Here is a 139553-nt window from a genome sequence, read left to right as displayed (position 1 = left end):
CTGCCCTGTGAGACGGCACTAAGCTTCACTGATTCATCCATGCACACAGACGAACACAAACAAACACACATGCTGCAGTTATTTCTGGAATGTTTTGCAGACTCCCCCCTTGAAAAAATAAATCCAACTGGAAGGCCAGAAGAGCAGTAATGAGTTTCTCTGTTTTCTTTGTTTTTGGCCAACAGCTGAATCGTGATCTGAGTGAATGTGCTACCGTGGAGGCACCGAGCGGGGAGAGGGAACAGCTCCACAGACGAGGCGCATTTTCTCTCACTGTATGCAGAGGGCAAGACTTCAAAGACAAACCCTCAGAAGTGAGCTGCAACGCTGTTAATTAGGTGGAGCCATTTCAAATGAAAACAAAGCACAATAATTCAATCAGGAATTTAATATGTTGCAGAAAGAGACTGCAATCATCAAATCCACAACATTACAGTCATTTTCCTCCATTTGAAATGGCTAAGGATTGTTGATATTGCTGATAATGAAAGTGTAACAGCCGTATTGTTTTATATGCTCCCCTGTGGTTCGCTGTAATTGAATATACTCCACTCGGTGTTGGTTTGCGTGCACGCTCGTGCATGGCTCCTGTCTGTTTCTATGGGTACCTGTCTGTCCTCTCCGTCCAACAGATCTGATGCTGCCTGTTAACTAATGTCTAAGTCTGTGTTGCAGCCTTGCAGACAAAAACTGTGGAAAAGTCCCAATGAGCAGAAGCTGTGAGACTCAAACAGTCCCCATCACCGCAGCATGTAAATTGCAGCTCCTCAATCAACATCCAACTGTGTCTCTTTCCATCTGAGCCCAACCACATGGCCAATAGTGAGTTCTTTTTGCATGTAAACAGCAGGTTATAGCTGCCACCGAACCCTCCATCAGCTTCAGGATAACTTGGGCTGCCGTTCCCACTGATTATAATGGAGCTGCTTAATTGAGTTAACCACTGCCGAGTGCTTGGGGCTGCTAATAACAGTGCAATGGATGGATCGAAAAGTTAACCATCTAAAAACGAGAGTGCTTGGATATTGCAGCCTTAATTCTGTGAGCACAGGTGAAGCGCTTTGTCTCTCAGCTCTTTATAACCGAAGGCTGTGACACCAGCCTCGGTCACTACTACCTTAGTGCAGCGGGGTCGCAAAGTCAAAGCTGACACATGAGTGGCTTCAGCTCTGTGAGATGCAATCACAAAAACCTCTCCCACCCATTATCACTTACAGGTCCGCGAGAGATAATAATGAACACAACCTGTCACAGACAGATTCATCTTACTCACCCAGGTGTGACAGCATCAAGTCAAAATGAAATTATCCACTAAATTGAAGCTGCAGAGTTGAAGATGTTTTGCCACTAATCTAAGAGCCCTCTCTAGGTCTGAACTGAAGAAGCCTGGGAGAGTGGATAATTTAATTTGGACTTGACAAAGGTGTCAGCAGGGACAAACAGGCCCTCCTCACCCACCTCCTGCAATGCAGAAAAGGAGGGCGCAGTCCAACAACGGCTCACAGATCTGTTTCCCTGGTGCTAAGCTTTCAGAAGGATGCAGACACGTAACGCTTAGCAGGTGAATAGACAACTGTTTGCTGCACAAATATTGCAGTGAACAAACTACGGTGGCATGAAGGTGTGTAAAATGCCATTCCATACTGCAGATGGGTAAAAGAGCACCAGCCTGCTCATTTACATCACCCAAGGTACAACCTTGTGTTTTGCTGGCGTCACGGCAGGGAGTGCAAGCATCTGAGAGCACCCTCTTAAGCCTACAGAGCCCATTAGAGGGTAAAACCTGGATGAAATAAAGCCGAGGTTGTGCATTTTCACTTGAGCTCCACCAGCACAGGTGGAACCCTGTAGCTTGGCCTGTTCTTCGACTCAGCATGGACACCAGGTTAAGGTATGACAGCGATTTATTAAGCCTGCCCTTAAAGAAGGGCTGGTGGGTTGGTCCTGACTGGCTCAGCAGGGGTCATTTAACATTAAAGTCAGTTAAAGGGCGCCACTGCCTGTGCAACATCAAGTTTAGTCAGTCTTATATATATATAGCCTGAAATCCAGCTTGTCCTCATCAGCAAAACGACCCTTTTGGTTTTATTACGATCCATATTTATGCTTCTTGTCAGGTGATGACTTCGAGTGGGCGTAGTCATTTTTATGGCAGCTAAGGAGAAAGTCAAATGAACTGCTATAAAGACAGCATAGGGAGGAGGTGAGGGGCTGATGGTTGGGTCAAACAAGCACAGAACTTTCACTCAGTACCGCTATTCATCTCCAGTGTGAAGAGCGAAAAGCGACGGGGAGTTGTTTTAACTTACTAACGTAGTTTTGTCACAAACAATATGTAACTGAACTCAGAATGTAAAGTAGATACGTAGTTATTTAGGAGCGAGTGAGGGACTAATCAGGAACTATGATGAACTATGAGCTTTTCCTGATTACTGCAATATTCAAACAACTGCACTGTAGGTAGCATGCTAACCAGCTAGGTCCAAAGCTCCCATGCTAGTGATGTTGGCACCAACACTTCCCCTGTGCTACAAGTCCATCGTCCAGACTGCTTGCTGCAACTGAGCTAACTAGCTAATGGCAGCTACAGTTAGCAGGAATTAGTGGTTACTTTGGTGATATGATTGGCTCTTTAATTATTTTGAGTATAAATTCAACAGGTCTCCAGTTCTTACATATCACACCTTTACCTATAAACCAGCCACTGAGTGACACAAGCTAATAATTTGACTTTTACATTAAATGAAAAGAGTAACTTATGATTAAGGAATCAGTAATTAATAACTGGTTATTGACTCATATTAGGGCATGCAGACAGTGGTCAGTATATTGATTCACTTATGTTTACGGACTAATCATGACTTAAAGATTTATTTATATAATATCTTCAAGTCTGTTCGCTGTTGTCATCTGCTATAAGGTCCTCAAATCACAGTAACTCAGGGATCACTCATTAACGATTTATTATTTATCAAGTTGTTTCTGATTAATTTCTCACTAGTTTGTTTAGCATTTACTTACCATATTTATAGTTTAGTGTTTCTGTTATTCTAAGCTAAATAACAATGACAGTTAACCATGTATTTAGTGAATAAATGCCTTTTTGGGAGTCACAGGCCACTGACATATTCAGTCTTAAGGATACGAGTGCTGCGGAAATCACAAACTCGTCTCAGAGGGCTTAAAATTTTCTATAAACATTAATCCATAAGGGAGCTAACAAGTTGATTTGTTTTTATGCAACATTGTTAACTGTATATACAGATATCTGCTCCAGCACACAACAACATGATCCACGCGAGGGTTCTCTGATTGTGAACAATGCTTTCAATTACAGGCCGAGTGTTTGCCATGACAACAGACGAGAGTTATCCAATAACAGGCGTTTAATCATAACGCACATTCCTCTTTGATGAGATGAGGTGAAATGTAATGCCGGAGTGTTTGCGAGAGAATTAAATTACCAAATAATCCATGACTTTATTAAACCTCTTGTTCAATCGATCCACACGCACAATAATTGGATGTATGCAAACTTCTCGCCTGCCAGAACACGAGTTGCCAAATGAACTCAAGAGCAACAGCGCTGTTATCCTCGACACACGCCGCCCGTGGTGACCACAGAGTGCTGACTTAACATAAAGACTGTACAACGATGGAGGCAGAGGGGGGGAAACGTTAGGGTGGCGTGTAACACAGCCTCAAGCATGCAGAACAGTGACGGTTTACTTGAGTGCATTTTTGAGGTCGTGCTAATGTTAAACGCTGAATCAATCCTCGACGATGGAGGGATAGAGGGCAAACGCATAAAGTAAGAGAAAGAGACGGAGAGGTGAAATGACAGTGAAAATGAGGGAGACAGCGAAGCCGGCGGCAAAGTCAACACTGTCATTACAGTGACGATTAGATCAGTAGGAGGAGTGAACCAGCGAGCGGAGACGCTAAACACCTCAGAACACAGCTGAGAGGCTCTGACGCGACCTTCATGACCTCGCCAAACTAACACACGAACCAATGACTTGATGTTCAGTGTTACAAGTAGGAATAAGAAGGCAGCCACGCCACATCATGACACGTTAGCTATGATAGGCAACAGCGACGTCCAGATTAGAGTCTGTACCATGTCTTATATTGTACAGAGGATAAATAATGTATAAAACAGAGAGTGTGGTGGGAAGTTAAACACACAGTATGTTCAGTGTGTCTGCCACAGAGGAGTCTCTCGGTTACACCAATGAAAACAAAAGAAGTGGTTGGAGTTGTGAAGTAGTAGAATGGAATCAATGGATTTGCTGGGACATTTGTGTGACGATTTATGCACATTCACTTTCCTTCGTGCTCCCTCATTCTGAAGTATCATCGGGATGTTTCCCACTAAGTTAAAGTGACAGGTGACCAAATGAAACACACCTTTACCTTGAATTAAATATGGATTCCTCTGGCTTTGAATATTGTTGGAAAAATGTCATTTATTTTATATCTAAAGGTGCATTATGTAGTTTGGGGGAAGAGATTTGGATTTTAGCAGAAGAGAAGTTGATACATGACTGTATAAACAGAACTTTCCTCAAAGTAGCTACTGTTCCAGCTTCAGACAATGTTTTGTGTTAAATACAAACAAATATTTACAACACTGAGTTACAAGATACAAACTATTATACTTGTGCATTTATTCGATACATAAGACACCCTCAGACGGGAATAAGGTCCCCAGAATGTTGTTTGAAAGCAGAAGGTGGCTACTTAGACAGGTCCAGCAAATATAAAATATAACACATTATGAAACTATGTTGTCCTTTGAGGAAAGTTTGTTTATTCAGTTTATTAAGTCATGAAAAGAAGATCTACCGCAAATCCACATAATACCCTTTTTAACAATGAAATACACCCAGAACTTTTACTAACTATCAAGTTGGCCTGTTTATGTATTAAGTGAAGGATCTGAATAGTCATCATGATATTGGTGACACTGTCAGGGGACCAGATCATAATATGCGGCTGTCTTTATCATTTGCCCTCACTTTAATCTGCATGATAAATTATTTAAATGACTAAATCAAAACTGTGAACTCTGTGTGGTGTCACTTTCAAGAGAAGATCATATCGCGCCTGCGGATAGAGGAAAATTAACGTAATCAGATGCTATCGTTTGAGAGAAGAGACTAAATGTCAACTCCAGTCTGTGCTGACACAACATGGCAAAAAAAGGCTCTGATGTCTTGCGGGTTTTCCAGAAACGTTTTCGTACAAAGACAAATTGAAATAGCGTTTTTGACAATCACTTGAGAAAGACTCCAGTGCACTCCATTACATATCTGTGCAGCAAAACAATGTGCTTCAATCAAAATGCACTTACAGTTTTGCTTTCACTTGACCACCTGTAGAACTCCAACAATGCCTCGGCTGATTGTTGTTTTCTGCAGCTGGATTATCCAGAGAGGATTTCTGTGTCACTGACTATCTTCATTTAGCTCAAAACAATGTAGTAAAAAGAGAGCCTCTGTAGGCACACACACAGTGTCGAACCTGCTACGGCGACTACCCCGAGGTTCATTGACCTCAGTCGTGGTGTTTTTATAGTTCCCCATCCCGGGTTTGTGAAACGGTAACAGCAGTGAATGATGCTTGGGCGTAAGAGGGGGATCTGAAAGTGACAGATGAGTCTGACTCTTGCCCCAGAGTGCTTGTCTCATCCTTGATAGGGGGTTAGGGACAAACAGTCGATCATTCTTCGCTGTGGCTCCCCTTATAGGCTTCTCTGAAGAAAAAGCAGAGAACTTCAGAATTCACCTCAAGCTCCATGTCTAGAGAGAGAAACAACATATGAGACAGAGGAAGAAATACTTCTTTGTGAAGCCTAAATGCTTATTGTTGAGCGGAAAAAATTGATGGAAACACTCGGGAGGATATTAGATGAAGCCTGTGTGTTTTTTTGTTTTTTTATGATGCTGAAATCTTCTCCAGAGAGGGGAGGGTTTGTATTATTGCTCAGCTACCCAATATTTTATTCTTTTTTTTTTCACCTGTATTAGCTTTCTGTTTTGTTTGTTTGGTTATGTAACTGCTCTGCAACTGAGAATAATGAGGTTGTGTAAAACACACAAAGTCACAATGATGCAGACAGAAGAAAAACACAAGTCAGAGGGATGATTTTTATACCTCTGAATAACAGCTTTTACTACTGCCAGTAATTTCTCTGTTACTCACTGTAACCTCTGATGACTAGAGTTCCTGTAAGTGTGTTTGCGCGTGCACACGTGTGTGTGTCTGTGTGTGTGTGGATACACCGTTATGTGTGTGTGTGCCTGCACATGCCTGCGTGTATGTATCACACGCTCGGGAACAATAATTTCCTTAATCATGGAGGGATTCTCAGAGGAAGAGACTGTAATATCGCCAATTACTCTGCCCTCCACCATTAGCGATGACAGATATTAGTTTGGGAGGAAGCGCAAGTTGTGAAGACATCCTCCTTTATTGAAATACAGAACTGTGGGATACAGATTAAGCTCGACTATGACCTTCCATATTCATTTGATTTTAAAGGAATGACTCAACATTTTCTCGGAAATGCACTAATTTGCTAACTTGCTGAGAAACTTTACAGCTCTCGTGTGTGTATGCTACGTGAAGTGACAGTAAGACTGGACTCAAGTTTCCAGGCAACAGTAGAGCTGAGGTGTGTACCCATGTTACAAGTCTGCTCTAAACGTGTGGACAGAGTCGCCCGCTGTCTGAAGGAAAGGAAGCACCACCTGTCGATGCAATGATGCTGGAGCAGAACCCAGAACAGGAGGCAGCTTCCAGCGACAAACCCTGGCCACATCGGGCCAGACTTATTACACCAAAATCTAACAAAAAACAAATAAATAAAACGTGACATGATGAAGTGCAATTGTCTCAGATTTAAAAAAACAAAACAAAAAAAAAAAAACATCTCCTGTCCTCAGTAAGCAGTTTAAAGTAAGTTGCACATATTACAGGTAGAGCTAGCTGGCTAATGTTGGCATACTTTTTCAGGTGTGGACTTATGTTAATATCTGATGTTATCACAATGATATGAACTCCTCTTGTAGGAATAGTGAGCTGCTGGGGTTCTAAAAAATGTAAAAACAGAAGAAGAAGGCAGTGAGGGCAATGAGAAAATGTCTTAAAGCTGCATTGTTTCTGATGGCCAGCAGGGGGCAACCCTGCTGGTTTCAAAAAGAAGATTGATTGTATATAAACTTATGAAAAAATGACCATACTTCTCCTTCATCACCTCAGTAAAGAATTCCCTAATGAGTTAATGGTCACAGTCCCTAGTTTCAAGTCTTCTTCTGTACAGCATGATGTTTATTTTGTGAATTCTCATCCCACGCAGGGTAAAATAGATGAACGAATGTGGGGTATGAGTTTGGACGTGGCTACCTTGTGACTGCCAAGTCGTCCACCCTCTCGTCCAAATATGGTCACTTTGGCTCCGACAAACCAAGATGGGGATGACCTTAATGCCAAACTCAAGGCTTGGACAGGTAATTGGGTGACGTCACGGTGGGTTTACACGCCATGTAATCATGATCCTGCTTCGCTCTCGCAGAAAATGGACACATGGTCTCAAGGTGTTTAAGAGGAAACAATCACAGCGGGAACACCCCCATAAAATGCATTCAAATCATCACTACAGACACTTGTTAATTGCACATATGCTTTTAATTGCCGGACAATTTTTGTGCGCTGTTGCCCGCAAACATTCTGCATAACTTCTTGTTACTCTGCTGTGAGATTTAACAAGCTGTCTGCAGGCCCGCTAGTGACCAGAGAGATAGAGAGTCATTAGTGTTTCTCCCTCTATATCTCCTCGGTGCTTGAGGGAGAATGTCATTAGCATCCCTCCCTGTGTCTGACAGGGAGTCAAAAGAGCATCTGCCTCTGTTCTGCTGGTATCACATCCTCTATCACTCATCCCTTGAGGCCCTCAATCGCATTTTGCCATTGGTTGACCTGACTGCCGTTCGTTAGGTTGAACACAAACGTCCAGGTCCTGTGTTTTATTTCAGTGGCGTAGCATACGGGTCAGAGAGAGCTCTTTGTTGATAGGGGGCTGAAACACTTGCAACATTTGCAGGGCACACAGATGTACAGATCTAAAGGCTTTTGATCGCTGTCGTGCCGACATTGCCAGCAGCCTGGGAGCCTTTTGCTGACAACAGAGAGACAGATTCAGGGTTAAATGACTCAGTGGCTTTTTTCTGTGTGGGAGCAGGAACACAAGCTGGCACACATCTGGACCTGTATGTACAATTACAAAACCGCTTGGAGTAAAAATTTGCCCACAAGTTTAGCAAATTTCTGAAAGTCACGCCAATTCAACTTTGAACTGTTCAAAAGCTGGAGTATGAATTTTGCATGTTGAAATTTCTCTGAACTCTCACGGCTTGAGAGCTTAAAAAGCTTCAAAACCTTGAGCCAGGGCTCGACTGTACCCATCACACAGATGGCCTCTCTACCTCTTTCAAGCAAGGAAAGAAACTCTGCTGTACTTGATGACAGAAAATAAAAACCAGAGACACTTTGAAGTATATTGTCTGGCAGTGAAAGTCGTAATTAGTAACTTCCCTGCGGTTGACCAGCTGCTGGCGGCTAACGCAGTTTGACAAAGGAGTGAGAGCGGTCGGACTCCTGTTTAGTGCACATGGATGTGTTTTGAGGTTTTGTCTTTTAACATTGCTCTAATCAATATTTCTATACCAGTGGATTAAATCTGAAACAGACAGCTTTATAGACTTTATAGACAGAGAGTGGTGTGTGTGTGTGTGTGGGGGGGGGGGGGGGGGGCTAAAAATGGGGAGAAAAGACATTTTAGTGTCTCATATCTGCAGCCCCCTGCCTGTATTTTCTTATTTTTCAATTTTTTGCTGCCCTCGAGTTGCTTTACCAACCCCAACATGTTGGTATTTGACCTCCTGGGAATTAGACTCACCAATCAACTATCTTTCTGTTTGGCCCCCTTTCAGTTTAATAGTCTTTGATTCGTATTAATATGATGCAAGCTTCAGTTAGCTTTGCACAGAAATGGCTGGAGGGAGACTTTTCACTTTTACACTCTGAGTACATTTTCAGATTCTGTACTTTCTTACTCATATCTGAATCTGTCCTTCTGCTCCACCCCTGCTTGTAAATGAAAAAAAAGGTATTCCCCTTTGTTTTTTCTCTCTCACATTAATAATAAATATGGGGCAACAAAGTGGGCATCTCACAAATTGCTACCACCTGTTGACAGCTCATCACAATATCACAGAATCACATCGACTAAACGGTGCTGTAAGTTTTATATCAGTCGATCATTTCCTTTCTTGTGGCTGACATCTTGAGCTACTTGAAGTTGAGAACTTTGTTTTCCCCCCTTCACTCTTCATTTGCGACCCCATTTAAGCAGGACTCTGACAGTAACAGATGCTTCATGCCCACCTAGAATTCAGCCATTCAACACTGCGGCCAGTAAATCACACTGCCGGGGTTTAACACATTTGTCAGCACCCTCCCTCCTTAAAAACAATTTGTACAGAGTAAGACAGAATGGGCCTACAGACCAGATGTCCTCATTACTCCAGGAGATACAAACCGGATAAATTGCCCCCATTTACTGTATTACCACGTCATACAAGGCGCATGTAGATGCACGTGCTGTAAAACAAGACAGGGTTGAATCACTCATCACTTACATTGTGTGTAAAGATGGAATAATATCCCCCCACCAGCTCTTATCAGGGTCCTCTGTGCAGCTCGGCAGTGCTGGAACACCAGCACAAAAACTCGGGGACATTCACTGCTAATCCACGTAGAATAGAAGCACAGACAGACTCTTAAACATGCACAGCAGACACACTGATGCAGAAGGGAAGGTAAGGGCTGGAAGTGTGATAAGTGGTTGAGGGGAGGCGATAGCTTGGCACCACTAGACCATTTCCCAAATGCGAATTAGTCTAGAAACTCTCAGTGCATTTTCGATTTTCTAAGGGGCGTTATCAGAGGCACACACCAAAATGATTCTGGACACAATTGCATAGACCCGCAACCAGTCAACAAAACTCGTGACGTGGCACTGAGCTGCAGGAAAATGTAAACAGACAACACCCTGCAGATATTTGCTGTGATGGTAAAGCATTGGTGCGTCTGTAACGGTGAAATTACACCTCAAGTAAAACAAGTTTTGAAGCTGGTCCAGTCGATCACCGCTGCTGCAAGGTAATCCTTAACTGTGCCCCTCAAAGTGCGTCTGTTAAAAGTGCCTGTTTTCCTCTGACAGCCTCAGATTGTTATTCCGAGTGTATGACAGTATTTATGGAAAGGATCCACAGAGAGACAAACCTTCACGTTAAAGATGAGATTATTTTTTGTTTAGCCAGAAGCAGCTGCTATATTGCTTTCCTGACAACCGCCAGACTCCACTGATAAAAAACAATCATTTTACCTTCGTGGATGATCACCGCTGTCTGAAACAAGCCCTTATTTCAGCTGATGTGAAAGCGTTCTGGCAGTCACTGTGATGGTTTCGTATCAAACCCGCTCCATATTAGATGAGCAGTTGTGATTGGCCTAACATGGACGAGCACAGATGTGAATCTGTCTGAATGGGAGTGGGACTAGACACATCTGCCACATGTGCTTGCATATTCCCAGACTCGGGACGGCTGAGCTTGTGTTTGTATCTCTGATGCTCTGATTGTCACTGACTGCCTGTCTCCATGCGCCCACACTGTCCCAGCACCCCCACAAATACTCTTAGCAGCTCCATCGCCGGCAAAGACGGCCTCGCACTCTCACCTGAGACAGTGAGCCCCCCTAACGGGCACCGAGTGACTCCTGTTTGTCAGACGGGCGCGATGCCGTAGGTGCACCTGCGGCTCTATGCTTGTGCGATCGACCTCTGCGCTCCACCCTGCACTCCGGCTAATTGAAGCAGATGGAGGAGTTGAGGAGGGTGAGGGAGGAGCCCCGAGGGCCTCGGTGATGAAAGGAGAAAAGGAGTCACGGAGCATGTCGAGGCCATCGGGGTAGGACGCGGAGAGGACCCTCACTTTTCTAGTGCGTGTAAACAAACACTATTTACCTTCTGAGGCTTCTTAATGAGCAACACGGAAGTCATGACACAGATGGAACTTTTGGGGGGAAGAGAGTCTCATCAAACTGTATCACTACATACTCAGCTGAGATGTATTTTTAATATAAGTTGTTCATATTTGTCCCAAAGTTATTAAATTGAAAGCATAGAAGCGACCGAAGGCCCTTATCAAATACACTAAAGCTTGTGTTTTGCAACAGCTCCTGGCTCGAGTCCTCGATGCAGCCTGGGAAATTTATGGAGGGGAAGTCACTGAGACGCAATTCTTCTCCTCTTATAGCTCTCTTATCTATTATACATCCTCCTGATTCTGACTTGAACTAAATAAACCTCAGCTCTCATTCAGCACTCCAGACTGTTTCCTTTTGGTTTCCTTGATTTGATAGTTTCTGGTGTTATTACTTGGCGCTATTTTATTATTCTACCGCCTCCTTTATTGAAGCCGCTTGAATTTTTGCAGACTCGCCGGAAAATATATACACATATCGTGCACTCCTCACATTGTTGCACTGGCCCCTTTGAATCCCTCATGCTGCAGGAATTGGGGCTCAGACTTTTGGATAAAATGAAATGCTACCTGCCTGAGATGTGCATGTAAAGGACATTTAATGGTCAAATTAAGTTTATTTGCACACCTGAATGTCACACATTATGTCTCGATGGACTTTCAGGCCTACAGCAGTGACGGGTTTTGACACATTTCAAGGTTTCTAGGAAAAAAATAAAAAACTAAATAATCTTTGTAGAATAAAGGAGGAAGACGGAATGCAAAAAGAGAACTTGTTGATAAACTCTTGCATGTCTGCTTTAATAATGAATGTTGCAAAGAAATAGGGACGCAATCGACATGAAGCTAGGAGAGCTTTATGTGGACTTATTTATTGATGACTGACTGTTTTCCAGTTGAAGCGCCTCCTTGTAATTTTTCTGTACGAGATTTTCAGGCTTTTATTTCATGTTCTTAGATATGTTTCTTGCTCCCTATAGCTGTCTTTTTTTTACATATGACTTTTATGTGTGTGGAAATTATTCTTTTCATGGAAGCAGCATGGGGGGAAGCCTCGTCCACATTTCCTGCAGTGGAGGACAATAAAGTGAATCTTAAATCGTGGATCTTGAACCACCTCTGTGTCGGAGTTGGAGGTGCACCAACAGCTTTAGTTGGGAATATCAAATCACATTTTGTGGAAAAATAAAAAACAGCAATGAGGTTGTGATCGAGCAAAAGGATTATAATAAACCCAAGGCTTACGCAATAGCATTAAGTCCAGTAAACACATCCAAGTAAATGCAATTCATCTATGAATGATGCACTTAGTGATTATTAAGATATTGAAAAAAAAAGAAACATTCACTGATAATGATCATCCATGTTTTTTAGTTATCGAGTAACAAGAAGACATTTGAACAGCATCAGTGCTCATTCATTCATCCTTTGCTCTGTCCTACCTGAAGAGATGGACCCCAGACAGCAGGAGGGGGGGAAAAAAACACTGCTGAGTCCCAGCAACAAGATTAGTGCACAGGAAGAAAAGTGCAGAGTGATTCAGTCATAAGAAGGCAAGAAAACTCCGACCACCACAGATTCTGTGTCTGCTCCTCTGAAAAGTCTAGAAACAACCCGAATCCCTTGCAGCTTTCTAGGCAGACGCCTGGGAAAAAAATGTGACTGCTGCTGCTCTCAGGCTGTCGACCCAACTACTCTGTCTGGCTCCTCTGCATGTGTGTGTGCGTGTGTGTGTGTGTGTGTGAGGAGGGTATGGCGGCCTCTCTTTGTTGTCCATGGTAAGAGGATCCCGGCTAGTGAAACAATACCTGGCCATTCAAACGGAGATGAACAGACTTAACTGAGTCACGCTGAGCCGATCTTAGCCGGGCTAGGACAGACCAGACAGACGCAGGTGGTGGTGGTTGGTTGGTTGGTTGGTTGGTTGGATGGTTGGTGGTGGGGGGGGGGCTGAATACCTCCTCTGTGAGAGAAGGAGGGAGGCAAGCCTTTCAGCAACCGGCCAGTCATTAGCCGGCAATGTGTGTTTGTGTGTGCGTGAGCGTGTTTCATCATGAGGCAGGTTCAAAGGTTCTCCCGCAGAGTTAAAGGGGATGATAGGGCTGAGGAGGTCTGATGGAGATGAAAGTGGAAACAGGAAATGGGGCAGATAGAGTGAAACGGATCACTCTTTTTTTTTTTTTTTTTACCAACGTGTAAACTCTCCCTCACTTGCAGAGGTAATCTACACCTACATTAATAATTGAGGAATGTTCTGTGTGGTGTGTGTGTGTGTGTGTGTGTGTGTGTGTGTGAGGAATCCAGCCATTGTTTATCCGCACTGTGCAGTCTAACTATCTGCATCCTGTACTTTTTTTTTTTCTTTTCCCGCATTGAAAGTCAGCAAAAAAATCAGTTTCTCTGGTTGGCAACTTACCAGATCTGAATTAAGGGGATAAGGATTTACCTCTGATAATTACCACTCTCAAGCTGAGGCGTGACATCTTTATTGGCACAGCTATACACACACACACACACACACACACACACACACACACACACACACACACACACACACACACACACACACACACACTCACACACTCACTCACTCACTCAGTCACATATGTTTACTCAACTGTCCTAATATTCCTCTCACTCTCCCACCTGAGAAGGGCAGCTGCTGTCACTCATGTCAATGAGATCGCCGGGTATTTAACAGTCCATGAGTCAATCCTCCCCAGCCTCAAATTGATCTCATCTCAAATGGAGCCAAAAAAGACAATTTACATATTCATGGCGAAAAACAGAACAATGCTGACTGAAGGGTCACCTTCAAGGGAATCCGCTGCTGATTTCCGCTGATCAGTGTCAAGTGGAGTCCGTATGGACAGAAGGAGGCCGGAGCAGACGCAGTTCATCGGGAGGAAAATGAATCTTTTATGCAGACTTGCTGCCAGATTATTTTGCCCTATAAACATTTAGGGAAATGTTGTACTAATTCAGTCACTTAGGCTCTTTTTCAGTTAACACAACTTCATTTCTGTTTCTATCCTTATTTAACCTCTTTTGTTCCTCATCGGCTTTAAACCAACGCAACACTTACCTCACCGCTCTCAATGGACCCCTTTGAATATGTTTTTCTTGTGTGTGTGTGTGCGCGTGTGTGTATTTTCATGCTATCACGACTTTATCCCCACGCGCGACTGTTTCCTTTTGTTAAGGATTATATTTTGTTTTTCTGACAGTTGCATTTCGTTGATAGCGAGGACTTGCTGTACATATCCATCTGTTTCACCGGGGACCATGTTGAGACTTTGTTGTCAGCAAGGTAGATGCTGCACTTTGATCAATAAGCATGGCACTATCCTCTGTACCCAACATAAAGGGAGATGTGTGTGTGTGTGTGTGTGTCTGTGTGTGTGTGGGTGAAGTACAAGTCTCTGGCTATGACAGCTATTGATCATTCTTTTTTGAAATTGTTGAACATCAGTATATTTAAACTGACAGGTCCTTTGTACATAAATGAAACCATAATGAATTGCAGGAACAGAGTGGTACCAAAAGGGCTTCTTCAGATTCACTGTGAAAACGTGTTACCAGTCTTTGAGTGGGCATTTGTGCCAATGTAGCAGCGAAGCTCACTCGCGAATGAGTGAACATAATAACAACCAGAATGCAATACAAGATCAGGGTCAGTCTGCTTTAATTCAATCAATCCTTATCCAAATTAAATATAACGTACTTAAATTAAACAACCAAATAAACAACAGACCAACAAACCAACCAACCAAACAACCGACCAACAAAGGGGCATGGTTGAAAATATAACATCCTCTGCAGAGGCGATTAAGGAGCAGCCATATAAACCACAAGAACTATTTTCACAGTCTTCTAAAAAATCCCAGCAATCAACTCATGTTCTTCTGTTAATGATTCCAGAATGAAGGGACAGCATATTTAAAAGTTTATTCTTAAGCCCCAATTCAGATTTTACTCTAAGGACAAACATCTGTAGAATAATTTGAGACAACGGGCCACATTTCATTTTGTTTCTTCACACCTGTACGTACACAGATAAGTGGAAACCAGTCCAAGAAGAGATTTAAATATAGAAACCAAATGATAAAAAAATGCCTGCTGAATTACACAGATGGCCAGTTATAATAAAACAGAAAAGCACAATGGTACACGGTGTCCAACCTCAGGCGCTGGCCAGGTGCATTCATAAAAAGCAGATCATCTTGTAGCAGTAGCCAACTTTGTTTTCTGCTGCCACCCCTTTGTGAATTCCTTTTACTCGTCAAATGTATTTTTTTTTTCTTCAGGGAGGACACATGTGAGTTGAGCTTGTGATGTGATGGCAGGAAAAGTCAAAACTTAAACTGTGACACACACACACACACCCACACACACACACACCTGTGGGAGTTGTCCGACTCCCGCTGCAGCTCGGTGCTGCTTCACAAAATGTGAAATAGCCAAAGATCAGATGAGACAAATGAGAAGCAGCTTCAGCACTGAGAGACAGACAGCGTAGAAAGACAGCGAATAGCTTTTATCGAGCGTGACACAAAGAAATGGGATCTGGGTTTGTGGGCATTGGAGGGGTAATTGATTCAAGGATCCAGATCTGCTCGGAGGCCCACCCCAGGAACATTGTTGTATGGGAGCTGATATGCAGCGTGATAGCTTACATTCCTGTTTGAGAGAGAGAGAATTTTCTTCTCCATGAAGAATCGCCCCCCCACCCCCTCCTCAAACTGATGTGGCTTATAGCTCGCCATGCTAATTCAGAGTCAAAACTGTAATTAGACACTTTGTATTGCTATACTTGTTAATTCATTTACAGCCCTTCCCTGCTTCCTCGCCAAATGAATTCCATGTGATTAAAGCAATCTGGCACTGGAAACGTTAACAAGGATGATGAGCGGCTCCGTAGGCCTACTCCGCTGGAGTCAGCGCACAGACACTGAGCCTCATTATGAAGCTGAGAAATAGCTGCTAATGACTATTTTAACCACCCTGATTAGCATTTATTAGCAGTGTGAGCAATTAATAAATGGTTTATAACACACAATGATGAATTTGTAAGTAGAGATAAGAACGTTTCAGGAGTTTTAAAGGCATCTGTCAACCGCTATGAAACGCATCACTGCGGATATAAAATGAGCCGCTACGTCTACATTCTTTCGTTCGTTTGAAATATGCTGAGGAAGGCAATGAGATATGGCTGAAAGCACGGGGGAAATCGAGGAAGTAGAGCTGTATGTTCACATTTAAACCTCTCTTTTCTTTTTACTGTTTTCAAGATCAACCGTGAACCTTTAATCTCAGCATGACATGTTCGAAAATTAGCGTGCATGTATATAAACAGCGAGTAAATATCTTGAGAAAACACTGTGAATGAGTGTAATCCTATGTTATGTTGCATTCTGTGTTGTGAGTCAGCAATAACTTTTAATACACCATAAAGAAAAAATCGGTTTATATTTTGCCTCTAAATACAGGGAGTTAAATTTAAATGTTTGCATTGAAATGGCAAACTGACTTGCATTCCTATAGCGCTTTTCCAGTCTTCTGACCTCTCAGTGAGGTGCCAACTGCTCATCAGGAGCACTTTGGGGTTCAGTATCTTGCTCATGGACACTTGGACATGCAGTTGACATTTACCAGAGGACCCGTTCCACCTCCTGAGCCACAGCCGCCCCTGCGAAGATGCAAATTCAAACCAAATGAAGACATACAGTGTCACAATTCACACAAACATTTAACAAAGATACAAACATTTCACAGAGATTACCTCGGAATTACTGAGTAAAGTCGGAACATTGTAAACATCTTCAAATAATTAATCTGCTGTTTGTACCTGGTAATGTTGAGGTTTGAAGTAAAGTCACTTTGTCAAGTTTTACAATGTAAAAAAGTGTCGTACCACTTGTGTTTGTTTGCCGTGTTTACTCTAACTTTATCAGACATGCACAGAGCGGAAGATGCCACGTCTGCCGACAGCTGATCAAGATAAACTCTCAAAATAAACACGAAGTCACCTCACGCGTTTTGCCTCCATCACTGTTTGTGGCTCCAAAGTCATTAGGAGTGATCGGGTCACATACCGTCACTGAGCCAAGCAGTGAAGCTGCTAATGAAGAGCCTAACAACCTTGTTTACATCCTCCACTGTGAAATATATTCTGTCTGCACGTGTCTGTGTTTGACATCAGTTTGCTCTGTGCGACGAATGACAAACCTTTTAAGTGGGAGAAGATTTTAAATGTTGGGTTTTTTTTTACCACAGCGATATAAATAAATATAGATCCGTTGCTAATTTCAGTAGCATGACAAATACAGGAAAAGAAAATTGTCAACCTGAACACTGCATGTCAGACTGTATCAGACTGAAGCAGTTTCCCAGTGTGTTAGTCTTTTTAATCAATCACAAGGAGCCATGTGGGAGGAGCGTGGTGCGGCTTAGCGGGTTGGCCATGTCTGTTCCAATTACAAATGATGACAAAGCAAGAATTCAAATTGGAAAATGAAAGAAAATTACCATTTAGTTTTGGAAAGCGGCATGCGCATGAATATGGAAATGCGGACGTGAGGAACTGGTCTTTGTGATTATACACTATGTGGTGGATGATAATAAATTCAGACAGAGTTGTTTACAGTCAAAGCAGAGGGTTTTTTTTCTCTCTCTCTCTCCCCAAGGACAAACCGAGCCGAGGCAAATCTCAAGGTGAGCTGTGCGGTAGATGGAGGAGGACGCATTCGTTGGCATTTATCTCATGTAACACTCATCTTCATATATTTAGCTCAGCTCCTGGCATACATCAGTTATCTCGCAGCCCCGACAAAATGCAGCAGAAGCTCCATTTTGAGAATAAGTCGTCTTATTCTGCGCGGGGCTGGTTCCTCTCCAAGTCATCTGTGTGTATCTCTCGTCTGCATGACAAGAGCAAAGGGGGTGGGGGGGGTGATGCAGGAGTCAGCCTGAAAGAGGGATAAATCACTTGTGGAAGCAGCTTTGCAGTGTGGCAGCAGATGACAGCCGGAGGGGAGTTGGAGCAAGGCAGCGGGCACGAGGGCCACTCAGCCTGCCTCTCTTTATAATATTACCAGGCAGTTGTGGAGGAAATGGTTGCAAGGGCAAGTTGGTCCTACCACTGGCAGTCCATCATCAGAAAGCAGGGAGCACATGGGGACACACTGACTGGATCACAGGTGGCGTGGACGGTGGATCTGACTGTCAATGTGTGTGTGTGTGTGTGTGTGTGTGTAGTGGAACGAGGAATGAAAATGATGGCAACGCTCATTTCGCCTGTAATGTCTCTTCGGCGCTTTTGTGCGCAGGTGACGTGCAGTTCAAAGGAGCATTTGCTCTATGTTTAGCACAACCAGAGCTCCAGTACGCGAGCTGCGAATGTCGACGAAAGTGCATATTACCCCAGCAGGTCCTCAAACATTTATGAGTTCTTCAGCTCGGGTTGCTCCACAGAGGCCTGTTAGATTTCATTGCATAATTCTGCGCTCTGCCCCAGCCCCTCTATTGTGCCAATGAACCTCTGTTTATTTGCCAGGATGTTTTCTATCACTGCTCCCCGAGCTCACGAGCCAGAATAACAATGACTTTTCATCATCGGAAGGGCTGGTTGATCCCTGCTTTCATACGGCAGATTGTTGCAAAATATCCTCACACAACTGCCTAAAGTGAAAAAAAAAAAAACCCTCCGTCGGTCTCCATAGATTCTTCAATGTAATCTTGCTATAAAAACAAATTAAACAGTATTTTTTTTAATGCTTTTTTCCTAATATCACGCTGACACTGTGTGATGAATAATTTGATTATTTACTCGCCGTTTCTCTGCGAAGGGCTTTAATGAAAACCACAGGATGTAAAAGTCTTTGTGGTGATATTTACAAGCTGCTCGTATTCATCACCTCGTCTTCTCTGAAAAGTCCATAGATGTTGTGGTGTTTGGTCACGATGATCTATCTATCTATCTATCTATCTATCTATCTATCTATCTATCTATCTATCTATCTATCTATCTATCTATCTATCATTGTTCCCACCGATCAGAAATGGCAGAAAAAGAGGCAGAGCTGTAAATGCTGACGAGAGGCAGCTACCAGAAGAAGACCGGCTTTACCCAGCACAGTAATGTCACCAAGCTTAAACTGCAATTTAACATGTGCTGCAGATACATATCAACCCTCAATGGCCCAATTACTGCCGGATGCATTGTGTAGCATAGCCCGGGAGATCTCAGATCTAACAGAGATAGTCTGTGGAACTAATGGTAGAAATCTGACTGAATGAAAGCCCCCTTTTCTCTCTCTCTCTCTCTCTCTCTCTCTCTCTCTCTCTCTCTCTATCTCACAGACACGGTTAGGACCAACAGCATGCAAGTGAAGTTGAGGTGAACTTGTAATCCAATGGCGCCCACTAGTGCTCAGACAGCTTAACTTCACCTACACACACGCACACACACACTCTCGCACAAACAAAGTGGTCCACAAACACTGCGGCATTATCCTTCACAGTTTAACTCACAGGTTCAGTCTGTTAATATTGTGTGAAATGACAAACAGCAAGAGGATGATAGAAGAAAAAAAAAGTGTTTCTGCACAATAACCGACCGGTGCACGTTTACTGGCGGCTCACATCCCAGCGAGTCCCTGCTGTGCCCTTCGAGAGGCCGAGTAAACGAGCATTGTTGAGATAAGGAGGGGAGGGAGATGACGAGGTGTGTGTCTGTGTGTCTGTGTGTCTGTGTGTCTGTGTGGTGGTGGTGAGGGCTCTCCCCTGCAGCTGTGATGACTGGCTTCCCTCTCCCCTTGTCGCCGTCCTTAGGGATAAGAGTGGGTGGTGGGATTCATTTTCCTTCCATCAGCTTTGCAGTTTTGCAGCACACCTCTATCTGCCCGGAGCAATCGCATTACAGGCACATGCACGCGTTTGCAAGTGCTCATACATAAACACACACAGAAACACAAACAAGCCACCCATAGGTAGGCTGTGAAAGCAGATGTTCAAAGCTGAGAGGTGCGAAAGGTCCACACACACACACGCACACACACACCCCCTCTGTGTCGAGGGACATTAAATCTGATGAGTTTTTCTGGCAGGACAATCCGTCTTATATAAATTTGCCCGATATTCAATAACCAGATAAATGTAGCAACACCTTCCAGAGCAACAGTCACCAGAGTGTGGCAACTGATGCTTAACAGACGTATTGATGAAGGCTCACACAGATTCATACACACACACACACACACACACACACACACAGGCAGGGGTGAGGACCTTGTTGTAGCCTGAGCTGCTTCAAGCTACTTGTTCTGCTCTGTGTTTGTCACTGACAACAGTTTTCATTTACTCTCAGTAAAAGGTCAGAGCAGTCATCTTTTACTGAATCGCCGCGCAGCACACAGACATGTCATTTATTCGCAGCGGCTCATTCCTCATTCCTCTCCACAAGACAAGCTTGGCCATTAGATGGGCTGTCTGGCAAACACCCTCACAAGTCATTAGCGGTGGAAAAACATAAACGGTCATTATCATAAATGATTTGCTCCTAATGATGGCTGCTTCCAGATATTCCATTACAAGCGACTGGACTAATGACTGATTCATCGTTTACCTGAACCGAGCACGGTTGCTGCGAAAAAAGATTTGTGGTATTTAAATCGTAAAAGCAACACCTGCCATGAAAACGGGAGGAACGTCGGCAGCTACCCTCCAGGCACGAAGCACCATGCTGCTCCCTTCAGGATTTCAGAAGATTAGATGAAGGGAGCTCCTGCAGCGAGCTTCTACTTCACAGTGATCATGTTGGCTCTCTGGCAAACAGCAGCTTCATTATTGCTTATATTACATGTGCATGCGCGCATATGTATATTTATGTATACGTGTGTGTAAAATCACTCTCTTTAGTTCAGTAGGTCAAGTATTACAGTAAAGGATGCCACTGAAAGCAGAACGCCTGCTTCTGCTGCACACAACAACTCATACAGTACATTACACACTCACAACGTAAAGTACATACCAAAAATGGAGGTTATAAGGAACAATACTTATACTCTAGAAGAACATTTTTTCTTAGTTTGGCCTACATCCTATACTGCTAACATGGAGACCACCATGGGGCCCTATTTGTTTGGATGCAGAGAGACGAGTTTACTCTTTTGAACACAATGTAGGCAGAACTTCAAAATTAAATCCAGGCACTACAAAAAAGACAGAAAAATCAAAAAACTAGGAGGGCGATGATGAAAACCCTGGATTGTAAAACCCTGGGCAAAGATGAAAAAGCCAACAATTTGTCTTTTTTTTAGTGGCTGAAACATGTTTGCTTTTTTAAATTAATACATAAATACATTTGCTTCCTCACAGAACTGAATCACCCCCCTTTCACATGACTGCAGTCGTCATTATAGCCAGAATTATTGTGTTTTTACTATTTTCTGCTACTTTTTCTGTGCAGCCATCTTGGTGTTGGTGGTGGTCTGTTGAGTGAGAGGATGCAGATCACTGCCAGTGGGCGGTTTTACACAAAACTAATTAGTATTTTACTAATTGAACCACAAATGGCGACTCTCCTGACTCGCAAAAGAATCTTTTATAATTGACAGAAATATATTTGATTCATGGCACAATTCAAACGGGATCAAAATGTATTTGTCCCATAGGGCACACCGGAAAGGGCGGGACTTCCCCTCTCTGCACAGTCACTCATCTCATGGATTTGCTGGGTGAGTTTGATATTTACACAGCACGAAAAATGCAAGTAAAGGGAAGCCAAACAGCAGGTAATGTAAAAAATCGCAACGGTAATTGTGGAGCTCCATGTCCTTTATCTCAATTCTCTCTCCCTCTCTCTCACACACACACACACACACACACACACACAGTGGCTGCTGAATGTAGGTCAGTACTGTAGAGAGATGTGAAAGTGAATAGTAAATCAAAACTATCTATCAGCCGATGCCACAGCAACGCTTCCCTGAGGCTTTAACAGTGCCGTGGACGGCTTGCAAGCAAACCGATAGCCATATGTGTACACACACACACACACACACACACACACACACACACACACACACACACACACACACACTGGTGAAAAGGTACAGTGGATATGTTGCATAATTCATCAGGAAACAGCCATTATCTGGATTCCAATAGCAGGCTGCTCTTCACTGACTTTGTTTCAGGTGTCAGCGTTACTTTGCATAAAATCCCCTGAGAATCACCTGAGTGAAGTGTTCTGGTGAATATATGTAAGTACGTGTTGGGATTTGTATGTATTCAATGCACTCATTCCGTCTCTCTCTCTGCCTCTCATCGACACACTCAGTGCCGGCTTATCTAAATGCAGGTAGCGCCCTGCTGTCCACCTCACTGAGGCTTAGCTCTGAGAATAAATAAATAAATAGGCCCACTTCTGGACTGTAGCCTCCACGTTACCCAATCAGCTGTGACGTCCATTTCTTCTCAAACCGGTGGCTCCTGCAGCACCGCAGCCCAGATTTATTTCTGCTCTTGTTTACGTAATTGACCATGTGTCAGGTTGAATCAGTGGCAGAATCCAAGGTTGCCACAGAGGACAGAAACTCGGCCGCAGGCCCCTCAGACTAATAACTTCAGTCGAGAGTAAGATAAAACATTGGACGTGCAAAAAACAGCTGAGGAAATTCTGGACAGCAGACGACAGGGTCTGGTGACAGGACGAGCTCTTCTCCACACGTTAGACTGATACAAACTTGTGTGTTCAAAGATTGTATCGTAAAAGTCCAGATGAGCAGCAGTGACAGGTCAAATGCTTGACTTCCTGTTAATACCCAGTTTTTTAAGGGCTCATATAATCAAGGAACAGATCCAGTCAGTTCACATATTAAATCCACTCACATTAAAAATTAACTAAGCCTAATTTTTTTAACCAGCTCATGCAAGAAACACAAATTTATGTAACAGTGTGCATGTAGGCCTACATAGCAGCACTAGTCCTAACATGAAGCAGGACCGGATGAAGACAGATTGAACTGTTACAAAGCAAAAAACAAACATTTTGTGCAGATTGTTCAGGGACACATTAAGCAACAATAATCATCAATAATCATCAATAATCATCAATAATCATCTACACATCATCCGAGACAGAAGTTTGGACTTTCCTGTTGTTCGCTGATTTGTTTTATGACCGAGTAAGAAAGTAAAACCGTCCATTTGGTAGAATTAACCGCTTTACCTGCTGCTTGTAGTCCAAAAGTCAGACGCTTGACTACATTTCCTGGACGCGCGTGACGTCATCCGCGCGCGACCAGGGAGCACGTGACGTCCTGTTGTGGTTCCTCTTCTCCGCTCGGGCGCAGCAGGATGGACCGCAGCCGCCTCCTCTTCGTCTTAAACACTTTGCTGCTCCACACCTGCTCCGCCTCGCCGCCGAACTTCGTGCTCCTTTTCGCGGATGACTTGGGGTTCGGGGACCTGGGCTGTTACGGACACCCCAGCTCACTCACCCCGAACCTGGACCGCCTGGCAGAGGACGGACTCAGGTTCACTGACTTCTACTGCACCAGCCCGGTCTGCAGCCCGTCCAGGTATCCGTCTGTGATCCACGGAGGACTGACTATTGAGTTAAATGTCGTGTGTGTGTGTGTGTGTGTGTGTGTGTGTGTGTGTGTGTGTGTGTGTGTGTGTGTGTGTGTGTGTGTGTGTGTGTGACAGAGAGTCAGGGCTGTACAGAACAACCTGATTATTTATCTGTCCTCACACTGTAATTTATGCCTTAAACCTCTGCTGCTTAAATATTATGGACTTAGAATTAAACACACCTTGCACCCTTTAAATATGAGTGTAAAGAGAGGCTGAGTGTGACTAACATGCTGTATACGACTTGCTTCTGACCTGCAAGGACACACACATTTAGCATCCCCAGCACCAGCACACAACATATACAAGACCAGCTTATGTTGCGTCTTGGTGCTGGTCTATGCTGGTTTTTCCAGCAGGGATCCTGCCAGGGGTCTGATTATTTATTAGCTCTGCTCCAGTAATTAAAATACACCAGTAAAAGAAGAAAAAGTGATTAAAACTTAGCACCAAAACTTAGCAGACAGACTATAAATCCAGCGCAGCTCATCGTGTGTGTGTCTGTGTGTGTGTGTGTGTGTGTGTGTGTGTGTGTGTGTGTGTGTGTGTGTGTGTGTGTGTGTGTAGCCAGGATACAATAACATGCAGAACCAAACTTGAAGGGGGAAGTGAAAACAGATTCTGTTTTTGTTGTGAAGACGCTTCAACCTGATTATTAAGCGCTTCCTAGTATTAAGAAATGAAGTTACACAAAAACATCTTGGTGCTCCGACCAAAACAGGAAATAATGTGTAATCGATCCACCTCAGCAAATTCACTCCTGACCAGACGCTGAACTCAGTGGATGAGGATTCGGCCGAGCTTCTTATATTAAACAACACAACATGACGCAGATTGTTGTTACACATTCACAGTTTTTACCAGTGGCGTTTAAAATCTCGTCATAAGTGTAACTTGTATAGAAAACAGACGTTTGGGTGGAATTTTATCCGTCTGGTCTGCATATTCTGCACTGTTTTCATCCTTCATCCACATACCTGGAAACATACTAATTAGAAGATTTGTGGATAAATACATAGTTTAAATACTTCTTGCCACAACATGAAGACAGTTGAGTCAACATCACATTAAGTAACGTCCTTGTTTTGTTTCGATGGCTCTCCAGGGCGTCGTTGTTGACGGGGCGCTATCAGACCCGCTCAGGTGTCTACCCGGGTGTGTTGTACCCAGGCTCTAAGGGCGGCCTTCCTCTGAATGAGACCACCATAGCTGAAGTGTTGAAACCTCTGGGCTACGCCACCGCCGCCGTGGGCAAGTGGCACTTGGGAGTTGGAGCAAATGGGACGTTTCTCCCAACCAAGCAGGGGTTCGACCAGTACCTGGGCATCCCCTACTCCCACGACATGGTCGGTAGTTTTGAAAAGTAGTTTGAAGTTTATTTGTCAAGAGCAGGGTTGTTTTTTTCAATATCTATTTACTTCTTTGTTCTCTTTTCCTCCCCTCTCCCAGGGCCCCTGTCACAACCTGACTTGTTTCCCTCCAGACGTCAAGTGTTTTGGAAATTGCGACGTCGGCGTTGTGACCGTTCCCCTCATGCACAACGAGGTCATCAAGCAGCAGCCCGTCAACTTCCTCGATCTGGAGAGGGCGTACAGCGACTTCGCGACCGATTTCATCACCGCGTCAGCCGAGAAAAAACAGCCTTTCTTCCTCTACTACCCCTCCCATGTAAGCAACAAAAACAACATCAGGTATAGAGTGAAAATGCACTTAAAACTAGGGAAGCAATTTCCGAGGTAATTGAAGTGTGAATGCAAGATGTTGAAAAGCTCACACCAAACTGAATTCCTGGTTTTATTTTGCATGAAGAAGCAGCCGAAGGTAATAAAGAGTCCAATTAGTATGAATGTGATTTAAAAGTTGAATTAAACTCATGCATTATAATGTTTGAATAGAGTTTCTGGCTTGAAGTATGAATTTAAGAGCGTGAACAGTTGGACAAAAGGGCTCAAGGATGCAAATCACAGTGTAAGTTCAGGGCTGAAATGCGTTACTTGGCTAATGGCTGGAGGCTCAACAGCATAGCTAACTTAACTTTCCATGAAGGAGCAGCTGGAGGAGTACGAGGAGCTGGAAAAGTGCGAAATGGTCTAAAATTATGGAGTTTCTCGCTGAAAGTAAAATCAAGTGGATAACACTTGAAAATGTATGAAAGAGTTCAAATTTCCTGGAAAACTTTGAAAATTTTATAAAGTATTAAACATGTAAATAAGAAAAAAGCTGACGTGTCCAGTTAAGCTGAATGTTTTGATGTTTGATGTCCACGCTAAATCAGTGTGGAACCAGTCATCTCTCTTAAAAAATGTGTTTTCACAATTTGCTGCATTAATTTCTTCACCTTTTTCTTGCTTTCCTTGTACAGCACACCCACTACCCGCAGTATGCAGGTCCAGGGGCAGCGGGGCGAACATTAAGGGGCCCGTTTGGAGATGCTCTGTTGGAGTTAGACAACACAATCGGACAGCTGATGATAACTCTGGAGAAAACAGGCGTGATCGGCAACACACTCGTCTTCTTCACTTCAGACAACGGGTTGGTTTTCTTTCTTTCCCCCCCTCCACATTAGCTGTGGTACAGTAATTCATAGTGTCACATTTTTGTGTCTTGTATCAAACCCCATTGTTTCTCCCGTCTCTGTGTGTAGGCCTGAACTGATGCGTATGTCCCGCGGAGGTAACGCCGGCCCTATGAGATGTGGAAAAGGCACCACATATGAGGGGGGCATGAGAGAGCCAGCTATCGCCTACTGGAAAGGAACAATCAGGCCAGGTCAGGACACCTTAGAGTCATCTGCGTTAAAAAGTCTAGACTTAATGATGCTTGCAAAGACACTAAACCAGAGTTCCCTCCACGTACCGCTGCAGATAGAGCTGCACATTTCACACTGATTTCATTCATTCCTGGCATCAGCTGTTTCCTTTGATTCCAGCATGAAAATAAACACTTTGATGAATTGAATTTAAACCGATTTGCTCATGACCTTCTGCCGCCCGCTCGGTCCCACGTGCATCTGTTTAGGTGTGACTCATGAGATGGCCAGCACTCTAGATATCCTCCCAACCATCGCAAGTCTGGCAGGAGCCAAACTCCCCCCGGTGGTGCTGGACGGGGTCGATATGACAGACATCCTTTTCTACCACGGACAGGTAGCGGCGTAATATATCTCACGCTCTTTGGAGATTTTAAGTAATGTGAGAAACAAGCTGATGTATTCATTGTAATCTTTAATCTTCCTTATTTTTCTTCTTCTGCAGAGTAAAAGGGAGACGATGATGTTCTACCCCACAGATCCCAGTGAGATGTTCGGCCTGTTTGCTCTCAGGTTAGGGAAGTACAAGGCCCACTTCTATACACGAGGTACAGTCGGCTTCATATACACAATTTTTTTTGAAATTTCAAGATCGAGCTTCATCCCACAGTCAGATCTAAGGTGTTTCTTGGCTCCTGCCTGTCTACGTTTGTGCATCAGGTGCGAGCCACAGCGGTACTATCCCAGACCCGGACTGCTCACCAATTGCAGCCCTCAAAGCCCACGACCCCCCTCTTCTTTTTGACCTGGAGGCCGACCCCTCGGAGCACTACCCCCTGCCATCTGAGGGAGACCCTGACCTTGAAGCCGTGTTGCAGAGAATCAAGAAAATCAAGGAGCAGTTTGAATCCTCCATGGTGTTCGGAGAGAGCCAGATATCAAAAGGGACGGACCGGGACCTGGAGCCCTGCTGCAATCCCACGTGTAGCCCTAAACCCAGCTGCTGCCACTGCTGAGGGGACGGATCCTTAAACTCCTGCTGCTGCGACAGCAGCGAGGGGAAGGCTGCACTGATTCTGCCTCAAGATTGCACTTAATGTGATGACGCACCGCTACTTTTATCACTGTTCATACTGAAAAGTAATACAGCAAACAATCCTGTTTCCTCAATGAGGAGATGATTTTTAATGTTAATACAGCTACAACTGAAGTGTAATGGTGTACTGTACATTTCCTGACTTCTATTTTAATATGTTTTTATTATATTACTAAAGATTTTGAATAATTGTGTGAATTCTTAAGTACACACACACACACAATGAAAACGGATCAGAACAATAAAGACAACGATGAAGGTTTCGGACATCAAGCATATATTTTATTCATAAGACCAAACCCATGACAAGGCAGAGTGATTTTTTTGTCTTTTTTTTTTTTTTTTTCTTAATCAGTTTTTCCCTGGAATTTTACAAGTCCTCGTTTTTAAAGATACAAGATAGGATATGTTTGTTCTGTCACATACTGTTTTGCTCTAGGTATACAGTGAAGAATCTTGTTAATGTAATAAAGTCAAAAGTTTGGTTTAACTGTCTCAGCGGCTATATGGGACTAGATCATCCTCAGAGGTTGTTTTTGTGTAGCTGTGTGGAGAGAAGGGGTTTTTTTTTTGTTTTGTTTTTTTAACTAGGCTGTAACAAGATAGAAAAACATAAGTCAGAAGCAAATAGATACAGATCAGAGATGGGTCACACTGTTGGAGCTCGGAGGCGATTACTATAATCGGCAAGACGCAAAAAAGTAGTTTTTCCAGTGGCGGCTGACTCAGTCACTATTCAGCTCTAACAGCAGATTGGTCATTAGTCTGGTGGATGTGTCACACACTTCATGATGTCACATCTTACAAATGTGCCCTAAATGTGCTGCTGAAGCCTGTCTGTAGAGAGTTATGGAGTTGGCAGGAACCCAAATGCCACCCGAGTGACGGAGATAACACATCGTGTGTAGAAACATAAGACACCGAAATAAAATTATTGCAGATCACAGATATTTTACGTGTTTTTTTTTCTTTTTCCATCACGGGGGGGTTTTCGTCTGGTTGTGATCTTCTTCTTCTTCTCGTTTTTTTTTTTGTTTAAACGTCTTTTTAATTAATGTACATATTCATTTTCATTTCATAACATACTCAACATAAAGGACACAGCACTATCTTAGATTCGCTATTGTATATACATGATCTAACTGACAGCGATACATATGTAGATAACACCCTACTTTTCTCCTGCCACGTGTAGCTTTCAGTGTGAAACTGAGATCCTGCAGATCTGAGGTGTCGGTTCTGGCGGACTGTGACTGAAAGCAGCAGAACGAGATGCTAAACAGTGTCTGAAAGAACATGGAGATGCCTGAAAAAGTTCAGATGGCTGTAGTGACCACATCATTTTCTTCATATAAGGTGCTCGACTGTTAGCTATTGTACGCTACAGAAACCCCAGCAGGTTATTGTGTGATGTGCGAGTGATGCTTTGACCTTTTTGACCAGACAAACGTGGGAACACGTGGCCGTCCCTTTTTATCCACCGTACTTAAAAAACAAGATTCAAGTCTAACCATTTACATTACTATAAAACCTCCCTTTGAATGCTTTATTAAAGGTTTGATTACATTGTGATACCGGGACCGAAGTGTTAGCAGGACGCTCTCACTGTACAGTAGGCACACTGCAATACAGAATTCCTGACGTGTGGCTCGCGCTCAAATCTAGTCGTTCCTTTTTCCATCGTTGAAACCGCCAAGTCAAAAGAAAATGGAGACTAGGACGTCACTGAAAACCAGTTAAACAGTCAGAGGTGTGAGAATATGGCTTTTCAGAGGGCCTTTTGCATTCTTTGACCTGAAAGTCACACCAATCACAGCAAAGCGTACAGTGATCTGTGATTTTTTTTCTTTTCTTTTTGAAACAGTTGAGTGAGTTTGTATGGAAAGCTCCCCACGGTGACGGACAGCAAGCAGTGCAACTTTGAGGACAGGACGGAAGTAAAATGGGTTTTTTTTTTCTCGTCGTTTCATCCAAATGTGCTGACAAGTTACGGCACATAATCCAAGCTGAATTAAAATATCTGCAGGGCCTTTAATGACATTCAAAGTTCATTCCGAGTCGTTACAGCTCTAACATCTCCTTTACCTGCAGTTAACTCCCGTCAGAGTGGGTCAGTAATACACAAAGTCCCCTCCATCAGTCTCAGCTGTGAGTGTTTCTTAATTAGTCTGGATGAGGCGCCTGTATGTCTACTTTCTATACATTTATTTACAACACACACTACGTCTTGTACGCGACACAGGGGTAAGCTCGGACCAAGGACAGTTCACTGTACTCTCTCTATTTTGCTCCAATGTCACTATCAGTAGAAATCAAATGAGCAGTTTTGTCGATATTGAACAAATACATATTTACAGTTAATCAAACGCCGGACCTCGTGATTCCACACCGTTCCCTTGCTGATTGTTGAGCTGCTTGCCATTCACTTGGATATGTGTGTTTCTCTGTGTGTCTGTGTGCAGTAACCCTACTAGCCATGCATTGAAAAGTGAAACAGCAGTAGTAGGTATATTTGTTTTGTTTTTTTTTCATTTCAAAAGAGGAACCTTTAAATAAACAGGTGCTCAGCGTCTTAGTTTTCATATCATAGAAAAAAGATAAAAGAAACAGGCAATCGATCCATCGAGACTGATGGAAATAAACCGAGAGAGAGCGAGAGAGAGAGAGAGATGGATGAAATCAGTCAAATGTCTAGCATACTGTAGAAATGAACATCCCAGTTTTAGAGGGACACAGAAGAGTATTTTTACAATGGAGAGAAGACCCCCACTGGCAGCGCCCTCTGGTGGCAAACTCGATGAACATACACAAGCTGTGGAGAGAGAAGGTGGTCGTCATGGCAACACTTCTTACTCCAGGTAGATGTCCTCAGTGGGGCAGGCGTACTCCAGATGTTCCTGGTAGTACTCCTGGAAGGCTCGTCTGCAGGAAAAAGACGAGACAGACGAGAGCGTGAACAACCCGCTGGAAATTAGACGGCAGCCTCTCACAGTGACCCTTCTCGTAGTGACAGATTTTACAGTCATGCTCGTGCTGTTCGCTAAAGGAAAGGGCAGGTTGGTGCAAACATAAAGTGCAAAGATTCCTCTGTTAAAGTCCCCCTGTGGTTAAAAATGTCCAGTCCCGGTCCGATATTCAGGAAACGTGAGTGTGATGTGGAAACTAGAAGCCACCAGTGCACATATTTATATATATACTGAAGTCAGTTACAGTGAAGGAGTCATTTCTTCTTATGTTCAGCAGCTTGTAAAAACATAAATATACTGGAATTCTTAACAAGGGAGATGGATCAGGTTACATTTAAAGCTTTTTAATGTTTTAATTTTCTGCAAGAAGACATAAAGAATTGTGTTTCTGTTTTACCTTGTTACATGAGTGGGAGGAGGATTTTCAAAATAATTCTAGTGCAAATTAGAGATAATAATGATTAATGATTAATTGCATGATGTCTGTTAAGAATTAATCAGATTAAAAACCTAATAGCCCACAACTGGAGATGAGCACAAATACATCAAATGTGTCTTGTTGCAAATTACAAATACTTGCTTACCAGACTATATAAAAATAAAACAACACACTGGTATGGGTTGGATTTTGTTGGGCTAGTTTTTGAATTTTGTGTTATTTTAATTTATCATTCAAGTTTGGCTTAATAGTTATGTTTATTAGCTACTAATGTAGTCAACTCTGATTTCTAATGTAAAATGTCCTAGATATATTAAATATAATGACTAACTGATGAATTTTGATATACTTTCTTTCAAAACAATTTGCGTCCCCCAGTGAAAACACAGGAGCGCTCTCGCTGGATCACAGGAGGTTGGATGTTTTTCACAGTTTGTGCCCTCGCTGATGGATCCGTTCCACAGACGGGAGGCTGATTGATGAAACAGCTCTGGAGCTCATCCCGAGCCCTGCTACCTGCCAGCGCTTCATCCACAGACAGTGAAATATCTGTATCTTTGATTATTCAAGCCCAATACGGCTGAATCAGTCACACATACAATGCTATGGTGCAAAATAAACCTAGATTATAGTAGTCAAGATCTATTCTAATGCAGGATTTAACAAACCATCAAAGAACACTTAGATGATGTACATCTTGAGAGTTAAAATTATTAGGGCCGTTGGTGATTTAGGTAGCTTGAAAATTAAAGTGCATTTACAGTAAGGACAGACCATTTATCAGTCAGGACAACTGGATCTGATATTCAGCAATATTTTGTATTAAAAATATGAATCTGAAACGTGGGACTTAAGTTATCAAATAATGTAAAGGAGTGGAAGTATGAAGTGGCAGAAAATGAAAAAAATACAAGCACCTTCAAATTCATATTTAAGAACAGCATTTGATTAAACTGTAGTTACATGCCAAATATCATGGTGTGTTTCTACTTGACCACCAATAATCAGTATTATATTGGAGGTGGACTCAATATGTTTGAATCAGACATGTCCATAATGTAACAAACTCACAGTGATAACGTGATTTTGGACTCACCCAACACACTCTGCTACAGGTCGCATGGACTCCTGGGATACAAACACGTGACAAGCAAATCTGTTCAGCATCGGATGCTTAGTGATGAAGCCAAAGTAGCTGCAGAGAGAAGAAGAAAACAATATGATGTGATCAGTCTGACGTTAGACTGCACACGAGTGACACGAGGAGAGGAAACCAGTGCATTTGTTTACCAGTTGTTCCTCGGATGGCAGCCGCAGAAGGAGATGTTCTTCATCTGGAAGAAGTGACTACATCTGTCGTACTAAAGACGGAGAGGGGGACGAGAAGAAAGGGAAAATAAGTTAGCTGGAGAATCTTTCCATATTAAACGGGCGATTGACTTTAAATCGACTGACTGATTTCATTTATCTGTCCATACCTCATCGAGGGTGTCGAATTCATCCTCCAGGCTCATGATCAGTTTCACTCCTTGCAAGCTAATCTCCAACTCACACAGAGAAGGAGGTCGCACATGTACCGTCCGTTTCCTCGATATCGCGATCTGACGGACGGAAGATGTTTCCATGTCAAAATAAATGGTGATTTAATGGCGTATGCAGGATTGCATACGTGTGTTTTTTTTTGTATGCCGTCATGTGATGTGGTTTCCTGTTTTCCTCTCAGCTTACCTTCTGCATGGCAGCGCAGAGAATGCCGTTGCCTTGGTGATACGGTACCTCAACAGACCCCAGAAACTGGACGCTGAAAGTCTCGATCCACGCTGGGTTTCTTTTCATGCCTGCAGGGTGAAAATGTGGACACACACGTATGGAACGTGTGACTACTCTGACATTCATGATGGGAAAATATATCATATACGATCCCGCTCAACTCACCCATCAACTCCTTGGACTGGCCTATGACCTCGTGGGCGTAGAAGGCAGGAAAGATGCCCCTCTCCCCTGTCCGCATGTTATAGCCTCGGTACCAGTAGTCGTCCTCTTCTTCCTCCACATATAAAGGGTCGTCCACATCGAGCTCCAGCTCGTCTGCATGTCTGGGAATGAACCTGCAGAGAGCAGCAGAGAGGGAAAACCATCTGTGTTAAACGCCTTGTGTCCTTACATGGTATCGCTGCTGCTGAGCATCCTATAGACTGGAGATAATTTGATCAGGAAGCATCTGTTTGGGTGTCAGGTGATTCCCAGTGGGGAGCAGAGGAGGAGGGGGGATCAAACAGGCAACACAGAAAGATGGCGGGTGGAGGGAGACAAAGAGCTCTACATATGGGGACACTCTTATTTAAAGAGAACTGTGCTACGGAAAATAGGAAATGATACATGCAGGACGTGTTTGTGCACAGAACGGAGGTGTGTGTTGCTTCGTCTTTTGCTCTAGCACAGATACACATAAACACAGACACAGGTGGTGGATGATGTTATTATTAATGGCCTCCCTGCAGCTCATGAGCCCAGCTGTAGCTGGACATCTGCCCTCCTCTCTAACCTAATTAGCAATTCGATATTGCTACATGACCCCCGCAGGACACTCAGAGCCACCAAACCTCAAAGAACTATTGTTTTGTTATCTACAGAAGGACCTTTCCTCCGAGACGTGACATTCAAAATTAATTCCATGAAACCTTTTCCACAATTGAACAGAAACCCTCAGATTTTTTCCCCCTCATAATCAAATCACTCCCGCTGACGTCCCATTGTTAAAAATAAATGAGTGTACTGTTGGTTGTCTTACCGGTAGACTGCCCTGTGTGTCTGGTCCCTCTCCTCTCCGTTGATGGTACAGGAGAAAAGCCCAAAGGATTCTGTGCCTACATGGCATAAAAAAAGAGGCACCGCTTAGGCTGTTTTAACGCCCTGAAAATCATTTTCCCAATATATTAAAAGCTCAATTATTTATGTATATATAAAAAGATACAATGAATTATGTGTTATTTTTTTGGGGAGCATTTGTCGCGTAAACCACAGGTTAGAAAGTCTAAATAGAGGCCAATTGGATTTGCCAAAAAAGAAATATCAATGGAATCCCTTGTAATGAGCCCTTCATTATGCAAATCACCCTTTATTAGGGATATGAATCTTGAAACGAGAGCACTGATTGATGATGGGTGTGCTGGGAAGCGGAGCCCTCCCATAGGTCTTGTGTGGGCGTCCTGCCAAATTTAGATCACATGTTAATGTATAATCCTGACAGTGATGACTTACTGCACTAATGGGGACCCATAAGTGGACATTTTTTAGCAATGATGCTGCCGAGCCATAACCTGACGCGTATCTCAAGTTAAAGGATTGGTTTGACATTTAGAGAAATGTGCTTATTCACTTCCTTGCAGACAGTAAGCAGATCAATACCACTCTCGTGTGTGTATGCTAAATATGAAGCGACAGCCAGGAGATTGTTTAGCTTAGCATAAAGACTCTGTCCAGAGGTAAAAATATCAAACTTTTGCTTTTTTAATCCATTCAAAAGAGTTTTATATTGGCAGATTTATCGTTGTGTGTCGTGTTTTACTTTCCACTTCCTGTTTTTGTGTTTCCACCCACCATGTTTTGATTGCCCCTCAGTTTCATCTGTGTCTTGTTGGTCTTCCCTGCAGTGTGTATTTGAGTCTGTGTCTTTCCCTCCCTCCTTGTCAGATTGTCTGTTTTCATCCTCCCGTCAGTCTCCTGTATTTCCTGTGTTTCCTGTCCCCTGGTGTTTGTGTTTCCTCTGTGTTCTCACTTTGTTCTCCGTGGATTCTCAACTTTTATATTGCTTTTGTATATTCCTTACCTGCCTTTTCGTTGCCAGATTTTTGTTGCCTGTCATTTTATTGCTTGCACATTTGGATTTTGAGGTTTTAAAATTACAGCTTGTTTTCATTTTTGAACCTGCCTGCCTTTTTGATACACCTGACGCTGCGTGCAACTTACTGGAAGAGCGAGAGGTGCTGTTGACGAACACATTGAGGAACTTCTTGGAGAATGGGAGGTCAGCCTCAGGGGACGAGTCCTCAGAAGAACTGAGAAGTTCTGGCCTCACCTCATCCTCATCGCGACCATAGCCCACCTCTCCCGTCTCCAAAGGCTCCTCGTCACAAAGCGTGGAGAGCTCACTGTCGTCGCTCAGAACGGAAGTGCACCTAAGAGGAGGAAGATTTAGGTTACTGAAAGAATTTTCATCACTATAATGCCCGAGAGAATGTCAAGCCAATAATGAAAATACTATTTGATTGTTTAAAACAAAGATATTAATCCATTTCAAGCATATTATCATCAGAGCACACCTTCTTAGGCTGACGAGTTCAAGTGTAGTATTCTCATCCACCACTAGCGTGTACTTCATGGAGTCATAGGCCAGTCCATCATCTTCATTTGGTTGCCTCAGAGCCAACTCTTTCTCACACAGTGGGAGGTCATGGTCAGATAAGGGACGGTCTTGCACACTGGAATCAATGGGCGGTGAACTGTCCAGCTCTAAATCGCTACCCCTGTATGACTCCTTCCTTAAGCCACCCAGGAATGGGTAAGAGTCCCCATCGTCTTCCTCTTCGTCATTATCTGTGGAGTAGGTGAGGCTGAAGCAGCGGTTGGTCTGGGCGGTGGGTATGTCCAGCGTCAGGCTGTGTTTCACCTCGGTGATACGCTCCAGAGAAGCTGAGGAACGGCTCGTTGGCCTGGGCTCGGTCTCTCTTCCTTCGTCCTTGTCGCTGACCACGCTCTCAGTGAGGCTTGGTGAGTCCAGGTCCCTTCTGCCCTCAAGCATCATCAAGTCATTATTGGGCTCCTCATCTTCCTCCTGTCTCTTGGCATTCTTAGATGGTTTGTCTGTGAAGTTCTTCTCAGAGTCTTTAGTGGTATACGAGGAGTTGAAATCTGTGGTCCCCCTCCCGTCCAAAGTCAGAGGGGTTACAGTGTCACTGGTAGGGTTGTTCATATAGAGATGCACTTCGTTTGAAGACTCCACACACCTCCTCCTCTCTCCTGGCTCCTTTCTGTAACCTTCGCCTTCCTTCTCCTCTTGCTCTGATCCCTCCATTCCAGCTTTATTCTCTTGGTCCTCATCATTGAAGCCATCTCCATCCCCCATGTCTGAGGATGGTGAGATGGTGTCTGACACAGATACCTTCCTCTTGAAGCAATCCTCAGGACAACTGATTGGGTACGAACCCTCCGAGATCATCCTGTTGACCAGGTTGCTGAGCAGCCAGGGTGAGTCAGAGTTCTCGCTCAGCTCATCTTCACTTTCTGAATCGGAGTCTCCCTCACTGGTTCCATCATATTCGTCCGAACTGGGCATTAGCCTGGGTCCCACTGGCAGGTAGAAGGATCGTTTGAAGCTCTCAAGACTGTGGTCTGGTTCTATCTGCAGCACCATCTGTCTTGACAGGCTGTCTTCACAGCGTTGGGCTGGAGGCAGAGTCTCATCTGGGTCAGCCTGGTGCTCACAGGACAGCTCATCGTCCACATTCTGCAGCCCCATCAGAGCTTGACCGTCATCGTAGGCCTCGGGAGGTAAGATGGGGGAGTCAACAGGGGATGGTGTGGCAATAGTGGGTGAGGGCAGAGGGGAAGGGGATGGTAGAGGAGACCTTTCTTTGATTGGGTCAGGCTGACCCAGAAGCAGAGATGCTTTCAGTCCCACAATACCACTGTCCTGCTCTAACTCAGTGTCCGGGTCCAGTTCCTGGTCTGACGTAGGCGAGCTGGCCTCCTCAATGGAGTTGGTGAGGTGAGATGAGCGACCGCTGCTACTGTCATCACTGGTCAGGTCGAGCTCTGTCTCTGAGATAGAAGAGATCATGTTGGAGACCACAGGACCTCCACAGGCAAACGCTGCCTCCAGCTCCCCTTCAATGTCAGAGTCGGAGCCCGGAGAGCTGAGGTCCTTGTCCTGGTCCGATGTCATGTAACCCTGCTGGTTCATATCAGCTATCCCTGGGTCTGAGGATGGAGAGGTGGAGTCGTTAGCTGCTGCCTCCATGGAAGAAGCTGGAGCATTGGAACTGTTGGAGTGGTCATAAGCATCTGAGCGGCTGGAGGAAACATAGGTGGAGAAGGAGGCGAGCTCGGAGGGCTCAATGCAGGGGAATTCCACGTATGACGACTGATTCTCCTTACAAACCATATCGTAGGTCTCCTTACACATGAACTCCACTTCAAAGTCCTTCTCCAGCTCCTCATCAGACAAGGGTGTGTCGGCACCGTCGTTGGCTCCCATGGGCGCAGTGGATGACAAGCAGTGGCTGGTTCCATCTGGGTCTAGGTCATTCTCCGGCTCCATACCTGACTCGCTGGTGATTGTGTAAGTATCTGTGGCAAGCCGGTTCGAGTGTTTGTGGTTGTGGCCGCTGTTGAGGTCATGGTCCACCTCTGTGTCTGAACACTGGGAGTGTTCGTCGACGGAGGGTACCCTTGCTGTCTGGATTGAAGGGTCTGCCTTTTGCTCAGGGACGTTGCCAGGACAAGGGTGGGACTTGTGTTGACCAAATGAGCCTGTGGAGACAAAAAGGTGTGGAGAAACAAGAAAGACCATGAGAGAATAAAAATACAGAGTGACATACAGTATTATGAAGTAGACGGTGAGAAGAATGGAAAAAGAAAATGGAGACAAGTCAAAAGAGTTGAGGGGGCAAGTGCAATATGGACAATTAATGAGAACAGATAAAAAAGACAGAGTGAGGAATAATAAATGAAGGCACATTCAAGGTGAATATACAAAATCAGTCGAAAAAAAGGGGATGGACTAGTTCAGCAAAGGCTTGTTCATTAGAAACGCACTAATATGAATCCCTAAAGTAGACAAGTACAAGTTGGTTTGTAAGAACCAACATGACAGTACTTTGCTGAACACATACTGACAAGTCAAACTCACATCACATCACTTTGTTTCACATCACGGCACTACACGACACTGATGTTTATGAAATGAGCTCTAATCTTGCTGGGTTGGCCTTTTTGTTACCGTATTCGGGCCTCTCCCGCCTGTTGCCCTCCATGTCACAAAGGAGGGGCCTGTGAGGGGACTGTGGGTTCCCGCCCTCCCCTGCCTGTTTTGGTGGAGTACCTTTGCTCTGCGACCCTGGTGCCTGGGTAACTGGAGAGGCTGGACAATGGCCTGTCACATGGCTACCATCCTCCAGACATGAGTGGGTTGGAGACAGACGGCCTAGAGGTAGAGCAGATACTCATTTTCTAGCTGTGTGTAATGCCAGCTGTTTGAAAAATGGTAATTTTGTAATAGCCGAGCTTCATTTAAGCAAGGAAGCAATAAAACCTGCAGATCTGAGACGACTATTTAAATAACATCTTTTCAAATTAATTTGGCATCTCCGGGCTTTCTGGAGACTTGGATTATGCTGGATGAGCCGTGTGGAGGCATTTTAACAGTTTTCTTTCGTTTTCTTTTTTCCCATTTTAAAAACAAGTCCCTTTTAGAATTTCTGAATGCTGTATGGCTGTGAAGTTCTAGAAATGTTTTGTGTACTGCGAAAAACTGACTTTCCATGGGCTCAAGGGTGAGGAAACAGGAGGGTATTATTGCATATTACCCTTAACATTTCTTCTAGCAACGAAATACTGGATAAGACTCAAATCTCAGAGGATATTTAATATCAGATCAGTTGGATACTAATTCAGTGGCACAACACAACATGTAACATATGGATGAAAAAACAAATGCCGTCGCCCCAGCAGTAATTACTGCAACATGCAAATTCATTTCAACAGTGATTCTCCCTCATTATTTCTCACCAAAACCTCCTGCATCACTAAAATCTGGCATCTTTTGTGAGGTATAATTAGTGGTAGACAAAAAAAATGAATGCAATGAAAACATATCCATAGTCCCTGCCCAAATGTATTACAGATAACTAATCATTACCCTGTGAGGCTGGGTTGCGTAATGAGTCCTGCCAGCTCCCTTTCTTTGGGGACAGACTGCTGTTGTTATTCAGAGAATCCTAATAAGAAGATAAGAGAAGGAAATATTCAACAAAGTTGAAATGCTGTGTTATTAGAAAGGTTCAGAGCAAAACATAACCTGAGTGTTCAGGACCATCACTCTACTTACCTGCGACACAGCAGTGGTGAGGTTCAGCGTGGTGGGTCGGCTCTTTAGAGTGCCAAGAGTCGGGGAGGGAGGAGGGGAGGCGGAGGGTGACGGAGGTGCATCTGGGTCGACCTCCTCATCGTCTTCCTCTTCCTCCTCGTCGTCGTCGTCTTCATCATCGATCATCTCGAACTCTTGGAAGTCGTCCTGGAAGGAGCAGACCGGGTGGTGCATGTCGTTCTTCTCCAGAATGAGGGAGTCCTGCGGCCAGGAGAGGAAAGGGACAGAGCGGCTTGTAACAGGGACAGAATCAGGGAGGCTCTATGTTTTCACACCTTCAGTATATTTCAGATGATGGCCACACTAATCAGAAGCGCTGTGGGATTCTATGTAGTGAGTGGACACAGAGGAAAAAGCTGTCGTATGCTACTTCCTTCTCCATGTAAACGCTCTGCCAAGAACAGGCCTGTCTGAAGGATGAAAAGAAGGAGGAGAGCGCAGATGGACAACAGGCAACACAGTGTTCTTTGATAACAATAAAGGGCATTTGTAAAACACAGACGCACACATCAAAGCGCTGTGGCGGGACACTCTGTTCACATAAACAGCCGAGAGAGCATTTTTTCGCTGATATGTTCTTTCAGCAAAGCCGCGGGTCATCTGCGTGTTTGTGTGTACGTGTGCACCCATGAATACATTCATGTGTGTTTGAGTAGCTAAGTGCAGCCTTCAGCAGCAGCAGCAGCGTGTAGAAACACATAAAGGTGAAGAGGTGGGAACAATTAAGTCACGAAAACACAAAGTCACCCTGCGGAGAGCAGAACAACGGAGCAGTCGAGAGTGTTGACTGCTTCGAGAAAGGAGGGAGAGATGGTGAGTGTTCGTGTGAGAGTACAGAGATGAAGGAAGAACGTCGGAGCGGCGAAGGAATGAGAGTGGATCAATCAGACGACTCTCAGGTTTCAGCTGGTTTACCGGAAAGCGGTGCACTAAAGGATTTTTAGGTTTGACAGACCACACCTCCATGAGTTTGTGTGTGTGTGTTGTCGTGTTGCCCTAATGCTTGCCAGATACAAGCATATTGATGGACTGAAGTCTGTAAAGAAGCTTATTAGCACACACGTTGCTTAACACCGAAGACGATGCACCATCTGTGAGAGGGTGAAATTGATCATATACCTGACAGCAACCTTAGAAATCAACATCATCTCTCCCCGATGACCGTAAAAGTATTTAGTGTTGCTCGTGCATCGATTCAAAGCTGCTACATCATTTATTTCTTAACGGACAGAGTGCACAGTCACACACAGCGCAAAACACTTTGTTTTCGTCCTGATCATCTCCTCCCCGCTTTGAGTTTGACAATGCAAACACAAGCATGGATTTATCTGGTTTGTAGTTTGAACAGCGCAGCAGTTTCTCAGCCTCTCGGTTGCAGTCTTTCCAATGGGAGGGAATCAAACCTCACCCTCTCGCCCGTCCAGCGCACGCGAAATCTGCTGACGCCTGGTGCATCCACTTTGTGCCACAGCATCAGAAATCAACACTCCGTCTATTACCAAGAGAGTATGCATGAATATGCATAGTTATTTCTAATTAACATATTCATTTTTTTCCCCTGTTATTTAGCTGTTTTTCGCTGTCAAGATTCGCACCGCTGCTTCCTCACACTGACCTATTATAATCCATCACTGGAGCTACGTGACCTATAACTGCGTCACAATGTAACAATCCCGAGATCCATCAGTGGGGTTGTGAAAATGCCACATCTGCCTGGGAGGAATAATCTGCACTGTCAGGAGACATCCTTTTAGCGAGGCCACCTGACAGACAGTCGGGCAGGCTTAAAGAAAGAGAGGGACAGACAACTATAAATAAGAGTTGTGTGTCGGCGAGAATCGATCTCCGTGGTCTCGGGTTCCCAAGGACATCCCATTCAGCCCCTGTGACTGTGCCTCGGCTGTCACCCAGTGGACTCACGCAGGCGTGCACGCTCGCTTGTTTGCAGGGGAGTTTAGCACTGGAGAGCACGGCTGCAGTCAATGGAAATTGAATTAGTTAAAATGGGATTCTTTGTTTTGCAGGCAGACGTACCCAAACGCACATTAAGTGTACTGGTCCACTGTCATAAACACACAGATTTATTATTCATATGTTCTGTAAACAGCTAATATTTATATTAACTTCTGCAGCTCAGTAGCGTCTGTGAATGCTGATCGTTTGGAAGAGAGATATCATATCCGTACAAAAACAAAACACAAAGGCAGAGCAGCGTCTTGATCCTCTAATTGGCCGACCACAGGCTTGTTCAGCACCGTTAATTCTATATCTGCTGACAGAAGACAGTGAGATGGCTGCTCCACTATACAGCACAGACAGAAGAGGCCTCGGGTTGGACTGCAGGGCAAGTTTGCTAACTGGGCTGATCAGATGAGAGAAACTCATCAGGACATGATGCTCAAGTGAACACTGTCTTCTGCATGGTCTCTGTATGAAGAGGGCGCCAGGGACTCATGAATCTTAAAGAGGAGACGTGGAGACTGGGAATTAAGTGGTCTTTATGATTTAACAGGAACGGAGAGGGGTCTGATAGAGTAGCTCAACATCCCTGCAGAGAGCGCAGTGTTTCCCCAATTATAGCACCCTGCAGTGTAAATTCCTGGCCAAACGTTAAATTATGCATCCATATACACCTGCACAGCCATCAGTCTTAGACCAGTCAGGCAGCGCTAGTAAAATCATGGAAAAAGAAAGTGATTTAACATACATGACATGTACGTTTATAACATAGAGCTACGTCTTCATAGCAGCGATCACTGCAAATTACATTTTCCTTTCCTCTGTATAACAACAGTACAAAGTGTACAAACTGTGTGTAGCTGCATGTGAGCCCACGTAAAAGCTCGTCTACCAAATATAGCTCGTAATCTGGGTGAATGTTATGCTGGAATGTTTGACAGATGTCGATTAGCCCAACCATTAATGGAGACCACCTGGTGAGTGGTGGCCTCCATCTCCAGCTATCGGCGTGTCTCTAAATTTCACCATTCTAAACTCTGGGTAGCACCACAGCTGAGGCTCCGACACCATTCGCGTAGCCAACCTACTGAATTATGCATGCGCTCATGGTGTTCAATCAGGGCTCTGGAGAGGCAGAGATGGATGGTGGTAAGACAGGAAGTGAAAAATCAGGGGCGAAAGCAGCAGGCTGTGTGTGTGTGTGTGTGTGTGTGTGTGTGTGAGACTCAGAAGAAAGATTCAGAGAGAAAAAGGGAGGGGCTCCCTCTGTTATGGTCCCTCTGTTTGTTATGTTGATATGGTGGGTTAAAAAAAAAAAAATTTAAATGAAAGGTCATGAAAAGAAAAACCAAATGACACGGTTGAAGGCACACATTGTCAAACCTAAACCCCCCGTGACATTCGGAAATAGTGCAGGAAAAGACAGCCGGAGCATCTGACCAGCAATTACCATTTCCTCAGAGATAGCAAATCAGACAGCGGTAACAAACCCCTGTAAGTGATCTTTAATTGCCTGCCTTCAGCTCTGGATGAAGCTATTTCAGGGGCATCACGTGTGTCTATTTGTCTTTTCTTTCGCATGTACCGTGTGTGTGCTCCTGTCAACAAGGCTAAGTGCTGATCTAAAGGGTTACGCAGATTAAGAACTGAACCCCATAACGAATTGGAATTAATCAGAGCCGGGGATTGGGGCCGGAGGATAATCTCACTGTTTCGATTGGCTCTTCTTCCTAAACATCAAAGACACGCTGCCCAATATGACCGAATCATTCTGACAGGGAAAAACCAAAAGCCTCTCTTGTCAACAGCAGGGCGCGGCGCACGAGGGAGGGACCGCTGCTGCTGCTGATGATGATGATGAGCTGACAGAACTAACCCCCCCCAACACACACACACACACACACACACACACACACACACACACACACACCCCACTGATGCAGGGGAAACCAAATAGCATGTGAAAATAACACTGTGCACGAAATTCTCTGTCTCGCCTTTCTGTCACTGTTATTTAAATGCACAGACACTCACACTCAGAGGGCATCTGGGTGTGTGCCCTATCTATCCCATGTCAGCAAGATGACTTCCTCTGGGCAATGATGTCACGTAACGGGGACCGACAACGTCCCTGCCCTGCGCTTTCTTGTTTGTGAAGTGAGCAGTCAGGGCCTCTGCTGATGTGCGTCTGATGTGTGCGTTTGCGGGATGGAGAGAGGAGAGAGAGGCTACGGATGCATGGTTTACTACTGTACGACGTCCACTCTCTGTTTCCTCACACGCTACTGGAAAAAAAAAAACAGCTTTGTTACGGAGGGGCTTTGCGAGCGGTCCATAATGTGTTTTGTTGGTGGATTAAAGTGGAGGAAGCAAAATATCTAGCACAGATTTATGCCGAGAGCTTAACCCTCAGAACCAGCCATCCCCGAGCTAAATCCCCATTTCCAGCCACCTCGACGGAGAGGAGAGTGAGCGAGAGGGAGAAAAGTGAAGGAGGCTTTAAGAAGGAAAGGGGGCTGGGAGGAGGGAATCTGAGCTCTGTCTCTGAGCAACACTCTGCATAGCGGGGAGGGAAGGGAAGACACATGGGAGGGGAGGGAGGGAGGGAGGGAGGGAAGGAGGTTGTCTCTGCATAGCAGCAAACTGCACTGGGTCACCCACCCTCTGCTGCAGCCGTGGCTCCAAGCCACCAGCATAAAACATTTACATCCCACAGGATGGAGAAAGAGACGAACCAACGAAGAGAGAGAGGGATAATGGTTCTCAGAAAATTGTGTAATTAAGGTCTAAGCTGGTCGGACATGTGGGATGATACAGCTAATGACTCAATTATTTGCATATACTTGACAACACAGCCATTTGAATAGGATGCTTAGTGGAAGTGCTACTTAGAATTTTTATTACACACCGAGTTCGGCTCTGATCCAGCGCGTGTGACGATGACGACGGTCAGAGTTCGCGGCGGATGCTTCACTCTGCTCAACCAAAGCCATGCCTGCATCTCATTCTGTCCCTGATATTATAACATGGACATGCGAGGCTTACGCTCATTACTTTGATGACTGCAATGCTGTAGATGGAAAAAAATCCAGAGCTATAGAGATGCTTATGTAAGATCATAAGATGAGATCAGTCCCTGTCTTTCTGTCACCTTAAATACTTCACACAGTTCAGCTCGTTCTCACGAAAGCTTGTTTAAAGTTACATATTACTCACTTGTCACTATGTTCGGTGTTTTTTATGCTTGTGTAAACTGCAGGTTGTCATTAATGGAGTACAATAAGCTGAAGGAACAACGACAGATGGATAAGCTGTTTATATGTGGAACTATTAGCAAATTTGGCCGAAAAACTGACATACACATAATTCAAAAACGTTTACAAGGCATACAGTAGGCGTGCATGATACATTAAAAATCTGCGTTGGGCTGTAAACAATCATTTAAGTGCCTGCGTTAGCTCTTCTCTCCTTCCTCGGCCTTCCTGTTTGCTAACTTTGCACTCTCCATCTGACTGACACCAAATCTGGGGGGCAGCTGATGGCTAGTTGGGGCCAAGTGGTGTGAATGCATCTCCCATGTATCCAAGGCTCCATTTGATGGGTTAAACAATAATAAAAAATTGTTCCTTTAGTGCAGTTACAAGGTGCCTCACAACATAGGTGCAAGGCTAATGAATAATAGAGAAATAAAACAAAATAAAATACAATAAATTTAAGGGCGACTGAAACATAAAGAGGGGCACTGACTCAGCTGATCTGAGTTTGTTCCATGGTGTTGGTGCTGAAACCGAAAAAGTGCGATTCCCCCATCGTTTTTTAGCCTCGACCGTCACTGTTAGAAGCATTTCATTCTCTGATCTGAGGATCTGAATGTAAACAGAATGATTATCCTCATTTTCAGCATTTCAGGGAGACTTTTAAACATCCTCATCATTCCGATGATGAAGAAAACACGACTTATTGGTCGGCAGAAGCACACAGCGCTCAAAGTTACCTGCACATGTCAGAATTCACACTGTAAGAAAGCACAGACGACGCAAGTTTCAATAAGAGAAAACATCATGAAGCAGGAGGGCCTCACCTTCTCATATGGATCCGAGTCATAGTTGAGTCCGATCCCGCAGTCATCTGTGATTTCAGAGAGGTCCTCATCGTCAAACTCCTCCAGGCTGATGTCGTGGGCTGGCCTGCAAACACACGAGAGACGGTATATTCAGTGCATGTAGGGAGGCAGAACACTCATTTCTGCCATATGTTAGCATAGTTTTATCAGTGACAGTCAAAGAGGGACCATCTCATTGATTTATGCCCACACACTGAGCCCTGTTCTCGGGGGGGAAACCTGCTCTCTAACTCGTGGCCCGTCACGCTCTGTCTGCTGTGAATCTCTTATATACTGGACACAGGCACACACACCAACACCCACAGCCACTGTCTCCTCTTCCTTCATGACAATCCACACTAACAAGGCTTTACACATTTCAGTGGTGCAGGAAAAACAAACAGCAAGAGACAACAGAGCTGAGATAAAATGCCAACGTTTCAAATAAAGTCAATACGATATATATATATACGTCTGAGCTGTGGATGTTGTAAACAGAGCTGGAGATGAATTATTGGCAGTTTCCAGAGTTTCTGAACTTCTATTACAGCAGGGAAGTGAGTACGTCTCTGTAATGAGCCGTAGCGTCGCAAGTTTTCCTCATCAGACTCGATCTTATCTCTGCCCCATTAGTTTCAGCGGGGCTCTCCGTTCGACGGCAGTTGGCTTGCGATGTGTTGAAGGAAATGCTGCATTGCAGTTTCCCTACTAAGAAAAGGACACCCCACGTATTATATATGGCCGCGAGCTTACATCACACAGTCATAAAGGGTCCTGTATACACACAATGTCACTGGTCCCACGGAGCAAATGAGGACATGCTGATACATCTAGAAATAAAACAAAAGGGGTCATGAAAAAGTCACTGTAATCAGTGTGATTATACAACACAGAGCCACTGACAGAAACAAACTGGGAAAATAGAAAAGCAAATCATGGCAAAGATATCAAAGGGTAAAGAAAAGTTATTGAGAATCCAATGACTTGGATTTTATAAAGTGAAAGTTGCCTGTTACAGTCGGGCTTCAGTCTGTAGTTAAAGCACTGTTTAGAAAATGGGCCTGTAGGGCTGCACAACCTGATTAAATGATTATTTTGATAAATATATAACCACGATATAATTCACAATTAATAACAATGATATTTTCTTGCATCAAGAAAACTCATGATGACATGTTTTCCTAAATCTGGGGAAGAGGAAAAAAGACTCCTGCACACTGTCCATTTCACCTCCCATTAAGTTTACTGACAACAACGTTTCGGTACTTAGACCTTCATCAGGTTATCTCTTAAATCTGGAGAAGAACATTTCTAAGACGTGACTTCTCTGCAGCACTGCAGTACTTTAATATGATGCTGTTCTGTCACACAGTCTACCTTTGTCAAGAAACTGCAGCTTCTGCTAATTGGACATTGCACTTGGCCACATAGACCCTTTTCACAGCAGACGCGTCGGCTTGTCAACGCAGGAAAAGCACGGGCGAAATTGCTTAATTATAATTAATGATGGCTGCACTCTGTTTAGGCGAGCTTGTACCAGGACTCGCTCACTGGCATGGCTTACTGAGACACTTAATAGAATGGAGCCATTGTTCATACCATTGGTCACACCTTGGCACATCCTGCTTTGAGTCAAGATGTCTGCCGTGAAAAGGTTCTATTGCAAATTCAATGATATCTTGAATAACTGTGCAGCCCTAAATTAACATAAACTTGTTTTCATTTTAACTGCATCTCCTTAGGCTACCAAAATGATGCAACCGTATGATGTTTCAAAAAACCATGAACAAAAAAAAAACAATTAACAAGTCATCATATCTAAACAGTGTTTCAAGCAGAACGGCACGAAGGGTTTTGATAACACAGTGTGATTAAGGCGCTCCTGATACTGAAACGTAGATAGAACACATTCCCTTTTCCATTTGCGGAAAATTACAGACACAAGCTATTAAACTTGACCTTGCTGTATATGTATATATCTAATCAGATATTATTGTGCTAAAGCTGCACGAAGCAAGGAGACAACAGAGCTCAGTACTCAGTGTCAATTAATTAAAAGGCGGGCAAAGAAATAGACACGATTATCACACTTCTTGTGAGATCTTCAGTTTAAAACACGGCAACATATTCCTCCATATCTTGTTTATTTTCATGTTAAACCAGCAATGTGTATCTATGGTGTATTCGTGATAACGGCACATTGAATAAGTACTTAAAGATTCAAATTTATACACCAAGATTCAGGGTCAACGCCTGACTGAAAAACCTACAATTATATAATTTCATAATGGTTTTTTTTCTGTGTTTTGGGCTGTGTTTACAGACTGTGGCTATCACAGGTGGTGTTTATTGAATTAATGATTAAGATTTGCACATCAAGTGTGTAGCCTCTAAGAAAAAAGGCGTTGAGGGTCACCCTGTCTGAGGTGATATCACTGGTTGTTTGCGAATGGTCTGGCTGATAATGGGCGTGTATATAAAGCCCGTTCAGGTCCGAGCTGAGTCGTATCCATCCAGGAGCGCTGTGTGTACGGGAGGGATCATGAAGTGTCTCGTTGCCCTTTTGGTCTGTGCGGTGTTCGCAGAGGGGATCGTCAAGTAAGAGAGAGACACGGTATTTTGCGACTTTAATATTCACTTTCGAAGCCACAGGAAAGCTTGAATTCTTTGTGCTCTTGCTCCCCTCCTTCCTCAGGATCCCTCTGACGAAGCAGAAGTCTATGCGTGAGGCCCTGAGAGAGAGAGGCATCGAGCTGCCCTACCAGGATCCTGCTCTCAAGTACCGGACCACTGAGCTGACCTCTGCCAACATGTACATCAACAACTACGCTGATGTAAGAGAGCCGTCTCACATAGTACTCTACACAGCGTCTAGACAGAAAACTGACTGATGGGTTTGCATTTTTCTATCATTCCGTTCCTCCAAAATGATCCCCAGACCACCTACTACGGAGCCATCAGCATCGGAACACCCCCCCAGTCCTTCCAGGTGCTGTTTGACACCGGCTCTGCCAACCTGTGGGTGGACTCCATCTACTGCAACACTCAGGCCTGCAGTGAGTACAAACCAACAGGCTATTCACCACAAAATCCCTCATCTGTCTGTGTTTTTAGAGCATAATTGCATGTGAAGAACTTTTCCAGAGGACTTAGCGCTGATATAGGCTAAGCATGCGGAGTTAGCAGTTTGTCATCTTGTTTCCGAGAGATTACACATCGTACGTTCAAGGGATTTGAAGTTCTAGTGTAATTACAGACATGCCGCTGAGCACTTTCCGTCTCTGGGAAGGAATCAGCGGCTGTGCTAGTTAAAATCCAGCTCATGATTTCTCTAATCAGGTGAATTATCAGTATGTCAAAAGGCTCTGCGAGGCATGAGGACATGTTTGTGGAAACGGCTCCAGAGATTAATCTCGATCCTCGCCATTTTCCAGACACACACACAAAGTTCAACCCCCAGCAGTCGTCCACCTTCAGTGCCAAGGGACAGTCCTTCTACCTGCCCTACGGAGCTGGAAGCCTCTACGGAACCTTTGGATATGACACTGTCAATGTGAGTCAAACCCATCAAACGGACCCAGTGCATCAGTTAAATAAAAGACTAATATTAAAGGCTGGACTGAGTCATGGGTGCTGAGGCAGAGCGCTATCAGAAAGTACAAGTTTAGGTGTCTCACAGTGAAAACATCCCTGACAAAGGCTGTTTTGTTTTGTGTATTAAGTGTTGAATTTGTGAGGAGACAGGGAAATTCAGACCGGAGCTGACACACATTCTAAATCCAGTCTATGATCTGCACTCCACTCATCGTACTGGTTGGCTTCGGACCCACAGGTTGGAGGCATTGTGATCACTAACCAGGAGATCGGTCTGAGCACAAACGAGCCCGGTGAGAACTTTGTGGTGGCCAAGTTTGACGGCATCCTCGGCCTGTCCTACCCGAGCATCTCAGCCGGAGGAGAGACTCCGGTCATGGACAACATGATTTCTCAAAACCTGCTCGACTCCAACATCTTCGCTTTCTACCTCTCCAGGTGCAAACTGACACAAGTGCTGTAAAACATACAGTGTCACATATCACAACAGCACTAGCAACTATTAAATGAATCGCCAAGCATTCTGATGATCCGTTAATCCGTTTGTGTAACTTTAAAAAAGACAAACGTGAAGTGGACAGTGTGTCAGACTTTTTAGTTCTGATTTCTCCAACACAAACACAGTCGACCCACAGGTGTGCAAAGGGTTTGCTTCGAGAAAAGAAAATTCTAAATTCTCCAATTCCAGCTTCTTTAAAATAAATATTCTGGGATTTCTTTTCTCCCCTGTGAGAGCAGAGGAGAGAACAAGGTATCTGAAATTTGTCAGCTTGGACATTTCTTACTATTTTCTGGCATTTTACTGACCAAACAACTAAGTGATCAAAGACAAATGATTGACATATGAATAGTTATAAAAATGTGTTGCAGCCCTGCTCTTTTTGTTCACATTTTCTAACATGGCATAACAAGTTTCTGCCTGTTGTCTGGTTCAGGGAGGGGCAGCAGGGCAGTGTGCTGTCCTTCGGAGACGTGGACAGCAGCCTGTACCAGGGCCAGATCTACTGGACTCCTGTCACCGCTGAGACCTACTGGCAGATTGGCATTGAAGGGTCTGTGCTTTTCAACATTTCATTAATACAAAGCATCAACTGATCTTCTGGTTACTACTGAGTAATACTGTCTCACATGACTGCAAGAAATATTCTGCATGTGTGGTGGCTCACAGGTTCCAGATCAACGGTCGGGAGACCGGCTGGTGCTCTCAGGGCTGCCAGTCCATTGTGGACACCGGAACCTCCACGCTGACAGCTCCAAGCCAGATTCTGGGTTATCTCATGCAGGCCATTGGAGCCCAGCAGAGCCAGTATGGAGTGGTGAGACAAGCAGGCAGACATTATCACACACACAAAGCAGATGCAATAGGAATTTGGGTTACGGTCCGTCTATAGGATGCACCATTTAAAAGTCATTATGAGCACGGTCACAAAACTGTCTGTAGGTCATAGGTGGAGAAGCAGAAATGCAACGTAACGATGTGCAACGTGTCTGCTGCTCTAAAACATCATCTCTATTCTGTCTTGATCTCCAGTATATGGTGGACTGCAGCCAGGTCAACAACCTGCCAACTCTCAGCTTTGTTATCAGCGGCGTTGCGCTCCCTCTGCCTCCTTCTGCTTACATCACGCAGGCAAGTATTTTTGCACGTGTTCCCTTTACGCACACATAGCATTTTATCATTTGTTTGCAACGACCGACATTTCCGATCTCCTGCCTCCACCTGCAGCACTACCAGAATGGATACCAGTACTGCTCAGTGGCCATCACCCCCACCTACCTGCCCTCTCAGAACGGCCAGCCCCTGTGGATCTTTGGAGACGTCTTCCTCAGGGAGTACTACTCCGTCTATGATCGCACCAACAACCGCGTCGGCTTTGCCACAGCTGCCTAGGCGTCATCAGTGTGACCTGAGCTGACCATAAACCTCATCAGGTGATGACGATTACGTCCACCTGAGGTTTTTGGTTCATCTCGAGCATCTGTTCAGGGATTAGTCTGAACAGGCAGTTTCAACAACATGGCTTTTAATCAACATGTTTGTCACTGTAAATTGCAGTACATAATCGTGTTGTCAAATTGGCATCATCCTCAAGAACAATAAAGATGAAAATGAACACGTTTCAACATTTCCTCTCTCTACCCGAGCACTCGTTATGATAACAGCCCATGTCCTCGACTGAGGGACGTCCCCTGTTTACAATCAACCTCGAGCTTGTGTGTGTACATAAGTCTAATTAATTCCCACCTTTAAGTGGGATTTTAAATCTCCTACAATCCTGGGCCACATAATAATAAAGTACACTATAAAATCTGTTCAGTCATCTGGAGAAGCCAACAGATATGCACATATACATGTTGTGTGATTTCTGAGCACTTGTTTTTGCTCCACATGATTTTCTTTTTTTGTATGCGAAATTACTGAATCTTGTGAATGGCCAAGTGCTGTGCTGGCACACTAAGCACGATTAACCAGTTGGTGAAATGTGATTAAATCAGACTGAATTCTGCTATTTATGAGATGGGCATGACAGTCTGTTTCCATCTTAGTAAAATAGATTATATACCACGCAATAGTGGCCAAAAGTTATCGCACTGGTGCCATTGCTACAGGATGACTGGTGCCAGACATTTTGGACAATATTTTATCCTTTTCACATTCAACACAACATAAAAATGATGTAAATCTAAGAGTTTCCTGTAGGTTTGATGCCAGAGCGTCACCTACATGAATGCACACATAGACAGTAGAGCCAATAAAACTACCGTCCTATCTGTCAAAGATACATAAAAAAAAAAAAAACAGTGTCCCCCCCAAAACCTGGAGAAATAAGGTCACTAATGAGCTCCTCACCCATCTGAGTCTTCGGGGAAGCTGTGTTTGTAAGTGTAGGGGTGTGTGGGTGTGTGATTCACAATGGAAAAACACCACATCCGTGCTGCTGTATCCAAGGCGGCTGACGCCACCACACAAGTGAAGCCAGGCTGCATGTTTTGTTTCTGGATGAGGGCTTGGAGGGTGATGGTCAGACAGAAGAATACAGGAAATAGGGACGTAATCAGAGGCAGGAAGATGAGAATCATGTTGCTAAGCGAGTTGAATGAGTGAAGGTACACTGGAGGGCAGCTGAGAAATACAACTCTGTACGTTTCATGGCAAAAAGCATCTTTTCACGCTGACAACAAGCAACGCAGGTGATTTTCTGTGAAATCTGCCACTGATGTTAAAAAGCAGAATCCAGGCTTCAAGCATTCAAACTGATATTTAAGCGAATTACTCTAATTTCCTGAAATGGAGGTGGTAAAGACTTATCTACCCATGCAGTGGCACATTCAAAGGGTCAGTTCAATCTAATTGGAAAGGCACAATTTTCTTGCTTTCTTTGCGCAGCATCTAGCCATGCGGATCGTTTTGATTTCATTTGCCCTGGTTCATCCTCTCTGATGAATCCCCAAAGTCTTTAAAGTGCTCGCAACAGTTTACAACTAAAAAATTCAACAGCAACCTCTCTTTCCACAGATAAAGTCTGTTACTCCAGATAATCCATGGAGCACAGAGAGAATTATATCAAGTACAGTTTTTAAGTGTGTGGTTCAGTCAGAGTTAGGTAGAAACTGTCTCTGGACACAAAAGATGTTGATGCTCATTTTTTTTTTTTTAATGAATTTTTCAATGCTGTTAGCTCCACACACACACACACACACACACACACACACACACACACACACACACACACACAAAATCTAATCATCTTCCATTGTATTGGGCCAGTGGCAGAATGCCTGCCATGGCTGCATGCCACTAAAGGTAACTGAGAAAATATTTTCCCCTCATTCCGATGACCTGGCCCTTTATTACTGTCTGATATCTGCTTTTCATTTCCTTTTTTTCTCATCTCCTCTCTGGTCTCCTCTATTGCTCCATATTCTGCTGTGTTTCCAGACTCCATTTTGTTTGTGTGCTCATCTGCTTAGCGTTGGAGTTCTCCTGTAGCTCTGCAATGCACGTCACAGCACGGTGTGGCCCCATTTCCCCCAAACTGCAAAACCCTAAGAAATGTGTGTCAGTGAAAAGCTGCGCACACAGAATAATGCCCCGCCGAAAGGTCTCTTCGTGAAGGGTGAAAGCACCGGCAAACTCCCGCGGCACAAAAACACACACATCCAAGCACACGCACACTTCTTCAGCCCCTATTCTCCTCGTTTTCGCCCATATGCTCTATTTCTGAAATGCTCTGCGCTACTTTACCTTCAGGATCTATAGCACGCGGTGAGATTCAGCCACCACCGCAGTGGTGACATTACATGTCCGTGTTCCTGGTTTGTGTTTAGACAGCATCCAAGCGAGCGTGCAGCCCCTGTCACACCATGTTGTGTACCACTCGCTGCTTATCCGACACCGCGCTGTGGTGTCCCTCGCATTCAGTCCACCTCTGCTTGAGATCATTCTTCATAATTAGGGCTTGGAGCTTGGAGGCTTCAAAGCCGGAGAGGGATCCTCACTATACCACTCCCTATGACCCATGCATCACATCGGTCTATACATATCCTGAAGACTCCTACCACGAGATAACAAGTCAGCACAAAATTACCATTCCTTGATGCTGCTGCAATGGCACACCCAGATCCACTGTCACTGCTACGGTTTCTCTGCCATCCCCGTGTGTGTTAAAGTCTCACTTTTCATGTTTCTCCCTGCCCTCCTCGGGCCTGAACAATCTCTCCAGCCCACATTTGTTCTAGCAGTTATTCCCTGTCATCCCTGATACCGTCACGTCCGCACCAGAAATTGTCAAACCAGCACACTGTCATCTCTGCTCGTCTAAATGTGAATATACACTGACTGCGTTGCTCATGCGTGCAGAGATATGAGACCACACGACTGTCTGCTTGAATTGAGCTGCCTTTCAAAATTTACTGACAGATCTACACATTTTCAAATACCTACCTACCTGATCAGGGATGACAAAACATTAGTTTTATCCATAATTAAGATCAGATCTTGCACCCATAATACTGATACTGTACAGCTATCGTTATTCCTCTATAATCCCTGTGAGTCCAATCACCACAAAGTAATATCAAGCAAATGCCTTCAAATGATATCTATGTATGTTTATATGTATAATGAAATGAGTCAAAAATAAGAACCTGAGAGGAAATGACAGACACTCCATTAATAATATCAAAATAGATACAGATAGAGAAGGGGGTGGGGGTGGGGGTGGGGTGGGGGGGTCGCTGCTGTAATGAAGCTACCTTTTAACCAGCAGCACCTGCTTCATGGTGACATCATCATCTCTAAGAGCCAAGGACATCTGATGTGGTCGCTACTGACTCATTACCAAGATCGATTTCTCAGGCTTTTCACCCACCGTCAGTCTCCAGTAATGTAGACACACACATACACACACCCACACGTACACACACACACACACACACACACACACACACTCCAGCAGCGAGCACACACACACACACACACACACACACACACACACACGTATGAGTCATACATTTAACCCTAATGAGCCACTCTCTGTTGTCTGTGTCGGATCCAAACCTGAAGATCACGCCATTTTTTTTTCTGAACCGAAGGCGGCGATGATGCATCGGTTTGCTCACAGCAGATGATTTCATGTTGATTTGGCTGGATTTGGAATAATAGAAGGCATCACATCTCAAGTGAGCGCCGCTGATGGATGGGAAAACCTTCACTGGTGTCATACTGACGGAAAACACATCCAGTGATGGACTGTGTAAATATGACTCATTTAATTGTTAAAACACAGCAACAGTGGCTGCAAAGATTGACGTGTGAGAGAGATGAAACGCTGGAATACAAAAAAGAGAGAGATGGAAAGACAGCGGGGGGGCAGAGATGGAACGCTTAAGCTAAAATGAATCTGTATTTGGTTTAAGCCTCTTACCCCATGGTAACCATACCCTCCACCACCACACCACCTCCCTCCCTCTGCCTCCTCAAACAGCCTTCAAAGAGTCGGGAAGGCAAAAGTGGAACACCGACTGCTGAACATGTGAAATGAGCATGGAGAGGACGAAATCAGAGGGATGCCTACCGGAAATGTTGTAGTCAACCAGTTTTTAAGATATTGATGTACTACGGAATACAGCTGGGGTTTTAAATCAAATCAGAATATGAAATTAAATTAAAATATTACATGCCAAACCTCTCAGATCCATCAAGAGTTTATCAGAGCCGTCGCTCAAAAACTCCACATTCAATTCATGGACATAAAAGAGAGTAAATACTAATATTTGACAGACAGGAAACACTGAATTTTCATAAAAGTTTAACAGATTACCTTAATAATTTCTGATTTAGTCTTTTTTTTAAGATACTAAGAACTTAACTGACAAATCATTACAGCTCTAGTTGCATCTAAGTTTACCTGTCATCAGTTTTAAGGGAAAGAAATTCACAAAAATAAATCCTAAGGCTGCTGTAGCGAAGAGCGTCGTCATTTCAGCTGACTTCCTGTCTGTTTCGCAGGTGGCGTCTCCCTCCCTGAGCAGACAGGACCGCCTCTTTGTTCTCTGCCCTGTTGGATAAAGTGGGCAGGGATACTAGAACATTTATTTTATTTTTGCTACTACCTGGGCATGTGGAGCACTCGATGACAGTGATTAGCGTTGGAATATATACATATTATAATAATTACTATTTAAGAAATAAAACATGAGGACTCATATTGAAAGAACCAAAGCTGCCAGATAAGTAACTTCCTTTACATGATATTCGGCTGAACACGATCAAATAAATCTTCAAACAATTACCAAAGAAATTTCTTGAGCTCTGAGTTAAAATAAATTTTTACAATATCGGAACTGTATCCAAAATGGAAACTGATATCCAAACCTACTCACAGCCACACAACCAAAAACGATGACCTCCCACTGGCTCCATCAAGACTGATGCCTCAGCAAATCTACTGCACAAACAATCCTTTCATAGAACTGAATCAATGAGTTCTCAGGTATGGGTCGCTGGTACTCTAGTCCCACGTTTTCATATGTCAGCGTTTTCTGTTTTCAGCTCCTGCAAGCCACAGCAGGGGTATTAATCCTAAAAAAAAATATTAAAAATAAAAACCTGGCATAACGTGGATGATGTTCATGTCTATAAATATTTCTGTGAGCTGAAGCCTTGATGGCAAAATAAAGAAAATGGGGCACCGTTAAATTATGTTGATTCATTCCACCGTCTTTATACGGAACCATGTCTCTTAGTTTATTGAAGGAAACACACTCAGGTATGTACAGTAAATGAAAAGTGCACCATATTTCTTCTGCTCAGACTGACTTGTATCTTTTCACTGGAGGGGGAGAGTGCTCCCTTCAGTGCAGGAGAAATTATAGTCCGCCATAAATTTCTGGTGCTCAGGAGAGAAAGGCAGGCTCTGTTACGGATTATGTTGCCCATTGGAAACAGCACTGGGGGTTATGTAAGGCAGATTACTGTACCACACCATCACACCACCGGCAGAGGTTTCATCCATGAATCAGTCACACACAGTAACACAGACGAGGAGACGCAACATGGGGAAACGCGGACACGTGGATGCGAAATGAACAAATGTTGATCAATGATTCCCAGAGCCCTCCATGACGTCCTCAAATGTCTTCTTTCGTCCACAACAACCCAAAGATGTTCGATTCACTGTCACAGAGGAGTAAAGAGACCAGAAAACATTCATCTTTCATGAGCTGGACTCAGAGAATTATTACTTTTTTCTGTAAAGCAGCTGACAACTAATCCTAAATCGTTGAGCTCTGATGCACTTCTTTATAAAAACACATCACATGCTCCACACAGCAGCATTTTGTGATTTATTGGTATCTTTACAGTCTGAAATCGATGATCATAACTCACCCAAAACAAACACGGTTTTTACTTTTGAATGCACACGAATCTGATCAAATACAGCAGAGTGAGAGTGATCAGCCTCCACCCAATTCAATTAGGCGAGCAGCTGCTCTTCACAGTTACTGCTTTATTTTGGGGAGCTGGGAGGGAAACTGAAAAAGACTTTAAGTAGATTTGTAGACGGTGACTCAATAGATGAGCGAGTCAAAAGGCTGCACAAAGGAAAAGACGATCTCGCTCAAACGGTTCGCCAGCACTATAAATTTAACATATTGATGTAATGGCCAAAGCACTGTGCTCTGTGACTGAGGTCACTGGCAGTCATGCAAAAAAAAAAAAAATCAAGACCATTGATCGGATATGATCCGACCATGAGATGAGGCTACAGCATGTAACTAAATCCCACATTAGGGCATGTTGTGGATGAGAAATCCTCTGGGACCTGGCTCGCTAATGTGATTGCATTCTGTAGGAGCGCTGGACATGTGGAGGCAGAGACGGGGACAATGAAATGTTGCATTAAATGCATTAGTGCAGAGTGCATCCAGAGTTGCTTTATGGTGCTCAGAGCAACATCAAATACATACTTTCAACTATTTTAGTCCCCGGTTACAGTAGCTTGGAAAGAGTAACACAAATGATTGTTTTTGTTGTCTAAAGAGAAAGTTTGCATGTATTTGGAGGCAGAGATGAAGGCCTCACAGCAGCAGCAGGGCTCAGATTCATGCAAACTGGGAATGACAGCAAAAAGAGAAAAACAATGAAATCTATCACATGTCTGCGATATGTTCCTATATGCCTCTGGGCAAAAGCAGATCTGAATCTAGCAGCAGCCTCCACACAGTTTCATCCAAAAGTGCTGCAACGATCCACATCCTACCAGGCCTGAATTCACATCCAAACACACGAGTCACACTTAGAGAACCCCCCCCCCCCCCACGTCGTGTTCCTTCTAAACCAAACACAAACAACCTTGAAGAGGAAGCTGTCGCTGGATCACTGATTCTCTCCTAGTTGCTGCTCTCTGGTTACAGATTTGGAGAATCCCGCTCGCAACAACAGCGTTGGAGCGAGAAAGGGAGAAAAAAAAAAAAAAAAACAAGCGGATTTTGTCATAGCGTGTGTCGCAGAGGTCACATTAGAGGCGTTTGAACAAACATCGATATGAGTGGGGACTTCCGTGGATCATTGTTCAGCAGCGTGCCCTTGCCTCGCCTCGCCTGGGTTGGACTCAACAGGGCGTGGGCCTCACACAGAGAATGCGCAAGGCGGGTGCCTGTCGCGGCAGCAGCACAGATCAATCACTCGCCATCTATTTTATCATTTATCCTCCTTCATACCCTCACAAGAATATGTTAGTGTTGGCTTAAAGCTGCTGTCTGAGAGGAAGCCATCGGCTCCGAAAACGCGCTGCAGCAGCCACGGGCGCGCACGGAGGCACCAGCAGCAGGCCCCGTCAGGTTCATCAAAATATCCATTTCTGCCCCTGGAAGGAATGTGCGTTTGATTGCGGTCGTGAAAACCGAACGGATTGAGCGTTTATTATTATTATTTTTTTGATCGTCGTTAGGTGTCATTTCCTTCACGCATCGACCCGTGCGCATCGCCCCCCCCCCGTCGTCCCCTCCGCCGTCGCTCTACATGTAAAGGCTCTTACCTGCAGCCGGGGGGAGAGAGGGAATGGAAAGTGGAAAGGGAAAACATCTCAGCCCTGTCCGCCATCTTCTTCCACAAATGACTCAGAGCGACTGCAGCAAATCACGGATGGAAGCGCAGTCCATTCACAATCACAGGGCAGAGGACAGTCGCACCGGTGGGCAGAGGGTCGTCTCTCTCCGCGGCCCCACAGATGCCCCCTGGCCGCAAGCCTTCAATCAGACGAGCCTGCTCAGCACCATCAAATCTGCAGTCAACCATCCACACGGGCAGGGTAGGAGGGGAGGGGAGGAGGGGGGCTGTGTCGAGGCGAGAAAATGATCGTCAGATAGAAACAGATGCAGATACAATCCCGTCGTCCCGCCGGATACGTCCGCGCCGGAGCACAAGCGCGCAAGAGTGCGTCCGCAGTCCGTGTTTTTTCTTCGCCAAATGTCTGCTGCTGTGATGCTGCCTGTGACACACAGCGGATACAGGCCAGCAGCAGCAGCAGCAGCAGCAGTGCGGAGACAGGCAGAGACAGAGAGGAGGGGGGGAGAGAGGGGGGAGAGCACTGACGGTATAACGTCAGTGCCGTTACCGTATGAGCAAGGCACAGCAGAGCAGAGCAGAGCAGAGCTGAGCTGAGCTGAGCTGAGCTGAGGGCTGCAGCCTCCACAAACACTACACAGTGGCGTAGAAACACACAATCACCGTCAAATGTTTGCAATGATTTTTTATTTTTATTTTTTTACACTGACGGTGGGACGTGCAGGCACAGTGCTTTCCCCAGTGAGGGTCCGGGGAGCCTGAGAGGTCCTTATAGGGGAGATCCAGGGGTTCCCCTGTAAAAACAAAACACAACAAAACCAAACAAAAAAAACATGTGTGGTCTCTGTTCTACATGATCTAAAAGTCATGTCTTCATCTCGATCCTGACGCCCATAAACACAAAGATCTCTGTCAGAGCAGGCGCTGGAAACTAAAACAGAAAAGGGCAAAAAAAAAAAGAAAGAAAAAAAGAGGAGAGAGAGGAGAAAGTGCTGAGAGCAGAGGAGCACAGTGTCGACAGGAACTGAACCAAAACCAGATCAATATACAGAGTGAAGGCAGGCAGAGAGACGAACACTGAGGTTTAAAGGAAGAACTGCTGCATTCTCCAAATATATGAAGTTCCACTGAGCAAAACACAAGAGGACAATCTCCTATAAGGTCAATTTGTAGTTACATGTTTCACTATAGGCTCATGTACTGTGTAGTAACCTTAGTGTGTTATTTCCCAACATGCTTTAATGCTTTGTTTCTTCTTCCTGCTTGTTTTCAATGCATTTTAAATACAATTAATAATGTGTTTTAATGTGATTCCATGCCCCTGGAAAACACTTTGACATCTTTCAGTAAGAATAATTCCACAGCATTGTTTGCAAATATGCTGACCATGTTTCTTTGGAGACCTATTTCTGTGAGTTGACTGAACTCAAGTTAAAAAGACTCCTGTTTAAACACGTGTGTAACGTGAAACAAATAAAACTTGTATATGTATGTAAAGTTGATTCCATTATCTTCTGTAATGACTTTTTACGCACAGGACCGCCTCTTTATGGAGTTCTCTGTCCTGATTGGATAAAGTATGCAGGGATACCAGGACATGGGTTACTGAACAAACTATTACTGTTAGAATACAGAGCTGTTTTACTCTCATTTTGATAAGAAAACAATGTCTACAGCAGCTCAAAGTTGTGTTTCATTGTCTTCTACCTGTCATTGTTTTTAGGCCCGCCAGAAAACAATGGCACTCAACTCTCAGGCAAGTGGACTGATGTAATGCAACTCAAGGTGTTAGAGAAGCAGATGTAGGGTGCATTATCATAAAAAATAAGATGTTGTCTAATACATTTCCACAAGTGGCCCAAAAGACTGGAGACTAGGCTGTCACGGAAGGTGTAAAAGCACATCAGCTGTGGCTGTTCATAGTGTGTTTGGCAGTGGTTTACTGGCCTATTAAAACTGACATATATCTCAGATAAAATGCATATTTTTGTAAGTGAGATTCATCATAACAAGCCATACAAAACATATAGTTTGTACCTTACTTTCTCCACAGCTTTCTGAGAGGTATACATTAAAATATCTGTATATTTTATATTGAGATTGGCAAAGGTTTGTCCCAGTGGATCACCTCAGTCTGAGGGAGGTGTCTTTCCCTCTCCGTCCTGAGCATGCGCAGTGTGGAGCTGTTCACTGCCTGTGGTGCTGAAGTGTTATGTTGCTGAGCTGCAGTTCACCATCTGTGCCACACGGTGGAGGTAAGTGTTCATTCACTCTGTGAAAAACCTGACTAGCCTTTGACAGAGCAAGTTGAATTTGTGTTGCCCTATGATGTCTTCATTCAGTGGATGACAGGAATCAGGTTATTCAGCTAATGAGCAGTGATGAAATGGAGGGTGAAGCCCCACAGGTCATACCCGTATATTAATCTACTGGATGCTCAGTATACAGTTCAGGAGAAAAGTGCAGGTGGTTCTCTGTGACGGTGTTACCTTAGAGAATTACACACGCCTCTCACACGGTTGCATTTTTTTTTTTTATTTCCATCAGATTGGGAGGATTTACAGTCCATGAGCTGGCCACATGTGGTCCATATGTAACATTTATCACTACACAGGGGTCACAATTTTGATAACATCTAATGGAGCAAATGGAGGTCCTTTACTTTCTTCAAACTGAGCTATTAACAAGAAGCAAGAGAATATCATACAGCCAGTCATGAACCCATGAGTATGTTTATTTTGATGGTTATAGTCATGGCAGGCAATTGAGTTAAGCGACCACCTTCTCTCCGATGGGGATTGGACCCAGGGTGACATCACCTTCCCATTCGACCACTGAGGGAGAAAGAAACAGAAGTCACGTGTTACAGTCAGCAGCACCGTGTGGCAGGCATACAGAGAGATGTTAACATCTACTCTGATGCATGTGTTGCATTAGCTGCACTGTTGTAACGTCTTTGTGCATCAAATCCTTGAGACAACGGATTTAATAAACGTACTTTCTTGAGTTTGGGACACAGCACGGCTCTTCCTTCCAGGATTAGCTAGGCCGGTTCCTCCACCGGTCCAGGAACCAGATCCAGTGCCAGAAGATCCAGAATTTACAGGCAACCCAGACTCACAGGAGCCACAAGCCGCATCAGCTCCACTGGCCTCCTTCCACCTAAGACGAAAAGCATATCAAAGCAGTGCAATGCAGAATCAATTCTCTAGTCACAATTTACAGTTACATGCAGACTCACCCGCCGATGTAGGAGCAAGCTCTGTGTTCACTATCAAAGGCATAAGCAGCAGATGTTGCTTTCAAGTGGCAGGTAATGTAGAGCTGTAGGAATAACAGAGTTATAAGCAGATGCGATTCTGCTCCATTTGATGTTCAACAGAACATATTAAATCAGTGCTGGAGATGCTCACCAGTCCACTCTCAGCACCCTTGAACCTGAAGGCCTCCAACTGGAACCGAAGCACATTTTCTGCGGTGCGAGCCATGAACTTAGAGTCTGAGCCTGTGAGCCTGGCATCAACCAAACACCTGCGGGCAAAGAAGAACATACAACATGACATAAGAGATGGACAACAATGGACAACAATGTTTCGTGTTTGTGATTGTCATGAAAACAGAGCAACTTCAGCTCACTCACCCATGGTTATCGATGAAGGCGTAGTTGGGGTTGGAGGACCTGTCAGGGGAAAGAGTAGCTACACAGCTGTCCAAGTAAACACGGAGGGGCACGTGATAGAACTGCTTGACGGTAGCCTCAATGTTAATGATGTCTCCCAGGAAGTACTGGTAGATTGGCCTCTCATACTGCCAGTCATCTGCGATGAGATAATTACATTAATAATTAAAATCTATAAAGGTTCAGTAACTTCATTGATGCCTGTAACACTTTTGACCAGGTCAAGGGTCAAGGGTCCCATTACACAGTAATGAAACAGACTGTTCCGACCTGCTCTGCACAACTGTGCTGTCATTGGCTAATACTACTGTGCTGTGTCTGGCTTATACATTGACTTGGTGTGAGCACAAAATGGTCAATTTGAACCCAAACCATGATCTTTTCTTAAAACAGACCAAGCAGTTTATTGCCTGAACCGAACCACACTGTGAAGAGTCATCGACCAGTAAGACTGAATATAATAAGTTCAAGAGGGTTTGACGCATTGATTCACCCCAACTTACTTTATACTACATCATTTGACTTCCTGACGGCTTTCTGGCAAAACAATGAATACTGGCTAATCACAGTAAGGAAGGGTGTAACAGTCTTAGAATTTAAAAAAAAATGACATTCTCTCTTTACTGCATCCATGTTGGGCCAAGTTTTAAAAAGGGTGCTAACGTGGGCTCCAGGTTGCCGTTAATTATCATGCTGCATGTCCGTTACAAAAAACAAGATGGCTTTGATTTGATTTTGTATTTTTATGTATCTATTGTTTGTGTTGCATGCTTTCTTTTTCTAATGGGCACTGACAGTTTAAGTGAACTCACCAGTCATGAGTTTAAGAGTGAAGTACAAGAATTCCTCAGACACTTTAACGGCAGAGAAAGGGATCCACAGCGGGTCCAGAGGAAGGCTGCTCACATTGTGAAGCCTGAAGGATGAACAACATGTTTCATACGTATACTCACACTCAGACTAATGTGCATCTACTCTGTGAACAAGCAAGGTAGATTTGGTGATCCATGGTTACTGGATTTGTGTTGGCTAAGGCCTGTGGATTACATGTCAGTTCAATTGTTATTTATCTGTTTGTTTGTCACACCTCCTGCTGATCTACATACCTTTGGTAGAAGCATTCTACAATGACAACAGCTGAGCTGGTCCTCACCACAGGAGCTGCGCCCACAGGTTGAGGATTGTAGTTCAGAAGGAAGGTGTAGATGAGGGACTTGTCTGTCGTCTAGAAAGAATAAACATGTAGATACACTATATTAATTCAAACAAACAGGACCATTCTTTTTTAAGTGAATGCTATCTTCACTGTGCTTACCGTTAACGTGCTGCCACACTGATGCAGCTCAGCTTGAAAGATCAACACTTGAGCATTGTTGTCCTCTCCGACAGCAGCACAGTTCCCCAGGGTCAGGTCGGCAGGATTGATGAACTGACCGATCCCAAACATGTCCTTCTTGACTTCTACGACAGCGTCCCTCTCTCTGCACTCAACAGCAACAGTGGCAGCAGGAACAGGATATCTCAGCTCAACAGTCACCTCAGGTGGGACCTCAGGCTTGGGATCTTCAGGGTATACCCAGGTGAGCGGTTTCTCAAATGTTTGCTTTGACTGTTGGGGCTCTTGAGGCTTCTGTTTGGTAGGCTCTCTCTGAGGTACTGGTCTCGGGTATGTAGGTTTCGAGGGCTTGTCCCACTGAGCATCACAGAAGCTCCCAAGCAAGGCCAGTGCCACAAGGCACACAGAAGCACACTTCATCACCATGGCTTCACAACAACAAGTGATCTGCACTGTTCACTGGGTGCTGTAAGAAAATGTATGAAATGTGCACCCACTTTTATAACACAGCAAGCATGTTTACTTCCATTGCATTCCCGCCCCTTCAGTTGGCCATTCCCTCTCAGAACTAATGAGTAAACAGTAGCCAATGAAATTATTCCGGCTTCAGACCAAAAGTACCTGGAGTTCTGGTGAGATGAGGTTTAGAGTGATCATTACTGTGTTAATTTAAAAGTCATTTTTATTGTTTTTTTCTTCAAGCAAGAGAGAAACGTGAAATAATTATTTGGTAGAAATGTACTGGTCACAAAAGTCATTCTGATCCCGGGTTAGGCCCACCTGACCTCGACATGACATGTCAAACCTCTGTACTTGGCCAAAGAACATTTGAGGAGCTGCAAATCAATATTACTGAGATCATCTGAGATCAATCTGTTTCACCTGCACTAAGAACAGCAAACCTCTCTAGATAAATAAATCAAGGAGTATGGTCTTGAACGGCTCAATTTTGAAAGTGTCGTGAGTTGATGATGACAAGACTTTGTGCCATGGTTAGTGCTGTTGCCCCACAGCAAGAAGAAACTCGGTTTCAGACTTGGATGGGCCAGGGCCTTTTCCCCCTGTCTGCGTGGGGTTTCCTCCCGCAATCCAAAGACATGCAAAAAAGTTAGGTCAATCTATTTATTTACATTATCTGTAGGTGTGAATGTGAGCATGAATGGTAGTTAGTCCCTATGAGTCAGCCTTACTGGTGACTTTTCCAGTGTCAGCTTGGATCGGCTCCAGCCTGAAAAGACCCTGAGTGGTGTCAGGTGATAGATAATTGACTGACAACCTTAATGTGCTCTTGAAGGTGGAAAAAGTAGATGAAGAGAATTATAAAATATATGTCAAAAACCTTTTTAGAGGTTGGCCTAAGAACCTGTGAAGATGGTTTCATACCAATATGCTGACTAAATAATGTCCCATAGAATGTACAGTTTGTGCTTTCTGTGGCGTTCACCACCTGACTGGTGTCTCTGACCAGGTGATTCCATGAGAAATGATTGAAGGACGACAAACAGATCATGCAGTGGCATGACTGCGAGTTGAAAGACACAAACAAAATATTCCATTATTTATTTGTGTAAGCTCCTATGAGCTCATATTTATGTTGGAGCCGCCAGATATCATCCATGACAAAAATAAAAATGTAAATAATACATATGTGTCTGAATTATATTACATTCAATCTATGTCAGAATATGATAATAAATACATATAATATAAGAGGTAATTCTAAAATGTTCAACAATAGTGTATATATTGTATCATACAATACATATATGAAAAGAATAGACAGATTTTAATGTGTAAGATATCTTCAGTTTCATTTCAATCAATCCAAAAGAACAGTCATCAGTCATTTCTACACCTTTATTTCTAATGTGTCTAATCCTTTCCATGATTCCCCAGCAAAGGTCTTGGATTCTTATTTCAGCAGGTAACCTAAAATTATATATTGCACTTAAAAATAATTTGGGACATTTGGGGAAATGTCTTGAAAATTTACAGTCTGGGGGTATGACTTGTTACAATGCTTTTTTAGATATAAAGAATATATTTAGCAACAGATTCAGTAATACTCAAAATATTCAAAAATCTTTTTTGTAGATTTATATAGTACATAAAATTACATTTTTCTTATCTAATCCATAACTTATTAGCTTTCAGTATATCTTTACTTGGAATTATGACTGGTCAGAGCAATATTTAAGTTGTATCAAGGTTAAGTTATATTTTTGATAAAAGAGATGCTTAGAAGTCAAAAATGAACTGAAGATATTTCAGTCTAATGTTTTAACTTGTCAAATAGCCACAGGCTGGACAAATTGGAGGTTATTACATTTTATCATTTTATATTTTATACAAGAATGAGATTAGTTCTCATCATGTCCTAAATATTTACCAATGGCAAATACAATTAATGATAAGAAGAGGTATTTGTTTTCTCAAGCACTGCTGCAGGTCACACAGACCATATGAAGGGTTGTTTTTTTTTCCCCCAATGGTCAAACAAGCTGGAATTCCAGTAATTCAGCTTGTCTAACAATCAGCTGGCTCGTGTGACAAGCATGGAGATGATACTTGTCAATAATATCAATGTACACAAAATAGAATGCTAACTATAAAGTATGCTTTATCTTCTCATGTAATGTCTCTGAATAATTTCTGTAATTGGAGCTCTTTTGGCACGACCCCTAATCTCTTCAGCACAGCACCACAGACCAACCAGCAACTGGAGAATTTGATTGGCAGTTGTTGGCAGCAAATGGGATGCGAGTTTTTGACAAGTCCACTTAGCCCATACCTTATAAAAGTCAGCATATTGGCCTCACATTTTTCACAGTATTTGGTGTTCTTTGGAGATCACTCTTTGCTGTGACACTATGGCAATGAAGTTGATTTGCGGTTGCCTTCTGGCGGTTGCTCTGTTGGGCTGCCTGGCTGATGCTCAATATACATATTCTAGCAAGCCTCAAGAGCCTCAGCAGCCTTACAGGCCCCAGGAGCCTCAGCAGCCTTACAGGCCCCAGGAGCCTCAGCAGCCTTACAGGCCCCAGGAGCCTCAGCAGCCTTACAGGCCCCAGGAGCCTCAGCAACCTTCCAAGCCACAGGTGTCTCACACATCCAAACAGCCTCAGGTACCCACAGAAGTATTTCACACTTGTGAAGTACCAGATAACTACAGGATACAGTGCGGGGCTCCTGGCATCTCACCTGCAGACTGTGAAGCTATAAACTGCTGCTATGACGGACGCATGTGCTATTATGGCAAATCTGGTAAGAATGTCTCTGTGCCTCTCAGAACTACATGTTCATCCTGGCTGACACTTAACCAGGATGTGTTCAAAGACTATAGCATGAGCTCTGGTCTTTGCTTTACAATTTGTTCTCAGTAACTCTTCAGTGCACCAAGGACGCCCAAATGATTGTGGTGGTTGCCAGGGATGCCACCCTACCTAACCTTGACCTGGAGAGCATTTCCTTCCTCGAAAAACATCCACACTGCGATCCTGTTGGCACCACTTCAGCTTTTGCCATCTACCAGTTCCCTCTCACTACCTGCGGCACAGTAATGATGGTAAGGGCTGCGACTCATTTTACTGTTCCATTCGATTCTTATTTGTTTTTGTCAGATTGTAACTGTAATGCTGCCACCTTACTGTAGGAGGAACCTGGTGTTATAATCTATGAAAACAGGATGGCCTCCTCATATGAAGTTGCTATGGGACCCTGGGGATACATTACCAGGGACAGCAGCTATGAGTATGTGTTTAGTCTTTGTTCAAAGTATTCAGACAATTCTTTGATATCAAGAATGTGAAATGACCTCATAAGCCACTCAAATGGTTTTCTGGCCCCGTTTCCTGTCTCAGGCTGCTCGTCCAGTGTAGATATATTGGCACCTCAATTGAGGCTCTGGTCATTGAGGTTGGCCTGGTTCCTCCGCCACCCCCAGTCGCAGCTCCTGGACCCCTGCGTGTGGAGCTCAGGCTGGCCAATGGAGAGTGTAATTCCAAGGGTTGTGTGGAAGGTTAGTATGAAGGAAACTGTGCAGTAAATCTCACATTCCAGTGACTTTGTCATCAACCAATCCCTCTGTTTGTGCAGAGGACGTCGCCTACAACTCCTTCTACGTTGATGCCGACTACCCCGTCACAAAAGTGCTCAGGGATCCTGTGTACGTTGAGGTCCGAATGCTGGAGAGGGCTGATCCCAACCTCGTCTTGACTCTTGGAAGATGCTGGGCAACTTCTAACCCCTACCCTCACAGTGTTCCTCAGTGGGACTTGTTGATTAATGGGTAAGAGTAACTGTTGGTCTGATTTGGAGATGGCCATGTGTGATACATTTTTTGATGCTATACTCAGTTGTTTTTTCCACCTTCTCTCTTTTTGTCCTAGCTGTCCCTACAAGGATGACCGTTACCGGACCCAATTGGTCCCTGTGGGGGCCTCGTCAGGACTCCTGTACCCAACCCACCACAGCCGTTTTATTTTCAAGATGTTCACGTTTGTAGGCGCTGCACCTGCCAATCCTGGTGGCAAGGGAGGCAAGACTTCAGAGGTTATGGATCCTCTCAGGGAAAAGGTACAGTCCAAACCAATCACCAGAATTTCTGCAAAGCACGATTTATCATGTTGTGATGAAACTATCCTGTTTTGGCTTTAAAATCCCCGCTTTTGATGCCAAAAACATGGTTGAAAAATGTCCCAAATTTTGCTTAAAATACTCAGTTCTGACAGTGTAATCAGGAAAGTTATAGAAATGTTATGAATGGGATCTAAGGTCTCTTTATTTGGTATTTTCACTATCTTTAAAGCCACCATAACTAGTTTTTTTGTTGTTGTTGTTTTTTCACCAGATCTATATTCACTGTGACGCAACTGTGTGCCAGTCCACTCTTGGAAATGATTGTCAACCTAGGTGCTTCAGAAAGAGTAAGTAGTACAATATTCTAAACCACCAAAATGTTGTTTGTTTCAACTCCGTTTCTCTTGTTTCTGACTAAGATGAATACATGAGGGTAAATAGATCATGATTTTTGTGATTATACAGTATCAGCATGGTTTGTCTGACATTGTCTTGTGTCTTGCTCAACGCTAAGTCTGACAGCATCTGACAATTGATTTGTATTTCACACAGGGAGAGACATTGCTGCTTCCAGTAGGGGAGACCACAGGGCTGAGACCACTTTGGTAAGCAGTCAGATGATCGTCGTCACTCAGGGATGAACCAGGCTCTGCTTGTAACAACATCGAGATGGAACCCTCTTATTATGACATCTCTGTTCCAGATGTTTACTGAAAAGTGACTGAGTTTCAAATAAATCTTCAAGTTGCTGAATGTGTTGTATGGTCTCATAAAATTTCATTCAGATACATCATTCCTACGCAGAAGTAAACTATAACACACATGACCATGCCTCAACATAAAGATTACATACTGTTGTGTGTTGATGATATACATTTCTGAATACATTTAAACCACTAAACAAACAACTAACCTTGTTACATTTAAGCTACCGTATTAAGCTAATATTTTAATATTTGAACAATTTGTGTTTTTTTGGAATACTAATGTTTTTGTGTCTTATGTGTTACATGTAATGAAATTGTGTATGCTTTTAAAGGAGTACATATTTTTCTTGAATGTGCTCACCCATCATAAGGCTATATCCTGTTGCTCAACATAAAGCATGGGTTACTATACTAACGCGTACAAAGAGTGTAAAACTCAACCTTTACATTTGCCTTGAAAAGTTTGACTAGAAAGTTTCAAAAGGCCTAATCAGTATTTTTTTTTTCTTTAATTACAGTCAAAATAATAATTTGAATCTGACAAATAACAGGGCAGTCCCAACCAGCGAGTCGGGACACCAACAGTGAATAATAAAACATTTTTTAAAACTAACTTTTCTCTAATCTTTGCTTGTTAAATACTGTAAAGTGTCATCCACTTGGGCCTGAAGGATAATTAAAATACTTTGGGAGGAGAATGACACTCTTCTACTGAACTGCCCTCCCCTGGAGGCCTCAAGCTACATGTGGTCCACAGACCATGAGTTGTTTACTGAAAGCCTCTCTCAAAACCTGAAAATAATTCAGAACATGCAGTGTATCCACGTCTTGGGTTGAATTCGGAGGATAAACAAACCATTTGTATCATAAATCCACTCCATCTCTCAGTGGACAATCGCAAACCATACACTCTTGGTTGATTTTTCTGTGACGTAACATCAAACCGGAACCGGAATATCAAGTTACTACTTAGCAACGACCAATGAGCGGGTCGTGTGAACGCGGAAGTGAACTGTGATTGGACGTTGCACACGCCAGTTTGTCTCAGTAGCTCGCTGCGCCTGCGACGAGGTGAGTTTGTCATCTATATATTTGATACCTAAATCAACCGCCCCTCATGCGACTCAGGCCTGCCAGCTATGTAAACCTCTTCCGGTTAAGTAGCTTCTCCGGTGAACTGCGTTTGTCAGCGCCACCCGCCTGCCGTCTCAGACCGACATTACACACCGGTCTGCCTTTACTCTTCGCCCAGAGACTCACGATGCAGTCCAGTGGAAATGTAACTAGCGGCGGATGCGGCGACGAGTCCCTGGGCCGAACAGATAACCCGGGGCCGGGGCATTTCAGAACCATCCCCGCTGTCATAACAGAGGACCTGGGTCCTCCGCTCGAGAAGAAACGGGTGGAGAGCACGCTTATCGTTAACGAGAGGAAGTTGAGGACCCCCAGTCCGTTGTTTGGGGCCAACTGTGATGACGACTCCGAGGCAGAGTCTTTCCGGGATGGCAGAACCGAGGAGGTCGACCGGGACACGAGGGGCAGGGCGCATTCGTGGTGCCGAGAGTTTCTGTCCGGCTCGTGGAAGACTCTCAGAGAGGATGACTTTCAAATCAACATCGTCAGGTAAAAGCGATGTCTGCAGTACACAAAGTACACAAGAGGGGAGTCTGTAGTTTTACTCATCAGTGTCCAGGGTCTCTAATCTGACAACCGTCACCATTGACTCGGGTCACTGTAATCCCTTTTTTAATCTCTTATGAATCACTTAAAAGGTCTGCTTCTCACACTTCACAGGAACATTCACTCATAGATTGCATCAATAGGTAATTAACTATTACCATATCACCTATATTTAGCAGTTGTAGCATTACAATGACCATCTAAATGATACCTTTAGGTGAATTTAACAGCATTTATTAACCATTTACTAAAGTAAACATCGACAGCAACCAGTAGATGGTTTATAAAGCATCTCAACATTCTGTTAATAGTGAAACAATTATGATTCAAAGTTGAATTTACTATTAGTTAGCTAGTTTTTAATTATAGTTATCATAAAAATGAATGTAAGGGGGAAAAGCTGCAGGTATTTCTCCTCGAGGAGTCTTGATCCTCATGCTGGGAACCATCATGGTATTGTTGTATTACTGTTGTTGACATTTTCACTCATGTCTGTTGTGAAATTCATTCCTAATCCCTTTAACAGTATATGATTACCATTCAGTTCTGCACGGGGCCCTCAACTGAACCTTTAAATCTGAATACTGCTTGCAATAGATAAAACAGGTTGAATGGCAAGACAGTTGATTTGTGTGTGTGTATGTGTGTGTGTGTTGACACTAAACCACCTGTGTTTGCCAGTATACTCTCGCAGGCGTCGGCCGTTAACACTGGATAAAAACATTGAGTGAAATCTGCTGGTTGTCCGACTAATATTTATTCTGTCGTATGACGTTGACTTGTTTCAGGTGTGATAACGCTGGTGTTTTGTGTTTCGCAGTGGTGGACTGAGTAATCTGCTGTACCTGTGTACTTTGCCCGACCACGTGCACTCTGTGGGAGATGAGCCTCGCCAGGTGCTCCTCCGAATATATGGTGCCATCTTACAGGTTGGTTTGTCAAGTAGCTGTCCTCATGAAGTTGCTTTTCATGTCTGGCTGCACATGTTTAATTATGACGAGTGGCCTTTATCCTTTTGGAGTGTAAGCAGAACTTAAAACTACAATTATCTGGTCTGACTTGCTCTCTGTGCACCAGGGTGTGGACTCACTGGTGTTGGAGAGCGTCATGTTTGCCATCCTGGCAGAGCGAACTCTTGGGCCAAAACTCTATGGCATCTTCCCCGAGGGACGCTTAGAACAGTTCCTTGTGGTATTATTTGCACACACACACACACACACACACACACACACAAACACACAAATCATGTGTCTCTTCTGTATGTTATTGTGTAAAACAATCAGCATGCAGGTCAAAACTGTAGTGTTTATTTAAAATCCCATTCAGTAGCCCATGAAACGCCATCATTTGTTTGGTGATTTAAAATGTTCTGGGGTAGTTGCTTGTAGAGAAAGCATTAACGCGTGTCTTTATTTTCCCAGAATACCCGCATGCGCACAGAACAACTTTCAGATCCGGCCATCTCAGCTGAGATTGCCACCAAGTTGGCACGTTTCCATGAAATGGTTATGCCATTTAACAAAGAGCCCAAGTGGTTGTTTGGGACCATTGACAAGTAAGGACACCTTCATATCACTCTCTGTGTCCTATTACAAATGTCCAGTGTTATTTAAAAGTGGGTGTAATGTCTGTTGTTTTGCTCCCTTTTTAGATACATGGATCAAGTGATGAAGCTTAATTTTACACGTGAAGCACATGTGAAGAAGTACAAGAAGCTGATGAAGTTTGACCTGCCTGCTGAGCTGGACAGTCTCCGGTGAGTTGGGGCACTACAGGCCTCAAATGATCTCAACTTCTGTGTATTGCATGGAGAGAATTTATAATCATGGTATTCACAAAGGCTTAAAGATCCTCTCCACACATGTCTCAAGCCATACATAAAGATTCTCTAACGTGTGTGACATGGGTTTTGATGAAAAAAGGAATAATAACCAAAATAAAATCAAATAATAAAAAATTGCACCTACTCCTTCACCCTCATTAAGATTCATAAATATTTAAACTGCAAATATAGTTAGTAGGTGTGTCCTACTTCACTGTGGAGTCTGGTTTTTCTGTGTCAGTGCGCTGTGGGCTTCAAGTTTCCGCATCACACATACGTCTGCTGAATATTGGACCAGGACTGGCTTTCAGACTATTTGTAATGCTACCAAATCATGCTCATAGGCCCGCCTCTTAAAATCAGATTGTGCAGAAAAAAAGTTTAAACTTGAAAACAGCCTTCTAGTGTCAGACATTTTTGACTAGAGGGGAACTTTAAAGTTACTCTGAAGGGAAGTGGCTGGACAATTATGCAATCACTATTGCTTAAGTCGAGTGCACGCTAGATGTTGTTAAGTCAGAGCCATCTCATATTACCGACTGTAAAGGGAAAGTGGCTGCCAGGAACTCCCATTTAAGGTTCTCCACCAAAAGCCTTGAGGATGTTCGATTCATCATCATGTTCCAGATGATGAGAGAAACACTAGAGAGCAGTTAGCATGTTGATGCCACGATCTTCCTACGGTTAATACGGTTCACACGGTACATATCTTAGCATATTCATATTGTCCCCTTAATGTTTGTTATTATTTACTATTTGTATAAACATTGCTCTGCACTTTATAGTACGTATTGCACTTCTGGTTAGACGTAAGTCTGGTTTTTCTGTCTCAGTGCCTGTACTCTGTGCAGTGACAATAAAGTTTAATCTTATCTAATCTAATTAAATGATTACGTGTGTGTGCACAGACCCTTTTGTTTGCTAACGATGCTGCTAAGTGACCCTGCCCACGGGTGTCTTGTAATTTAGCATGTTTAAATGAAATAAAATGACTTTTAAATATATATTTATATACAATCTATTTTGTTGTTAAGTTAGTTTAAAGAAAGAATTGCGTTTGCAATGATAAATCCTAACTGGTGATGAAAAGTACACATATCATGCCAAGAACACTATGTCCTCACCGCCAGACAAGATAAGACTGCTTCTAGTATGCATGTTATGAACATCATGCAAACAATAGCAGTAAAATTAGGTGATATATATACATTGATATGAACAGATTGTTTGATATATGCAACATGAGTAAGCCTGGAAGGATTATATTTGGAGACGTTTTCCCCCACCATAATTTAATCTCAGTGACGACTGTGCTTTTGTTTACTGTCTAATGGCCGACCTTTGTCCCAGTACCCACACAACTTCACTGCTGAATAGTCACGACTGTCTGACCTCAGCAGCCAATAGAGAATCGGCCCAGTGTTGATTGTCTGTGTTTATCTGGGTCCTGTTGTTATCTTGTAGATTTTGTACCAGACTGACACTGAATCATACTTATCTGAGCTCAGAGCGTTTCGTTTTGCTTACACAGATAGAACATGAGGTACCATTCTTTTTATCTTGCTTTAGGACGTTAGGTCAATCGGAGTCACGTCGATTGTTTGTTTCTTTTCACTTTCAGGAATTTACTTTCCCCAGTATATTCAAGATTTCAGTTATATGCTCCTAGGCTTTTAGAGAGTTGACCACCACGTTTGCCACGTGTTCAATGAGCAGTTTAGGAGCTTTCTCAATCGAATGCACAGAGAACATATTGGGTAGTCTGACTGAGTTCATGGGCGGATGGTCTGAATTCCTTAGTGTGCCCGTGATCACCTCCATAAATACCTGCTGTCCAGTACAAATAATCATACTAAAATACCTCTTTTTCTCCTCTCTATGTTTCTCTCAAACCCTACTCTGTTCATCTGGCTCTCGTCTCTGCAACAGTGAGTTGCTGGCTGCAACTCCATCGCCAGTGGTGTTCTGCCATAATGACGTCCAGGAAGGTAAAAAAAACAAAAAACACAAAAATCATATCCTGCTCTCTCGTTGCTCCCTTATCCTCACACCTCTAATTTTGGATGATTGATCAACTGTCTGACCTCACTGGCACATTGCCTAGTAGGGCAGTTTATTGCATAAGTCTAAGGAAGGCCGGGGTGTAGTTTATTAATAGGGACAGCTCACATTCCTGTGCTTCATTCTATGAGTGACAATGAGCTGTTGAAGTGGATGTGGCAGGCAGATATAGGTTTCCAGTAAATGTGACTGTCCCCCCGATGAGGCAATCACCTAAGATGACCTTGCACACACATACAGTATGTGATATAGATGTATTTGACCCAAATCATGTTCATTATTATGCTGATATCACAGACACCATTCTTCTGAGCAACTTTCCACAGGACTCTGAAGCCTACAGATACAGATGTTATCTGAATCTGACAATATCGTATGATCGGAAGTGGGTGGGGCTTGAACCGGAAATGGGTGGGGCCAGACAGAAGTTGCTAATATGGGTTGGATCGAAAGTTGTTTGATTTATTATTCATTAGAAAACTATTTACAGAACAGCCTCGAAACTGATCTTCAGATTCACGCGTGTGGCCACACGTTTTACTCAAACTCATAAAAAGTACATTACCTGTACTGAATACTTGCCAGCCTTAATACACACCTCCTTTATGTACACATGCACTCACACAACACACACACACACACACACACACGGACCAAGCACCAAATACTTTTTCATTTGTTTGAGCTGAACCTGACACTAGCTGAAGTAAGGGAGTGTGACTTGTCAGTGTGTGGGAAGGCCGTTTGCACCCTTCTTATTGTGCCGCTGCAGGTAACATTCTGATGCTGGACGACCGGGACCAAACCTCAGCAGACACACTCATGCTCATTGACTTTGAGTACAGCAGTTACAATTACAGGTAAAGAGTAAGCCCTCCTAGATTTGGTGTAAAAAGATTGGTTTAGTTTTTATCAACTTTTATCAACATTTTTTTAGATTCTGCCCTTGTAGTTTGATATGAATAACATCAGCTGTTTCCTCTGTGTAGGGGTTTTGACTTCGGGAACCATTTCTGTGAGTGGATGTATGATTACACCTACAATCAGTGGCCTTTCTTCAAAGCCTCCCCAGAGAACTATCCCACCAGAGAGCAGCAGGTCAGTCTAAACCCGTTACAGCTTAACTAAAGACTGACTACTTTTTTTGACCCAATCCCTGCTCACAGTAGAGGCTCACAAGAATCAGACTTTGACAGAATAGCTAATGAAGGCTGGTAAACTGCCACACTGCCCAGTAATGGTCCCATTTAATGAGAAGTATCAAAGTTAGACATCAGATATTTTCAAATAAAAAGTTTGAGCTTGATTTAATGTATTACAGATATATGATAAATATTAGTGGACAGGTGTAAAATGTTTCATTATATTTTGCCATGCTGCACCTATCATTTTAATCACTCTGACAATTACTATTTGAATAAAGAGTTGATTCAGTATTTTTCTCCTCACTTCTCCATTCGAAGCTCAGACTGATGCTACCAATACACTGCTGATGTTGAAAACCCACATTTAACTTAAACTACTTAGGGGATAGTTGTTACAGGTATTCTGCTTACACAGCTCCATCTAGTGGTCAAGCTTGTTAAATGCAACTTTGATAAATTGGGGAATTGAAAATTAGCAGTGTCAATGTTTTTAAACAGTGTGAATAAATGCTAAATAAATTGCCATTCGCTAGTAATTCTACTTGATTTATGAAACATGTAACCAATCTTTCTGCTTTTTATTTCAGCTTTGTTTTATCAGAGCTTATCTGGCAGAACAGAATAAACACTCTGACATTACCATGGACCAGACACAGATTGAAGAGGACCTGATAATCGAAGCTAACAGGTAACACATGGTTTTCTAATGGCTAATGTGTTCAGATACAGTAGTGGTGATTAAGTATAAATTAAAGTTAGCACACGATCACCTGGTTTTGTTTTGTCATCATCATTTCTGTTTCTGACTTGTAGGTATGCATTAGCATCACATTTCCTGTGGGGCCTGTGGTCCATCATTCAAGCAAAGATATCCAAGATTGAGTTTGGATACATGGTAAGGAGATTTTTCCCCCCTTTTTTTTACAATATGATGCCAACTGCTTACATTTTTTTTAAAATCCCAGTTCCATAAAAGATGGAAGGCTATGTAAAATGTAAATAAAACAAAATGCAAGATATTTAATGTTCTAACTGATGAATGTAATTGCTTTTTTGCAAACATACACTTGTTCTGAATTTTATACTAGCAATATGTTTCAAAACATTTGGGGAAAAATGATTGGGAGGTTAGTGTAAATGTCAAAAAACAACCTTTATAACATTCCACACACATTGCCACTGATTGGATTCACTGTAAAATGAAGATGAAGCGCAAAGCCCTGACCATCGAGCAACTTATAGTTTTATAATAAGCAAGAATGGGAAGGAATTCCACCTTCAAGACTTCATCAATTAGTGTCCTTGATTAAGTTTGCAAATCATTGCATTCTGTTATTATTTAGAGCAGCATCCCAACTTATTTTGGAATTGGGGTTGTATGTCAATACACACAATGATGTTTGTCACTCAGCGATAAATTTTATTAAACCCTGCCCCACATTAAACCATTATGTTTTGCAGGACTATGCCCAGTGTCGTTTTGATGCCTACTTCAAGCAAAAGAAGCTCTTCTCCTGATTTCCACCAGAATCCTTCCATCAGAATGTAACGTCTCATTCATTTGTTCTCGTCGTCCTTCAAGCTGAATTCTGGACCTATGCAGCCGGCTGACAAACAGTTTTGATTTAATTTCAGTTTTATTTGTCTCGCTCATGGTAATGCAATACAAAAGTCTAAAAGAGAATAGCCAGCGATTCACAATCAAAACCCAACTGCATCTGCGCATGCGGATGTTGGACTGATGGACATTAACACTTGAACACAATGTACAATCTGAGCAGTCCATTTTATTAAGGCACTTATCCCTATTATGTGAGTTCTTACTACAGCAGGTAGTAGTACTGACTGTTGTTAAGAGCATTGAAGGTTCTCTGGCAACCATCATGGTGGCTTCAGATGGTAAATCGTACTGTCGAGATCCCTTTTATAGACTAAACCAATGGTATAGAGTTTACCATGTAAGGCTTTTGTATGTCTCTTCTGTTTTGTGTTCTTTAGTCATTCTACCTCACTTCTTTCTTCTGATGTTCATCCTGTATTCAGGTGTATAGATTCCATAAGGGCTGATTGTAGCAGCATGTGAAAATATTCCCCTCCGGTTATTCTTTAAAGGTCCAGTAAAGTAGTGATATCGATATAAAGATACTTTCTTCTCTGAGATAACAAGTTGACACACACGACGGGGCGGCTCACACATTCAATTCATTTGACCCTTTATTTACACTCGAGAGATCGTTGAGAGGTGACCCTCATTTTCAAAGAAATGGGGGGGGGGACCCTTTAAAAAATATCGTTTTGCGTCAGATCGTTTAAAAATCAGACATTCAAAAATCAAAACGACCTGAATGTGTCAGTTTTTACCCGAGGTGTCGAGCGTGGTATCAACATCAGTGTTTTTCAGGATATTGTAACAAAGTTAAGAATTCCGGCATCATGACAACACTGCAGCTGAGTTGATTTTCAAGTCTACTTACATTCTACAGATTTGTACATGAGGGCTATTTTGTACAGTAGTACTGTAGTCAACATTAATGTTTATTCAACAAAAGTCTGTAGTGTTTTATTTTGTCCCCACTTTTGATATCAGTTCTTAACTGTCCATTTCTGCTGCACCTGAAACTGTCCACTGATATTTAAGTCAGCTTGCATTCAGTACCATTCTGTTCTGACAATGGCTTTTCTGTTCTTGTTCTTATTTTTATTTCTGCAAAGAATCAGAACCATGTAATACCTTTTAAAATGACTGCATTAGGTTAATATGTAACTAAAATGTACATCCGGTACATTTATGCAACCACATCAACCCAAACTGTCTGGATTAGATTCCACCACCAATCCTTTTAACTCTGACTTTCCTTTTAGCTTATTTGAATGGGATCTGTGGTTTGAAATGTTGTCTTTTGTGTTGGATTAATGCATTTAAGGTCCTGTCGTCTTTGTTTTACACAAAGCTGCGTCTGTTTACTCATGTCAAGAAACTAGAAGCTTAATTGTGCCTCATTAACTACTTGTTAGTTAGTTGTTGTTTTGTTTTTGTTTTTTTAAGTATTACTGACCTTGCACAGTTTATTTATTTTAAAATGTCTCTGTATAACATTGGTCCTTTTTGCACTAAGATCATTGAAAATCTAATAAACATATGTGCATTGAACCTGTGTTTTTCTTCCCTTTTTATTAAAGGATATTTCACAAATCATTGGTTCATTTGAAATAACTACTCTCATATTACTGTCATATAACTACTGAGTAACTTTAGTGCCCCATGGTGACGTCTACCGCAGAGTGGAGGCCATGTTTCATCCCAGAGGGCTGACTGTTGTCCCACCTCCATGTGCCCAAAATAGACCGGCTGCAAGGAAATGCACCGCTCAAAGATCCAAGGGACTCTTCTGAATCGACTGTATCTGCTGCAGAACAGACAGGAATTCTGAAGTTGAAGGTGAAGCACCGCGCTGTTTTCCTTTAACATGCTGTTTCTGTTGGCATGTGGCCTTAAATCTTTGCCCTCAGCTGTTTGGCTGTGTGTGCTGTCAGAGGGCATGTGACTGCGAGAGCTGCAGTGGGAGGAAAAGGAGACGCGCTGTTGGAACTTGGACTAAACAGGCCGTTCTGTCCTCTTATTTTTCCATTGCAGCGGCTGTTTGGGATTCTTCAGGGGGCTTGTCTTCCCTTCTTTAGGGGGCTTACATTGTCATTCTGAATATGTGATTGGAGCAGTGGCTGTGTGAGAGGCACTTAGACCTTTTAGATATATGACGATAACACATGGCACAAGTGGTTTTAAAACTGTTACGATGGGCTAAACCTGGATCCAGACAGCACTGAAATGAATCCTCTCCTGCAATATTTCATGACAGTCTTTGAGTGTATAAGCTTATGGCTGAAATGTGGCCTTGCAAGACTTTGGGGAGCTCTTCCGATAGTCAACACCTGGATAGCATCCCCAGGTGTCACAGATGGAGGATCATACAAGGCAGACTCAGAGGAGTGGAAAACCGATGAGGCGCTCCGCACATATCACCTTGGAGATGTGGACGAAACCATGGTTACAGTCCAAACCAGCACACATGCATTCAATGTGAGTAAAAAAAACACAAAACGCAGTTCTCACAACTGTGCAGGTTAATCACAAACTAACTGCATTCGTGGGTTATTAATTCATTTTAAAGGTCAACCTCGGGAGACTCTCGGAGTGCAGCGAGTATTTCCGAGCCTTGTCCCAGTCCAGAATGAGAGAGACCTCAGAAAGCCTCATCCACCTGGACCACGTGTCCTCCTCCGTCTTCTACAGTCTCCTTGAGTTCTCCTTCCATGATGAGTTTAAAGTCCCTCAGGAAGAGTTGGACACGCACATCCAGGTATGCAAACGCCATATAACCATGACCACTGATCCTGCTTGGACATCTCATGCTCACATTTGCAAATCAGGTGCTGTGGTTCTCCCTTTCTTTTCTCCCTCTCTGACCCTGGAGGTCAGTAGCTATCTCCTGGCTCAGGGCTTCCTCTCAAAGTGCCTGTCATTCTTGGCAGATGAACTCAGCCCAGCTAACTGTTTGTCCTACCTGAGTCTGGCTCAGGAGATCTGCTGCGTGGAGCTGAAGAAGACGGTGTTGACCTTCCTGGGCAGAAACCTGCTGGAGATGCCTCAGCTCATCAAGTATGCGATGATGTATAACGTTTAATCTGTGGGATGTTTTTGTGATTTGCTGCTGAGTATTGAGTTTGCTTCTTTCTTGTCACCAAACCCGACTCATACCTCAGGTGTCTGAACGATGAAGAGAAGGATGAAGTGGTCCAGCTGAGGATTCAAGGAGACCGACGTCTCTGCAGCCTGAGAAAAGAGAACCTGACCACTTGGAACGACCCAGAAACAGAATGTGCACGATATATCTTCACCCTGAAAGGGCCCGAGGACAGTGGAGACTGGTATCCAGTTACAGAGTTTCCTTTCAGGGCTGATAAGTGGTGTTTCACCACAGTGGTCCTGTATAACTACCTGTACATTATAGGAGGCTACAGGCACCGTGTGCGGAGAGGCTGGGAGTTCAAGATGGCTTCTTTTAGGTATAATCCCTTAACTAATACATGGGTCACCACGGCGCCTCTGATCAAGGTGAGACAGCCCTCTAGCTTGTGACTCAAGCTGATGTTCGGACGGTCTTACCCAAAATCAACCCATTCGATAAAATATCGGTAATGCACGTTTGCAATGCAGTCTTTCAGTTTTACTCTGGCGACCTAACTGCCAAAATAAAACCTCTCTTGTCTTTTCTCCCTCGATCATCTATATAACTCTAATGAAAACTGGCACCATCTGTTGCCTCCACAGCACAGAAGGCACTTCAGTGCTGTGGCCTGTGAAGGCTGTATTTACGCAGTGGGAGGCTGGTACTTGGAGTCCTTGGTGACTCCTGACTCCAACACGGCTCTCTATACAGCTGTAGAATGCTACGATCCATGGGACGACACGTGGAGGTACGCGTCCTCTTCGTCTCGGTCTCACAGCTGGTAGATTATTGGGATGACAATGAGAAATGCTTTTGTCTTTTCTTCTTTTGATTGTTTCTCCCTCAGCAAAGCATCCTTTAATCATCTGTTGTTGTATCACTAGGTTTGTCTCCTCACTGCCGCTCACGGACTTCCAGTTCACCATGTCCTTGTCCCATGACGTGCCCCTTGCCACCAGCCTCGGGCATTGTTTCTACGTGTTGGGGAGCATCCAGAGGACTGGAGAGAAACTGCTGCTGCAGTACGACACAAGACAAGGTGAGGCAGAAGAGTGTAACCCTGCCCTACTTACAGTTCACACCATCTCCTAATCTGGACCTCTGAATAAAGTTTCCTCTCTATTCTCTCTGGCTGTTAGACTCCTGGACTGAACTGCTTCCCACCCTCACCAGAGCAGATGCAGACCTCCCTGCTCTTTACTTCCTGTGTGCCACTGACAGGCTGCTTGTGATCGGTGGGAACAACTCCGAAAATGTGGTGACATCATTCTGCCTCCAGTCCCACAGATGGGGACAGGTACGAATCGAGACTAAACTGCATTAATAGGAGAAGAATATCATAGAAATCTATTTTCTCTTGTATAATCTTTTTTTTCCTTTCTCAGGTGCACAGGGCTGAGAAAGTTGCCTTTGCAGGACAGGGGACAGTCGCAGGTGAGCAGGTGCTGATGCCCAGCATAGAGCACAACACCGTTGCGAGGATGGATCTCCAGACGCTCTCCACCAGAGCTCTTCCTCCTCTCCCCATCTCCACTCGCTATGAGGCTATTTTTTATCTTCACTTCTAATGTTGTAGTCAGCTTCTTTGCCACACTGCCATTCTTGTTTTTGTGGATTACAGTACAGTGACGCTGCTTGATTCTTTCACAAATATAAGGAGATGAACTGACTCCCTTGGTGGATTAGCGATGGTGGATAATCACCATCTCAGGCTTTTAGTTGAAAGTTTGTTTCTATTGGCGCAGACTACAATGGACATATGTCTTAAAGCTTAAAGAGCAAAGAGAACCTCAGAACTTGACTTCATTGTAAGTTATACTGCGATTATATTCAGTTTGGCCTTTGGTACATAGCCTGGTTTTAGTTTCTGCTGTATGAGTACCTGCACATTCTGTGTAGTTTCTACAGTTCTGCCCTTGCATGTGAAATTTTAAATCCCAATCAGATTTTATCCTTGTTTAATCCTCCTGTTGTCTTAACATTCTGTATACGCTCCTCGTCCTCCGGGTCAAAAAGGACCCACCCTCACCGAACATCTAAAATAAAGCAATTTCATTTCATTTTAAATGCCAAATATATTTAGCATTTTTATTGTAACACAGCTGTCATATATGCTTTCTCTACTAAAGTAGATTTTTATTATTATCATTTAAGTTACTGCAAAGATGGTAAACATTTTTTTTTTTTTATCAAGAGATAGTATCAAGAAAGTATCACAAATGTGCAGAAAGTAGTTTTGTGAAATTGATGAAATTTTATCCTTGGTTAATAAAGGTTATTTATGATAAGAATCTTTTTATGACACCATGGAAGTTATGACCCGACCCAAGACTCAAATCCTGTTTATTTTCTTGTTTGTTGTTTATGAAGACATTTCCTTTCATACATACAGTATTATTGGATTTGAATGTTGTGATATCACTTTGGTCAGAAAATGTCACACGATTAAGATAGCATATTTTGTTTTCTGTCTCCTTTTAGAAAAAAAAAACTCTATTTACTATCCTGTAATCCAGGCAAAGTCATGATGCTAGAATCAGCTGATGGTATCCTGAGAGTTTCATGCTGTCCGCCACATTTGAACACTGCTTGCACTCTCAGTCAATGAAGAGAAAATGGCACATTGCTCTCGGTCACATCCTAAGACGGCACTGCAGCAGCTTCAGTTTCATAGCAGAGACCAGGAGGCACGTGAGGTTTGGCTCTGTCTATGTTTGGTGTCTTGTTACAAAAATGAGCATGTCATGGGTGAGAGAGGACGAGAGGCAGAGTTGTGCAGGAGAAGGGGGGTGAGAGAGGGCGGGTTGGAGCCGACAGCTCTGATCTCACTACCTGAGGAAAAGCCACATCAAGGGCACTGGAGTCACACAGAGAACACAAGCCTGAGAGGAGAAGAATTTCACCGACTCACTGACACAAAGTCACAGCTCTGTTCTGGCTGAGTGGATTATACTGATTCTGGTCTCACAGAAGGTAAAGTATGGGTTTGTCTTTTTTTTTTTTTTGTCATTCTTACTCAGCTCTGCATGCAGCTGTAGAGGTTTATAGTCGTTCTGTAAACTTCTTGCTCTGTTTACTTAAGATTATATAGTAACAGGTTAGAATGAACATACAAAATGATTGAAATCTTTTAGTGTGTTGTTTTCATTGTGTGAAGCCATGAATGCAAAAAATGTAGGTAAAAATCATGTTGAAGTTTAATTCCACAGTCAAGTGCCAATAAATGTATCTTTTTTTTTTTTGTTTTGTTTTGGTGTCGCTAAGAATGAATTCTGACCTTAAACTTGTGTAACAATTCTCACACTGCACTTTAAAAGCAAAGAGTCGGGTGTTCATCTGTTGGTTGTACTCTGTGTTTATATTTTCATACCCATCTGTGGACTGCGCACATGCTGAGCCGGTGCGCTGCTATATCTGGCCGTTGAACTTTGTCCCACTTGGTGGCTGCTCAGTCATATGACATGGAAAAAGAAATCCTAGACCTGTCTCCCAGCCTATTACACGGAGTGGTGTGTGTGTGAACTCCAAATATTTTTGTTTTTGTTTTTTCACAAATGCACAACTTCATTTAAAAGACAATGAATGAACTCCTCCAAACTTTACGACTGTATACAGTACAGTATGTATATATATACTGTAGATTACTTAATACTGACGTCTGTGAATTTCATATTGCTATCACATTGTGAGCAAACATAATAAACAAACTTTACTTGATAAAAGGGAAGGACAGAAGGAAGATGTGGTATAGTAATGAATAAAATACCCAGTGACTCTAAAACTGTACATGACTCAGAGGAAATTAGGGTCTTTGCATCATGGACATTGAGACCTTGGGAGAACTATCACCCAATAATGACAAATACATGATTATCATGATCTTATGACTCATAAAAGAGTACAGAAGAACTTAAACTTACCTTAGAGTTGATAGAAGAATCAACTCAAGACACTTCCCTTTTATTTCCATGTTAGGATTAATCAGAGATGGCTGAGGCGCATCAGGCGGTGGGCTTCCAGTTCACCGTGCGCCCAGATGGTGTGGACCTTAAACTGAGTCAAGAGGTCATCAAAAACATCTACCTGTCAGGAGTGACAGCATGGAAGAAGAAAGCCATTCAATTCAAGGTACAATTAACCAACAGGTCTGATCTAGCTCTGTGTTTAAATATGTAGAGTCACAACAACATAAGATAACAAGTGTATGTTCATCACATTGTCTGAACAGAACACAGATGATGAAGAATAATCATGTGTTGACATTAACTCTGGTTGCTTTTCCAGAATGGCATTCTGGCCGGTGTGTACCCTGCCAGTCCGTCCAGCTGGCTGATAGTTGTGATTGCCATGATGAGTTCCCTGTACATCCGTGTCGACCCCTCTCTAGGAATGATTGACGCAATCAAGGAAAACCTACCACACAGGTCAGAAACCTGCAGCAGAATGTATAACCAGTTTCAATGTTGTGGTTCAGTTTCAAGAGCTGCTTGTTTTAAATGACTTGTGCAGTTAGTCAGCGATCTGAAAAAATACAGTAACTCTGCAATTCCCTGGCGTCATATTTTACCCTATTGTTGACAAAGGCAGTGTTGTGCCTTTTCTGGGCAGAGACTATTTGTCAGCGCAGACCCGAGCGGTGCTGAGTGCCATCCTGTTTGCCACTGGACTGTGGCTGTCCCTCATCTACCTCCTGAGATACACTCTCAAGGCCCTCCTCTCCTACCATGGATGGATCTTTGAATCCCATGGAAAAATGAGCACGTCAACTAAACTGTGGCTGGTAGGTCGTCCTTACTGGCTGCCAGTACAACCTGTTAATCTGCTTAATGTTCATGTCCGTCACTCAGCGCAGAAGATAAGGTCAGCGACTGAACTGTATCTGTATGATGTTCTGGATGTTATCTGTTTGTGACCAGAGCCTGGTGAAGATGTTCTCCGGGCGCAGACCGCTGCTCTACAGTTTCCAGGCCTCCTTACCGCGCCTCCCTGTGCCCAGTGTGGATGATACAATTCACAGGGTGTGTACTGACACAGTATTGACCCTCCATGACAACCACCACACAAGTATATGTGGACAATAGCTTTTTAAAAAGGAATGATGTGGATATATACAGTATTTGTGGGATGCCATGAGTAGCTGGTAACTAAGCACTGTCTAAATATGTTGATTTCTAACAAACACGTCCAGAAAATGACTGTGATCATATGCAAAAACTATATTTGAAGCCATTTGTATCCAGTCAGGTTATCCCTGGAGGATTTCTACCGTGTACTAAACCATAAACATTTCAAGTGTAAGGTTTTAGTAAAGAAAATCGTGTATAAGTGGGATTGCACATTAAAACCTTTTAAAATATTCCAATTAAATAAGAAAATTTAACTTTATACTTTTTGGTGCTCATCCATCTGTATACAACATTGTATTTAAATGTCAAAATCTTCCATGACCTGAAATTTAAAAAGAACTGTGTTCAGACAGCAGAGGTAGTTTTTGCAGTCGAGTGTTATAATTAAACAACACACAGTGCTGCTTCCTTCTGTTTGTTAAAGAAGACCACCCTAACTATTCTTATAAAATGCAATGTTGAGCGAGATATTTATCACGTGATGCAGAGCCAAGGGGCTTTAATGTGGAGTGAGAGGCATGTGCGTCCACAATATCACTATAATCAAGTGCAGACAAAATTGCAGATTGTACAATGGGTCTTTCTACTGGAAGATCAAAATAACTCCACACTGACACAGCATGAATTTACCACCATCTACTGTTCTAGCTGCCTTCCTGCACCCGGCGATAGAAACAGGAGTAAAGTCATGTGCAGATCCTGTTTAATGTGCATGTGCCAGATTTCTTCCGGCCTTTTTTTTTGTTTGTGCAGCTCCTTCATCTTGGCAACACACGCTGTGGTTTTTTTTCCCCTCAGTACCTCGAGTCAGTCCGTCCTCTGCTGGACACTAAGCAGTACAACCAAATGGAGATTTTGGCCAATGACTTTAAAGAGTCCAAAGCAGCCCAGCTACAGAGATACCTGATCTTAAAATCCTGGTGGGCAACAAATTATGTGAGTAGTGTTCAAAAAGTGATACGACAAACTCAGTTGAGTCGAGATGTTATGCACTAACACTGTGTTATGATCTCCAGGTGAGTGACTGGTGGGAGGAGTACATCTACCTGAGGAGCAGGAGTCCTATCATGGTGAACAGTAACTTCTATATAATGGTAAGACTGATTGTAACCAGGTCAGCTTGTTATACCAGAGGTGTGCGTTAGAAATCTTACTTACCAGCAATACAGAAGTTATAACAAGATAAACTAAGAACAAGAACAAGATAAACTAAAAAATTCACAAACAAAAAATTGACATGTGACTTTGTGTTGATGTGATTTGTCTACTTCATCTTTGTGGTGGATGTGTTTTGTGTGCAGGACCTCTTGTACATGACCCCAACACACCGACAGGCTGCACGGGCAGGGAATGTGGTCCACGCCATGCTGCAGTACAGGCGCAAGCTGGAACGCGGTGAACATGCACCGGTAATGTCTGCCTGCTCTTCTCAAAACACCTAAATCACCAAATTAGGCTTCAAACCAACCCGGTGTGAAACCACTCGGCATCTTCTCCCCAGCCTCAGTATAAACACTCAACCTTGGTGCTTCTTTAAATCAGTGTACCTAAACTCAACCTGATGATTTCATTTTCGTTCTCTTCTTCTCAGCTGAGGGCTTTGGGGACCGTTCCTATGTGCTCCACTCAGATGGAGAGGATGTTTAACACCACCCGCATCCCTGGGATTGAAACAGGTGAGAGACTGTTTAGGTCTGAACAGCTTAAAGGGTAAATAAAAACTCTGACGCTTGGGGCAGACAGCTCCTGTCCTGGGCTGAAACTCAATGTCACAGCACAACTTTTTCCATCAGCTGTTAAAAACTGCTTTGATTCACTAATTGAGGTATGCTGAAGATAACAACTGGCTTGAAAGTTTAATACCCCGGCCAGTGATTCCTGATTTAAACTCTAACAACTGTCTAGCAGGCGCTCAGGATTAAGTTTGTGGGCTAAAGGGGAGCATTCGTCCATCTGTTTGTGCAAAATAGGTCACACTTCCACTCATATTCTAGATTTTATCTTTGAGATTTATTGTACCTTCGTCCCCTGACCACACACCCTTCCTTCTCTCGCTGTACCCATCACTGCAGATATCGTGCAGCACCTGACTGACAGGAAGCACCTGCTTGTCTACCACAAGGGCCGTTTCTTCCAAGTGTGGCTGTACACCGGAGGCCGCCACCTATTACCCAGTGAACTCGAGACACAGTTTCAGAGGATCCTCAATGACACATCCGAACCACAGCCAGGAGAACTCAAATTAGCTGCCCTGACTGCAGGAAGCAGGTACACACACAGCACAGGACACGTTGTACAAACACATAAAATAGAGGATGGAAAATGATCTCACTCTGACATCCCGCCCCTCTAGAGTTCCATGGGCTCGGGCTCGGATTAAATATTTCGGCCAGGGGGTAAACAAAGCGTCCCTGGATGCCATTGAGTCAGCTGCCTTCTTCCTGACTCTGGATGACGAGCCGCAGGGTTACGACCCTGCAAAGACCCGTTCGCTTGACAGTTACGCCAAGTCCCTGCTTCATGGAAAATGTTATGACAGGTAGGCAGGGGAAGTTCTCTGCCTTGGTTAGACTTCTAGTGGTTTGGTTTCCCTAAGAAAAGTTGTTCTCTCTTTTTCCACAGGTGGTTTGACAAGTCTTTTAACTTGATCTCTTATCCAAATGGAAAAATGGGCATAAACGCTGAACATTCTTGGGCGGATGCACCGATCGTAGGACATATGTGGGAGGTACAGAACGTGTGCGGGTATTTCAAAATAATGATTCAGAACTGATGCAGTTATCTTCAACTGTCTTGTCCTGCATGTGTAGTATGTCCTTGCAACAGACTGCTTCCATCTTGGCTATACGGAGGAGGGACACTGTAAAGGGGATGTGAACAAAGGCTTACCTTGTCCCACTCGACTGCAGTGGCAGATTCCAGCAGAGGTACGGCAGCAGTCATCCACCTGTTGGTGCTGTAGCTGTGTTTTCATCACAAATCTAACTAGTAATTCCCCTCTCTTAGTGCCAAGACGCCATAGAGAAATCATACTTATCAGCCAAGCAGATAGCTGATGACGTGGACTTCCATGGCTGCCTGTTTACCGAGTTTGGGAAAGGACTGATCAAGAAGTGCCGGACCAGCCCCGATGCCTTTATTCAGCTGGCGCTGCAGCTGGCACAGTTCAGGGTAGGGCTGCCATCATACACCCTCCTGTCAACTGAGTCACATTACCGCCACTGTTGCTCACTGTCATCATCAATAAATGGGTTCAATACATCTGCTTTCTAGGACCAGGGAGTGTTCTGTCTGACGTACGAGTCATCGATGACTCGTATGTTCAGAGACGGACGGACGGAGACGGTGCGCTCCTGCACGTCTGAGGCCGTGGCCTTCGTCAGAGCCATGGAGGACACAGGTGCAACAGTAAGTAGACACACAGATACACAGAAACACATTTTTTAGGGTCAGGGTTAGGGTCCCCCAATTTGGGGACCTTGGGGTTTAAAGGGTAACATTTAACATACTGTTCTGCATGTGTGAAAAGAGGACGTTGTATGTCATTTTAATAAAAATCAAATGATCAAACAAAATCGACACAGCAGAACAATAGATAACGCTGACTGGAGGCAGTTTATCAGATTACATGCAGCTTCCTCTGGAGCCACAAAAGGCTTTATACTATTTTTTTCACATATGCAGCAGTACTCGCAAAGACCTGTAGACACATGTAAAATTGGTGGAGTTACCCTTTAAAATAGACCAGGAAGCACAACATGAAATAGGTTCAGTGAAGTTCAATGAAAAACTGTGCCTTGTGCCTTGTGCCTTGTTTTCCAGAATAAATAGACTTAAGACAGTGTGACATGTGTGTGTTATCAGTGACATGGAGTGTGTGTACACACTTAATGTATGAATGAAGGTCACCTTTCGAGAGGTCACATTGTGCTGCTCAGTTCTTGGTCATCAAGACCTGAAGCCAGCCGTGCGTCAGTATGTCAGTGCCTTGGACTCCGAACTCCCGGATGTTTTGGCAGCGTTGACTTGTCACATTAACAGAAATAATGTCATTCTGACTCGATGATAGCGTCTCATGTCGTCCTTTGCGTGCCGTTTGCTTTTGTGCTCAGAATGTACAGAGACTTGCCCTGTTCAGAAAGGCAGCCGATAAGCACCAAAACATGTATCGTCTGGCCATGACTGGTTCTGGTATTGACCGCCACCTGTTCTGTCTCTACATTGTGTCCAAATACCTTGGTGTTGACTCGCCATTTCTCAAGAAGGTTAGAACTACAATCATTTGTCTTTTATTATATTGGTTTCTAATTCATTTTCATGCTCTCGCAACCATTCTCCACTCTTATCTGCCATCGTTCATGACAGCAATATGTTTGCTTCTAGGTGCTTTCAGAGCCCTGGAAGTTGTCCACCAGCCAGACTCCACAGCAGCAGCTCAATTTAGTTGACATCAACAAATTCCCTAAATATGTGGGTGCTGGTGGTGGATTTGGACCAGTGAGTTACATTTATTTTATTTTACAGATGCGCACAAATTAGTCTAAATATCTCACCCTGTTGTCCTAACGCTGGAGGGTTTTTATACGTTAATATAACCACATCTCGTCTCCCTGCAGGTGGCTGATGACGGTTATGGTGTGTCTTATATAATTGTTGGGGAGAACCTCATCACATTCCACATCTCCTGCAAGTTCTCCTGCCCCGACACAGTAAGAGCACAAAATGACACCAGCACATCTGTGTTTGAGTTACATCTCAGCTAGCTGTCAAAACTCAACTCTGTATTTCTCTCTCTCTGTTAATGCCTCACTGTGTGACCTGCAGGACTCATACCGGTTTGGTCAGCACATCTGGAAGGCCATGGTTGATATCCAGGCCCTTTTCAAGCTTGAAAACAATAAGAAGATTGTGGAGCATCTGGAAAATGGGAAAAAGCACATATAACGGACACTGTGCTGCAGTTGACTCACAGGAGAAACCTATGAGTGTCTTTGCCATGCTTCTGGTGACAGGCTGCACTTCTGATCTTTTTTTTTTTGCTATTCTGGTCACATTCTAGGAGCTGGTCATTCCACTCTGTCAGACAGAAGGACTAGTTGTTACTCCTCTAATTTATTTCTATTTATACACTATTATACTTTTCAGAACTGTGTTGTTTTGGTGCCGAGGGAAAGATGTGATCTGTATTATCAGCAAAACGCTGAAACTTATCATCAGTTTATGCCAAAGACTGTATACAAACACAATATAATACATCAAAAATATTTATATATGGTCTGTGGTTTGTGCATAAGAAGGTTGTAAATAATCTGCTTAAAAGAATTTAGTACTATGTTTGAAGATATAAATCCTTTGTTACTTGATGAGCTTGCTGTACCTGTTAAGGTGTTTGTCATTTTTTGATTAACACATTAAAGCTCACCATGAGTGCTTTTTGTGCAATATATGTAGAAATGCAAATCATTGGAAATCAAAGGGAGATAATATATATTTAAAAAACAAACAAACAAACAAAAAAACAATATCTTGAGGATTCCCCACTTGATTACTTGCATTAGGGTAATTTTTTTGTATATTTTATGTTAAACTATGCAAATATGGCTCATGTCTAATCAGGGTTCTCACTCTTTTCCAGGACATTTTCAGTGACGATCTATCTGGCACCCATAAACTAATATATTCCTTAATTAATCAATTCATGACCCCAATACTTTTTTTCTCTTGTTAATGACGGTGTGTTATCCACGATTGTCTGGACATCAATAACTGAATAGCACGAACACCAGTAACACAAGGGTTGCTGGGAGTTTTGCTTTCATCAAGAGCAATAGGAAATCTACAAAAACAGAAAAACGACAAGTCACTTAAAATGAACAACTCGCTGAGAAAAATCTACATTTTTATAATACTACACAGTAAACTACTAATTCCATACTGTATTGTGTAGTTTTGGGTAGTTTAAATCATGTTTCAGGACATCACAAGATTTTCCAGGACATTCTGCTTGTTCTCTCATTTTTCATGTGTTTTCCATGACTGTGAAACTGATTTGAATAAATCAATTAACAGAAATCGGAAGAAAAAAACCCTATATGCTCATTTTGGGCATTTTTTTTACCCCTCTTTCACGTCATTCTGACATATTAAGGAAGCTAAATGTCTCAAACTCTCAAAAATGACCACATGCATGAAAACCTCTAGCGCCTCCCCTTCCATCATACTGGTAACTTTGCTATGAACTAAACACATTTAAACAATTGTATAAACAAATTTAGGACATGGAAAAAAGGACACCTAAAAACAACATATTATAAGAGAAGTTTATTTTAAGAGGTGGGGTGGAGGTCTTGTTCCTGACATCCATATGAACATTTACAGAGGCCTTTCCAGATCCATCCTGGCAATAAGGATAAAGAAAACTGATGCTGGAGGTTGTATAACAGTACATCAGGCTGCTCTCAGCACATCCTCCTGGAAACACTGAGAGAGCAAAACAAAATGCACCAGCCCTTGACAAAAGGCAGAAAGCTCACTGCTTAGAAGGCTACTTAACAACCTGGACTGCTTCTTACAGGTGCACATTTCTGTGACCAGGTAACGCAAACTGAATACACACACAACCCTCAACATGATGACAGGTCAGGGATGCACATGGTAGATGGTTAATCTCGTGAGTGGTATGCAGCTTTCTTCACATCTGTGACTTCAGGTCAATGCGCAATGGAGCAGAATCAATTAGTGATGTGAAGAAAAAAAAATTGATCTGCAGTAGAGTAGATGATGTCACATTTGTTTTGGATCATTCACATGAGTGCAGCTCCCAGACAGCGGGCGGAACAACACCATCTTCTAGTTGAATATTTATTAGTTTAAGTGGGGACAATACAAAAAGTCAAAGTAATAAAAAAACAAACCTTTCTGGTCATACTCAGTTTCTTTCAAGGCATCAGTTACAACAAAGAACTAAAACTAGGCTTTATAACTGTACAAAGTGAACAGACAAACAGAAACACCATCGCGCGGTCTGCTTGCTTGATGAGAGCAATTCTAAAAGACCCGAAGTGGCAACAGACACCAGACGTCCTCAGATTCAAAATGAATCAACAGTATCAGATTATTGTCATCATCAACATCATCATCATCGCTCGCTTATCAGAAGCTGCCTGCCAGTCACACACGTTTAACATAACAGAATACAACAGACACAAAAGGCAAACGGATTTTAAGTATGCTCTATTTCTGAACCATTTTATCATGGGGATACTGCAGGTTGAGTCCACTGGGTGGTGACATGATCCTTGGGCCACTGTGTGGGGCTGTTTTCTCATGTAGATGCACACCAACCCAGTCTTTTCTGTGTACATACTATTTTGTGTATATATTTCAACACTCTAGGATGTTTTTTTTTTGTAGTTTATGTGTCTAAAATCACTCAGCAGAGCTTTTGGGTTCCGGTCTATGATGCAGCCAAGGAGGGAGGATTAAGAAGTTGCACCAGGGGTCGGGTTGACATTCTGCGTGGCCGCTTGTGGTGCCACCTCTATGATCCGCGGTTTGTCGATGATGCGAGCCGTGCGGTTTCCTTTCTCTACAATCCCGATGATCCACGCTTGGTGGCCCTCGCCGTATTTCGGGGACTTGATCTCGGCACAGAAGCGGGCTGCCTGCTCCCGCGGCAGACAGATGAGCAGGCCTCCTGTGAGGGAAAAAGGAGATTTGGTCAGTCACAAGGCTCTCAAATTACGTTTTTATGTGTAGCGAAGCTGGTGAGTACCCAGTTCTCTGACTGCTGATCTAACCAGCACAGATTTAAGTGCTGCTGCTGATCACATTATTGTTGTCCTAAGGCGCAGGGCCATGGTGGCATTAGATGGGGCAGCAGAGCGGTGAGTTTCGTCCTGTCTTACAGACTGGATAAATCTTTATAGAGACTTGATAACACCAGGGTTGTTCTCCGTTCACTTGTCTCCACTTCGACATTCCTTTGACCCAAACTGATTATAGTTCAACTTGATTGTCTTACAACACTAGTTCTAATGATTCTGTGGGTTAGACATATAAAAAACAAAACAAATAGAAATCCTCATTATCTGCATCATTATAAAGGCCATTCACACCGGGAACAATCAGTATAACAATAACTATCACCATGATGATGTTAACATCCAAACTGATGAATAACATTCTGTAAACGGTAGCGCCAAGCTTAACATTACTGCTGTAGTTGTACAGAGAAAAGGATTTGGTTGTATGGAATTCTTCAAAGATGAGACGATCACTCTGTTAGGAGAGCTGTCGTCTTTTGAAGTCAACACGCTGATCATAAAAGACATCAAAGAGAACTTCAGAGACCCCATCAACGGCAAAGATCATTTGGCAGTATAGTAAAATGAAAAAAGGTAAAATCATGTTTTTTTATGCGTGATTTACAGCCTAATATACTATATATAAACATTTAAAAAGGTGTGTGAGTATCAAAGAATTGGTTACTACAGTAGATCATGTGAAGTGTTTCCTAAATGTAATCAATTAGCTGACAGAAAAGAGGTCGGCAACAGAAACCAATATCATAAAATCAAGTGATGGCCTTTTAAATCCTGATGGATTTTGATTGGCTATCAGTTTTTCTCTTGTTCTTTAAATCGCATTGAAAGTTATCCAGGCGTGTGGTGTGGCACAGACTCTGCCATCCACTTGAATATAGTTTTCGTTCTTGTTGTGGACGACCAGACTATCGTAATTCTCAGATCATATTCCTAAACAAATAATTACTGGAGACACGGTGGCTGGTTCAGAATGCTACAGAAGGGGTCTTTTTCTAAAACCATACTACGGGTGACCGACTTTGCAGACCATCGAACAGCCCAAGATTAATGTTTTACCATGTTAGGCATTTCTTTTTATTGACCTTTGTGAGGCTCAATCCACAAAAACGTGCCTTATACTGACATTTAAAATATACAGTGGATGAGGAAGAATACAAAAACACACACCTGAAGTTTCGGGGCAGGTGCCGTGCATGAGACCAAACATGTTCCCACAGGCCTTGGACACGGCGGCCATCTTGGCAAGCACTGGGAGGTTGTGGATGACAAATGACACCTCGCTCCTTTGTTGCCGTGCCAACGTCTGAGCGTGGCCGAGGATGCCAAACCCTGTGATGTCGGTGGCTGCGTGAGCGTTGAAGGTGTGCATGAGACCAGCCGCTACAAGCAAGCACAAAGAGAGAGAGAGTTAGAAGGGCAACTGGATGATTAATTAGATCATTACTGATGCTTATGATTCTGTTTTCATGAGGATAAGTCAAGGGGACAAACGTTGATTCACAAAGGATGCACGTCATTGTGGGTCAAACATTGTGCATCATTGAAAGCAAACAAATAACCATAGTGATGATATATATTGTAATTCAAGCATTAATCAAAGAAACAATCTTATGAAAGACCCAAACAATAGAATCAGATGTGTAGCACAGTGAAGCACATGAGGACATTTTTCTGTGTCCATCTCCCAGTGTTCTTATTTGAGAAGACAACTGGGTGTTTCAAGTGGAACATTATCTCTTAAGAATTTAAAACTAGCCCAAGTTTGTGTCACATTATTCACAGAAGCTGCTCAGCCACAGAAGATGCAGTACAGCCAGGCTGCTGCAGAGGCTGCTGTTGTTTACAAAAATGTCCCCAGTTCAGCGTTTGTCTGCCCAAAAGCTGATGTAGTTAGGCTCAATTTAACATGCTCAGTTATTTGAAAACAATAACATTCAAAAAAGGTGTAAAGCAGGTAAGTCTGCAAATTGATTATTCCGACACATTCGTTGTCGTCTTACCCGTCCTGTTGAGTCGAGCCATGTTCATCATGGCTTCATGGTAGGCCAGCTCTACATCTTCCTGGGTTACCACCAGCTTGATCTTGTTCCACTTCTCAGGCTGAGAGAGATAAAACATTTTTTTTTTTTTTTTTTAAAAAAAGCAAACATGCATAACCGATACCTTTAGCGTGTGTCCTACAAAAAAAAAAAAGTGTCCAGACAATATTATTCATGAGTGAAGAGGCGGACTTACAATATCAAGCCATTGGTGTACTGCTACAGCCACTTGCGTTCCAAGTGGCTTGGTCAACACCAACACGTCTCCAGGCACTGCATTGTCTGGCCTGGTGACAGTCAAACATCATCAGGGTTTGTTGCATTACAACAAAATAATACATTTCTGATGAAAATCTGAGTGGCGTAAGTCAAGTCGAGTGAATATGCAGTTGGAAGTTAATTCTCACATGATAAACTCGTTGGGCTGACAGACTGTCGTGGCTACTCCTCCCATCACCACCCAGGGGTTGAGTACCGTCTGTCCTCCTGTTACAGATGTGCCAGCCTCTTCTGATGCATCTTTGAACCCCTGGATGATCAGCGGCATAACTTTGTCTCTCTCCTGTAAAGACCCAGGAAATTCAGAGCAGAGACAGGGTACACAGTGTAATACTACTACTACTACTACTACTACTAATATTAATAATAATACATTCTGCAGTGAACACAATTAGTTCTTCACAGTTATTTGCCAGACAAAGTGAAAAGTGAAGGCATTAACAGACATGCTTCTTACCTTTTCTGACATTTTGTTGCTGACGCCCAGAAGCATCAACATGTTGTCACACTCCGTCACTCCCATGGCGTACAGGTCACTTAGAACATTGGCACAAGCAATTCTTCCCTACAAAAAAACAGTAACACTTTCAAGTTAAACACATAAAAAAGGTTGGTGTGTAAAGTCTGCCTTCATCACACCCGACACTGAAATCTTTCCATTTGTCACATGTATGTACAATAAATAGGAGGAGGAGATCCATACCATCATGTAGGGGTCATCCACGATGGGGTAAATGTAATCTGTTGTCTGCACCAGAGAAAGGCCTCCATGTCTGAGGGGGATCACACAGGTGTCCATGCCTATGCCTTCAAAGACATAAAAGAGCTCTGTATGTGAAATTCTGAAGAGTATACTTAGGGTTAAGCATCGTCATTTACATATATTACAGCAGGTCACTGGTGTGGGAGCGGATTCTTTCATGAAGCAGCTCCTGTCTTTAATCCCAGCACACAACTGGTTTCAACAACAGAGGAAGATTCTTCTCACACATAGGCGAGTGTCCCATGAATACATTTCTTTATCATAAGTTATTTCATCAATCCATATACTTCATATTTACTTTCTTCATCTTGAGGATATAACTGCTACAGTTGTTTGTTTAAGCCTATGTTTGGTTATTTGTTTTTAAAGTCCTACATTAAGATCATAATTACCTAATCGAGGCATAACTGCCCCCAGGAACTGTTCATCCTCTTGATAGTGGTTCTCCTGTAGGGTTTCTAGCAGCTTCTGTAAAACATCTTGGGGCACCTGGGACCAAAGACAATAACCAACGTTTATGCACATTATTCTGATATCGTATCATTTTAATATGCTGCAGCATTTCATTCATTTGAGGATCTAATCAAAGAGTAGATTGTGATGAGGGGAGCCAACCTTGCAGCCTGTGCCCTTGAGCTCGGCGAAGCGTGTGAGCCTGAAGTTCTTGTCCAGCTCATAGCTTTCGGGGTTAAAGGACTCCCTCACCGACATGTCTGAAGAAAGTCTGGGCCTTCACCACTAGAACCACATCAGTGACCAGGACAGAACAATGACACTGGTGATTAGAAGCACTTTTCCAATGTGACAAGGGGCCAGGAGAAAATGTTGTTAATTACAGAGACTACACAAAAACACAATACATCAGCTCATTCACCACACTGCAATAAAATCTCAGGCTATTTACAACTGTGTCCCTTTGTGCATCACTCCAACTGAGCTGATTATGAATTAAGAACAAATCAGTTAATGTGTTTTCATTTTCATTTTTACAAGATTTATAAAATCTCTGAAGTGCACACTAATTGCATTTTACAGAATGCAAATAGGAGGGTATGAATAATCCAACTATTGACATCGCAATCCAGCCAAGTGCGATAGCCAAAATCACAGAAGTTTGTATAAAAGGTCAAATGTGTGACAAAACAGCATTATAATGAAGCACTGTGGCGCTGCAGAGATGCCCCGGCTGACAAATCTTGTTCTCCAGATGTAAGAAAACATGTAACCCTAACCCTAACCCAACAACTGTCACATCATCATTAGTTTTGTTTTGTTTTTTCAGAGAGAGTGAAAATTGTGCTATAAAAATGCTCATTCCCACTGATCTATAATCACAAAATTATTATTCTTATTTTATTTTTTTAATCTTTTTTTTTTTTCATCATATTGTGCAGCTCCAACTGCAAAGCACATCTCTCTTCAGTAACATCTCTGCACCACTCACATCCTCCACTGGTAACATAAAACTTCACAATAAGCAGCACTGTGCCGATCGACTCTTTGTGTTTTTATTTATAATAAGAGATAAAAATGAAATGACCTTCATAAACATGAAAACTGGAGTAACTTAGCCAGCAGCCAGTCCATTCACTGGTAACTTATCGACCCTGTTTTGTTGTTGAAACTGCTGAAAGCTGCTGAAGGGGCCTGTTAGTGCACAGTGGGAGTGTTCAAGAGCCAAAATGCTGCTCAGTTCATTCAACCCTGTAAGCTAACCAGTGTCAGAGCTCACCAGAGGAAACACGTCTGTTCTCTGTAACGTACACAACCTGGTAAACATCTGGGCGCTCAGCCGTGACACATACGTGCAGACAGTGACAGCTGCATCTGTTCACCTTTGTGTTTATTTGCCATGGAAAGAGGGCAGTTTGCGTTTCCGCGCTAGCATCTGGCTCGCAAACGCTGATCAATGCATGAGGTGATGTGCATTAACGGCTCTGTGCAACAAAGAGCTGCCAGTGTCGCGGGTTTGTGGGCCGTAGGTATGTTTTTTTTTAAAGAAAAACACACCGTTACAAACTACAACCTAAATGTGAGCTGTAGCTGTTAAACACAGCGCCAGCTCGCTGCACATGCGAGTTGAAAAGTTGCCGTAGAGCGCCGAATAAAAATGTCGGCGGCGGAAAAAATTAACCCTTTCCTGTCCCACGCCATGCGATGTGTGCAACATCAGAGTTAGTATCAATAAAAGAGCACCAAACATGCTACTTGTGTGAAGTTTATAATGACATGGTGCAATAGAAGTGTTTACAATTGCCCTAGATGCGATTTTAGGACCAAAGCGGAGTTATATTCTTGCAACATTTCCCCTTTAATTGCTCTGACCAGTTTATCCTTACCAGCTTCACGTTAGCGGTGGATCCCGACAGAAGAGCGGGGACTGAACCAGAATGCATTGGGGCTGGAATCGGGCGCCCGCGGAGAACGCCTGACGAAAAAAATATACATTTTTGTCGTTTAGCGCAAAACTCGCGGGCAGAAAAAATTAACTCTCACATATATTTTACCAGATTTTGATGCTCGTAAGTATACGGCCACGAGTCGCCGCCATAAAACGACATGTGGTTTACAAAACAAAGAGGAAACTCACGAGATCTCAAAGGGTCCTCTGCCTGCACAGTGGCGGCTTTAACATCCCCTTTAATGAGCTGTGAAGTCTGGCAACAAAATCTCTACAATGGAGTGTACCTTTAATTTACTGTTTTCCCTCCAATTGCACCCACAACTACATATCATGGCCAGACTGAAAGTGTAGGCACCTAAAAGGCTGTAAGATTTATAAACTTTGAGCTTATCTTTAGGTATAATAATATTAATGTTGCAACAAATATGTTGTTACATTACAACAGCACAATTTTTCATTATTTTTCAGGCCTAATGGATGTTTCAGGAAGACATTCGACAACATGTGGAGTTTTTGTCATTTATTTTCTTGATTTTAATGACGAGTATGTGGAGAAATTACATAAAACAGAAATAGTCAAGAAAACATATTCAGTAATGGAAACAGTTACTCATTTCGTGTGCACAGTGAGCAGAAATAAAATTAAAAAATGCTTTAATTCCATCACAGTATTAACGACAATAGCACTGATATGCATAGCCTAGAAAGTCTAATAATGAAAACAAACATAGAAGACTGTATATTTATATATTTTCAGCCAGATGTGGCCTATCCACCTATTTTAATTAGAGAAATTGGCTTAAAAACCCGTCAATTGTTTACTTTTGGATGTAGTTTGTAATTGAGGTGGACATGCACATAACACCCATTAAAGTACTGCTCACTTAAAAGGCACAATCAACAATGGACAACTTCCCTTAATAATTTGTGCAAAATATATGAATGTTATACTGTTACAGTACTTTGTCTCGATTCGGACTCCCCCGTGTAGTGACACATGAGAACTAGGCATTTTAAAGCTATAGCCTATGATGTAAACAGTAAGTCGCCTTTAAACATGAACATGGCTTGACATTTTTAACAATGGTATAGTTTAATGTCTATCCCAGGTCCCAGTATGAGTCCCATGAAAAGTCTTAAGAATCACAAAAGCTGGAGTGTGTTTACATGTGTGTGAGAGGATATCGTTACGCAGGCGTCTCCTTCATTTGGTCCTATTGGGTTTTTTCCCACCACCCTTAATATCCATAACACAGAGCTAAAGTGGCAAAATGCATCAAGTTAGAGAAGTAATGAAGACAATCAGCACATCTGCAGTAAGGCCATTGTGGCAGCCCTTGAATCAACCCGTCATGTTCACCACTGCCCCCTTCACACCAGCCGGCTTGTTGTAGTCACAACCTAAAAAAAAAAAAAAAAGGAGGGAAGAGACGACGTTCATTCTCAAGCCTTCCCCCAAGACACAAAAACACTGAGACAGCAGAACGTAAAATGCTTTTCAGACAGCCAGAAGGAGGTGAAAGAAGGGGTATGGTGCATGGTGTGAAGATAATTAGCTGACATTTTGGAAAGCTGCGTGAGAATGTCAAATGTCAAAGCGGCAGCGTGACAAAGACATGTGAGCCGATGCGAAACACCAGTTTGTGTGTGTGTGTGCGTGCATCTGTGTGTGTGTGCGTGCATCTGTGTGTGTTGTGACAGCGAAGTGGTGAGAGGTAACGACGCTGTGAGCTTAGAGGGAGGCTGATGGAAAGATGTTGTAAGATGTGGCGCTGACAGTAGGGGAAAGGTGCAGACACAGAAAAGACAAAAAGTGGACAGCTATGATAACGTGTATGAGCATTATCTGTGTGAACATTTACTGTAAATATGAGATTCATACTTGTGGACGGTCCATTTAAGACTTCCTCTGCTTCTGCAGCATCTGAGGAGCCAAAAGAAAAACAAGGTTCACCACAGAAGGTCCTCTTAGACTGGGACACAGACTGAACTGGTTGAAGAAGGACATTAGATAAAAAAATAAAAGTATACACTATAAGCTACTTCAATAAAACAAGGAAAATAGGTTAAATAACTTGGCAGTAGGCTATAACCGTACCTCTTTTCAGTCTCCTTCTGGCAAGTTTGATCTGGTCTTGAAGGATCTGAACCCAGTCTCGTGGCCCGGGCAACTTCTCTATTCTGTGTTCAGTGCAGTATTTCTCTGTAAACACTGAACACAGTCCACACAGCTTCATTAATGCATCCTCTTTCACACAAAGACAGATTAAATCTCTTATATTTTTCTCTCCCACATATACCTTTAATGGCACCCACGATGTTCTGGTCCAAGCCCTTGCGGTTATCATTGAGCCCTCTCTTCCTTTTACCATTTGGCAAGGAGTTAGCCAGGGTGGCATCGTCGAAGAAGGCACACACCTGAACACAGAGGTGAAAACACTGCTGAGCCTTCGGAGATTGTTGCTAATTAATGACATATAAAAATATTTGAGTGATTTTTAAAACAAAATGGAGGTAACCACACCAGTTTCCTGAACAGCAGGCTGCCAGAGCGTGTATAGTTGACCAGAATGGAGTCCAGCTGAGCCTTTGAGATGAACACGTCATGATCCTCTGCCAGACGCACCTCAGACTGATGAACAATCAAGTAACACATAGTACCACTTGTGAAGAGTTATGGGCAAATGGTACATCAAAACAAAGCATGACTTTGGATCCTGGAGGACTGAGGTGCTTAAGAGAGAGCGATTTTACAAGTGGAATAGAAAAATTGGTCTTAGTTCTGTACCTCTTTCAAGAAATCTGAAAGAAACTTAAGGTTGCATGATGAATTTAAGACATGTTACAACATCCACTGAGGTGTTGTGACATATTTTGCTGAGTTAAAATGTAAAAAGAGAATCATATTCCTTCTCAGTCTAAATAGGCAGTAAAATACATTTAGAGGGTTATTTCATCAGAAATATGAGCTCAAAATCTTGAATACTGTTTCTGTGGTAGAGCGGTGCAGAAACACACCTGGCCATGTGAACATTACCTCTAACGACTGTGGTTCCCTCAGCTGGTTCAGCAGAGTGCTGTGTGTGCTGTTGACAGTCGCTGGCTTGTTCTGTGGTGGCAGCACAGAAACCCCGGAGGAGCCTGGGTGACAGTTGTGGGTAGATGAGTCTTGCTCTTTCTCACAATCTTTGCCCTTTCCAGTTTCTGCAGGTGCAGCTATAAGTGGCGATGTCTCCGGAGGGCCAGGAGAAGCTCTTCTAGCACTAGACACAGTGAGCGGCGCCACTTTATAGATCGGCCTCCTCTTGCGGGGCCTACAGCGAGGAATGGGGCCTGGACAAAGACGAGGTTGGCATGGTGATGCTGTGAGTTCTTGTCTTTCCAAGGATGCTAGAAAAAGGCAGTAACACATTATATTTTTCCTGTCTGTCTGTCTTTTTCTCACTTTTGCAGAGTGTGACAATGTTTGTGCTCATTCACTGACCTTTTTGAGTCTGCATCAGCCTCCTCATGGCTCTCATTTCCTGCAAAATAGCCTGCAAGGTGCCCTTACAGTTACACATGCAGCAGGGGGCTTCTGGTACAGCAGGAGGGACTACATCTGATGGAGAGTCAGGTGTGCGTTGGTTAGTGATTGTCTAGATGAACGTGCACACACACAAAACATTTATCTAACTTTAGTCTGTTGCCTTAATTTTCTTCACACATGCTTTTGGTACCCTACCATCATTCACTTTGATCAGATCCTTGGTGTTATTTAGGATCCTCATGGCTTTGGAGCGGGTGCTGTACTGGCCACAGACTGGGCCGTTGGGGATGGGGGTGGATGTGGATGAAGGTGAAGGCCCGGGCTCCCCAGCAGGGCTCCAGCTGTTGCTCTGGTGATCCTCTGATACGAGAGATAAAGGTGCAGCCTGTTGTCCCCAGGTCGGATGCCTTTCCTGGGGCTCCTTTGTGAAGCTGTCTTGCTCTGCTCCTGCGCGCTGATACACCCTGCCTGTCTTATCACTCAGCAGCCTCATCATCCCTGTGATTTGCCTCTTGATCTCCATGCCCTCATCCCCCACCCAAACTACACAGGGGGAGAGAAGAGAGCGGTTTAATTAGTGACATCTGGATGAGATAAGTCATAGAAATAAGAATCCTTACAATGGCACATACCGTCCGGCACAGCAGCGTCTCTGCGCTCTCCGTTGGCATCTTTGCAGCCGGAATTCATCGCATACGAAGGGTCAGAATCTGCAAGACACAAACAAAAAAAAACCAGGGGAGCGATGATGTGAAATCTTAATGTCACAATAAGACCCGTGTCACACATTTGAGGAATGATTGCAGCCTTTTGCATTCTAACGCTGAAGCTTCTGCAGTGATGTCAACCAAAGCAGAACACCCCCCCACCAGCACCAGCACCATCAGCAGCACCAGCACCACCCCCTCCATCCCATGCAGAAACCACCACCTGTAGGTGGTATGAAGTAGTGTAGTGTAGAGAGGTGGCCTAGAGCGAATAGCCTCAGCAGAAAGTGAACAATTCGAGCTGCATGTTGCATGTTCAGAACACGGCATCGGATTTCTTTCATTTTTTATTTTTTATTTTTTTACATTTTTGACTATTCGTTGACTTCATTCATTTTTTAAATCTATGTAAAACCTGATGCCCCGGAAGATTTTTTTTTCTTTCAATGTAAGACTTGATTAATAAGAGAAAGCAGCCGGTGGAAGCCGAGGCGCAGACTATGGGCATTGTCGTGGCCATCGCTTTTGTTTACAGAGTCGTCTCTGCTGGCACACAGCGCCAGACAAACACCCAGACACAGACGCGCGTCTTGCAAGGTCTTGCATTCATTCAGCAGCCTACCTTCATCCGTGATCAGTTTAAAGCTCTGTGACTTCCTTCTCCTCTTCCTTTCCCCAAACTCCATCTTCGGGGAAGGGGGTGATTATAGTCTACAGTAAGTCGTGCAGTCGAAAAATCGCTCCTCAGAAATCAGTGACTAGGATACACTCAGCGGATCACTGTCCGTCTGCCTTATTAATCAGTTAAATTTCTCCCCAGGCTGCGCTACACATTCAGTCATCGGAACCTTTTCCTCCGTGCTGAGCCCACATTCACTTGGTAAACGCTGTGTATGATCCATTCCCGCTGCCAGCATGATGCTGGTTCTTCCCTCCCGCCATGTAAATAAATTAATGACTTTAATATTAAAAATTCGTCACATATCCCTTTGCGCCACCTGATGGTATGTTCTCATCTAAAAGGTCGAGTCACACATTTGCCACTGTAGCGTCCAGACAGTGGACTGCGATGTGAACAGACGCACTAACGTGAAACATAAACTTTCCATTCTGGTGTCTTGTTAATTATCAGCGTATAATTAAGGTTTCCAATGCTTTGATTTTTTGTTTGTTTGTTTGTTTGAGGGAGTCATTTTTTCCACATTTAAAAAGGAAATGATTCAATGGCCACCTCTTATGTAAATCAGTAGTGAATTTTCATTCTAATATCACATACTAGAACAAATAATATCTCTCATGGCAGACGGGACTGTTTCCTCAGACATGCAGTAGATATCCATATCTGAGACAGGAGCAGGGTGGCTTTTCCCTCCCTCCTGTCATGACCTCGCTTGAGGCAACTGAATAAATTCTGAGTCACTGGCAGGAAATAGGAGGTATTGAGTCACTTATGACAGGTGCAGGTAATTTTAATTGATGTCCTTTTTTCCACTACACTCCTCATTTTCACTCCCTCCTCCCACTAGAATAGCTTTGTCCTCACACAGACTGTTATGCACCAGTTTGCAAAAAATGATTACTATTGAAAGACTGCTGTTTGGGATTTAATTTAGCCATTCATGTTTTAGAAATGCAGCAAAATAAAGCAACATAAGATGGTGAGAACAGACAGAAAAAACAGAGTACATTCAGATAGTGATATTGTAACGTTTGGACATGCTATAGAAGCAATGTTTATTTCTTTGAAAATTATTTCACTTGTTCATGTCCAAATGTTGAATTGTTACATTTAAATAATCAATTAGAAATGCCCATTTACTGTATGTTACTTTTCCATATATTTACACATAACAGCAGTGAGACATTATGAATCTTCACTTTGCCTTTCAGTAGACTATAGTTACCAACATCCTGTTTTATATAGGTGTGATAATTTATTTTACATACATACATCTTCAGTTTATCCAAAGAACAACACATACAGTATGATGTCTTATTTGCTTCATTAGGCCGATTGCTTGATTTTTGTATCCATGCTAGCCTCAAATATATATATATGTATATGGTCAGTTAAACCGAGTTATTTATTTGAGTTTTATTTTGAAAACAATCAACAACACAAAATAAAAACTAAGGACCCTTACGCTGAAAGTCTTATGGGGTTTTACTAGCTCAACTTCCGGTTTAATCGTCTTGTTGTTGGTACTACGCAACAGTCCTACATGTGTGGCTATTTGTTGGTTATTTGTTGAAATAAACGAGTAACGAACACAGTTACCGTACAGAAATGGATATACTGAAAGCTGAGATTCAAAGGAAAAGGAAACTCCTCGAAGACAAGCAGCTTGTTGACGTGAGTACATGCTAACGTTGCTTGTTTTTGTTAGCTTGTTGTGACTTGACTAGCATTGACTTTAGCCAGTTCAGTCTTTCCAGAATCATCGATGTCTTTATATGTATCGATCGGCGTATTGATATATAAATGAACGTTCCACCCCAAGATATAGCTAACGTGTGTCCTAGACATAGAAAGGCTGATTGTAGCAGTTAAGCTAACGGCAGTAAAAGTTACATGGTGAGACAAATAAAAATAGCTAGCGCTTACGTAACGATGCGTCAACGTTAGGTGGTCTTCATTATATAGGCTGATATTCACTTACAGCCTGCTTTAAACTCGAGATAAAAGTATTATATCTATTTCTTTAACGGTAATAATACATTGTCTGTGATTGCCGATTCCCGTGGGAACACTTGGATTCAAACCCCAAACTCCAAAATGCGCCACAAAATGCTTCTATTCTGTAAACTATTCTGTGATGTAAAGATTGGACTAAAGCTTATCGATATCTGATCGCTGTCATTACAGTATGAGTGTCAGTTTTGTGTGTTAGTGTGCTTCGTAGCCATTTGTAGGTGCTGTTTCGGACTTGTTTGTGGACGGTCGTTCCAGTTTGACATGGATGGAATACTTTGCTCCTCTTTAAAACCATCTGTCTTGTCTGAAGATGATTTACACTGCTGTCTTCAAAGGAAGGTTTTTGTCCCTCAGACATCAGTGGACAGCAGAGTCGTGACCTGAGGACTTGGCCCTCCTGTGTTGTCGTTTATGGAGAGTTTGTTTTGTCTCCCCACTGACATTGTACAATGTTGAAGACAACAATGTAAATATCTTGTCCAGTGAAAACGGTTTAAAAAGGAGTAAAGGAATCCATCCATGTCAAACTTGAACAACAATCTTTGAACAGAGGAGGTTGCTTAAGGCATCACTTATCACCCATCTACAATGCTGTCCTGAGTTCCCTCCCCAGACAGCCTACTAACCATTCATACATGGGCTCACCTAGCCTTAGCAAACCTCATTAAGGCTAGTTGGACCAAAGATCCACTAGTGGCCTTAACACCCCAAAAGAGTTTAAAAGCCTGCAACTCCTCTCCAGCTAGTTAGAACTGAAAAAGCCTCTTGGATGAGAGGTTAAATATCCTCAGGAAACTGAAACGAGTCCAGTTGCCTACGACACAGCACCATGACCTGGATGACTGAAAACCTTCATCAGCATCTTCATTGCCAGAGTTTTGGAAACATCAGACCAACTTCTGTTTTCAATATATAATCTCACGCATTTGCTCGTCTTAACTGGACTGAAGGTAAAGAAACTGAAACAAGACTAGTTGCATACGATTTAGCATTGGGAATTCCTATATTACATAGTGATCGACTAAATGTGTCTTGATATTTTAAGATGTCCTCAGAAGCACCTCAAACCAGGTGACAAAATCAAAGTTTATGATATTTTTGTCTGAATACTTCCATATGGATAATGTGGCAATTTTGTGGGATTGACTATTAGTACTAAAACAAAATATTAACAATATCAGATTAATTATAAATAATCGTCTGCTGGCACCAGCACCACCAGTACCAGCATTGATACCCTATGAAAAACAAGAAAGAGGGAGGGAGTGTATGGCGTCTGTTGTGAGCATTACCATGTCATGTCCCTCTTTTCATTGTGCTTCATGTTGAGTTTGTTTAAAAGGGTGAAACAAGTCTGTTATCCTTCTTTTTCCAGGATTCCAAAAAATTCTTCAAAAGGTCTGATCTTGCACGCAAGGAAGAAGATGATTACTACAGAAGATGTGGATATAAGGTTAATGACAACGATCACTCTGTTTCTCTGTCCCTCACACTCTCAAACACATCTAAACCACTGCCTTTCTTCAGTTCAGTTTTATCTCATGTTTAGCTGACACTTGAGAACTGCAGTTCAAACTTTTGCCAGGAAACAAAATGAGGTCAGGCATTGATGCTGGGGTGTTGTTTAGTTATTGTATCATTGTTTACTGTGCTGTTTTTCCCCAACCTGCCTTTGCTGCCTGCATCTGTAGGTTCAGAGAGAGACTCCTGAGAGCCAGGTATGGGATTGCACAGTGAAAGTAGCTGACAGGATGCATGATAAAAGGACAAAACACACTGTGTCCCAGAGGCTTCCGCTTCCTTGGCACCTTTCTGAAAGTTCATCCTCTAAAGGTAGTCAGGATAAAAGCAAAAATAACATGGTGGAGATATCTTTTACTTTCCAGTATGGGTTGTTAGAAATTACCCTGCCCACAACCTGAGTAAGATAATGCAATAATTTCAGCATCTGACAACAAAATCATTCAGTAAGTCTATATTAATTTTAAATCAGTCCTATAGAAATTGTACTTTTCACTAGCTCTCCTGCTTATTGTGCTTGGTAAATTCCTTATTATTTTTGAAAAGACATGATTTTTTTTTCTATGGCAAACAATTGCTGTCATTCTGTGTATTACATGCTGTATAAACACTTTACATGAATCTTTTAGAAATAACCCACATTATACTGTGGTTGAAATACTCCACCATTGTTTATATTCATGCTTTAAAATGTGTTAGAAACTCTATTTACAAAGTCAGCAACACTCACTTGTCAGAATGCAAGGGAACAAGGAAAGGAATCCACAAAGCCAAAGTGGGACACAGACATGGTGTGGATTTCAGCATGGGATACTGAACTGAAATAAAGAATAATTCTGTGATCAAGCTGCACTTCTTATTTTGCACATTATCTGTGACAGCAGCTTTAACATCTAGACCAACTATAAGTTTTCCCTGGTTTTGTGTCACTAGTTTGCATTGAGTTGCTCTGTTTATGTTCTACTTTTTGCAAGGCTTAACCTGTCAAACTTATCAAGCTGTGCTTTTTGCATACCTGCAATATACTGTGTTTATTTGAGCAAGGGACATTTTTTGGAAAGCTTTTTGGAATCAGTTTGTGTCTGTTCTTTTAGATTGTGCTCGTTAAACCACAATCTAAAAGTGTTGGGATGCATGTGCCCATGAAAGCATGATTTAAGTTTCCCTGTTGCAAAAATTATGGTTTGCCTGTGTTTAGGCTTTAGGTGGTGCGGCTAGCATTCAGATTCAACTGAATTGTGAGATTAATGTATGATTCATTATTCTTGCTTTATGTGGTAAGTTATTAGGTGACTTGTCTTTATCGAAGAGCTGCTGGTAAGATAGGGATGTGAATGTGTGCAATCCAGATGTATCAGTAACTCACATCCGCTTTGATTCTCATGAGGACATTGCAGATTCTTTTCGCACATCCCAGTTGTACATCCTTGACCTTTTATATATTACTTCTACATCCCTCCAATAACTCAAACATATGTCTTTTCCCTCCACATTTCACTGAAGATTGATAAGAAGGTAGAAGATGAGCCATCCACCTCAGCTAATCCAGTGTTAGAACTGGAACTAACAGAAGAGAAGCTGCCGATGACACTGTCACGACAGGAAGTGAGTCAACATGAGATATTGCCACTTTCGTCATAGTAATATTTCATATCACATCACAAGTTTAATGTTTTTTTTTTTACGTCACCGTGCTTGTGTAGGTAATACGACGTCTTAGAGAGCGAGGAGAACCAATCAGACTGTTTGGAGAGTCCGACTATGATGCCTTCCAGAGACTCAGGAAGATTGAGATTCTGACACCAGAAGTAAACAAGGTAGGAATGAGTCTGTCATGGTTTTTGGGATGGGAGATTTGCCTAAAAAGTAATGTCATGATCTATTTATTTTTAAAAGTGCATGTCCTCAAATGTATGTCACTACCATTGTGATGCCTGACCTATTCACATGTTCTTGAGCAAATGAAGCTGGATGTGATTGTTTTAAGCTTGGTGTATGTTGATTGACACTGTTATAATCCTGCCTCTGTGTACAGGGCTTGAGGAATGACCTCAAAGCTGCAATGGACAAGATTGACCTGCAGTATCAGAATGAGATTGTTGGAGGAACAGAGTCAGGGGAAGTGGACAAACAGCATGACCTGAAAGTACACGAGGAAAACACAACTATTGAAGAACTGGAGGTACAGTGTGTAGTTATCAGGGTCGGGTTTTGTTTTGTTATTTATTGATAACTATTTACACATTTTGGGAACAGCTTTAACTTTTTCTAAAGTGTGTTCAGCATCCTTATTATATGTAGTAAGTTATGACTGAGGTTGATTCTGATGAATGAAATTCTCTTTTAGGCTCTCGGTAAAACCCTGGGCACAGGAGATGATGATGGGGACATGGATCTCATTCACAAGTTTTTGAGGGTAAGGCAAGACAATAATGCTCTGCTTTTGGTCTAGAGGGAGCTGTTGGATAAAGAATGTTTACACCACTTCAGTGGCTGCTGGTCATGTTGTGAATGTTAGTCATTAATGTACAGTATTTCTTTGCTTTGTTGTTATAGTGATGTGTCATTGTAAAATAGATGAAAAAATGTAAATAATTAATTTATTTGGATGTGTTTTCTTGTGTATTTCAATCATGTGTCTGACACTATTTTAATTATTTGTAATATTTTGTTAATAGCCATATTTCTGTTGTATTCTAGTTTCTTCTTGGCGTTTGGGCCAAAGATCTGAACAGCAGAGAGGACCATGTGAAGCGTGGCGTTCAGGGCAAGGTGGCCAGTGCGACCCACTCACAGACTGAGTCCTACCTGAAACCTCTGTTCAGGAAGCTCAAGAAGAAGGTACCAGATATAGTAAAACGAGCTACAGGGATGTTTCTGTGTCTGTGTTTATATATGAGTGTCTTTTTTTCTCATAGTTATAATTTCCCTTCTACTCCTTTCAGAATTTACCAGCTGACATCAAAGAATCAATCACAGACATCATCAAATTCATGTTGGAGAGAGAATATGTCAAGGTATGTGTTTAACTGTAAACAGTGTTTTTGACTCTTTTAGCCCCTTTATTAAATGACATATTAATTAACTTTATGCAACACTTTATCCAGGCAAATGATGCCTATCTGCAGATGGCCATCGGTAATGCTCCCTGGCCCATCGGTGTGACAATGGTGGGTATCCACGCCCGTACTGGGAGAGAGAAGATCTTCTCCAAACACGTGGCTCACGTTCTCAACGACGAGACGCAGAGAAAATACATCCAGGTGAGACTGTGTGATATAGACATCATATCGTTATCATGATAGGAGAGTATATTTTGTCTGAGATTTGTGATATAATTTTATCGTGACATGGCATATGTGTTGTCCTTTGGCTGCGTTACAGTAGCGGTGATGTCATTTTCTTATCTTATCAGACTGTTCTACTTGAGTTGATACTTGCTTTGATCCACTTAATCATTATATCCACGGTTACAGATGATTTTCAAAAATCTCATTATGTTAATATTTAGACTTTGACTTTATTATACCAAGGGGAAATTACCTTACCTTACCGGTGCTGTGAAAGAAACACAGCATCTGTTACACAGTACCCACTAGATAAAGTATGTAAAAACAGTACATACAACAACATTCAGTAAAAACACTTGATTCAAAAGAGCGATTACAATCTACACTCTGGCCTCTTCAACGAGGTCTATTATTTAGGGCAGCTATGGCCGCAGGGATCAGGCTTTTCCCAAAGTGAGCCCTTGTGCTCCTCAGTGCTCTGTGCTTCCTCCCTCAGGGCAGTGGGTTTATTTTGAGAGTAGCAATAGTCATCCCTACAAATACACATCCGAGCAACTAATGATTGCAAGACAATTAACCTGACACGGCAGGAATCTAATCATTTAAATGTTTGCATGACTTCTAAATTAAACCCGTGACATGTTGGATACCATGTGCTCACATTCCACAGTTAAACTTTAACAGTGTGAATGGAAAAGCATTGGTATTATGAAACATTAACGAATGCCCCCTGCACAGTGACAAAGCACCTGAGCATAATTTCTCATTAAGGTTATGAAATGCCAGATTCAGGCTATTGTGTATCGCACTACAAATTAAAATCATTTTTATTCCCATTGTTATTTTGATTACTTAAGTAGAGGTGCACTATTCTCTCCTTATCAGGTCTATGTGGAAGTACTCTGTTATTAACATCAGGGAGGCAGATTGACTCTTCATACTGAAGCCACACACATAATTATATGACTGGTATCCATGGGAGACGGTTCCTTTGTTGAAACCTGCCAACACAGTGGATATTGGCATGTAGGGAATGCAAATTTTGGCTGCATTATTCTTTTTGATACACAGTCATGACGCCTGCTTAAATTGCCATTTGTCGTATGTTATAAAGGTGAATTAAACTGACAGCTGATTTTTCTGTAGTCAGGGTTGTTGTCTGGTCATATGCAGTGAACTATTCAACAGATGATGTTATATATCAGTGCGTCCACCTCCTGAAACATTGTAATCATGATATTAACACATTGTTAATAGTTCTAAAAAGGCTAAATATCTCGAAAAGAAACTTTTTATACATTTCGACTTAATTTCCTCACCTTGTTTTATTAATTTGTCTTTCTTCAGGGACTGAAGAGGCTAATGACTATCTGCCAGAAACACTTCACGACTGATCCATCAAAGTGCGTCGAGTACAACGCTCTTTAAATGTATTTTGTGGAGGATAACTGTCTGAACCCTGTAATTCAAACAGAATTTGTGTGAGCAAGACCTTTTGATGACTTAAACATTCTTCAACCATTTGGGTCTTATCTCGCTCCTCTTAGATATGGATGCACCTTTCTTAAGATCATGTTTGTTTCTGGTTTAAGTCCAAACCCTTGTTGCTCGAAACATATGTTGTTCTCTTAACGTGGGCTAACATACTTTCTTTGAAGACTTATTTTCATGATGTGGTAGGAAAAAGTGTAATTTGCCAAGGAAGAACCAGATGTGTGAGTTCTATTACACCTGAGATATTTCAGATACAGCTTTATTCTTTTTATCTTTCGTTGGCATTCTAATATCAGTGCAGAATCACTGTAGTGTGGATGTTTTCATGTTTTCAGCATATTTTTAATCCACTTACTGCGTCACTGTACTATCTTGGTAAAGAAATAAAGGTTGTTTTTTTTGGTACCAGTTGTGTTGTGAAAATGTTCCTTCTTCAGTATAAATGCAGCCATTTAACTGTTGAGATTTGCTCTTTTGTCTTCTGCGGCTGGACCAGTGAATAGCACTATTTTTAGCCATAATAGTTTTTTTCATTAGAAAATGTATCTGCATTGACACAGTTTCTAATAGGACTCTCTGTAAATGTGCCATAACATGCTTCGGTTATATTTTGGATTGCCTGCTGTGTGACTAATACACCCATTAAGAATGCGCTAGTAAGATGAAAGTAGCCCATCAAGGAATCAGTCAGCTATTGCTGTATGTGCTGCACTGGACAGAGATCCAAGAATCCAGATTTGCAGTAAGTGACTGCAGATGGAAACCTTCCAGTAGTTTGCTAAGATGGTAACACCCAGCGTCTCACATTGACCTTATTACACTGAGTAACCATGGTGATCTGATCTATTCCTTGTGGTCATCGTGTGTTCTCGGCTGCCTGAGCCCACGTCAGCACAGTTTCAGTCCGTCAGCTCTGAGCACGTCACTACTTGAGACTCAGCTGGAAGGGTTGACAGTTGGCAGCGCAAAACCTGTGAACCAAAGCTGGGTTTTCCTCTATAATCTCACATTTTCAGTAGCAATGTGTAGCACACAGCGAAGAAGAAAAATATTCAACAGTAAAGGCACAGAACATTTGGAACTCAACAGTATGAATTTACCTTCGAAGTTATTACATTTGGCCGTGGACGGGGTCATTTATCTGCCTGTCCTTCAGATAAAGTATGCTAAATATGTTGGCTTTTGTCCAGTCTAATCTGTCCTGACGCTGTCAGCTGCAACGTTTGCTTAACCAAGGCCTTGAATGAATGCTCCAATGGAAAGTATTTGCTGTTCACTGTAAATTAACAAAGAACCTTGCCTGGTATCGCACCTGGGAGTTAATGCGGGTTCTGTTATCTCCCAGACTAGGGAGGAAATATTTCATTTTGGGTTGACATCCTAGAGATTAAAAGGGGGGGGGGGGCTAAATTAAATTTCTAAACCCAATAAACCCACAAAATTCATTTTGAGCGTGCAGAGGAACCATTGGAAGATTAATGAAACCATCAGCACACCATGGCACAGTGTTTGGTGAGACAAGGCCATGAGAAACCCATTGTGGCGCTTTGGCAGATGTAACTCATCAGTCCAGAACACATGCTGATACAGCGGGCAGTGTGGACGTCATGTCTGGCTTCGAAACAAAAAAAAACAGAGAGGGAGTAATTGTGGATGTACAAGGGAGAAATTGGCTGCCTGCAAAGAAAACAACTAAAATGCATTGGATTTTAGATACAACGAAGGCTCAGGGTTTGCATGGTCATAGCAAGTGCTACTGTGAAATATGTCTCCATTATTTTCATTGTGTTTGAAGAGAGTGTACGTGAGTAGATAAGCTGGGTATTATGTGCTTCATGTGTGCAGCATGAAACTTTGTCCACTCTTTGTATAAACCCTGATGTTTATTATCAGACATGGAGCCAGCCTCTGGAACCATGCAGAGAGTGAAAACAATTATCAGGCTGTCAAAACTCTGGAGAATGTGAGGATTTCAGTTGTAAAATGCAAACAAACTTGCTTGCTGTCCTCCCAGTGGCATGTTTCCTAACATGTTGTCCTGCCACATGTTGAGTAATTCTGTCTTCTACATTCTTGCTTTACGTAGCCGTCAGTGGGAGTACACCGATCCCAAATGTTTTCCCAAACCTGAAACTTAGTGCTGGGCCAAAATCAAGCAAGTATTGTGTTGTTAAGATGCAAAATGACACAAGGATGTAACGCTTTTTTTACCTGACTGACTTCATGTGCAAAATGTCACTCCGCCTGCCGTGCTCAGGTCATGAGAAGTAAATCATAATGGATCGTAAATTTTTACCTCATAAAAATGAAAAAGCATGAACAGAGAAGCTTTCTTTCTTTTTTCTTTTTTTTTTTTTTGCTAGAAACATCTGGTGGGCCAGAGTTAGCCCACAGGCCCCACATAGGGCTGTCCTGGCTAATTGCTCTCTCAAATTGAATTAATTAAATCCAATGAATAACAGTCATGTAATTCCAGAAAACATAAAGAGGATGTTGTCACAGTTTCCAAGCTATAGCAACCTTTACACCCTGAAATCAACGTGTATACTTTGTGTCCTGCCAAAATTGGTGATCCAAGTAGAGTTTTGTTTTGTGGCCATAGCCGGGGCAGCAAATACGCACCATTATTAAGAAAAGTGATGATTTATGGGGCAAAAGCTGCAAAAAGAGGCAATGTTGAGGTCAGCGACATCAGATAGAAATTGCCTAAGATGTCTCAAATAAAACATTATGGTACGCAGATAATATGCTGAAACTATATGAGCACTTGATGCCTCAGTCACAAAGTGCTGCGTGTCGGACGTTTTGCTCCCAACACTGATACGCTGATGTGTTGCTGTGAATTCCTCTGTTCACGTTTTAAACCACAAAACACGATGTTCTGATTCATGCTTGGTCATTGTCCCTCTCTCCCATCGATTGTCCTCTTCTTTCAACTCCAACTTGTCCGAACAATTCAAAGCTTTGTTTTTTAAAAGACTGCAAACTAATTGGTGGCCTCATCTCTTTCTTCTGGCAGTGGCCCTCTATGTGGATATGCTGATTAAATACCGCCTGAACTCCCTGACAACAATGAGGGTTTGTCTTCATTATGCGTGGGCCTAATTTGTTTTTTTGTTTCTTTTTCTCTCTAATGACCTCAGATCTATGCCTCGCCCCGTTACTGTCCATAAGATGTTGGCAAACTGATTAAAAAAAACAAAAACAACACAAGCTCACTGTGCTCCTTTTGTTCAGCTGTAGGATTGTGTCGGAGGAGGATGTGTGAGGGATCCACTCAGTGCCATTAACACATTCAAATCCCCAGGCTTCGTGGAAGGATTATCCTCCATCGCTCCTGTGTAGCTGCATATATTAGCATGGCAATGTGGAAATCAAAGCAAAGGCGTCACTTAATTGTTTTCTAGTGTATTCTTTCATGGAGCATTATGTGAGGAGGAACTGGGGGGGAGGTGAGATACTATCCAACGAACCTCGACTGGAGTAAACAAACATGTAGAAGTATATCGACAGGTTGTAAACGCATTGAGCAAGTTGTGCTTTTACCAAGCTGTCCTGTACATTCAGTCTGTGCTAAGATAAAGAAAACACTTTGGTTTGATGAAATGATCATCAGTGCATCATTGTGGAATATTTCAGCCCATCATTTTGTTTCCAGGTGACCACTCTCCATTCATTTCCATGGAAATGCCTCGTCTGCGGTTGCGTGGCAGCTTGCAGGTCTGAACTGTAATTAGAGCTTCTTTTCTCTTTTTATCTGACTGGCTGGACAGTACGATCGTTGCCAGGCACCTGCAGAGGTGGAAACCAATTACCGGTGGAGGCATGACGTTTCACACCAACATGTCTCCTTCCTCTTTCAATGTGTGTGTGTTTGCCTTCCTCCCCTCGCCTTCTCTCTAGATCCCTGGCAATTTGAGTGGATTTGTGGATTTGCACACCTGTCTGTCATAGTCATAGATGCTGAGGCAAAAATATTCAATATGAACCTCTCTGTCGGTCTCCTGTGAAGGCTTTGGCTTATATCAGGAGCCACTTAACTAAATCGATGTCATCACCACCTTTAAAGTGCTCATTTTATTAGCAGGCCTCGAATGGGGCTTAAAGGTCAGAGCATTAGTTAAAATGCTAAACCTTCTGATGAATGTGATGCATTGGGGTCATTCAGAGGTGACAGCAGAGCCCAGAGGAGGGAAATGAAGGGTGGTGACAGAACGCTGTTCGTATTTAACACAATATGCTGCTTCTTTATTTGACATTTGTTTATGAGGTAGAATTTACTGTCACTCTCTCAATCGTATCAGGTCCCTACAGTGCTACGCTGCATAGAATATAAGAACAGATACGTAATAAGATACGTAGAAATAGGCAAAAAAGACAAAATTGAGTGAACGTGTGCCTCAGCTCATCACAAAAAAATAAATGAAGCTCTAATGTTAAAAATGGACATTACAAGATAAAAGCAAAGGGAGAGGTTTGCATAAAACACTTGTCCATCACAGTGCAGAAATAAGTTGAATAAAAATGAAGAGCGGCGTCACTTCATCATCATCATCATCATCATCATCATCATCGTCTCTGTTGTACTGCTCTCAATGCTCCATTACAATCCATTTACAGCAGCAGCAGCAGCAGCAGCAGCAGCACCGCATGAATGCAGCTTTTCATATAAACTGGACCTAGACCTCTGAGGAGCCATCACCATGGTGAAGTGTATTCGTCGCCACTGCTTCTTTTAGCTGAGAGAGGACAGGTGGACTTCTCAACACGACACACACACACACACACACACACACACACACACGATTTAGGGAATAATTCTTCCCAGAATTTGAAAAAAGGCCCACATTTCTGGCTGCTTTATGTGAATTGTATAAGAATATATATGTGTGTAAACATAATGAAATACATATGTGCTGTATATATTTATAGGTGTGTTCATTTATCTTTTTCATGATCTGTTTTATTCTATTAAAGGGAAACTCCACCCTAATCAAACAATAAGTCGAAATCCTTGTGTGGCTGCAGAGGAGGCTGCATGAAATCTCGTAAATTGCTTCCAGTGATGTCAAGTTATATTATGGGTAATGTAGTCTCCTGTTTTATGTTTTTTTTTTAAAGCAGGCCATTGGTGTAGCATTGCTCTTCTACAACATTGCTGGTTTAGATCCACTCATTCCCAGACATTCTGCCTACATTACCCACAATGCATCTTAGCCACTGAGACCTCATGCAGCTTCAACAAAAACACTTCATGCTACTTTTTTTTTGCTGTTTGCAGCAGCACTCCCCAAGACCTGTACACACACTTCAGTGTGTAAAAACCTTTTTCCTGTTGTTAATTCCTCGTTTTGTCATAATAATTGCAGCAGCGCAAAATGATTGAATTGAATTATAAGGAAAATACCTGAAACCACATCAGACAGAGATTGTGATCAACATGGCTCACAGGGGATCCAGAGAGATGAGAGAGGATGTGCAGCAGGAGCAGGAGTGCTCTTATTCCCAGGAGGGGACGTTATTGTCGGAAAAATAACAGTAGATGTCTTCACAGTTTGTAATCAGTCCTTTGGGATTATATGGCAGGCTGGCTGTGCAGCTGTCCTTGGGTGTATATGTGGGAGAGAGAGAGAGAGAGAGAGAGAGAGAGAGGCAGAGATGGAATCGACCTCTCTTGTTTTAGCAACAGTAAATCAATAGTTTCTCAGAGTAAAACCAAAGCACATTGTCCAGGCCCTGCAGTTTGCTGCTACGCATCTATTGGATTTCATGAGAAAAAAAAAGGGGGGGGGAGGTGGTGAATCGCATGCCGACGGTCTGGTTTCTGTTGACTTGATGAAGTCCTGGCACTTTGGGAAATATTTAAACCTTTACGCGCGGACTGCTGATACATTGAACTGCTCCTTTTTTTCCCCTTTTTTTTTTTTTGCTGACGCTCCTCGGACACACACACACACACACACACACACACACCTCCACTTCAGACTAGAGAGAGAGGTTGGGGGAGAGAGAGAGAGAGAGAGAGAGAGAGAGAGAGAGAGAGAGAGAGAGAGAGAGAGAGAGAGAGAGAGAGAGTCCAGCGTGCTGCAACAACTCAGCTCGCAGCTGACGGAGCGGAGGAGCGGAGAGGGCGCATGTGGCACGTCGCAGCTGGTTTGGCTTGTGTGCATGGATGTAAAACAGCCATCCTCTCTCTCTCTCTCTCTCTCTCTCTCTCTCTCTCTCTCTCTCAGCGGATGCACAGATGATGACAGGACGCCGGGCTAATTAACGGGGAAGGAGAGAGCTGCTGGCACCCATCACAGTGTCACTGTGCCGGCGGTATGGACGGGCTGCAGGCGGAGAACGCCGGAGTTGGCGACCTCGGGCAGAACGCGGAGGAGCGGTACCGCGCTCTCGCCTATGACACCGCTCTGAGCACCCTGCTGGCGGTGGTCGTGTACGTGGCGGTGAAAGTGAGCCTGGACGGCATCAGGCAGTGGCGGGCCAGGATCTCGGTGCTCATCGTGGGTTCGGGACCCGTGGGGCTGACGGCCGCGCTGGTCGCTGTCCGCTCCGGTAAGGTGCTGAAGCTGACCGTGCTGGACGAGAGGTACCGGACCGCCCTGCTCTGCCGGCCCCAGCAGATCGCGCTGGATCCCCGCAGCGTGAAGTTTCTGCTGGGACTCGGGGTGGACTTTGACAACATGGAGGGCTGCTGGCACAACGAGCATTTCTTCACCAGGATAGGGGTGTTCCAGGAGTACCTGCTGAGCATCCTGGAGCAGAAGAAACAGAAGGTGGATGTCAAGGTGCAGCTGGGGACCAAGGTAGAGCCTCAGTCATCTTATGGTCTGTGTGTAATGTGTCACAACTTGGCTGTAAATCCTGTTACACAACTTCAGAATGCATCAATAATACACAGAGAGCACTGATGTGGAACTAATGTGAGAGGGAGGAGAGAGAGGAGGGGGGGACTCTCACACTGCCTCATCTTGTAATGACTGTGCCTTCATAGTCTGTCAAAACCTGATCCCCCCTAAGTGGCAGCGGTCAAAGAGAAGAGGCTGGTGTGTGCCTCCACTTCAGCAGGGGTCTGATAGCTATCAGCAGTGATGGTGACAGAGATGTCTGTTCCTAAATCAGGAGCCCTCAGTCTCCTCAGGCTCCCGAGTGAACCCGACCCGAGCTGTCTCACACTGCAGCTCACTTCATCCTTGTCTGACATTTAAAGAGGCTTTGTTGGCTGATCTCAACATGAGACAGTTTACCCTCCCTGAAACACACAGAGCATCATTTTTTTTTCTCCTCTCCCCTCACCAAGCTGACTTTCTGTACATGGGTTTTGCTCATTTACACCACACGTACGGCACAAACACTCTCCGCTAAGCTTCTCCTCGCACAACATTGTATAATGTCAGGCTGAAAGCGGGCTCATCAGTTGAAATAACCTGTTATGTAAGCTGACCTCAAACCCTGAGGAGAATCCTCGCCGCAGTTTGTAGGCCAGTGGAAAGTAAAAAGCGGAATTATAGTAAACAAAACCCAAATCCATCAAATTACGCCCTCCAAAATAAAATGGATTTTAAAACGTAATCCTGTTTATTTCCAAAATGGTTTAATTACAGATTTCTGCAGAGGGTTTTTGTCAAGTCACATGCCTATTAAATCAAATGTTACTGTGTGATCTGGAGCCCGATTTCACGACACAACATCCAAAACACAATCTGTGATCGATGCAGAGGGATAAACTCAAACACGTAATCCCTGTGTTATTAAAAAGTTCATGTTTATTTGTACAGGCCTGGCTGTTGGCTTCACGTGGGCAATAACATGAGAGAACACCCCCAGTCTGACCTCAGCTGAGGGACAAAGGAATAACCCACTAACACAAAAAAAACCTCGGAGGAGTTTCTCAGAGAGAAAGTGCTCAACGTGGGCAAACCATGATTAAATGTTCAGTGAATATTTGTGTCATGGCTGCGAGCCAGAGACAAGACTTCAGTGCTGCTCCGCTGAGGCTGAGCCACATCCTCACTGTGTGGATGTTGTGACTTTGCTTTTTATTACACTGTGAGGTTTCTGTCCTCAGCGCCCATCATCGGGGCCGAGCAAAGATATCTCAGCTCTGTCTCGTGTTGCTGTGGCCAGCAGCTTCTTCCCTCCTCAGCTCCAGAGTCATTCCTGTTAGCTGCCGCTGTCCTCGCTGCTACCCAGTGACTCACCAAACCTGTGTAAGACAGAAGACAAGGTCGAGAATGTCTTCGATCACAACAAACTTCAGTTTCGTTTAGAGCTACTGCCAAGTCTGCCATTTCCTCTTGATTAGATAGGACATTGTGTTTGATGTATTCTTTTACTCTCCTTCCCTGTCAAGTGCTTCAAAGGCCCGGGAATGCAAAATAGTCTTACACATTACCTGTTCTCTGAAGTCTGAGTGGATTAATAGGCACTGAGCAATTACAGCTCCTGCGAGGCCCTTTTATTCCCCGTCAGCCCGTCAGTCTCTGTCCTGCTCCGTCTCCTCATCTGCAAAGTCAAGTATCTGGTGTTTTATACAGAGGAGGCAGCGATGCAAACACAGGCATAATAATAAATCTCTGTGAGAGACCCACTGCTGCCAAGAAAAGCTCAACCTCTGGAGCCCTTTTTAATGGCGAGTGTGGGTTTATTACAATACAACCCACCTGAATCTTAGATTAATAGGCAGTGATAGCAGGATAAATCAAATCCTTAGGAACTTTGGAAGTATTAGCAGAAAAATGTATGTACAATCAAATAAAGATGAGGAATAGTTGTTGTTTCCAGCATCTTTAAATATTGATTGACAAAAACTCAACGTAAACATTTAAATTCTTTGTTTTTTTTTCTGTCAAAAATCCTCAAACATTACCACATTAACAACATTACTTGTTACGATTTCGTATTTTTCTTTGTCTGACATTTTTCATGTTCACAAACCAAAATGTTAATGTTTGAAACTGACATACAAAATATTTGTATGTCAGAACATTTTTTTTTCATATTTGAAACAGGGTGAGAAAAAAATTCAGAAGAATTCTGAATAGTTTTTTCATGTTTGAAACCAAGGTACAAAATTTCTTTGAAAAGAATTCTGAGACTGAATGAAGGACATTCAGAAAAACAAAATAGTTTATTTCTTTAATACGTTTTCTTTATTTCTTCTTCTGAAATAAGTTTTGCCCTCGGTTTCAAATATGAAAAAGAGAATTTTGAGAATTTTTTTGAAAATTCTTCTGAATTTTTTTTCTCTTCACAGAAAAAAAAAATCTGTGTTTTTGTCTTTTCTGAAAATTGTTTACCTTGGTTTCAGTCATAAAAAAAAATGTGGGAGAATTTTTCCCCTTATGGAATTTTTTTGACTGTTTTGCAAGTAAACCTTTAATTTAGGCTTAAAGTACTTAAACGCATTACAACAAACTTTCAATGACTTGAATGGAAACAGTCCCAGTTTGATAATGATGCCTCTATATCACCTGCATAAGCACAAAAGACCATCAACAAGAAGGGGTCTATATAATTATTATAGTTATTCTTAGAGCTTCACCGGGTCAGACAAGTCATACAATTGCACCTACTTTTCATGACAGAGTGCTGAGGATGACCTGAATAGTGACACAGCCTGAGGGACGAAGCTGCTGTGTTTAGTTTGGTGGGACACTAAAACAACGTTTACTTTCCAGGTGCTGTATCGTAGGCAAGTGGACGTGTTTCAGTTTCTTGAAGACGCTTCACCTCTCATACAAGAAGCGTCTTCAGTTCCAACTAACTGGAGGGGAGTCGCAGTTAGTTAGAGCTAAAGAAGCCTATATATAAACACTAAATGACTTTTTTTTTTTCTTCTCTCTTGTTGCTTCAGTTTACGGAGGAATACCTGCGGCGGATCCCACAGAATAACTGGCCACGTGTGATCGTGGTGGCTGACGGGTCGTGTGGCGACTCCTGCTCGGTGCTGGGCATCAGCTCTGACTACACTGTGGAGTCCTGCCATGCCTATGGAGCTAACGCTACTATAGAGAGACTAGACCAGAGACAGGTCAGGACACACACACACACACACACACACACACACACGCTCACAAGCTGTGTATGCATCCATGCACAAGCACATACACCAATGGATGCATTCACTCAAGTGCACTCTCTGAGGCAATAACCTGCAGGTTGGTGTTAGTGTAAAGACTGCAGGCAGTAGAAACAGGATATTGCAGGTTATTACAGTGAGGGCGACTTTATTTGGCCATATAAAGCTGATTTGAGCAAACAGTGATGTGCACCTGCCAATAGCAGCCGAACACAATGTCTGACTCTCACATAAACAGCCAGCTGTCAGCAGACTGTTGGATCTCCGCCTCATTTTGATTTGCTTATCGAGTTTGATAAGAGCAGCTGTTGTGCGGATGCAGGCAGGTGATGGTGATGATAAAGCTTGTGATTCATCGTACCCCCATGGCCGTACTGCCCCCCCCGCCAGGTGAATATGATTTAGTATATCAAAACATCAGCCGCATGTTCCTCGCATAATACACCAAAGGTCACTTGGCATTATATAAGCAGATGGTTGGTTCGGTGATGACTCAGTGGTTGTTTCCACTGAGGCCCACAAATGACTGTAAAAAGCAGCAATCACTTCTAAAAATGTGCCCACAATTATGTTGACTCTGCACATGAAGTCGACGGAAATTAAGAAATGTAATATTTGGAACACGGAGTTCTGCTGATACAAACAAAACATCACATCCTTGCTGGGCTCTTCATCCTGCAGATCACCAGACATCATCCTCCATCAGGACTAACTATTGATGAATATTTTGTTTACCCAGACAGACTCGTGGTTTCCTTTTTGGTGATCTGCGGTGACAGTCGTCTCAAAAGGGTGGATTGATGTGGAGAAACAAATAAACAGGTCGAGGTGAAAAGCTTCTTGGGTATTATGAACTAAGACACACACAGTCTCTCTGGCTATTTTATGCCAGCATTACCATTCATGTCACGTTCCCTTCAGTGGCCGTGTGGCTGCCTTTTATTGGCCTCTTTTCTCACTGGCTGTTTCCTGTAGTGATTGAATTTACCTCCCAGGATATGACCTGCTCTGCCCTGCCGCCACCTTCCTTCCCCACCCAGTCTCCGGCGCTCTGTTCCCGCGCTATCTCCCCTGGCTGCAGTAACTGCTGTCTGATTCCCCCGCGGCTGGTTTATGTCATTGAAAAGAAAATTGATCAATCCTGGCTGGCGGGGGGAAATGCGGAGCAGTCGGCGCCAGATTGAACCAATGAATAAAAATCAAGCTGCTCTCAAACGCTGCTCAAGTGACGACAGCCACACAGGCGGAGATTGTGAATCGGTCATGCTCTGTGTCTTTTCACCACGTACCCATCACGTATTTAAAGATTTAGACTCACTGTGATGATGTCAAATATGACACTAGCCTTCTTGCTGGTCTTTGAAATGATTTGACCCTTTCTCGTCAGGTACCCACGCCTGAGATCCGTGCCCACAGCCTCTTCTTCGACCTGTCCGCTTACGGAGTGGAGGCCCTCCGAGAGCACCGAAACCACACGTCCAAACCCGGCTTCCACCTGAAGATCTACGGCACCTTCAGGAACCGCTACATGGCCCTCGCCTGCCCCGCCTCTGACACCAAGATGGTCCGCTTCCTCAGGCACACGGCCAACTCCTCTGTGAGCCCCCTTCTGATGAAACCTTTTTCACAGCTTTGTATCCTGCTTGCAGCTGCATTTCCATGTTAAAACGACAGGGAGGACAGATAATGACGATGCCGCCTCTCCTAACAACAAAGCCATCTCCTTTCATTCAACAAATGTCCTCAAAGTGCACCACCGTGGCAGTCCATTAGTGACCGTTTGTGAGTGTGTGGTGTATGTTTGCTTCGGTGTGTGTGTGTGTGTGTGTGTGTGTGTGTGTGTGTGTGTGTGTGTGTGTGTGTTTAAAAACTTAAGTATGTAGGTGTCTGAGCCAAAGAGAGCATGAGATGAAGAAATGGGAGAGAGGGGGAGGAGAGAGTAGACCTCACCAATGTGTGTGTGTGTGTGTGTGTGTAGAGGCCATCTGCACCCTGCTGTTACACATCAGTGAATAAATGGAGGGCAGGGGTTTTTTTTTCTCCGGCTGTGGGTGCAGCCACAGTTCGACCGCTGGTTTTATTTACACTCCAGGTTTCCACGTCGAGCGCTGCCCCCTCGTCCTGCGCAGCCTGTAGCATGTAGCGTGGCACAGCACAGGTATGTAGGAGCAAGTCCATCCTTGGAGCGCTTGTTGCTATGTGGGTGGCCATTCAGATGCACTGTTACTTGGTAACAGATGACTGTGCAAGTATGGGTCGAAGAAGAGCAGAGAGGAGCAGAGAGAGTGAGCGACAGTGGCAGGCAGAGAGAGAGAGAGAGAGAGAGACTTGTCACTCAATACCTACAATTACTGTAGGATCGATGAGGAGGCTCGCAGCAGCACATTTCAGTCTTCTGCTCTGCATCAACATGAAATGATGGTGCTCTTTTATGAGTCACTCCAGATGGAAGAAGGTGCAGTCGTTTGAGCACAGATGGAAAAAGTGACGCTACTTTAGAAGTGTGTCTCTGTCCTGACCCACAGAACACTGTCACAGAACAAAGTCTGAGTTTGGGCTATAAAACTGATGTTTGTTTTTATTACTTCATTGTCAGTGGATTTTTTAAAAATGTATTATTGTTTCACCTCTGATATGCAAAAAATAACCAAATGAAATAACCATCATAGTTTCTAAGAGCAAAAAATGAAATATTTTGTCCTTTTTGTAATAAAAGAAAAGGAGAAAAACTTTATCAGGCAATGCTTTTCTTTTCACAGCTGCCTCCATAGATGTACATTAAACCTCATGTAGCTTTATGCACCATTGAAGGGGCATAATAAGAGATGAAGCACTCAAGAACATGCTCTGTCTTTGGTCTGTCACGAGAAAATCCTCACAAAGACTTTTACAAAGAAAAGCAGCATCAGACAACTTAGACAAATCGTCCTCAGGCTTGTAAAGGAAACCGAGAGAGAGAAGGTCTATTTTTCACATCACGTTACAGTCTGCTCACATATGGCCAATAAAAAAAGTGATTAATACATGTAATTGGCTAGAAATTGTTCCACAGAGCCTCTTTGAAATTTTTGCAGGTGTCAGTATTCTCTTCACCACCGAACACCCGAAACTGTGTAGTAATGTCTCACATCCGTGTCTGTGTTTCTGCCCAGATCATGAAGAACATCTTCCACCAGTCCTTTAACGCCTACAAGACGGACATAGAGCCTCGTCTCAGCGACCCGACGCTGCACCACATGCAGTGCAGCCGTCGCCTCTTCGAGATCCAGCTGTCCCACAGACGCATCAGCGCCGCCTACATAGAGGGGGACAACGTGGCGGTCACTGTGGAGGGGGAGGCGGCGCGCGTCCTCAACTTCGACACAGGTACACATGCCTGTAAAACACACAGTGATTGCTTTTTTTTTTTTTTTTTACACTGAAGGCAGGAGGAAATATTTGATGTGCCATCTCTCCTGTCCTCAAAGTGTCGCTGAAGGTGAGACACAACATCAGAGCTCTATTAAGCAGAACAAGGAGAGAGAAGATGAGGATAAATTGTTTCTAATGCGTGTGTTGATGGGTGTGTGACTCAGTGCTGCACCCGGTGGCTTTTCTTCTGAAGCTCCTCTGCTTGTGTCTCCATGCTTGCACCTCTTGTTCTCTCGTGACAAATCTAACATGTTTCCTACATTAATGAAACAGGTTTTATTTGATGCACACAACGTGTCAGTGAACCGTGTTCTCCCCCTGTCCTCTCCAGGTTGCGGGGTGAATCTAGGCATGCGTGGCCTGGAGTCAATGGGGACGTTCATTTACCGGACAGCCACCGCCGTGGACCAGAACGATATTCTCGAGGCGCTGTCAGCTAAGATGCAGCACTCCCGACAGGTGGCTGAGACCTTCAAGCAGACGGGCCTGGCTGAATCAATGTATGAATGAAACAGAGGGACGAGCTTGTGAATGCATAATGCCACCTGGTGGATTGTTTGTGTTTACGGTGAATGTTTACAGTGACTCATGGATGTGATGCTGGAGGGTGGACCCCTGGTGCTCACGCACTGAGGGGAGCTGAACTGAGCATGAACTGTGAACAGATGGAGAATGGATGTAAACATGTGACCATAAAGCTTTGTGGCACACAGGGACTGGATGTACTACACATTCAGTACAAGGCATTTGAAGATGCTCAGATTTCCAGGTTTGCAGGAAGAGATCTATAATCTCCTACAGCTGCAACGAAACAAAGCAGGGCGACTGCTAATGCACTGCACTTTGGATTAAGATTCCTCTGAGCGGTGTGAGAATGTGGCAGGAGTATTTGGATTAAGTGAAAGCTCTGTGACCTTTAACATTTTCATCACCGTCGTCTTCTCTAGTCGCTCGGGAAAGAATCGACTTGATTTCAGAAAAATCCAGTCGATTGTGCTCTCTGGTCGTCACATCAGGCGGAAACGAGGCTTTGCTGCAGCGTCGTCCGCTAGAAATGTATAAAACTGTTATCGTCAGTGGTCCAGCAGAGGATGAAGAGAGGAGGCAGCTGCTCCAAAGTGTTATCATCAAGCCTTTTTGTCTTTGTGTTTGTTTGACAATGTGGTGATAATTGCGCTGATGACGTTCTGAAGTAATTGCTAGATTGGCCTTTTTGTGTGTGTGTGCTGCCTTGTGAATCAAGATGGTTTTTGTGGGGTTTTTTTGTTTTTTTTTCTGGCATATTTAAAAAGAAAAAAAAGAAAAAAAGAAACAGTGTTGTGGGGCACTGCAGCTGGGTTATGGGCCAAGTGTCGCATTAGAAGTTCAGCTTGCTGCTGTCACAAAAGGACTAAAGTATCGTGGCTAAAGGTTGATTATTTCAGACTGAAGGCTCAGAGACGCTGATGATGTCCTGCTTCTGTTAACGTGCCAATAAAGAAGGTGATTTGTCAGTGATGTGGATCGTCTCTACATGAAACCCCCCTTTTTTTCTATTTGTGTGATTAGAAATTCAGTGCAATTCAATAAAAGAACAAAAGCAACATAAATGCAGATGCTAGTCAGGACTATTACAAGATGTATTTATATTATTGACTGAACTTGTGTGTGCACTTGTGTTGGCTAAAGAATATATGATTGAGGACAGTGTTTTAATTTATTAAACTTTAAGTGTAATTTAAGAGAAAATGATGACATCCTTCAAAAGAAGACTGATCTGTTCCATCAGTCTCTAACTGCTCTGGATCTTTCTTCAGATCTTTCTCCTCTTTTTTTACAAACTGCTGTGTAAAACATTTCTCCCACTGTCGTTTCCACACTGGCTGAACTGAGGCAGTGCTGCCCTCTGGTGGTGAAGCCTGTCTGTTGCATCCTCTTAGTCTTAAACTTGAACTTTTAACCTCCTTGCAAAATCCTGTTTTGGTCAGTAGGATGATTCACTCAGTATTGAATGTATAAAAGCAGTTGACCCCTCAAAGATGTCAAAGAGACACAGTGTCTCTCTCTAGTAAGTACTTTGAAGAATTTTCTAGAAATATAAATAGTCCTTTAATTTTCTTGTCCTTGTCCTCTCCTCTGCTTTCACATTATAAAATGCAACATTATAAATGTCTTGAACGTGTTATGAAACTATCACTGTTAGAAATGTTCATTATACTAGCACAGATTTATAATATAGATTGGTCTGGAACAGGCTGACAAACAATAGCAAGAAAACATTTATACTATCAGAGATTGTGGGATTAAAAACCTGATACTGTGATCGTCACATTTCAGCAACACTGTTTTTCTGCCATCCTTGATTTTGCAGTGTAACACATTTTTTTCATCTCATTCATATCATAGCATGAAGAGTTTTAAAGCCTCTTGCTTCAAACAAAAAACCTGAAATGAAACAACCCTTTTATTTTCAGGGGTGTGCAGTGAAAACCATCTCAAGGGACACTACGGTATTTTTAAACATGGGCGATATATTTACATGTTGTTGTGTAAATGATTCATGATACACCAGCTGGCTGCAGAGTGATCCTTTAGGGCAAATCTAACCATCAAAGTTGCATTAAAAGCGCTTGTGTTGTGCCACTGACAGGCTGACATTGTTATTCTACGTGTCTGACAACTAAATATTTGGTATGTGAATATAGAACCCAGGTTTAAAATCAGCATAGTTCCTCCTTAATGCATCAAATACCGTCTTTCTCTTTATCAGTAACATATTGTTTTCTCATCACACAGTAGGTACTAATAATGAATCTACAAATGAAAACCTGCTCAAAATAGAACTGTGTACAGACAAAACATTTTCTATATTCGTTTTTATGTAGACCTTCAGTAAACTGTATGTCTGCTTCCCTCACTGTAGACTTCACTTTATGACTGTTCATAAGTCAGCATCATACAAACACACTGCTGTGATCTCCAGGACAAGAGTGTTGATACAGGGTTCATTCACAAGGTGTCATCTGAGGCCAGAGACTGAATCAGCTTCAACTTCCAACTGAGCTTTAAGATCAGAACCAGCACAGAGATATGATCCCTCAGTCAAAAATTCACCTTAACAAGATACTTCAATCTCATGTTGAATTATTTGAACAAACACTTTTTTTCATCTTAACAGAAATAAATAATTTCACTGCTTCATGACACCAATTCTATTTCCCACAGAATTTTCTAGACGATCCTGACACAGCCCAGAATAAACAGATATCCCTGGATGAGTTTGAAGATTAAACATTTCTGAATGCTAAATTAAACACAATATTTTCATAGTGTGACAAACACAGTGCTCAGTCTTGAGCTGCAGACAATAAAGGTGAGAGACGGTGACCTGCTGAGATCTATTAAACTGCTCCGTGCCAACCCGTCCCACCCTCCGGCCCCACAGACAACCCCAGGCTCTGCCTCCACAAGCCGTTTGCTCTGTCTAATTAAAAACATTCATCCTCGAGCTGGTGCCCTCCAAGGTCAATAGTCTGGACCTCTGAACCGGCCCCTGCTGTAACACAAGGCCTTTCATTAGATTAAACACAATAATGAGAAAATCTTTTATCTTTGCATATAATTAAAGCTGGGATGAAGGACAACTCAATCAATAATGTGGAATGACAAGTTCGTAAATGAATTAGAGCTGCCAATGGGGGCTTGGCTGCGATCAATGACTAATGTTAAGCAGAGAGTGGATGGCTTGTGGTCACAGCGACGGGCATGTGTCGGTCCAAACGGCAGAATCTGATGCTGTGGGCATGAAGTGGGATTACTCTTCAACCTCTGTGTGAGTGTGTGTGAGTGCAAACTCTCCCTTTCTTTCTCTGTTTATTTAAATCTACTTGCAAAGAACATTTACATGTCTGCCACGGACCATGAGGAGCATTTCACACCTTTCTGAGATGAGTAAAATTTTGCCAAAGTGCCACACATGCGCCAATTCAAGAGTAAAGCCAGCGTGGACTGTCTGGTGGTCTTGTTTCAGCAGCATCATGCAGCCATACGAGGGCAGTGTTGTCCTATGAAATATCCTCTCAGGGCTCTTTGAGCTCTGCGGAGCGAATAAGGCAAGACTGGAAGAGGAACAGGAAGGATTGTAGATGGGATGGATGTCTGGCTGCTGTGTCCTTTTTAAACAACGGTAATGTAAGTGCATTTATTTTGATAAAAGCAGAGATATGACAGAACTTCTCTCTGGGATAATCCGTCACACTGAATGCAGCTGGCTCGATGCAGGAAAGCCATTCACCCTCTGACCTCTGCCCCTCAAATTTTCATATAAAATCAAACAGTTCAAAATAACTCAGAGCTCTCCTGTCTTTCCCTCCGTGACATACAGAGCAGCAAAAAAAAAAAAAAAAAAAGTGGTTTTCACGCCTCTCTTCTGGCCCGTGTGAGTTTGTGTTTGAGGAGATGGGAAAGGATGTGAGCACGAGCTCGTATTGACAAGCCTTCAGTTGCTGTCTGACACACAGACAGGAAGTCACTGTCACATGACTGAGATATCGGCACCTTGTCCGATTGCACAGAGGGCCTCTTATGTATGCTGCCAGCACAAATACAGGCCGAGTCATTCATATACACAGAGAGAGAGAGAGAGAAAGAGGGTGAGAACAAAGCCGGGAAAAAAGGAAATGTTGAGGCTTTTTTTGTGGAGAGTTTCAGCGATGTTAGCGTCTTTGTGTTTGTACACATGAAAAAGAGCGTTGATCCTCCCGCTGGATCTCGACCTGACTTTGTCGAACGATTATCAGCTCCCCTATCCGTTCACTTCCTATCTGTCCCATCATACTCACGCCCAATTTCCCTAAACTGTCACAGCTAATAATTGGCCCTCTCTGTCAGGAAGGAAATCAGGCCCGCTGTTCTAACTAAAACACACATCCCTCACCCCTCCCTTTATCCTTCCTTCTCCCACTTTCCCCTCTCCCGCTCTTCTTCCCGTCTGCATCGCCCTGCTCCCCTAATCCAGTGGAAATCAACTCTCCAGATTGAACACAGCCACCTCCTCCACCTCCTCCTCCTCCTCCTCCTCCATCTTCTCCTCTTCCTCCCCCTAGCCAGTGTGTGTGTGAGTGTGTGAGTGAGTGTGTGTGTGTGTTGGGGGGGCTGTACGCTGTGTGACAGTGGTAGCCTCGGGGCCAGGTTGCCGTTGACAGGGACGAGGGTCTCTGATTTGAGGAGAGCAGTCACACCAGCGACTGCAGCTGCCTCCTCGAGTGACACCTCCCTGTTAGTGGGGGAGATGTGGACACGTGTGTCAGTGTGTGTGTGTGTGTGTGTGTGTGTGTGTGTGTTGGCAGTGTTGATGGACTGACTGGCTGCCTACAGTGCTCAGGACAAACAGGGAAACTTTCCCTGATGAGCTGACAGGCCCTCACGTTGAACACCTAACATGGCTGCGGCTGGCGGTCGGACAAAGTGCAGAAGAGGTGACGGCAAGAAAGGAGAACGGGAAAACAGAAGCCAGGCAGGTCAGGAAAGTTAAAAACTGGGTGGAAAGATGGAAGCTCAACAGCACCCAGTCCTGACGCGCCGTGCTCGTGTGCAGCATGCGTACGTGTCTGTGTGGGTTTGTGCGTCTGCGTGTGTCTCCAGACTCCAGGCTGCGTAGATCACCATTCCACCTTATCTAATTTCATTAATGTGATCCCCTGTCCATCCCCTGACGGCTTAATAGCCATTATTTGTGGGTCCCTTCAAATAAAGGCCCAGTAGTAAATTGCAGTCTGTGGAAATCGAGATATAAACGCCACCCTGCATTACTGTATAATATCTTTGCCTTTAATTAACTGAAAGCCATGCTGACATTTATTGGATTGCAAGTTACTTGTTAATGGCAATAAATTGCGAAACAAAAAAAAGAATCATTGCTTATTTTACATCAATAATTTGTGGACCTTTTGCTAATGATTATTCATTACTCGCCTATGGGGACTGTCGTGTTTGGTGAGCTAAAGTGAATGAAGAATGTAAAGATTTAAGTGGGCAGCATCTACTTAGTGTTATGGCGTCGGTGCCGTGCATTAAACGCCTCGCTCTGTTGCCGTCCCCTCGCCCCGTCTCCTGCATCTGCTTTTGGTGAAGAATGTGTTCGGAGGAAATTTACGCGAGCGCAACCACACTGCTTTTTGTAACTCTTCTGTGTGAGCATTTTTCTCGCATGAGGGAACCAAGAACCGAATTCAGTTGACGTGCTGTTCAGCGTGCCACCTCTTCATGTCACCTTTTTGCAGCGGCGGCGTGCCGTGCATTAGGCAAATTCATCACTCCGGCTTTTGGGGCCTGGAGTTTAACACCTCTTCATCACAGCGCGTCACATGTAAAAAAAAAAAAAAAAAGTGTTTTATTACCAAATATGAATCAGAGCAGCATTTTCTAAATCATTTTGAAATAATACGCTGTATAATTCAAACACCACTCGCATATTTGGAGGCAACACATCAAGTGAAAGTGACGCAGAGCAACAAATGTGATTCGTCAAAAACACAAATTAGCTGATACTCAGTTTAAGTGATTAGTTGTTTTTTTTCCCTATTTAGGCTAAAAAATCATTATAAAATATATAAGAAGGAAAAATAGAGTACATGTAAAAGGGATTACATGACCGTGTTCCAGTCAAAGTTACAGAAAATAAAGATGCAATTAGATTACAGATGAATTCATTCAAAAAAATGGAAGGACTACAATTTTGCAATAAAGAATGATATCTATCTATTAGCACGTTTGGTATTGAGGTTAAGTAATCAAGTTACATTACTTTATTAATTTTGTTGATACCTGGATTTCGTACAACCCTCCCAAACATGAGCACCATTTGTTCTGATGAATTGAAAGGAACCGTTCAAAGAAAATGACACTTTATATTCTGCTGAACAATACAAAAAGGATAAAATAGTGATATTATGTTTACTGAATACAGATTTAAGAAGCTAATCAATAATATTTTTACGTATTTAAAATAAACAATCCACAAGTGTACCAGATATTTGTGTTGACATGGCAACATACAGACCTGAAGGCCTCTGCACCTCTCGTTCGCCATTTCAACAATAAAAAGCGCTCCTGTGCAGTGAAGGAACCGGCTTCCCTCTGTAGTGCCACTCTGTGTGTGCGTCACTCAGTCGCTACCAGCTTGCTATTTGGAGGAACATATTCCCTGTCGTGGCGGGCCGCCGTCAGAGGGGCGGGTGGCTCTCATCAGGCGCTGCCACTTGCCTGGTGCTGGCATTGATCTGGCGTGGAGGGAACAGAGATCTGACAGCACTGCCACAAAAATCAGAGCCTTCAGACGCCAGGAAAAGAGACTTACTTCCCCCCCAACACACACACACACACACACACACACACACACACACACACAAACACAAAGTCAAAAAGAGCAGTCGGTCAGAGTGCACGCATGCAGCTACGGCCTGTCAGCACAGATCTGGTGTGACGAGGCTCCACATGTAGAGGGTGATTGGGAAAGGAAGACAATGGCGAGCGCAGGGAGGGGAGGCGAGAGGAGGGGGGAGCATCAGGCTGACAAAAACACAGTTTAAACGATGGGACATGAGCGAGAGCGCCAGCTTACACTCGGCCTGATGACCCCTCCGCCGCTGCTCATTCTATACGCTAACCTCTCCACATCGCCATCCTGCCCCTGGGTGATTGCCCGGGTTACCCTTTCTTCTGCATCATCTGTTGTCTCCCGGCTGTGGATATGACCGGAGACAGGCTCCGAGAGAGACGTCCCTCTGCACCGATATCACGCCGTGTCTCTCACACACTTGTCTCAAATGCCTCCTACTCATCCCTTCTGATGCCTCCCATCAACCTGCGAATGAGCGACTGTGACAGGGTTGAAGAGAGAGACAGAGGGAGACAGAAAGGGAAGAGGGGAAGGGGGGGGTGAAAGAAAGGAGCATTAGAGGGAGCTGTTTGTTTTGCAAGGCTGACAGAAAACTCTCCGAAACGCTGAGTTGGGAGCATGTTGAGTAACATAGACTGTGACTTTTTAGGGGGGAAACAACCTGCTTTGGTAAACTTGGAATGACTTTGGAATAATCCGGACCCTCGTCCTCCTCGTATTGTGGAATGTCAGGAGGGAAATGCACATCAGCAGTTCACAGCGGCACTATAGAGACATACACAAACCGTCTGAAATGACAGGTCAATCACAAAACGTCTACGGCCCTAAACGTCATCGCTTTCCCTCTTTCGGTCCATCTCTGTCTCACTGGATCAGCGCTCTGCGACGCAGTGTTTCCTCTCTGTGTGTGTGTGTGTGTGTGCATTCTCAGAGGCTGCTCTGCAATATCAGATGGTTTACCAAAGACAAATCGTCGAGCACTTGAAGAAATGCAGAGGCCAAGTGCTCAATTTCATATGCAGTAAATCTGGGGAACCTCACTGTGAGGCGCTCTGGAAGATGAAAAACCTGGTCATCAATAACACAGATTCCTGGGACGCTGTTAGGCAGAACGAGAAGGAAATCTGGTCTTTGTTTTAATTTGGCATCATCGCTGTGAGAAAGCTTCACTTGGTCGTGGTCATGGAGGATATAATGAAAACGCACAAGACAACATTTACTTTTATTAGTAAAAATGGATTTACATATATATTTCTCCTCCGTCTCAGCTCACATCAGCCACAGCTAAATTCAGGAACGTATCTGCACGCTTTCTAGAAGGAATCTGAGCATTTAACTGGTAACACGTTATCCAGCTGGAAAAGTTCTAGCGCCGGTCAATAGCTCCGCAAGCTTCTCTCTAGTTTCTCTGCAGCCTACTGTCTGCTCACCTCTGGCTTTCTGTTCTCAGGTTCATACATCAGCTCTGTCAATGAAATGTTACTGAAAGATGAAAGAAATCTCTCCAAAAACAAGGGTTCCTGCCATCTGACGCATCTGAGATTCAAGGACGGTGTTTTCTGCAATCTGGAGGATGAGAATAACAAAAGAATACATGAAACATAACAGCAGTTTTTACAACAAATAATTGTACAAAAAAAAAAAAAAAGATGCAGAGTAAAATCCCCAGACAGAAAGGTGCATAAATCGGTGGTAAGTAATATTTATCTCTCTTCATTCATTCCTTCATTTGCCACCACTGCCCTGTTTGCTGCGTTTTTGAGCTTCTCCACTTGTCTGTCCGTCTCTCACTGACGGAGGTGGACGAGGCTCAACAGTACAGCAGACTTCATGCTGTGCAGTGCCAGAAACAGGCTGCGATAACCACCAAGGGAAAAAGAATTAGAAAACTTGTGTCAGAAATCGGGAGAATTCTTACCTGGGAAGGAAACCCAGAGAGGGCGAGGAAGAACAGCAGCCTCCCTGGAAAAATTGGGATGGTTTGAAAATGTGTGTACATCTCACTTCTGTCTCATATCAGTCAGCAAACCACTGCTCTTTGGTTGAGGAGTTCATACAACAGAAGAGAGTTGACACAAAGCTAACATGCTACACTATCGCTGTCCATTTTGAAATCTTTCACCCAGCACTGTCCGGACGGCTCCACAGTGCATGTGTGCAACGCCGAAAATGTACATTTGGCAGATTTACTTCCCACTTGTAGGCAAATCTACTGATGGAAGAAACTCAACTGAATTGATGTCACGACACACGTCACAGTTTTAAATCCAGGCGATAACGTGTCTTGTGCGTCCTTCCAGTAACTTTGTCAGATATTCGAAATCTTGTGATCTACTTCTCAAATCACTGCTATTAAAAATACTCAGCCTCTGTTGGGAAAAAACAAAGATCCCTGATTAATAATACAGGAGTACAACGTAAAAAAAAAAAAAAACGTTTACACCCTGCAAGTAAAGAACAGGCTTAAATAAAACCACGATAGCTTTACGTGGAATCACCAGCTCGTGGCAGATAGAGCTGTGAAACCGGCTTTCCTCGCAAGGATCTTTAGTTAATCCAGAGTTATCTGGACTTCCTTTCCATAATATTAGCTCGACCTCCCCCAACACAAAGGGAATAAATCTCATCAGCCATCTGGACCGTGCATTTACAAAATGATCAATTTCAATCAAAAGAAATTAGAGTAGGGCTTGATGTATTTGACAAATAGATCATTGGCCCGCTTTACCTCCGACCCCGGTGTGACGCCTCGTCGGACTATAATCTCTTTAGAATTATTGGAGCATTCAATTAGCCAGATTAAACGACACACCCAAGAAACATGTTGCTAATAGAGAGAGGTGAAGCTGCTCAGGCTGCTGTCTCTGTATCCATGACACTGGACTGCTTTCTGTTCCTCTAACATTTCCCTTCATCTTCTCCCGGACTCTCTCCGGTGTGCTGCTCACCTCTCGTCCTGTTCTGTAAACTGTCTAGAAGCCTTTTCCTGCTTATTTGTGTCCGACCATTTTTGCGTTGTTAGGCCCGAGAGAGCAGACAGCGGAGTGCCTCTGAAAACATGGAGTAACGCGGCAGTGGCGAATCATCTCGCAGACTCTCCACAGCGAGACACACACAAGACACAGACACTCAAATCTAAATATTTTCTTTGGTCACAGTTGAAATAAAAAGGTTCACAGCCCCTGCAGTGGTGAAGCCCTCAGTTGTCAGTCCTCACTGTTGTCTGAGTAGTGCGCTGTCTGCAGTGGGACCATTATCCAGTGTGTGTGTGTGTGTCTCGTGTGTGTGTCCCGCTCCAGCCTCAGCCAGCAACATCACAGAGCCTGTATAAGCTCGAGTCCCAGGGGCTGCGTTACTGTGTCACTGGACCGGCGCCTCTGTGCTTCCTCCTTCACCAAATATTCTGGGTACTGTGGTCACCGGGCTCATAATCAAACCTCAGGGGCCCTCTCCTCATGTCCAGCACACACACACACACACACACACACACACACACACACACACACTCACAGAGAAAACATGCTATAAGATATGTGCCATGTAACATCGACTTTCTATCTGTGTATGTGTGTACAAGCCTTTTTACTCTAAAAGAAAACAGGCTGTTTTTCTGTGGTCTATATTCAAGAGCGCCATAATTCAGGTTATCATTGTTACAAACTGTATCTTCAAGGTTATATGATTAATAAAGAAATAAAAAAAATTAATCTCCAGAATTTTAGAGATATTTCCCACAAACAAAAACGAGGCGACGCTTTGATTCTATACTATGTTAACAAAAGATACAAGACATAAACAAACTTAGCAATGAGACAGTTCACATTGTATATCTTACAGAAGTAAAAAGATATACAAAAAAAAGAGTTGAAATGTTTGGTTTTGGTTTGGTTATTGTTTAATTTTAGACTTTATTTCTGTTGGTCCAACATCAATAAAAGTTGGCGTTGTGTTATTCTCACCTAAACTTCAGTGGCGTTTCACGAGTGGATTAAAGCAACGTTACGTCTGCATCACTTGTTTCTGCACTACGTAACTTCAGAGAGAAGGTCGGATCACAGAGTTACATATTAACTTCTAGATAATCCTAGGAACTCCTAGATCCACCTGTCCCACATGAAGACGCAACCATAAAATTATACAGTTAGTGAATAACTTGTGTAATCTGTAATAAAAACGTAGATTAAAAATGTTCTATGTCACGTAGAGTTACTGACAGGTGACGTATTTCTGGCCCCAGGCGCCAAAATCTTAGCTCCTCATTAGAAGTTGCACATGTGCACTTGACTTGTAATACAAGAGACAGGAGCGCCGAGATAAACACCACGTGAAGGAGTTGATGCAGAAGTTCATCCAGAGTGGGAGGAGCCCTGTATGGCTGTAACTTTTTGCTGCTGTTCTTCTTGTTGTTTATGAGAACAAATGAAGAGACTTTAGGTGTTGGACTGATGGTATGACAAGGCTCTGGGAATTTTTACATTTTTGAGTGTACAACTTCAAGCTGAGTATTTTAATTTAAATGTATTTAAATTGACTGGTGTGGTGCATCAGTAGGGTGCTTTGGAGCATCCTACTCGTGATACATCAGCAAATCTGACAAATTACTTTCATAGACATCCCCCCCAAAAGAAATGTCACCAGCCAGCGCTGCACCTACATCACATCTGACAGATTGTTACAGATCTGGGATTTGTGTTTACGACAGTGGTGTTGCACTCAGAAACTGTGGGGGGCGCCAAATCACATAAAATGCTGATTTCTACATAACGCTGCTTTAAGTAATTTTTTGTTTGAATATACATTTATTATGCAGAGGTCCTCGATCACGAGAGGCAAACCATGCAAATGCTTCTTGGAATTGGAATATTGAAAACATAAATGTGATGAACGCTGGTTGGAGGGGGGACCTGGAAATTTTGGACTTTGGCCCCGACAGACTCAAGAATCACAGCTGTTTTAATGTGTATATAATATGCCGTGAATCATTATATTACTGTTAATTAATTCTTGTAGATAATCTAGTAGATTTTAAGCCAAACCACCAGACAAAGCAGGACCACACTATAGGGTTTAAAAAAACAAAAAAACAAAACAGTGGTTAACATTCAGACCTCTTGTTTATCTTAAAGTCACCCACTGGCCCTACACAGTGAATTTCCAGTGAGATCTCCATTAACAATAGGCTGAAACAGGTGCTAAACTTCCCACCTCCCATTAATTACTGGTCTTTAATTTCACAGGCCTAGATGTGGCTGTGGCACACACACACACACACACGCAGTTTGAGCCATAAACCCCTTTCTGCCAGTGGCTGATGCACGGCACCCTGTTGACACACACTAACAGTGATATATACCAGTGGATGAATCTCTAATTAAGCTTTGGCAGGGACTCCACGGTTACTTAGTGCCACACTTCATTATCTGCACACACTCCCGCTCCAACGCTACGGGCCCGTCGTTGATTTAAGGTAACGTAAGAAATCTCCACACTACATTGCATCTGTTTCTTCTCTGGAAACGTTTTTTTGTTTTTTTTGGTCTCCTCGAGTTTAAATTTGGAGATTCAATCTGGGATTTATTGGACCAACTAAACTCGTGGGTATTGTCCCATATGTTAACAAAAACCGATGAACAGATGAAACAAAGTAGTTTGGACAATTTTTTATTTTTGTGACTTTCAACGAGAGAAGGCATGCTGAAATTGCAGAGCCTCTAAAAACATGACTGTCAGACTTTCGCTTTCCTCTTGAAGAAAAACACGCCAGGCAATTTGCAGCAGCCGGAGCAGCCACTACTGTCTGATACGACAGACAGCATTATGAAACAGCCTTTTTTGCTCCCGGGCTCCGCGGCCAATCAGCGAGCCGCGTAACGTCTGATCGCTACATGCACCGTGACAGGGAGAGGTCAAGAGTCCTGACCTGTGATGATGGCTGGGGTGACAGATGTCATGTCAACTTTGTAATGGCTTTGTTTTAATGACGGAGTGAGTCACCGCTCGTGTACACGCAGGGTCACTGTTGAACACATACTGGATCACTGTCACACAATCTTCCTGCTTCTCTGACGCAATATACTGTAACAACTTCTGATCTGTCTGTCACTCAACATAACAATGTCCCGTCTGCCGGCCCGCTGGAGAACCAGCTCGCCTGAAAATGTTGAAAAAGACGAAGGCAAAAAAAAAATTCTGCAACCTTTCCTTCAACGCGTCTAATTTTCTACGCGACCTATCGTTAATTTACTTTCCATTATCTGCATGTCCGCGGCCGTGCACTGAGTTCTCCCTCCCTCTCTTCCTCTGTTCTCGCTCCGGGCCCTGTTTCTCCCTCAACCGCGGCCTTCTTTTACATCATTGTTTGACCAGTGCGGAGGCCTACGTGTGTCTACAACAAACGCAACCAGGACTACAAATGAATCACGGGGGGTGTGAAATTCTTTAAGAAGTGTTAAACGCTGAGTCGTGTTAAATCACAACCAAAGAAAGAGACTCTCTGAAGAATTAGCACTTAATTAGGTCTTAATTAGCATAATTATGCATGCTAACAGTGTCTCGACAGAATAGCAGTTGTCAGGAGGGTTGAACCATCTGTAACGGCGGAGGATTAATACATCATCTTTTATATCCAACAACGCTTTACCTCTTCTATCTCAAAGTGCTTTTCATTAATCAATTTCGCTTTTATTGGAGAGGAAATTTGTCATTTTTCATTATGTGCCATTATACCACTCCCTTTGCAGCTATAACGGGTCTAATTAGGCCTCGAGTGTATCCTCAAACACAAACACTTGAGCTAGACAGACACAGAGACGCGTTACGCACACACAGACGCAGGCACACACACAATTATAGCAGTCGGTTGTGTTGTGTTGACCGCACTTAACATGAGTGTCATGGGTGGGT

General features: G+C 43.2%; 12 protein-coding genes and 1 long non-coding RNA gene across 26 annotated transcripts; 9 read left to right on the top strand and 4 right to left on the bottom strand.

The window, feature by feature from the left end:
• Window positions 1-23394: 23394 nt before the first annotated feature.
• On the top strand, window positions 23395-27782 carry arsa (arylsulfatase A). The gene is made up of 8 exons (XM_037107681.1): window positions 23395-23695; window positions 24853-25093; window positions 25197-25415; window positions 26110-26279; window positions 26392-26516; window positions 26766-26893; window positions 27002-27104; window positions 27217-27782. The coding sequence occupies exons 1-8, from the start codon at window positions 23472-23474 to the stop codon at window positions 27510-27512; spliced, it is 1506 nt and encodes a 501-aa protein (XP_036963576.1). The 5' UTR covers window positions 23395-23471; the 3' UTR covers window positions 27513-27782.
• Window positions 27783-27852: 70 nt separating this feature from the next.
• Window positions 27853-58873, bottom strand: mapk8ip2 (mitogen-activated protein kinase 8 interacting protein 2). Of its 3 annotated transcripts, none has more exons than XM_037107678.1 (14): window positions 58341-58873; window positions 45184-45289; window positions 39105-39344; window positions 38916-38994; window positions 37998-38201; window positions 35320-37528; window positions 34967-35175; window positions 33789-33864; window positions 32933-33105; window positions 32726-32835; window positions 32476-32598; window positions 32288-32358; window positions 32094-32192; window positions 27853-30514 (listed from the first exon to the last, which is right to left on the bottom strand). In XM_037107678.1, exons 1-14 carry the CDS (start codon window positions 58403-58405, stop codon window positions 30442-30444), a joined length of 3837 nt encoding a protein of 1278 aa, XP_036963573.1. In that variant the 5' UTR covers window positions 58406-58873; the 3' UTR covers window positions 27853-30441. The 3 variants fall into 3 exon arrangements, with proteins under 3 accessions (XP_036963573.1, XP_036963574.1, XP_036963575.1); XM_037107679.1 differs by having other exon boundaries at window positions 30378-30514; window positions 38100-38201; XM_037107680.1 differs by lacking the exon at window positions 37998-38201 and having other exon boundaries at window positions 30378-30514.
• LOC119024692 (gastricsin-like) lies at window positions 47725-50912 on the top strand. Its single transcript, XM_037107682.1, has 9 exons — window positions 47725-47802; window positions 47900-48038; window positions 48143-48260; window positions 48639-48757; window positions 49037-49236; window positions 49734-49850; window positions 49967-50114; window positions 50330-50428; window positions 50525-50912. Exons 1-9 carry the CDS (start codon window positions 47747-47749, stop codon window positions 50687-50689), a joined length of 1161 nt encoding a protein of 386 aa, XP_036963577.1. The 5' UTR covers window positions 47725-47746; the 3' UTR covers window positions 50690-50912.
• Window positions 58874-60894: 2021 nt separating the features above from the next.
• LOC119024479 (zona pellucida sperm-binding protein 3-like) lies at window positions 60895-63862 on the bottom strand. Its single transcript, XM_037107319.1, has 8 exons — window positions 63364-63862; window positions 63155-63273; window positions 62861-62964; window positions 62010-62187; window positions 61783-61900; window positions 61611-61693; window positions 61368-61531; window positions 60895-61203 (listed from the first exon to the last, which is right to left on the bottom strand). Exons 1-8 carry the CDS (start codon window positions 63808-63810, stop codon window positions 61139-61141), a joined length of 1278 nt encoding a protein of 425 aa, XP_036963214.1. The 5' UTR covers window positions 63811-63862; the 3' UTR covers window positions 60895-61138.
• Window positions 63863-66234: 2372 nt separating this feature from the next.
• On the top strand, window positions 66235-68719 carry LOC119024449 (zona pellucida sperm-binding protein 4-like). The gene is made up of 8 exons (XM_037107279.1): window positions 66235-66648; window positions 66765-66949; window positions 67037-67134; window positions 67245-67402; window positions 67480-67672; window positions 67773-67959; window positions 68234-68309; window positions 68515-68719. The coding sequence occupies exons 1-8, from the start codon at window positions 66255-66257 to the stop codon at window positions 68601-68603; spliced, it is 1380 nt and encodes a 459-aa protein (XP_036963174.1). The 5' UTR covers window positions 66235-66254; the 3' UTR covers window positions 68604-68719.
• A 994-nt stretch (window positions 68720-69713) lies between these two features.
• Window positions 69714-78528, top strand: chkb (choline kinase beta). Its single transcript, XM_037107641.1, has 11 exons — window positions 69714-70292; window positions 71170-71278; window positions 71427-71540; window positions 71771-71904; window positions 72001-72105; window positions 74101-74159; window positions 75005-75092; window positions 75222-75330; window positions 75965-76065; window positions 76191-76272; window positions 76839-78528. The coding sequence occupies exons 1-11, from the start codon at window positions 69787-69789 to the stop codon at window positions 76893-76895; spliced, it is 1464 nt and encodes a 487-aa protein (XP_036963536.1). The 5' UTR covers window positions 69714-69786; the 3' UTR covers window positions 76896-78528.
• Window positions 78529-78751: 223 nt separating this feature from the next.
• Window positions 78752-82742, top strand: LOC119024969 (actin-binding protein IPP). Its single transcript, XM_037108226.1, has 9 exons — window positions 78752-78816; window positions 79012-79455; window positions 79547-79735; window positions 79850-80034; window positions 80139-80490; window positions 80707-80852; window positions 80989-81143; window positions 81244-81401; window positions 81490-82742. Exons 2-9 carry the CDS (start codon window positions 79204-79206, stop codon window positions 81670-81672), a joined length of 1620 nt encoding a protein of 539 aa, XP_036964121.1. The 5' UTR covers window positions 78752-78816; window positions 79012-79203; the 3' UTR covers window positions 81673-82742.
• A 186-nt stretch (window positions 82743-82928) lies between these two features.
• cpt1b (carnitine palmitoyltransferase 1B (muscle)) lies at window positions 82929-91308 on the top strand. The gene is made up of 19 exons (XM_037108225.1): window positions 82929-83077; window positions 84080-84232; window positions 84389-84528; window positions 84713-84884; window positions 85021-85122; window positions 86029-86166; window positions 86247-86324; window positions 86532-86639; window positions 86822-86906; window positions 87303-87498; window positions 87584-87769; window positions 87853-87958; window positions 88041-88157; window positions 88237-88401; window positions 88504-88638; window positions 89343-89495; window positions 89614-89727; window positions 89847-89939; window positions 90055-91308. The coding sequence occupies exons 2-19, from the start codon at window positions 84092-84094 to the stop codon at window positions 90172-90174; spliced, it is 2349 nt and encodes a 782-aa protein (XP_036964120.1). The 5' UTR covers window positions 82929-83077; window positions 84080-84091; the 3' UTR covers window positions 90175-91308.
• A 225-nt stretch (window positions 91309-91533) lies between these two features.
• On the bottom strand, window positions 91534-98743 carry sephs1 (selenophosphate synthetase 1). Of its 4 annotated transcripts, XM_037108250.1 has the most exons (11): window positions 98728-98743; window positions 98477-98565; window positions 96753-96875; window positions 96530-96626; window positions 96078-96181; window positions 95832-95939; window positions 95503-95657; window positions 95292-95382; window positions 95057-95156; window positions 94224-94436; window positions 91534-92926 (listed from the first exon to the last, which is right to left on the bottom strand). In XM_037108250.1, the coding sequence occupies exons 3-11, from the start codon at window positions 96846-96848 to the stop codon at window positions 92712-92714; spliced, it is 1179 nt and encodes a 392-aa protein (XP_036964145.1). In that variant the 5' UTR covers window positions 96849-96875; window positions 98477-98565; window positions 98728-98743; the 3' UTR covers window positions 91534-92711. The 4 variants fall into 4 exon arrangements, with proteins under 4 accessions (XP_036964145.1, XP_036964146.1, XP_036964149.1 ...); XM_037108251.1 differs by lacking the exon at window positions 98728-98743 and having other exon boundaries at window positions 98477-98573; XM_037108254.1 differs by lacking the exons at window positions 98477-98565; window positions 98728-98743 and adding an exon at window positions 97973-98372.
• A 303-nt stretch (window positions 98744-99046) lies between these two features.
• On the bottom strand, window positions 99047-117739 carry bend7 (BEN domain containing 7). 7 transcript variants are annotated; one of them, XM_037107018.1, is made up of 10 exons: window positions 117185-117739; window positions 102703-102780; window positions 102266-102613; window positions 102026-102142; window positions 101579-101931; window positions 101066-101173; window positions 100842-100959; window positions 100640-100753; window positions 100424-100465; window positions 99047-99942 (listed from the first exon to the last, which is right to left on the bottom strand). In XM_037107018.1, the coding sequence occupies exons 2-10, from the start codon at window positions 102758-102760 to the stop codon at window positions 99884-99886; spliced, it is 1317 nt and encodes a 438-aa protein (XP_036962913.1). In that variant the 5' UTR covers window positions 102761-102780; window positions 117185-117739; the 3' UTR covers window positions 99047-99883. The 7 variants fall into 7 exon arrangements, with proteins under 7 accessions (XP_036962913.1, XP_036962912.1, XP_036962910.1 ...); XM_037107017.1 differs by lacking the exon at window positions 117185-117739 and adding an exon at window positions 105383-106832; XM_037107015.1 differs by lacking the exon at window positions 117185-117739 and adding an exon at window positions 104054-104848.
• LOC119024331 lies at window positions 103360-103738 on the top strand. The gene is made up of 2 exons (XR_005076448.1): window positions 103360-103493; window positions 103598-103738. It is a non-coding gene; the product is annotated as an uncharacterized LOC119024331 (long non-coding RNA).
• On the top strand, window positions 104929-112185 carry prpf18 (PRP18 pre-mRNA processing factor 18 homolog (yeast)). 3 transcript variants are annotated; one of them, XM_037107020.1, is made up of 11 exons: window positions 104929-105130; window positions 106848-106925; window positions 107164-107190; window positions 108497-108598; window positions 108697-108810; window positions 109029-109175; window positions 109341-109409; window positions 109694-109834; window positions 109939-110010; window positions 110101-110256; window positions 111631-112185. In XM_037107020.1, exons 1-11 carry the CDS (start codon window positions 105065-105067, stop codon window positions 111709-111711), a joined length of 1053 nt encoding a protein of 350 aa, XP_036962915.1. In that variant the 5' UTR covers window positions 104929-105064; the 3' UTR covers window positions 111712-112185. The 3 variants fall into 3 exon arrangements, with proteins under 3 accessions (XP_036962915.1, XP_036962917.1, XP_036962918.1); XM_037107022.1 differs by lacking the exon at window positions 107164-107190 and having other exon boundaries at window positions 104931-105130; XM_037107023.1 differs by lacking the exons at window positions 104929-105130; window positions 106848-106925 and having other exon boundaries at window positions 107183-107305.
• Window positions 117740-117837: 98 nt separating the features above from the next.
• On the top strand, window positions 117838-127362 carry si:dkey-234i14.6. Its single transcript, XM_037107019.1, has 5 exons — window positions 117838-118586; window positions 121637-121813; window positions 123249-123458; window positions 125014-125227; window positions 125604-127362. The coding sequence occupies exons 1-5, from the start codon at window positions 118101-118103 to the stop codon at window positions 125780-125782; spliced, it is 1266 nt and encodes a 421-aa protein (XP_036962914.1). The 5' UTR covers window positions 117838-118100; the 3' UTR covers window positions 125783-127362.
• The last annotated feature ends 12191 nt before the right edge of the window (window positions 127363-139553 follow it).

The sequence above is a fragment of the Acanthopagrus latus genome, chromosome 8 (genome assembly GCF_904848185.1).
Source record: "Acanthopagrus latus isolate v.2019 chromosome 8, fAcaLat1.1, whole genome shotgun sequence".
Taxonomy (NCBI): Eukaryota; Metazoa; Chordata; class Actinopteri; order Spariformes; family Sparidae; genus Acanthopagrus; species Acanthopagrus latus.
The sequence above is the reverse complement of the archived record's forward strand: the minus strand, read 5'-3'. Positions and strand labels throughout refer to the sequence as shown.

Coding starts and splice junctions, on each gene's coding strand:
- chkb (XM_037107641.1), top strand. CDS start 69,787: ATGCGACTCAGGCCTGCCAGCTATGTAAACCTCTTCCGGTTAAGTAGC. Junction 71,541..71,770: donor GCTTAGAACAGTTCCTTGTG/GTATTATTTGCA, acceptor TTATTTTCCCAG/AATACCCGCATGCGCACAGA. Junction 75,093..75,221: donor TACAGCAGTTACAATTACAG/GTAAAGAGTAAG, acceptor TCCTCTGTGTAG/GGGTTTTGACTTCGGGAACC.
- LOC119024479 (XM_037107319.1), bottom strand. CDS start 63,810: ATGGTGATGAAGTGTGCTTCTGTGTGCCTTGTGGCACTGGCCTTGCTT. Junction 63,274..63,363: donor AGTGTGGCAGCACGTTAACG/GTAAGCACAGTG, acceptor TATTCTTTCTAG/ACGACAGACAAGTCCCTCAT. Junction 61,694..61,782: donor AGGGTGCTGAGAGTGGACTG/GTGAGCATCTCC, acceptor TTATTCCTACAG/CTCTACATTACCTGCCACTT.
- sephs1 (XM_037108250.1), bottom strand. CDS start 96,848: ATGTCGGTGAGGGAGTCCTTTAACCCCGAAAGCTATGAGCTGGACAAG. Junction 96,182..96,529: donor GGCAGTTATGCCTCGATTAG/GTAATTATGATC, acceptor ATGTCTTTGAAG/GCATAGGCATGGACACCTGT. Junction 92,927..94,223: donor CACCTGCCCCGAAACTTCAG/GTGTGTGTTTTT, acceptor TTTCCCTCACAG/GAGGCCTGCTCATCTGTCTG.
- LOC119024449 (XM_037107279.1), top strand. CDS start 66,255: ATGGCAATGAAGTTGATTTGCGGTTGCCTTCTGGCGGTTGCTCTGTTG. Junction 67,403..67,479: donor TTCCAAGGGTTGTGTGGAAG/GTTAGTATGAAG, acceptor CTGTTTGTGCAG/AGGACGTCGCCTACAACTCC. Junction 68,310..68,514: donor ACCTAGGTGCTTCAGAAAGA/GTAAGTAGTACA, acceptor TATTTCACACAG/GGAGAGACATTGCTGCTTCC.
- LOC119024969 (XM_037108226.1), top strand. CDS start 79,204: ATGAATCCTCTCCTGCAATATTTCATGACAGTCTTTGAGTGTATAAGC. Junction 79,736..79,849: donor AGTTGGACACGCACATCCAG/GTATGCAAACGC, acceptor CTGACCCTGGAG/GTCAGTAGCTATCTCCTGGC. Junction 81,402..81,489: donor AGTCCCACAGATGGGGACAG/GTACGAATCGAG, acceptor TTCCTTTCTCAG/GTGCACAGGGCTGAGAAAGT.
- si:dkey-234i14.6 (XM_037107019.1), top strand. CDS start 118,101: ATGGACGGGCTGCAGGCGGAGAACGCCGGAGTTGGCGACCTCGGGCAG. Junction 121,814..123,248: donor AGAGACTAGACCAGAGACAG/GTCAGGACACAC, acceptor CTTTCTCGTCAG/GTACCCACGCCTGAGATCCG. Junction 123,459..125,013: donor GGCACACGGCCAACTCCTCT/GTGAGCCCCCTT, acceptor GTTTCTGCCCAG/ATCATGAAGAACATCTTCCA.
- cpt1b (XM_037108225.1), top strand. CDS start 84,092: ATGGCTGAGGCGCATCAGGCGGTGGGCTTCCAGTTCACCGTGCGCCCA. Junction 85,123..86,028: donor TGGATGATACAATTCACAGG/GTGTGTACTGAC, acceptor TTTTCCCCTCAG/TACCTCGAGTCAGTCCGTCC. Junction 86,907..87,302: donor CATCCCTGGGATTGAAACAG/GTGAGAGACTGT, acceptor CCATCACTGCAG/ATATCGTGCAGCACCTGACT.
- LOC119024692 (XM_037107682.1), top strand. CDS start 47,747: ATGAAGTGTCTCGTTGCCCTTTTGGTCTGTGCGGTGTTCGCAGAGGGG. Junction 48,758..49,036: donor TTGGATATGACACTGTCAAT/GTGAGTCAAACC, acceptor TCGGACCCACAG/GTTGGAGGCATTGTGATCAC. Junction 49,851..49,966: donor TGGCAGATTGGCATTGAAGG/GTCTGTGCTTTT, acceptor GGTGGCTCACAG/GTTCCAGATCAACGGTCGGG.
- prpf18 (XM_037107020.1), top strand. CDS start 105,065: ATGGATATACTGAAAGCTGAGATTCAAAGGAAAAGGAAACTCCTCGAA. Junction 108,811..109,028: donor TGACACCAGAAGTAAACAAG/GTAGGAATGAGT, acceptor CTCTGTGTACAG/GGCTTGAGGAATGACCTCAA. Junction 109,176..109,340: donor CAACTATTGAAGAACTGGAG/GTACAGTGTGTA, acceptor ATTCTCTTTTAG/GCTCTCGGTAAAACCCTGGG.
- bend7 (XM_037107012.1), bottom strand. CDS start 102,886: ATGCAAAAGGCTGCAATCATTCCTCAAATGTGTGACACGGGTCTTATT. Junction 101,174..101,578: donor GGGAACCACAGTCGTTAGAG/GTAATGTTCACA, acceptor ATTGTTCATCAG/TCTGAGGTGCGTCTGGCAGA. Junction 100,754..100,841: donor CATCGTGGGTGCCATTAAAG/GTATATGTGGGA, acceptor GACTGTGTTCAG/TGTTTACAGAGAAATACTGC.
- arsa (XM_037107681.1), top strand. CDS start 23,472: ATGGACCGCAGCCGCCTCCTCTTCGTCTTAAACACTTTGCTGCTCCAC. Junction 25,094..25,196: donor TCCCCTACTCCCACGACATG/GTCGGTAGTTTT, acceptor CCCCTCTCCCAG/GGCCCCTGTCACAACCTGAC. Junction 26,280..26,391: donor TTCTTCACTTCAGACAACGG/GTTGGTTTTCTT, acceptor CTCTGTGTGTAG/GCCTGAACTGATGCGTATGT.
- mapk8ip2 (XM_037107678.1), bottom strand. CDS start 58,405: ATGGCGGACAGGGCTGAGATGTTTTCCCTTTCCACTTTCCATTCCCTC. Junction 45,290..58,340: donor CTCTCTCCCCCCGGCTGCAG/GTAAGAGCCTTT, acceptor GTGTGTTTGCAG/GCCAGCCCACGACATCAGCC. Junction 32,193..32,287: donor TGCCATCCGAGGAACAACTG/GTAAACAAATGC, acceptor TTCTCTCTGCAG/CTACTTTGGCTTCATCACTA.